The sequence below is a fragment of the Dendrobates tinctorius genome, unplaced genomic scaffold, assembly GCF_039654945.1.
Source record: "Dendrobates tinctorius isolate UK_male_01 unplaced genomic scaffold, ASM3965494v1 ptg000084l, whole genome shotgun sequence".
In the NCBI taxonomy this organism is placed as follows: domain Eukaryota; kingdom Metazoa; phylum Chordata; class Amphibia; order Anura; family Dendrobatidae; genus Dendrobates; species Dendrobates tinctorius.
In genome coordinates, this window is record NW_027361752.1 from 21,053,483 (window position 1) to 21,175,378 (window position 121,896).

At 44.5% G+C, this 121,896-nt stretch overlaps 1 protein-coding gene across 1 annotated transcript; it reads right to left on the bottom strand.

Annotated features, from left to right (window-relative positions):
• Positions 1 to 7,795: 7,795 nt before the first annotated feature.
• LIPI (lipase I) lies at positions 7,796 to 113,851 on the bottom strand. The gene is made up of 10 exons (XM_073584465.1): positions 113,670 to 113,851; positions 81,073 to 81,449; positions 56,862 to 56,970; positions 56,447 to 56,548; positions 34,434 to 34,523; positions 33,112 to 33,279; positions 29,618 to 29,713; positions 16,549 to 16,660; positions 11,859 to 12,032; positions 7,796 to 10,217 (listed from the first exon to the last, which is right to left on the bottom strand). Exons 1-10 carry the CDS (start codon positions 113,734 to 113,736, stop codon positions 10,088 to 10,090), a joined length of 1,425 nt encoding a protein of 474 aa, XP_073440566.1. The 5' UTR covers positions 113,737 to 113,851; the 3' UTR covers positions 7,796 to 10,087.
• Between the last annotated feature and the right edge of the window lie 8,045 nt (positions 113,852 to 121,896).

A 121,896-nucleotide genomic window follows, 5' to 3' on the forward strand; every position in this document is an offset into this window, starting at 1 on the left:
TGGAGCATATGCTCTTTCTGGCCATTATCTACAATACGTACTGCTGTGCAGCTGCCAAAGAAAGGGAGTGGAGTAGCCCATCCAGTAACAGATGTTTTCAATGGTCTTTGGATAGGATGGGACGGTGTTTTTTCAGTTAAGCTTTCATTAACATTAAAACCTTAAAACCTAACAGTTAACCTTTCATTAACATTAAAACCTAACCCACATGCACGTCAAACACCAAAGCCTACTCTACATTCCACAGTGACCTCGTGTTTTATCCACTCTCCACTCATGCTGGTGGTTTCACTGTAAGGTACAGCTTTCTCATCCGCTTGAGAAAGCTATACCATTACAGCAAAACATGCGACGGAGCTTTTCTCTTCAGGGGTTACCGCTTCCTCCACTTGGCACTTTAGCGGTAAGCTTGATCACTATTATTTTTGATTGATTTGATGTGTTTACCGATGGTGACCTGTTGTGATCAGGCAGGGCTGCCACTAGGAATTTCAGGGCCCCATACTGGCAACATTTTCGGGGCCCCCTTTAGACTCCGCCCAGGCTCCATCCAGCCCCGCCTCCACCCCTCGAACTGTCCACAGTCCCATCGCTCTCTCTTGGAAAAACTCCACTTCTCACCTATCACACATTAACAGTTCCCATCACCAGGTCACACATATAGCCAGCAGCTTTTGCTTTGGCCAAAAGATTGTTTTAAGCCGCCACCATAACAGGGTAGACACTTTTGGCCAGGCCCTACTCTACTGTAACCTATTAAATATTTGTTAAAATATGCAATACAATTTAGGTATATTTTTATTTATTTTTCAATTTTTTAAAATGACTAATAATATCACATACAAGGAACAAATACCACCGCACCATGTCCAGACCACAACTTACCACCACATACAAGGAACAAATACCGCTACACCATGTCCAGACCACATATTACCACCACATAGTGACCTATAATAAGACATACAAGGAACAAATACCGCCATACCATGACCAGACCACATATTACTACCATAGTGACCGAATAATATCACATACAAGGAACAAATACCGCCGCACCATGAACAGATCGCAAATTACCACCACAAAGTGACCAAATAATAGAATATACAAGGGACAAATACCACTGCACCACGCCCAGACCACATATTACCACCACATGGAGACTGAATACTACAATACTGACATTAATAAAAAAAACATAATACTATGACCATAAGAGACATTATACACACAAGATCTGTACTTAGTATGCAGTGTCTGTGTACAGGTAATATAGTGATCAATGACATTATACACAGGAGCTCTGTATATAATGTACAGGTAACACAGTGATCACCGGTGACATTATACACAGGACCTCTGTACATAGTGTCCGTGTACAGGTAACACACTAACTCACCAGTGATGTCTCTAGGTGAAGTCCTTCATCTTTGGTTTTCATCTTTCATCCAGCACAGATCGCCATCACGTCTTCCAGCCAGGACTTGTCTCTGCAGGAAATAACACAGTTATCTAGAGCTCCGCTTGCAGAACACATTACTTATTTTTTCCCAACTTCTACATTACACCACATGAAGAAAAAAAGGCGACATAGTATCAATCTACACAGTAACAGGACCGCCCCCCCCCATTTACAACAGTATCCTCAAGAAAATAAAATAAATGCATCACTGCAGTAATAATATCCCTTAATATGCCCCTATGGTAATAATATCCCCCATCCTGACCCCTGTGTGTCTCATTCCTGGCTTCAGCCATATGTTCTCCCATCCCACCCTCATCAGTATCCATTCTGCCCCATATGATCTCCCCTCCTGACCAATCTGTCTAAATCGTATCCATCCTGCCCCATCTGTCTCCAATCATGCCCGGTGTCTGACATTCTGCCCCCTCCTGTGTCTCACTGTCACATTCTGCCCCCTCCTGTGTCTCACTGTCACATTCTGCCCCCTCCTGTGTCTCACTGTCACATTCTGCCCCCTCCTGTGTCTCACTGTCACATTCTGCCCCCTCCTGTGTCTCACTGTCACATTCTGCCCCCTCCTGTGTCTCACTGTCACATTCTGCCCCCTCCTGTGTCTCACTGTCACATTCTGCCCCTCCTGTGTCTCACTGTCACATTCTGGCCCCTCCTGTGTCTTACTGTCACATTCTGCCCCCATGTCCAGCATTCTGCCCCAGTGTCTTGCATTCTACCCCCAGCATCCAGCATTCTGCCCGTAGCGTCCAGCATTCTGCCCCAGCTCCCAGCCTGCCCCCATGTCCAGTATTCTGCCCCCCGCGTCCAGCATTCTGCCTCAGTCTCCAGCATTCTGCCCCAGCTTCGAGCATTCTGCCCCATGTCCAGAATTCTGCCCCAGCATCCAGCATTCTTCTGCCCCATGTCCAACATTCTGCCCCGTCTCAAAGTCTGCCCTCATATCCAGCATTCTGCCCCCAGCATCCAGCATTCTGCCCCATGTCCATTCTGCCCCCAGTGTCCAGCATTCTGCCCCATGTCCAGCATTCTGCCCCCAGCGTCCAGCATTCTGCCCCATGTCCATTCTGCCCCCAGTGTCCAGCATTATGCCCCATGTCCAGCATTCTGCCCCAGCGTCCAGCATTCTGCCCCATGTCCATTCTGCCCCCAACATTCTGCCCCATGTCCAGCATTCTGCCCCCAGCATTCTGCCCCCAGCGTCCAGCATTCTGCCCCCAGTGTCTAGCATTCTGCCTCCAGCATCCAGCATTCTGCCCCCAGCATTCTGCCCCCAGCGTCCAGCATTCTGCACCCAGCATTCTGCCCCCAGCGTCCAGCATTCTGCCCCCAGCATTCTGCCCCCAGCGTCCAGCATTCAGCCCCATGTCCATTCTGCCCCCAGCATTCTGCCTCATGTCCAGCATTCTGCCCCCATCATTCTGCCCCCAGCGTCCAGCATTCTGCCCCCAGCATTCTGCCCCCAGCATCCAGCATTCTGCCCCCAGCATTCTGCCCCCATGTCCAGCATTCTGCCCCCAGAATTCTGCCCCCAGCGTCCATTCTGCCCCCAGCATTCTGCCCCCAGCGTCCAGCATTCTGCCCCCAGCGTCCAGCATTCTGCCCCCAGTATCCAGCATTCTGCCCCCAGCGTCCAGCATTCTGCCCCCAGCGTCCAGCATTCTGCCCCCCAGCATTCTGCCCCCAGCGTCCAGCATTCTGCCCCCAGCATTCTACCTCGGGCCCCCTGGATAGCCGCTCTCAAAAAAAAAAAAAAAAAAAAATTCTTCTTTCCTTGTTATCTGGCTGTGCTCCAGCAGCGAGGCTCCCTCCCTCTCCCAGTCCCACGTGGCACACTGACTGAATGAGGAAGTGGAGGAGCAGAGCAGTGTGTGACGTCAGGTGAGGGCGGAGCTGTGGCTGGACCATTATGCAGGGGGGGATTTCGGCGCTGGCTGGACCATGGTGCGGGGGGGGGGCGGGGGGGGCTGCCCGAGGGGCCCGGGGGGCCCGGCAGGCGCTGAGTCTGAATTTAAAATAAAGCTGCAGAAGCCTGAATAAAATGTAGGGGGCCCCAGCGCGGATCGGGCTGCCAGCGTGGTCGGGCCCCCCTAATCACCGGGCCCCATACACATGTAAGGCGTGTCATGCCCTGATGGCGGCCCTGTGATCAGGCATTGCCTGTCTATTAAAAATAGCTTACTATGCTTTTCTACTATGGAAAGGTAGCCTCTTTTTCCCACTGTACTATCTTGTACCTCTACCATGCCTTGCTTGTGACTGTCTTGTTACTTATTTAAAATAAAATTTTGCTATTTTACTATAAAGCACTTGTAGATTATTTTTCTCCTTTTGTTGCTATATCTATTTTTAAGTGAGTGCAGTTACGGGGGCCTTTTTTTGTTGCCACATGGCACATTAGTCCTAAGTGGTGTGATGATGAGTCTGGATTTATTTCCACCCCTTTAATGATGCCTGGCACTTCCATGTACTGGCAGCAGCCCCCATGCCATGTCTATGAAGGTACCACCAAGAAGAAAATGTTAATCTTAGAGTATACACTCTCAGGGCACTCGACTACTGTATATGTGAACAAAAACAAAAGGGTGAAATATTTGAAATATAGTAAAACCTACATTCTAAATGTTATTTTATTGAGGTTAAACTAGAATAATCCATGCAACAAGTATCAAGATTCACACTAGCTTGAGAAGACAGGGAGCATAAAGCATGATCTAGTAGAACAATTGTGAGTTGCGACATTAATTCTCCATTTAGCTCACACATTTCCTGTCTAGAAGTGAACACAATTCTTATACATGGCATCTGGTGCAAGTTAAATCTTCATTTCCACTTAGCTGGGTAAAGTGAGGGCATGGTAACCTTGCAGCTTCAATGTAGACTTGGCAGATAGGAAGGTTTTTGAGCATGGGAATTTATTTCCAACCCATTAATTTACAAATTAAGCATCATTTTTCTTTAAACATGTAAAGTCTCTGATAACCAAGTCATAAGGTACCAATGGCAAATTGAAAATTTACAACTACGCACATCATTATAAGGCTAGAGTAAAATGATGACGTGTCGTGCGACAGCAATTGTAAGAAAAGTCCCGCAACCAAAAAGATACAGTGTACAACTTATCTGCGACTTGCTGTCGTGTGATTATTTTGAAGCTGCGATTTTTCTGTACAAAAAGCCAAATCACAGACAAGTAACATGAAAGTTGCAGCTGCAGACAACTTGTTGCAATGAACCATTTAATCTCAATGTTGGACCACACGTTTGCACACATGGGAGAGGGATGTCAATCACCTGGAGAGGGGTGGGGATAAGCTGGCCAGGGGTCGCACTGGAATAGTGAGTTCTCTCCCTTTAATCCCTGTTCAATCAGACTCTAATTCATGATGCCCATGTTTTAGGCAGCATGAATCAAATAACCGGTTTCCTTTAGGAAGAATAGACTTCCTGTAGTGCAACATTAATCATTTTGCCAAATTTAGTAGGGAGCAGAACAATTAGTAAACCTAAATGCCACCAACTAAGGACAAATGGTGCTGTAAATCTCATAAAACTTAATATTTATTAGAAAAATGTAAAATACAAATTGAAAAAACGCATGAAAAATAAAACAGGAGTAGCCCAATAGAGGACCACATGTATAGACACAATATAATTACTATTATTCAGTATGTAGAGTAAGATTACTAATAAATGAGTAGAAATTGTTAGTCAATGCCTCAAATAATGACCCAGTGGAGGGGACATGCCCCCTGACGAAGTGAGGGTGAAATACATGTTGGCGTGCCAGGACCATATGCAATATTAGCTTCTGTTTCTCTTACAATGTTTGTGTTTCAGACTACACCTCTTCTGAACACTTGTTCATCCACTGGGTCATTAATTGAGATATTGACTAGAAATTTCTACTCATTATATTTATTGGTAAGCTTTTTATTTATACTGGATAATAGTAATTATTAGAGTTGAGAAAATTTGTTCGGGTCCCCGCTTATTCGTCAAGCTATAGCACTTACCGAATAAGCCGCAGCGTGAACCTGGATACATGGAGTGCGCGGCTGATCAGCTGATCGGCGCCCGCAGCTGCTTGTTTCGCGTCTGTGTCACAGTCACAGCACATACATGGAGAGCCTGTTTGTTGGGCTCTCCATGAATATGCTGAAACTGTGACACAGCCACGACACATGCATCTGTGACGCCGAGCAGCTGGTCAGCAGTAGCGATCCAGGTGTCAGTGTTCCCTCCGCAGCTTGTTCGGTAAGTGCTATAGGTTGCCGAATAAGAGGGAACCTGAACAAATTCGCTCAACTCTAGTAATTATATCATATATACAGTGAAGAGCAAAAGGAAGCAATGTTTTGAACTTTTGACTTTCAGGCTCCATATCTCATTATCCACTTCTGCTTTGATTGTGATACCCATATTATTTTATAGACAATCATCTTGGCTATCTCATATATAAATTTATTTTGAAACTATTAAGCATATGATTAGTTATGCAGATTCTTCTCATGTCACTGCATTGTTACTGTTTTGCTCCTGATGGTTGAAAAATATTTTTCTTCCTGAATATTACAAAATACAATCTGTTCTCACATTCATTAATAGCGCAGTGTGTTATTAGGTTCATTCCCAAATGAAAGGTCATTGGTTTGAATCGAGGAGCAGCCATGAAGACGATTTCTCCAAGAAAAAAGAAACCGCATCATGCAGCTCATCGATAGCCATCTCTTGGTCAAGAAAATTGACAAACTGTCTCATGTGAGTGCCGTGACAATTGGAAGAATACAAACTGAAGTCCGTCCATCCATTCAGAAACCAAAAGGAGTGAGAGCCCTGCTCCCATGCTAGGAATCTTGGGGAATAAGAAACTTTCTACTGTAATATATTGTACCAGAGAAATCTTGGATCTTTCAATTTAAAATCACTCTTAAACCCTCTCTTCAGATTGGCAATGATTATAAAGTTCTAGACCTTCTGCTGCAAGTTCTCCTGAAACAACTAAAACCCTGTAAAAGGCTATTGTCGTTTCGGAAGAACTTGCTGCAGAATGTCTCTGTCTGCAACTGACTCATCCTCCTCTATAGAACTTTAGGATAAGCAATTGTCTCATCGCTGAAGACAATTTTTACAGATTTTAGCCATGACTGGAGAGTGAAAGATCCAGGAGGGAAAAAAAGAAGACATTTTACAAAGTTGCTTAATTTCAAGTATGCTATTGATTTTCGAACTAAAAACTAAAATGAAGGTTATGTTTTAAGTTTATAAACAGATTTCCTATTGGGCCGCACTTTTAGTTACATACATTTATGAGCATTTTTATGAATGATAAAGCCGAAATATAAGAATGCATTAATTACCGTTAATTTGGATTTTTTTGTCTGTGCAACTCCATGTGCCAGATGTAAACCGAATCTAGCCCAGGTAACATGTGGGCCAGAGAACAAGCCATAGTTATTCATAGTGTCAAGTAGAGCCTGCAGCAATAACCCTGGATCAGCTCTGTAACGGAGTACTTCTGGCCACCATCACCAAGATATGTTGATCGGCGGGTGTGCCAGGTGTCGCACCTTCCACCAAACAGACATTGATGACCTGTTGTAAGGATAGGCCATCAATGTTAAAGTAGTGGACAACCTCTTTAAGTAAAATAATTCAAATCGATTTGAAAAAAATGGAAGTACTCAAGTGGTTTATGACCTTCGACATAAAAAAACACTCAACCGAATTGAAGGCCTTTTCATTAGTGATGAGCGAGCATACTCGTTTCTCGGGTTTTCCCGAGAATGCTCGGGTCTCTTCCGAGTATTTTGGCGTGCTTGGAAATTTAGATTTTGTTTTTTCAGCTGCATGATTTGCGACTTGTAGACAGGTTGAATACATGTGTGGAATGCCTGTTTGTTAGGGAATTCCCGCATGTATTCAGCCTGTCTACAAATCGAAAATCATGCAGCTGAGACGACTAAATCTAACTCTCCGAGCACGCCAAAATACTCGGAGGACACCCGAGCATGCTCGGGAAAACCCAAGCAACGAGTATACTTTCTCATCACTACTTTTCATTAGACAATTCTGCTATGACCCTACTGCCTGAATTATTATGTTGTACCTGTAGATTTGTGAATAAACCTCTTAAATTAATACCAATTGTTTTTCGCAACGTGAGGTTGGTCCGGTCAGTAACCACAATCGAGAGGATCAACACTTACATTTAAGAGATTTAAAATGAAGTCAAGTGTCATATGCTGATTTTATGCATCTGATCCTACTGTATATTCTCAGATATTTCCAAACTGGACACAAACACCTTACACATTTTATCCTCAAAAGATCATTTAATAGAAAAGTATTATCATTTGAAAAAAAAAAATACATTTTGTACAGCTTTACAGTTTTCATATATTGTTTTGCCTCCGGTAGAGTATGTAGATTTTCGTTGCATCAAATGCTAAACAGGAATTACAAAAGGGAGTCAAACCGTACATTTGTACCTCAAAATTGGTATTAAATCATCAGCTTGTCATGCAAAAAAAAAGCCCTCAATCTGCTCCATAGACGCAACAAAAAAAATATACCTGGAAAATGGAGATACAAAATAGGGTTTTTTTTGCTTTTTAATTTTTTATCTGACAAGCAACAATAAATAAATCTATTCAAAATTACTATTTTGATAACCATAGTGACCTGGAGGATTCTGCTGCCAGGTCATCTTTCCCATTCAATGAACACAGTAAAAATACAACTATTTATTTCACCTTTTCGTTAAATGTCTTTCTTGTTTTTCAGTACATTAAATGGTAAAAAAAAATAATGGTGTCATTCAAATCGACACTCTTTTCCTGCTTAAAAAAATAACCCTCATACGACCGTGTTGACAGAAAAATAAAAAGTTATGGCTCTTGGAAGAAAGGGAGGGAAAAAAAAAACTAAAGTGCAAAAATGAAAATTGGCTGCGGAAACAAGATGTAAAAAAAAAAAGAAATGAGAAAATTAAACAAAAAAAAAACCTATAAAAATATACAATTATTTAACCCATATAGTAAACACTGTAAAGCAAAAAAAGGCATCAACTCAAAACAACAGAATTGCTGGGGGATTTTTCAGATGTAAAATGCTCTCCAAACAATGCAATAAAAAGCGATCAAAATGTTGTTTGTGTTGCAAATGGTACCAACAAAAAAGTCAGTTCTCCCAGGCAAAAAAACAAAAAAACAAGTCCTCACACAGTTTCATTAACAACAAATTTAAAAAAAGTTACCGATCTCAGAAGATGGCTACACAAAAATAAAGCCATAAACAGTTTTTTTTTTCTTTTTTGCAAATTTCAAAGTACTTGTATTTTTACACTTTTTCACTGTAATAATACTGACCGTAATTTTTTACCGGACAATGAACACTATAAAAACAAAACCCAATAAACTATACTTAACTGTGCTTTATTCACCAAACTTGGAATTTTTTTTCCCATTTTCGGTACTTTGTATGGTAAAATGAATAGGATTGCCATAATTAGTTTTGACAAAAATCTGATCAAGGCCTTATTCAGACGTCAGTTTTTTTGACATACGAGAAAAACTAACCAAGTGTCGTCTGAGTTTCTTTGGCATTTCATCTTTTTCAAAAAGTTTCTACAGCTTCTTCTATTAGTCAATAAAAACCAGGCAGCACTTGGATGACATCCGAAAGCTGTCTGATTTTTTTCCCGGACCCATAGACTTGCCTTGCCAAATCTGATTCGATACTCAGATCAATATCAGACGTGTCCTTGTGACTTTGCATGTACTAAGAGGATCATTAAAAAATTCACGGTAATGTGAACAGTCGGATAAACTCTCATAGGGATAAGTGTTATCTTTATAAAAAAAAAAAAAACTGACAGCACTTGTAGGTGAAAAACTGCAGTGTGAATGAGCCCTAATAAAGAGAGCTGTCACGAGGACAAGTCATGTGAGCAAGATGGAAAATTATTGTTTTTGTTTGTTTTATGTAGCAACTTTACTGGTATTATTACACTTTTCTAAATACAGTGACAATATTCAACAAATTATATATTAAAGAAATCTGTACATTGAAATACGGGGTTAATATTTTTGCAATAAATACTTACATTATATACACAAACATTTTATATATTACAGACACATAAATGTACAATATACATTCACTAATTCATTATGTGAAATGCAGAGGTTGACACCATACAAGTCCCAATATGCTATATGTGACGGCTTAAGTTGCAGAAAAAAATGTTGTTTGTACAAAAAATATACAAATATAATTCAAATTCTCTTACTTTGTGTGATCAAAAATAGAGAATTTGCTAAAATAGTACTTTTCATATAACATATATATATATATCTATATATGTATAATTTTTACTTACAACAGGTAATCTTCACATTAATATAAGTAGAAAAATACAGGGAATGGCTAAATGCAATCCATTCTCATACTCTTAAAGACAGAAGTGTCCTTCAACATATCCTAGACTTCATGAGGGATTGTCCATAACTAGACTGATGAGTCCATCTTCCTCCTCCTCCAAGACAATGTCGATTATCAACAAGTGCATTCACCATCTTCTATTAGAAGAGGATCAATGTTTCCTTATGCCGGGCATTCATCTCCATCCTCTCCACAACAGGAAGAAAAAAAATTGGAGTCTTCACATGGAACAGGCAGGAAATCTATTTCAACATTTTCAACAAGGACAAAGTCGTAACGGCAGAGAATTTCCCTGCAAATGCAAATTTTAAGGGGTTATTCCTGATATACTTGCTCGTGATTCACCTCCATCTCCATAAAAATGCATTATAATTGAAGTAACTGTTCCTTAATACATTCTTCTTCCATATCTTCCATAATACATCTTTCTCAAACCTTGTAGCCCAGTGACCACAGTGACAATATGTGGTTGAAGAGACTTTCTTCACTATCTAATGCAAGCTTTGGTTAGAAATTAAACTGCAGTTTGACTAACCTTTCGGTAAAGGGCTACAGTCTAATTTATATGGGGGCCTCCTGACTATACTCAGCCAGTTGATGTTGGGGTAGATAAGAGTTGGACAGTTTTAATTTTCATGCTCAACCCTTCAATTTTCCTGTGATATAGTCAGCCGCCAGTGCTGTCTGGCGGCTAATTATTCTTGAAAACACAGAAACGCCCACCGAGCTAAAATTTCATTTGTATGTATAAGGGAGTCAGAAGACCTAGCGATTGGCTGAATGAATGCTCGGCCATCAGCTATCACTTGTGTGTGGGCATTAAAAAGGTATTCTCAAGTTTAGAAGTTATTCCCTATCCATTGGATGAGCTACAACTTCCTGATCATTGGTGCACCTTCTGATCCCGAGAACCAGTTCTTTGAAGAGTTCCATGTGAATGGAGCAGAAGTCGATCATGTGCACTACTGCTCCATTCTGTCATGGCGGCAACAGTCTCTGCAGGAATTTAACCCTGCCATGTCCTACAGAGATTTGGTTCCCTTTCCTATTCTGTGTGCGCAGGGTATATTTGAGGGAGCTCCTTCAACCACTCCATGCCTGAACGTTGGTTCCTGGTTCCTAGTTGGTTAGTCTGCTAGTGTCCTGCGCTTGTTTGTATTGTTATTCCCATTATTGAGCCGGCTTATTTACTCATTGTGTCTGAACTCTCCGTTCCTGACCTTGACTACGTGTATCAAACCTGTGTTGCCTACCCTAATCTCAGATTGCCTGACCACGTCTTTTCGTTCGCCTTCCTGTACCTCGTACCTGTGTATCTGACCCTCTGGTCAGCTGCTGCAGACCTGGGGACTGCCCTGGAGTGGTACCTCATGACTACTAGCAGCCAAGCCTACCTTCACCATCAGAGGCGCTAGTGAATACCCGATAGTCACTTAGTCATGCCCCTCCAGGGTAAGCACAGCCTGTGGTGTAGTGGATCTACACCCACCAGCATTACACTTTCATTCTTATGGTAGTGCAAAAGACAAGTCAAGCTCAGCGCTCAGCTACCTATGATGGTCCCATTAAGAATGAAAGAAGCAAAGGTGCAGCTGATTGACCATCATTTCATTCATACAGAGCTCTTCAAAGTCCCAATTATCGGGATCAGTGGGGTCATAGCAAGCAAGTTATCCCCTAGATAGGGAATTTGTGAATACCCATTTAACACACGCAACTTCCAGCATGAGTAAAAAAACAAAATTACATCTTAAGTCACTAAACATATTTCAAGATTTGTGCTCGGTGTTGTGTTGCATGAAGCTGGACCATCTCTTCGGATATTTTTGGCCATTATCTAACTAAACAAATAGGTTAGGATGTTGTGTTCATGTTAGCCAGTGGTGTCTTCAGCCTTTTGGTATGAACTTAGGTTACTGATAAGATAAATTACCTGTCAGGATTAAAAGTAGATCTGAGCCTCATCCTTAGGACTCGCAGTTTGTGCTTTGGTCCAATGACAGTACCAGTGGTAAACATCAAAGACATTTTTGAAATCTCTTCAGGCTCCTGATGAAACTTGGCCAGCAAGGTAACCTCTTTATTTTGCTCAAATGTAGTAGGATCTCTATAAAAAAAAAACATAAGTCATAAAATATAATTAGGTACATTTTAAAATATAATATAGTCAAAGTAATAAAATAGCAAATTTACTTTAAGATGAATGTAAAAGTATACCCCGAAATGGAAATAGTTTCAAGGTTGGAAATGTTCCAGCTTGTTGTTAGGAGTCTTATGTGCAATATGTTCAAGATATTTTCTCTTATACATCAGCCTCTGAAATCAACCTGTACATTTTCAAGTTTTACCCTGGTTATGTGCAATACAAGGTGTTCAGCCTCCTAGATAGTACATTGATTCTCCTTGTGACAACCGACTGACGAGGAGCAAGACGAGATTATACCAATCTCTCCATATGGCACAGCAGTTACCTAGAGATGGCACTAGAAAATATAACTTTCTTCCTTTTGGAGAAGAGATATTTTGCATACTTTTTCCCAAAGAACATTGCTCCTTTCTAGCAGCTTGATCTTCGGAAGGAGATTCAGTTCCTTCTCATAAGTAAGTAGAACACTGAAATTAAGCATGTTATTCAAGCGCCTTGTGTTAGTCTGGGAGTGCAAAGGATCCACCAGTAATATTGATTCTGTTCAGCTAATATAATTGGACTCTTGTTCGAAAATTTGCCTGCGCTTCTACATAATAGTAAGCTTGGTGGTTTGTTAAATTAATAATAATGTGATGCCGCCCCTGTCTGTGCATACTGCATTGAGATTACTGTGCCAACTATAGCTCATGTACGGAATTGGGGGTCCAGTCATGCACAGGGGCCCACCAGGTAATCCACCAGCTTCCCCGCCGGGTGAAGTTAACGATGACGGGTGGCGAGTATAATACTGAGTGCAACTGTAAGGGGTGTACCGGGATCATGTGATGCTCCACTCCCTTTCCTCGTGTTGATATTGTACTGCTTATATAATTATATATATAATATTTCAGATGCTGCTATGTATACATATATGTTGTGAGTTCATTTTCTGGTCTACCAGTTGTGAGTTCTCCTTCCAGGCTCCCTCTGGTGGTAACAGGAGGTAGTGAGGCTGATTTAATCAGTGGAGATCTGCCACCTGATAAGGAGGATGACAATTGGACCTCAGGAATCTCAGACTGGATTTAAGACGGCCGACGCCCTATTCTGGTGCTAGTAATTCCTTCTGGCTTGTCAGGTCTTGGTTCTCAGCTCTGTTCCAGTCAGCTCAAGCAAAGTTTTTCTGCTAATGTTCACACTTGATTTTGTTGGTCTATTCAGCTTTTTGTGTGGTCAGCCAGCCCCTGCTGGGGCTGTGCTGAATTTCCACTCTTATTTATCTGTATTTGCCAGTTTGCTTTTTGTCCCTTATTAGATTGGCCTCTCTTTTTGCTCTGTCTCAGAATATTTCAGAGTGCTGATATAGTGGGAGAAGTCTAGTGACTTCAGGGTTAATTTTGTTATCAGAAGTGTTGGACATTATTTTTGTAGGGTTTTTGGCAGATTGCAGACAGTGTCTTTCCTTTCCTATCCTTTCTAGTTAGTTTGGGCCCCATCGTTTGCTCAGCCTATTTTCCTGCCTGTGTTTGTGTTTTCATCTTGTTTCACCATCAATATATGTGTGGGGGCTGTCTTTCCTTTGGGATCTGCTCTGGGGCAGTTAGTTTTCCCCTTTTCTTGCTTTAGGCTTATTTAGTCCTCCGGCTGTGACGAAGCATCTAGGTTCATCGTAGGAACGCTCCACGGCTGCTGCTAGTTGTGTGGTTAGGATCAGGGATCTGCAATCTGCATAGTTACCAACCTCTCTGGTTTTCTGTGACTTAGTCAATGCAAGAAAGCGGACGGCACCGCTGTTACCGTGCTAAGGTCCGTGGCTGGCAGCAGGCGGAGAGCTCACATCCAGGACTCCCGGGTGCTTGACCTCGTAGCAAGACGAATGTAGTTTCCAAGAGAAAAAGGTCGCACTCTGCGGGATAATGATGAATGTTTATTGACACTGAATTACATGTCACGTTGGAGATGTGAAGGAGAGTGTGTCAAATGGCTGACTACGGCCGTTTCACGCTACTCGAGCACTTCCACGGGTGGAAGCGCTCGAGTAGCGTGAAACGGCCGTAGTCAGCCATTTGACACACTCTCCTTCACATCTCCGACGTGACATGTAATTCAGTGTCAATAAACATTCATCATTATCCCGCAGAGTGCGACCTTTTTCTCTTTTCTGTGACTTAGCTTGTTTTGTTTTTTCCTCCTCGGTGACCCATTCATAGCACATATATGTATATATGTATAAGTGCAGTATCTCAAGGTGGACACTAGATGGGGTACAATAGTGTACATAGATTACATAGGAGGAGCCAACCACGGATAAGTTGGAGGATATTCCTTTTTCTAGTAAGTAGGGCTACAGAGCCCGGACAGGGCGGTAAACTCTGTAACACTGGGAAGTGGGAAGCCCAGCTGTCTACAGCCATTGGGCCAGAGGTGCAGCAGTACTGACACGCAGGTCGCTCTAAGATGTGGCAGCTTACTACATGGGCAGATGCCCTAATGTCTGGTGCGAAACGGACAAGGGAACTCCTGAAAGTAGTGAAGCTGAACAGGGAGGACGCTGCGGTAGCAGTCAAGATGGGACGACCCGGTACAGACTGAAGGACATAGGGAAGAGCACAGGGAAAGTGAAGGATGTGGACTGTTCAGAACTCTGTGTTGATGCTGTAATTGATGTGGATGTGCTGCGATTGAAAACAAGTAAAGTTCTACATTTAAAGTTGGAATTGGACTCTGTCTCATTATGTGCCAGATCAAAGGAAGAAGTGTCTCTGCGCTTAAGGCCAGGTTCATACTGCGCTAGGGCATCCCATTCAACGCATAGCGTTGACGGGCTGCCTTAACGCCATAGCATAATGCGATCGCGTTATGCTATACCGCTAGCGCAGATGATTCATGTGCGCTAGCGGTGACGAAGCCTCAGACGCTGCAGCCTGTGTCTGAGGCTCCTTCACAGAATGACGGCACATTGCTAGCGCATGCCGATTATGACATGCGTTAGCGATGCGCCCGATAATAGGGGTTAATGGCAGCGTTAACGGACTGCATTACACCGAGTAATGCCACGGTGTAACGCAGTCCGTCTAATGGACTGCCATAACGCAGTATGAACACAGTCTAAGGGAGGCCTCTGAGAACCAGGCAAGTGAGAAAGTGAGACTGTATGTATGTGGTGCGGGTGGCCAGAGTGCCCTAAAGCAGACACCTTTGCAGGCCCTGACTACGGCCCTGGCTGCCACTCACACAACGTTAGTAGCACAACTCCAGTGCTGCAAGATAAAAAAAATGCCTGGAGTGGTGCATTAATGCAAGTTAACATAAACTGCAGCCAGGCCTGGTACATCCTTAGATCCTGTGGTCAATAGCTATCATGACATCTAGGAGTATAGACGGAGAGAAAGGTCAATTGTAAGGTGCCGATGGGTAGCTACAATAGTCAGAGGTCTAACAGTGTCCTCCATGACTGCCAATCCTGCAAGATTTTCTACAGGTATACCGATTAGGGATCACTATGGCCGCTAAAAGATACCCAAGTCATATTTGACCTTTCAAAAACTTAGAAGGTGTCATGCTTGTTATAGGATATATAAATGAACTAAACATAAGGAGGTAAAGTGCATCAAAAAGTAATATATAGAAAAGTATAAATAATATAGCAGCCTGAGATTGTGAATGACAAAGCTTATCTCTTCTAAAGTAGGCTGCATCCTCTACCTAATGCTGTATAAATCCATATACGAGTTACTGGGGTCAGACTGGTAGCTAGGGATACACTGCTTATCAATGACAGTCTCGTTAATGAGGTTGTCAGACTTATTCCTATCAACAAACCAGTCTGTCAGTTTACGGTCATATAAGCATTACAGTATTGTTTACAGTGAATATAGGTGGAAAAGCTCAATAACAAATCATTAATATGCAATAATTATTATACAACTTTACAAACAAACTAACCGGTATGAAATCTGTAACCTTTACACTTCAGCTAAACAAATGTACTGTATATTAAAGAACCACTCATAAAAAATGTTATGCCCCAAACCTTTCTAAATATGTGTGTAGTGTAGGTGCATTAAAATATTTACAGATCGCAGCCTTTCTCAGTTGCCAGCACCACTCTGGTCCTTTTCTGACTCACATGGCTTCAATTTGGACTCGCCGAATCACACTGTGCCATCTGTGACCCAGAAGCTGCTTTACAGTGTACAACTATGGAGGGTCAGAACAAGGCTCCATAGACTTCCAGTTCACACACAAACGCCAGGGTGACAGAATAGAAGTCATGCAAGTAGAATATGGACCACATTGGTGCTGGAAACCGGGGAAGACTATGATAAGTATTTTAATGCACATACACTACACATCATCAAGACCACCAGGTGAAGCTTTAGGGTTGGGGTAGATTTCACTCCAGGCGATAGCTGTATTTTTACTTTTACCTAAGAAAACAATTGTCCTCCATGAGGTGCAATATTGTTATTATACCATTGATTGTAATACTCACTGGTCAAGCTTTGATTCCGTAACATTTCCGGATGTAGACACAAGTTTAACAGTGATATATCCACTACGTGGTTTAGCATTTAATGTAATAAAGTCCAAAAAATAGTGGAATACTAAAAGAGAAAAAGACACAAACTCTTGGTTATTGACCAATCTAACATGTACTGTACAGTTGTATCATCGAGACTTTATACTTGAGAAGATAAGCCACACATACTCAAAAGCATCTTGACAATTCTTGGCCCCAAAGCATCAACATAACTTTACTACCCAGTGGTGTAACTAGTGGATGCAGTAGGTGCAATGGCACCCGGCCAAAAATATCCCTTTGACTCATGAGCAGACGATACATATTAAAGGTCCATGATTATTTTGGGACTTGCTGGAAATTTTTTATTGGAGCCCACAAGCTTCAAGTAATTCCTCTGTCGCTATCTAACCCATGACCTTTTTCACTTTATGTTTATAGACACTGGACTCTCAAAATTTAAGAACAAAAACTGCTGAAAAAAATTATTTTTCCCCAAATACATGCATTTAAAGTGGTTGTTCCTTTTCAGAAAACATTCTGCTATAAGATGTGGTAGTTATAAAAAAAACAAACTGAATAATGCTTACCCTCCTCAGATCCAGTTGTGAGCCTTCACCATTACCCTTGGCCTCTGTTGTCTGACTGCAGTGATGGCATCACATCAACAGCACTGCAGCCAATCTCTGAGCTCAGTATTGTCCATGTAGCTGGCACAAACTGCTAAGTTGATTGGCTGCAGCGCTGTCTTCATTAGTTTATTTTGTAATGCCTGAGGGGAAAAAAGGGGTTTAGAATATCACTCTCCAGAGGCCACATAACCAGGAAAGATCTTTTGAACAAATTATTAAATGGAATGTGTGGAAGTACTTGGATAAGAGTACAGTAATTAACCAGAGCCAGCACGGGTTTGTAGCAAACAAGCCATGCCAGACTACTCTATTTTCCTTCTTGATAGAATCTCTGACTGGGTGGATCGGGGAAATGCGGTAGATATAGTATATCTCGACTTCAGCAAAGCATTTGATAAAGTATCTCATACTATCTTTATTGAAAAACTGACCATGTATGGGATTGACAAGGCTACGGTTAGATGGATTCATAACTGGCTCAGTAATCATACTCAGAGAGTGGTAATAAATGACTGAACATCCAATTGGAAGAGTGTTTCAGGCTCTGTCCTGGCCCCTGTGTCATTCAACATTTTTATAAATAATCTAGATAAGGAAACTGAAGGTAAACTAATCAAATTTGCAGACGATCCAAAGCTAGTAGGGATAGCTAACACTAGAGAAGTCAAAGAAAAGATTCAGTAGGATCTAGATAAGCTTGAACAATGGGCAGCGAATAATAGAATGGTATTTAACAGAGAGAAATGCAAGATTCTACATCTGGTCAAGAAAAGTGAAAATTCCATCTATACTGTAGAATGGGAGAAATAGAACTAAGGAACAGCATGTATGAAAAATACTTGGGTATGCCAATAGACTACACACTGCTCATGAGTCAACAGTGTGATACAGCAGGAAAAAAGGCAAACACAGTTCTAGGATGTATCAAGCAAGAGAAGCATAGAGTCTAGATCACAGGAAGTACCGTAATTATCCCCCTCTACTCCTCCTTGGTCAGACCGCATCTGGAATACTGTGTACAGTTCTTGGCACCAAATTTTAAAAAAAGACATTGAAAAACTGGTGCAAAGTATGTCTTATGAGGAATGGCTAAAGGATCTGGGAAAGTATAGCTTAAAAAAATGAAGGCTAAAAGGAGATTTAATAGCTGCCTACAAATATCTGAAGGGCTGTCACAGTGTAGAGTGATCATCCTTATTCTCATTTGCAAACATTTGGAAACACGAGAAGCAACAGAATGAAACTGAAAGGGAGAAGATACAGATTAAATATTAGAAAAAACTTTTTGACTGTGAGGACAATCAATGAGTGGAACAGGCTGCCACGAGAGGTGGTGAGTTCTCCTTCAATGGAAGTCTTCAAACAGAGGCTGGACAGACATCTGTCTGAGATGGTTTATTGAATCCTGCATTGAGCAGGGGATTGGACACAATTACCCTAAAGGTCCCTTCCAACGCTAACATTCTATGACTCTATGATAAAAACTTCATGGCCTTCCACTATGGTACGTATTCCCTTGGATAATGGTTTTTCAACTAAACTTTATTGCTGGGAATATTGGTAGATAGATCTCCTGACATATGAACAGTAAGTCCCCCTAGCATTTCTAGGGGGTTGAATCACACACCATCTATTTCACATACAGGAAACATAACTGATGCATTTCTGGGCTTTCTTGGCTTGAAGGTATTTTACATTTGGGGAAAACGATTATATTTTGCATGATTCAAAGCTTCCCACAGTGGAGGTTGGAGGACAATTTAGTGCAGCAGTTATTTAAAGCAGCAAATGTGTGAATTAGAAATTTCAGTTCAGTCTCATCTACACTTAGAAAAAAGGGAGAATTAATAGATTTTTAATCTCATTAAAAGCACTATTTTCAGAAATACCAGGACAGTCCGTAAAAAAAAATTGAAAGGCATCCATGATATTTTTTTAAGCTAAATAACCTTATACAAATTATTTTGAATGCAGTTGTCATCATTTTACAGTTCACAGTGAATGCAGCTGATGTCTTCATATCATAATTATTGGCTGTAGACATGTATCACATAATTATAATGATTTAGTATGGTTTTACAGTGTGTTAGGCATCCGCCTTGGCTCAGGAGGGCTCCATCACTTTCCCCTATGGCCACTTCCAATTGCTGTGTTCCACGCCAGGTTTTACAAGTGGTCCGTCTTGCTCCTATGTGATTATCGCGCTAGGCCTGTAGAAGTCCCACCAAGACACACACCTGTGTATTGGTATTGCTCTGTTTGTTTGTTTCACTGTGCACCACTACTTTCTCCTGCCCTGCCTATGCCTGCATTGTATTGGGCTTTCCTGGGTCCTGTCTGCCTGCAGCCTCCAGTGCTTTAAGTTGCTATGTGCTCAAATGCTGTTCTGTCATCCCTGCATGGTCATTCTCCCTCCTCCCAGCAGGGATGCTGACATTCTCACTGCCCTGGAGACAGCGGCGCCCTCGTTCCCTTTAACCCGTACTGCGGTTAGTCTTAACCTTTTCCTTTATCCCATCTTGTGTAGCCCTGAATCCTAAAGCTGCTTCGGCAGTACCCATGCATTAAAGCCGCATCCATGGCACCTGAACCCTGACAACGCTCCCTGCAATACCGGTGCCTGAAGCCTTGCCCGCTGAAAGTGAACTCTTACAACGGTCAATGCGGGACCATTGCTTAAATAAGTATATGCAGTATGTGAACCCTGACAACGCTCCCTGCAGTACCGGTGCCTGAAGCCATGGCCGCGGTACGTGAACCCTGAAAACACTCCCTGCGGTATCGGTGCTTGAGTACGTGTTCGTGAGACGTGAACCCTGACACCGCGCCCTTCAGTAAATATGCCTGAAGCCGCACACGTGGTAAGTGTACCCTAATGCCACTCCCTGCAGTACCTGAGCATTACACCACTCTGTTGTGAGTTCATTTTCCCCTTCACTGTCGATGTCTGATGAACTCCCTCTTCTGGTGAAGGAAGGTAGTGAGGCTGATTACCAAACACCTGATCTGGTAGATGATGACTGGGTAACAGGAAATTCTGACTGGATATAAGGCAGCCGATGCCCTTCTGAGTCACTGGTGATTTCTCTGCTGGATTCTTGGAGACCAGTCTGATTCCTGCTTCCCAAAGATACGTTTTTGCTCTGCTCTTGAACTTATTAGTTTTGTTTTGTTTACCTTGTTTTTTGGAGTTCAGCCATCCCCGGTCAGGGGTGTTCTGAGTTCCATTTTTGTCTCTGATCAGTTTGTCTCTTTGCTCTGTCTTCAGAATTTACCTGAGTGCTGATATAGTCTTTTTGAAGTCCTAGCGACTTCAGGGCCTGTTTTTCCTATCAGATGGTTGGGACATTTTTTGGTAGGGTTTTTTATGGATTGCAGACAGCAGCTTTTCTATCCTGTCCTTTTTAGTTAGCTTGGGCCCCATCGTTTGCTCAACCTATCTTTCTATCTGTGTTAGTGTTTTCATCTTGCTTCACCATCATTATATGTTGGAGGCTGCCTATTGCTTTGGGGTCTGCTCTGGGTCAGTTTAGATTTCCCCTTTCTTTCTTTAGGCCTATTTAGTTCTCCGGCTGTGATCGAGGGGTCTAGGGCATCGTAGGAACCCCCCACGGCTACTGTTAGTTGTTGTGGATAGGATCAGGGGTCTGCAATCCGATAGCTACCAACCTCTCCGGTTTTCTGGACTTGGCTTGCATTTTTGTTTTTTCTCCTTCGGTGACTCATTCATACCAGAATCACCAGCCATATCGCAGATCCTAGGGTACTCAATAGCAGGAAAGAATTGTAAAAAAAAAAAAAAAAAAAAAGTTTTTCAGAATTTATTTTTTTTTCTTTGTGTATATTTTTTCTTCTATGTCTCTGAGGCCGTAGGGGGGAATTTTTTTTTTTTCTTGCTCAAATGGAGATGAAGCAATTGTCTGATCGTGTGGAGCAGCTCACTGCTGAAGTGCGGGGAATTTCCACCTATCTTGCTCATTCACATGCTGCTGAACCAAAGATCCCTACTCCTGATGTGTTTTTTGGGGATCGGTCTAAATTTTAGAATTTTAAGAATAATTGTAAATTATTTTTTGCCTTGAAGCCTAACTCGTTGGGGAGCTCCGCGCAGCAGGTTAAAATTGTCATCTCTTTGCTGCGCGGCGATCCCCAGGACTGGGCATTTTCTTTGAAACCTGATGATCCTATTCTTACTAATGTGAATGCATTTTTTCAAGCCTTGGGGCTGTATGATGAACCTAATGCTATTGATCAGGCTGAAAAGGCCCTGTTGGCATTGAGCCAGGGTCGGGATTCTGCAGAGTTGTACTGTCAAAAATTCCGAAAGTGGGCGGTCCTTACTACCTGGAATGATGGTGCCTTGGCAGCTCTCTTTCGGAAGGGTTTGTCAGAAACCGTAAAAGATACTATGGTGGGATTTCCTGTTCCCTCTGGTCTTGACGATTCTATGTCATTAGCCATTCAGGTTGATCGGCGTTTGCGTAAACGCAAGACCGCACGAGAGGTGTTGCCACCTGTTGAACAAATGTCTGGACCTATGCAATGTGATAGAGTTTTGTCTAGGGCGCAACGTCAGGAGTTCAGAAGGCGTAATAAGCTGTGTTTCTTCTGTGGTGATGCCTCGCATATTATTTCTGTCTGCCCTAAATGAGAGAAACGTTTTGCACACACATTTGCTGTGGGTGGTGTTCAACCTAAGTTTCTTCTGGCAATTACTCTGATCTGCTCCCTGTCCACATTTTCCACTAAGGCTTTTGTGGATTCGGGAGCAGCTCTGAACCTGATGGACTTGGATTTTGCTAAACGTTGTGGATTTCCTATGACACCTCTGCTGACGCCTATCCCTTTGAGGGGTATTGATGCTACTCCTTTGGCGAAGAATAAACCTCAGTTTTGGACCCAGGTGGTAATGCAGGTCGCCCCAGACCATCAAGAGAATAGCAGATTTTTGGTGTTGCATAATTTGCATGATACCATTGTTCGGGGGTTTCTGTTATGAATGAGTCACCGAAGGAGGAAAAAACAAAAATACAAGCTAAGTCCAGAAAACCGGAGAGGTTGGTAGCTATCGGATTGCAGACCCCTGATCCTATTCACACAACTAACAGTAGCCGTGGGGGGTTCCTACGGTGCCCTAGACCCCTCATTCACAGCCGGAGAACTAAATAAGCCGAAAGAAAGAAAGGGGAAATCTAAACTGCCCCAGAGCAGACCCCAAAGCAATAGACAGCCCCCAACATGTATTGTCGGTGCAAAGCAGATGAAAACACAAACACAGACAGAAAGACAGGTTGAGCAAACGATGGGGCCCAACTAACTAAATAGGAAAGGACAGAAAAGATGCTGGCTGCAATCCGCAAAATTTTGCCAAAATAATGTCCAACACGCCTGATAGAAAAAAGGCCCTGAAGTCACTAGACTTCAAAAACACTATATCAGCACTCAGGTATATTCTGAAGACTGAGCAAAAGATCAACTTGACCAGAGACAAAAATGGAGCTCAGCCTGTACCAACAAGGGCAGGCAGAACACAAACACTAAGTAAACAGACAATATCTCATGGAAAAATAAGAGAGCAAATACTTAGCTTTCAGAAGACAGGTACTGAACTGGTTTGCAAGAGCTCAGAGCAGAAAGGATCACCAGCACCCCTGTAGGGCGTCAGCTGCCTTATATCCACTCAGTGATTCCGGGTGTCCAATCAGGCTCCACCTGTTCAGATGACAGGTTCTTCCCAACTCAATCAATTTCACTACCTTTCTTCACCAGCAGAGGGAGTTCATCAGACATCAACGGTGAAAAGGAAAATGAACTCACAACAGGTTTCCCTGGTTGCAAATCCATAATCCAGTTTTGGATTGGAAATCTGTGTCTGTGGTGAGTTGGGGTTGTCGGTGTGCCCTTAGTGATGCTCCTGTTTTCTCCACCTCTCCCCAGTCGCATGATGTTCCTGACTATTTGGCTGATTTTTATGATGTATTTAGTGAGAATGAGTCTGCGTCTTTGCCTCCTCATAGGAGTTATGACTGTGCAATTGAGCTGAGCCCTGGGTGTAAATTTCCCAAGGGTCGACTTTTCAATTTATCTGTACCCGAGCACAAGGCTATGCAATCCTATATTAAGAAGTCGTTGGAGAAGGGTCATATTAGACCATCCTCTTCACCCTTAGGTGCTGGGGTTTTTTTCGTGGCTATGAAACATGGGTCATTAAGGCCTTGTATTGACTATCGTGCCCTCCACAAAATTACTGTTAAATATCAGTATCCGTTACCCCTGATTTCTGATCTATTCTCCAGAGTTAAAGGTGCTTGCTGGTTTACAAAGCTTAACCTCAGGGGGCGTATAATCTTATTCGCATTAAGCATGGGGATGAATAGAAGACGGCGTTTAATACTCCGGAGGGACATTTTGAGTACCTGGTGATGCCTTTTGGGCTCACTAATGCCCCTTCTCTCTTCCAGTGCTTCATGAATGATATTTTCCGAGACTTGGTGGATAAATTTTTGATCATCTATCTGGATGATATTTTGATCTTTTCCAAGGATTGGGACTCTCATGTGGAACATGTTCGGACTGTGTTCCGGATTTTGAGGGAGAATTCCCTGTATGTCAAGGGATCGAAATGCCTTTTTGGTGTACAGAGGATTTCATTTTTGGGATTTATTTTGTCTCCGTCAACTATTGAAATGGACCCGGCCAAGGTACAGGCCATTTATGATTGGGTTCAGCCCACTTCTTTGAAGGCCCTCCAGAAGTTTTTGGGTTTTGCTAATTTTTATCGTAAATTTATAGCTAATTTTTCTGATATTGCCAAACCATTGACTGATTTGACTAAGAAGGGTGCTGATGTGCTGAATTGGTCTCCAGAGGCTGTTTCTTCCTTTCAGGAGCTGAAGCGAAGGTTCACTTCTGCTCCGGTTTTGCGGCAACCTGATGTCTCTCTCCCGTTTCAGGTAGAGATGGACGCTTCTGAGATTGGTGCAGGAGCTGTTTTGTCCCAAAAAGTTCCTGTAACATCTAAAATGAATCCCTGTGCATTCTTTTCCCGAAAGTTCTCCCCATCAGAACGTAACTATGATGTGGGGAATCGGGAACTGTTAGCCATGAAATGGGCATTTGAGGAGTGGAGACATTGGTTGGAGGGAGCTAAACATCAAGTCGTGGTCCTTACTGACCACAAGAATTTGATTTACCTGGAGTCGGCCAAACGCTTGAATCCTAGACAGGCAAGGTGGGCCTTGTTTTTCACACGTTTTGATTTTGTGGTCTCTTTTCTTCCGGGCACTAAGAATGTCAAGGCAGACGCCCTCTCTAGGAGTTTCTTTGCTGATTCTCCTGTTGTGACCAAGCCTGCTACCATCTTAGGTGAGGGGGTAGTTCTTTCTGCCATCTCGCCCGATTTGAGATGTGCTCTGGAAGAGTTTCAGGAGGACAAACCTGAGCGTTGTCCCATTGGAAAATTGTATGTTCCTGACCAGTGGAGGAAGAGAGTGATGCCTGAAGTTCATTGCTCTGCATTGGCTGGTCATCCAGGTATTTTTGGTACTAGAGATTTGATGAGTCGGTCTTTTTGGTGGCCCGCCTTGTCTCGTGATGTCAGGAATTTTGTGCAGTCCTGTGGGACTTGCTCTCGGTCTAAACCTTGTTCTCGCTCTAGTGGGTTGTTGATGCCTTTGCCGGTGCCCAGGAGGCCATGGACCCATATATCAATGGATTTTATCTCTGATATGCCTGTCTCTCAGAGAATGACTGTTATTTGGGTGATTTGTGATAGATTCTCTAAGATGGTCCATCTTGTACCACTCCCTAAGTTGCCATCTTCCTCTGAGTTGGTGCCCCTGTTTTTGCAACACGTGGTTCGCTTGCACGGGATTCCTGAGAACATTGTATCTGACAGAGGAGTTCAGTTTGTGTCTAGATTTTGGAGGACTTTCTGTTCCAAGCTGGGAATTCAGTTGTCCTTCTCCTCTGCGTTTCACCCTCAGACCAATGGGCAGACGGAGAGAACAAACCAGACTTTGGAGTCGTATTTGAGATGTTTTATTTCTGCTGCTCAGGATGATTGGGTTTCATTTTTGCCCTTGGCCGAATTTGCTTTAAATAAAAGAGCTAGTTCTTTGATGTCACCTTTTTTTTGTAACTTTGGGTTTCATGCTTGATTCTCTTCAGGGCAGGAGGAGCCTTCTGCCTGCCCAGGTGTTGACACTGTGGTGGAGAGAATGCACCAGATCTGGGACCAAGTAGTGGATAAGTTGTCTCTCTCCCAGGAAAAGGCCCAGCGGTTTTCCAACCGGCATAGGACCATTGGTCCCTGGTTTAAGGTGGGTGATATGGTTTGGTTGTCATCAAAGAATATCGCTATGAAGGTGGCTTCTCCAAAGTTTAAACCTAGATTTATTGGACCTTACAAGATTTTGGAGATTCCAAATCCAGACTCTTTTCGATTGGCTCTTCCTGTTACATTTAAGATCCATAACGTGTTTCATAAGTCTCTGTTAAAGAGGTTTGTTGAGCCAGTAGTTCCTGTGGTGGCACCTCCTGACCCGGTATTGGTTGAAGGTAATGTGGAATATGAGGTTGAGAAGATACTGGATTCTCGCCTGGCTAGACGGAGACTCCAGTATTTGGTTAAATGGAAGGGTTATGGCCAGGAGGATAATTCTTGGGTCCCTGCATCCGATATTCATGCCAAAAGATTGGTTCATGCCTTTCATCGGGCCCATCCTGATCGTCCTGGTGGTGTGGATGAGGGTTCGGTGACCCCTCCTCAAGGGGGAGGTACTGTTGTGAGTTCGTTTTCCCCTTCACCGTCGATGTCTGGTGAACTCCCTCTTCTGGTGAAGGAAGGTAGTGAGGCTGATTACCAAACACCTGATCAGGTAAATGATGACTGGGTAACAGGAAATTCTGACTGGATATAAAGCAGCCGACGCCCTTCTGAGTCGCTGGTGATTTCTCTGCTGGATTCTTGGAGACCAGTCTGATTCCTGCTTCCCAAAGATAAGTTTTATCTCTGCTCTTGAACTTATTAGTTTTGTTTTGTTTACCTTGTTTTTTGGAGTTCAGCCATCACCGGTCGGGGGTGTTCTGAGTTCCATTTTTGTCTCTGATCAGTTTGTCTCTTTGCTCTGTCTTCAGAATTTACCTGAGTGCTGATATAGTCTTTTTGAAGTCCTAGCGACTTCAGGGCCTGTTTTTCCCATCAGACGGTTGGGACATTTTTTGGTAGGGTTTTTTACGGATTGCAGACAGCAGCTTTTCTATCCTGTCCTTTTTAGTTAGCTTGGGCCCCATCGTTTGCTCAACCTATCTTTCTATCTGTGTTAGTGTTTTCATCTTGCTTCACCGTCATTATATGTTGGAGGCTGCCTATTGCTTTGGGGTCTGCTCTGGGTCAGTTTAGATTTCCCCTTTCTTTCTTTAGGCCTATTTAGTTCTCTGGCTGTGATCGAGGGGTCTAGGGCATCGTAGGAACCCCCCACGGCTACTGTTAGTTGTTGTGGATAGGATCAGGGGTCTGCAATCCGATAGCTACCAACCTCTCCGGTTTTCTGGACTTAGCTTGCATTTTTGTTTTTTCCTCCTTCGGTGACTCATTCATAACACCACTCCCTGCGTTAGCGGTGCCTGAACCTGCACCCGTGGTATGTGAACCGTGACACCACTTCCTGCAGTACCTGTATACGGCACAGCAAGAGCGTTTCAGAGAAGATATACTTTGAAAATCTGGGGACCATAGCCAGAGACATGGGTAGTTCAGTGCTGTCGCCGGCAGGCTCGCCCCCATGGTTAGGGCAAAATAAATAATCTGTTAGGTTTCCTTTAATGACTTTTTTGGGGGAGTACTAATCTACCTTCACTTTTCCAAGCAATTTACTTGCCCCAGTTGGCCTGAAATTTTAAATGAGGCCACTTTGGAATTAGTCTAAGTAAAAAAAAAATACTACTATTTTATGTATATGGCCCCTCTGCAAATGTCTAATCTATATAGATGCCACTGCAAACAAATCTAGTATTACTCCCTTGCCTCAGTCTCTTTTGCATCTGTCTGTACTTGAAGGTTCAGACTATACAAGATCTGCTTATAGACTGTAGCTATGAGGACAAGTAGATCTGCACGGGAGCTGTGGACACTAAATGATGCATGTTTTTTAAAATCCCGGCAATTTACAAAGTTGTGCTTTTATTTTCCAGCGATTGCAGAAGATTGCAAACATTTACACACCTTTTAAGCAGAGCTCAATGTAGAAAGTACAAGAATTTTACAAAATCGTGCAGCCAGAGATAGTAAAACATTGCTCTGCTTTCCGAAAGCAGCATCATACCTATCCTCATGCTGTGTGAATTATTGCAGCTCAGCTCTATCCACTTTAATGGAACTGACTTGGAAGAATACCAAACACAACCCATGGACAGCTGTGGAGCAATCATGTTAATTCAAAGGGTAATTCCAAAAATGTTAAGCTACCCCGCTTGAGTTCTGATCTCTGGGACTTCCTGAGATCAGCACTCTGGAACACAGAAGCTGGTCTCTCCAGAACCCCATATTTAAAGGTGTTGTCCAGGATTGGGGCTCAAGTCTGCAGTCACTCTATGTGCCTTCAGAGTTGTGACTCCTCCAACATGCAGTGTGTGTGCTGCAAGGATTCTCTGGTGCCGGCGCAGAGAGTGGGTGGGCACTTGACCGCAAATATGCGATTTGCATACATGTGGTCACATTGCTGGCTAGATGTGCACAGCCTCGTTCAATACAATTGTGGGAATGTGGCTGGAAGAATGTGAATCTCATACTTGTGCCACCGGCACCGGAGAATAGTGACAGTTCACACCCTGTACAAATCTGTAAATCTGCAGTCACACAAAGTGATTGCAGACTTGAGTCCCAAGCCTGGACAACCCCTTTAATGAAGCAGATGGGAGCATGCAAAACCTTTTCTCTCTCCATTGTCTATAGCGGAGAATGATAAGCACAGCACTACACTATTTCCAGTAGTCCCATAGACAATGAATAAGGGCTCTTTCACATGTCAGTGTTTCAGCTATGTGTGGTGACAGTTTTCACACATACCGGAGACACTTACACAGGTAAACACATTCAAGTGAAGGGGTCTGTGTAATTCCGAGGACCGTGTTTCTGTGGGCAAAACACGCTGACATGTCCAATTTTTAACAGCAGCATGGGCCGCAAAACGTCCCGCACACGTGCACATCCATATGTCATCAGTGTGACATGTACTGGCACCTGGGAGTCAGCGGTACTGTTTGCACTGTTCCCTGGCGCTGGGTGCTGAAGACAGCTCACATCATGTTGAGAGTTGTATTCAAATGATAACAGTGAGAGCAGGCGACAGTTGATGGGAGTATGATTCCCAGGAGCAGGTACATGTAATACTGATGCAGAACACAGGCGGCAAACCATTTCTCACATGTATTCCACACGTATTAAACACACGTACCCACAGACAAGGATATCTTTGGTACTGTTTTTTCCAGCACTAGAAATATCAGGATTTATGAAAGTGCAGTAAAGTTTAGGGAGAGTATTCGCACCACTGATCTATTCAAGATGGGGAACTGGATAATCTGGTTCCCAAGTTTCAGAGTCCCTCGGGACCAAACATCAAGTGATCAGCAAGTTATCTCCTTTATTATGAATGGGGAATAACTTTACATTTTTGGGAATAACCCTTTTTCTATTCCCTAATATAAATAAATAAAATTTTACTCCTGGATGCCACCCTACAGCACACTGTCCATTTCACATGGAATACAAATGCCTTGTATGTGTTCACCATCTTGTACATTTCTGCTGTAGAAATCGTTCCTGTAGAACATAATACTGCTTCTTGCGCTGACTTATTATCCATTCATTGAATGATTAGTGCCCATGTATTGGCGTCTTAGAGACGGCTTACTTTTGCAAGCCTCTTTTCTTGCTTTCTGTAATTATATTTGTATGTTTACTACGTTTTCACAAAATCAAGGTCAAGTTGTTCACTTGTTCGCTTTGTTGTAACAGACATGCGGGCTCAGTCAGTCCCTCGAGTGGCGGGCATAATTCGGTTTTGTACACCCCTGCAGCATGGAAAAGATGAAAGATCAGTGCACAACCAAGAGAACAAAAGCAGCTCTGGGCTTTGACCACACAACAATATTTAAATAGGTCCCACGGTGAAAAGAAATCCATGTCTGAAGAGCGCGGATCAGCCCCAACTCTGCTACAACAGTGAATTAGGCCAAAACAAGAGACAAAACCAGTACCCTGAGCAGCCCTTCTTCTCATCATTATTCACGGCTCACATTGTTCAGTCTAAAGCAATTAGCTTTCCAAGCAAATGTCGCCGACTTCCCCAAGCCACTATTATCTCAGTCTGACAGCTTTTATTTTATGCAAATTCAATTTCACTCACTGCAAAATGGTTTCATCGAAGCCGTATCAAAAAAAGCTTTCGTCACTGGAGGATTCTTCGCCACGAGATAATCTCTCCACTTATCAGCATAAAAACCTGTAACAAACACAAGAGCAAAGCCATTAGTTGCACAGTGGATCGCAATGTACATCAAGTGCATCATATAATCACCAACCACACAACAAAAATAAAGCAGACCCAGAAAAGAAAATATTAGTTTTAGAGGGGGTCGTCCAATTTCTTTACAAGTCATTTTCATTACAAATGGTTCACAAAGCGTGATCATAGGTTGGGTCAGTGATCATCTCTGTGGTAACCTTTAGAAAGTGTTACATTTACCTGCAGTACCACCACGGGAGAAATGAAGCATTACACAAATCTTGTATAAATGTATCTAATGCACAGATCTTTCCTTATCCCCGGGGGAAGAGATGAACTTTACAGCTACTCCATACTCTTTGTACAAGATGAGGACTGCCCCTATTGACCAACAAGGTTGCTTTTTTGGGGTTTCTGTACCATCTCTGAGGCCTGCATGGTGGTCATAGTGGTCATGGTAAAAAGACTTGTCTCTATTTGAATATCTGACTGCAAAAAAAAAAATCACTGAATTTATTTACTAGTACTAGAGATGATCCGAACAATCCGCAGAAGAACAGGTGTCACTGAGTGACTGACCCAGTGTGACATGACCCAATGGTTGGTCGGTCACCAAATGGAACAACAAATCAACGCCGGTGGAATTGGGGAGAAGAGAGCCCTGACAATAGGGAATCATGGACGGCCACCTCCTGAGCTCCAACCTGAGCCTGTCCCTGTTCTAACCTAACACCCTATGCAGGTCCTTCCCCCTGCCAATGTCAGGATACCTCATCTCTAAAATGTCACCTAAAACTGCCCTAGCTAGTACACTGGCGGTTTTCGGGCACTAGCCGCACCACTGCAGGTAAGGCTGGTTTCACATTTGCGGTTTTTTTCGCGGTAATTTAGCGCTAAATAGCGCATGCGGTTTTTTTTCCTATACTTTGCATGGGATGCGCTTATGTGCGCTTACACATGCGTTTGTACGCGTTTTACCGCGCCTGCGTTTTTTTGCGGTATGCGCTCGGGCGCACAAAATGCAACTTGTTGCATTTTTTGTGCGTCTGATTTGCCTCAAAAAAACGCATGCGCGCGCAATGCGTTTTTTTACAGCAAGACACCCATTATAAGTCTATGGTGAGCATATGTGCGCATTGGCATGCTTATGTATGCGTTTTTTTGCACATGCGTTTTTTTTTTTACCATTAGTTTAGACAATGGAATTTAGGGGTTTGGGTAAAGTTAGGGTTAGTTAAGGGGGTTTAGGGTTAGGGTTAGGGTCAGGGTTAGGGTTAGGGTTAGGGTCAGGGTTAGGGTTAAGTATGGTTTGGTTAAGGGTTAGGGTCAGGGTTAGGGTTAGGGTTAGGGTTAGGGTCAGGGTTAGGGTTAAGTATGGTTTGGTTAAGGGTTAGGGTCAGGGTTAGGGTTAGGGTTAGGGTCAGGGTTAGGGTCAGGGTTAGGGTTAAGTATGGTTTGGTTAAGGGTTAGGGTCAGGGTTAGGGTTAGGGTTAGGGTCAGGGTTAGGGTTAAGTATGTTTTGGTTAAGGGTTAGGGTCAGGGTCAGGGTTAGGGTCAGGGTTAGGGTTAAGTATGGTTTGGTTAAGGGTTAGGGTCAGGGTTAGGGTTAGGGTCAGGGTTAGGGTTAAGTATGGTTTGGTTAAGGGTTAGGGTTAGGGTTAGGGTTAGGGTTAGGGTTAGGGTCAGGGTTAGGGTCAGGGTTAGGGTTAAGTATGGTTTGGTTAAGGGTTAGGGTCAGGGTTAGGGTTAGGGTTAGGGTTAGGGTCAGGGTTAGGGTTAGGGTTAGGGTTAGGGTCAGGGTTAGGGTTAAGTATGGTTTGGTTAAGGGTTAGGGTCAGGGTTAGGGTTAGGGTTAGGGTTAGGGTCAGGGTTAGGGTTAGGGTTAGGGTCAGGGTTAGGGTTAGTAAAGTCATGGTTTAGGTTAGTGTGAGGGGCCACCTAATGTTGGAAAAAAACGCAAACGCGGTAAAAACGCACTAAAAACGCATACAAACGCATAAAAACGCTGCGTTTTTTTCATGCATGCTCATAAAAATGCTTGAAAAAAACGCAGCAGTTGTATGCTTTTGTATGCGTTTTTCAATGCGTTTTTTTGCGGGAAAAACGCGCTGCAAAAAAAAGCAAGTGTGAAACAGGCCTTAGAAACACAGGGAAGTGACAGACACCGAAGGGACGAGGTAACAAAAATATAACACTTAGCTTTCTGTTGTAAAGCACCGCACAGCAGGATCAAGACACCAGATCAACGAATTCAGCTGAAGCACCACTGCACCCAGAGAGCACCTTACTCCAGCTTGGTCACTGCAGATTGCTCTAATACCGACAGTCAGCTGATGCATCAGGTGATTTCTTGAAGGATGAGCACAAGATTTCTCCCGTGGATCACCCCTACTCTGGAACTCTCTACCACAACATATCTGTCAGGAGCCCCGCACTGCACTTGCTCACTGAGCCAGTGTGGGTGTCCTGAGTACAAAGACAGTGCTCAAAGATACCTGTGGAGCAGGGCAGCAGCGGTGACGATGCGTGCTTCAGAGTATCAGGACCTGAAGCACATGACTGCTGGGGGCGTGGCCTAAGCTCCACAGATCTAGGAGCTGCAGGGAAACTCCTAGAAAGGTAACTACAGGACAATGTTACCAAGGGGTATAGACAGAGACAGAAACCAGATGAAGCCAGGGTCAAAGCACAAGATAGCAATACAGTACCAAAGGGTTAGACAGAATGGATAGTCAGGACGTAGCAATAGGTCAGAAAACCAGAACGGGCAATAGACGGTACAATAGGGCCAACTGTAACGGAGTAACGATAGCCAAGCCAGGAGGTCAGAACCGGAGAAAACAATAGTACCAAAGCGAGAGACGGAGTACAGAGTGAGGAAACAGGCCGGGTCATACACGGGAAGCAAACAAGCAATGCAGAATACATGCACACCAGGGGTCAGACACACCAGATCAACAGTATAGCTGACAGAGAACCCTGGTAAAGAGTGAGTATAAATACCCCTCCCAGATCCAGAAAGAGGCCACGAACACTTAACCCTGTGAGTGCAGGTCAAGAACCCTGTTCAAACCATAACAATATCAGACTCTCAACTACTGTGGAAACCTTCAAAAAGAACCTGAAGACCTACCTCTTCTGACAAGCCTACAACCTGCAGTAACCACCGATCCACCATACCACTGCACGACCAGCTCTACCCTCACCTATAGTATATTCACACAGCCTTTGTAGATTGTTAGCCCTCACGGGCAGAATCCTCTCTCCTCCTGTACCAGTTGTGACCTGTGCTGTTTAAGATAACTGTACTTGTTTTTATTATATATACCCTTCCTCACTTGTAAAGCACCATAGAATAAATAATGTTATAATAATAAATAAAAATAATACTTTACCTAAGACTGGGCAGCCGAGTGCTGCAAACTCCTGGCAATCCACACATTTTCCAATTCTATAATTTTTGTAATTTTCACAGGGAAACGTCACAACACTACAAGACTCGACCAAGGATGATATATACAGAAACACAGACCGTTGGTGGTCACACTTGAAATATTCAGAACCTGTGAAAAGAGACATCAGAGACTGAGTATAACACTAAATTGCTGTATATTATGCATAGTTATATAAATTACAAATTAGTACATAAAAAGTACAATTTTTAATGGAAGAACCACACAGATGAGAGTAGGGCCCAGCCCCAGAAGTAGAGGTCAAACCTGGCATTATGATGCATGTCTTGCCAATCAAGATAGAAGACAGAAGGAAATTTAGGTGGAGAAATTCTGGTTTCCATTAAACCCCATTCCAATATGTCTCAGGATCAGGAGGCGTCCCAGAGATGAATCACCGTTGATCACAAAGCGATGGCATATATTAGCAATATTGTAATCATATATAATAATTGACATCTAATTGCGCCAGAAGAGTGCTCATAGATATGATGATTGCCGTCAGAATATATAGACAGTCATTTATTGAAATAGGCATAAACTAGAAAAGCAGTAACACAAGTCTTTTTTGGCACAAACATTAATCAATTAAAAATGTTGTCAAAGGCACTGAAAACCTTAAAAGTGAGTTTCCACCCTTAAACATCATTTCTATTTTTTAAAGATGCCCAAATTAATAAATTCTAATTTTATACAATAATTCTTCTGTCCTCTTTTATTAAAACTGCTTAAAAAAATATTTGTGCTCCAAAGCAAAAAGAGCTTCCATTGCTTAAACTGATCTGCCAAAAATAAAGCTGCTGTGGAATTCATCTGCCCCATGTCTATGCAGAAAATCAGATCTGATCAATATAAACATATAAAGAATGTTGTACCTAAATACAATGTAATGTGGTCATTTTAACATGGACAACCCCTGCTCAATCCCTTATAATATAAGTCCTATACATGCCTCTGATTCTGGTGGCATTCCAGCAGTGTCGGCGCTAGCTTTCCCGAGGATCATGTATTGTTAGGTCACTTGATTCCTGCATCCAATCAGCGCTGGCTTTACTCTCCTCTCATACGGACAAATCATATACATCAGAAGGAAGTGAGATCTGCTGCCGATACTGTTGGAACGCCGCCGCCGCCACCAGAGGCGAGTATACTGTAGGTGTTATTGTTTTAAAAAGGGAAAACAGACTGAAAAGGAGTTGTCCAAGTAGAGGACAACCCCTTTCATTCTTGTCTTTTGGGGGATTATAGTCAGCAAATAGATTTACCAGATAATATGGTTTTAGGACAACCGGGCTGATCCGTTCCTCCATTTGGGTAGAAATCAATATGTCCTAAACTCTCCCGATAACCTAGAGCTGTAAAAGAGAAAAAGGAAAAAAATGTGACAGATTATTATTACATGCATAATACAGGATTATGGAGCACGGGGCCAAACAGTTGGCCCAATTCCGTTGCTTCAGCTATATAAATCAAGTCCATGTAAAGTATTAATGTAGTGTGAACACTGAATCAGATTAACATCAATATGAAGTGACAAATCACTCCTGAAATAACCTCTAAAATGTACACTACATGGACAAAACTATTGAGACACTTCTCTCAATCATCAATTTCTGTTTTTTCACTCACTCCTTCATGACATTCTAAACCACTCTCTGATTATCAGGACGGTCCTGTAATAATAGGAGTAACAAGTCATGACATTACTTTCCTCCTAAATATTTTCCCATCACCTGTGAGTGATATTATCGCAAAGTGGCACCGTGGCTCAGTGGTTAGCACTGCAACCTTGCAGCGCTGGAGTTGTGGGTTCAAATCCCACCAAGGACAACATCTGTAAGGAGTTTGTATGATCTCCCTGTGTTTGTGTGGGTTTCCTCCGGGTTCTCTGCTTTCCTCCCATGTTCCAATGACATACTGATAGGGATTCCCAATAATGTCTTGTAAATGGCGCTATATAAATTAGTAATATAAATAAATAAAGTGGAAGTAACCGCAGCAACTCAGCCACGGAGTGGAGACCCCGAAACATTACAGAGAGGCATCACTGGGTACGGAAATATTAATGCTTCAACATTATTATTATTTATTTATATAGCACCATTGATTCCATGGTGCTGTACATGAGAAGGGGTTACATAAAAATTACAGATATCACTTACAGTAAACAAACTAACAATAACCGACTGATACAGAGGGTAGAGGACCCTGTCCTTTTGGGCTTTGTTTCTATAGGATGGTGGGGAAGGAGACAGTAGGTTGGGGGGTTGCAGTAGTTCCGGTGTTGGTTGAGGCGATATCTCCTTTAGTGGTGAGGAAGTAGCGGAGTCATTGCAGGCTGTAAGCTTTCCTGAAGAGGTGGGTTTTCAGGTCCCGTCTGAAGGATCCGAATGTGGTTGATAGTCGGACGTGTTAGGGCAAAGAATTCCAGAGGATGGGGGATATTCAGGAGAAGTCTTGGAGGCGGCTGGGTGAGGAGCGAATAAGTGTGGAGGAGAGAAGGAGGTCTTGGGAGGACCGGAGATTACGTGAGGGAAGGTATCGGGAGATTAGTTCAGAGATATATAGATGGCCTTGTAGGTCAGTATTAGTAATTTTAATTGGATACGCTGACGGAATAGGAGTGAAGAGATTTGCAGAGGGGAAAAGTGGAGGAGTAGCGAAGAGAGAGATGAATTATTCAGGCAGCAGAGTTAAGGATGGACTGGAGAGGTGCGAGGGTGTTAGCAGGGAGGCCACAGAAAAGGATGTTGCAGTAGTCGAGGCGGGAGATCATGAGGGCATGCACAAGCATTTTAGCAGATTGAGGGTTGAGGAAAGAATGGATTCTGGAGATATTTTTGAGCTGGAGGTGACAGGAGGTAGTGAGAGCTTGGATGTGCGGTTTGAAGGACAGGGCAGAGTCAAGGATTATTCTGAGGCAGCAGACTTCTGGTACGGGGGAAAGCGTGATGTCGTTAATTGTGATAGATAGGTCAGGTAAAAAAGATCTGTGAGATGAGGGAAAGATGAGTTCAGATTTGTCCACATTGAGTTTGAGGAAGCGAGAGGAGAAGAAAGAGGATATGGCTGATAGACACTCCGGGATTCTGGACAGCAGAGAGGTGACGTCTGGGCCAGAGAGGTAGATCTGAGTGTCATCAGCATAAAGGTGGTACTGGATCCATGGGACTTTATGAGTTGCCCCAGGCCAAGTGTATAGATTGAGAAGAGTAGGGGTCCTAGAACAGAGTCTTAGGGGACTCCAACAGAGAGAGGGTGGGATAAGGAGGTAGTGTGGAAGTGGGAGAAGCTGAATGTGCAGTTGGAAAGGTATGAGGAGATCCAGGATAGGGAGAGGTCTTTGATGCCAAAGTAGGAGAGGATCTGTAGTAGGATGCAATAGTCAAATGTGTCGAAAACAGAGCACAGGTCTAAAAGCAGGAGTATAGAGTATAGTCCGTTCGATTTGTCTGTAAGTAGGTCATTAGCAATTTTGGTCAGAGCTGTCTCAGTGGAGTGATGGGGGTGGAAACCAGATTGTAGATTGTCAAAGAGCAAGTTAGATGAGAAGTGGGAGGAAAGTTCAGCGTGGACATGCAGCTCCAGGAGTTTGTAAGCAAATGGGAGCAGCGATATTGGGCGATAGCTGGACATAGTGGTTGGGGCGAGGGTTGGCTTTTTAAGGATAGGCATGATTTTGGCATGTTTGAAAGCAGAAGGGAAGGTACCGGAAGTTAGTGATAGGTTGAAGAGGTGGGTTAGGAATGAATAATAGTGGTGGTGATGTTGAGGAGGAGGTGGGATGGGATATGGTCGAGTGGACAGGTTATGAGGTGCGATTTGGAGAGGAGACAATTAAGCGCCCCTTCAGTGATGTTGGAGAGGGAGGTTAGGGCATTGGTCTGGTATACAAAGGGGTTGTGGTGGTTGAACAATGAAGACTTGCCTTGTTTGGTCGATCTTATTTTTGAAGTGTGTGGCAAAGTCCTCAGCAGAGATGAGGGAGGTTGGAGGGGGCAGTGGTGGACGGAGGAGGGAGTTAAAAGTTTTGAATAACTGTTTGGGGTTGTAGGATATGGAAAATACAAGGGTTGTGAAGTAGGCTTGTTTAGCAGAGGTGAGGGAAGATTTGAAAGCGAGTGTTGCCTGTTTGAATGCAGTGAAGTCGTCTTGCAAATTTGTTTTCTTCCAACGCCACTCTGCAACCCTGGACAATTGCTGGAGCTTTTTAGTGGTGTTATTGTGCCAGGGTTGTCTGTTGGTATGTCGCACTCTGCCATGAACGAGAGGGGCAATCGTGTCAATAGCTGAAGCGAGAGTGGCATTGTAGGAAGCAGTAGCACTGTCTGTGTCGTGGAGTGAGGATATGGATGCCATTGGTAGAATAGAGTCAGAGAGCGTGTGGGTGTCTAGGTGTCATGTCGGACACTGTTCGCACCAGGGTGTCCGGCAGACAGCGGTAATACCCCATCCTACCACATGGTTCTCAGCGGCGCTGGTTGGTCTTCTCATCCGGCTTGGATTGGGTTAACCAGGTTGTCATTCTGGCTGAGGGCTTAGCCACGCCCTCTGTCTTTAAATTGCCCTGTGTGACTATGGGCGTCGCCGACTATAGCTCTTGCCTTGTGCTAAGCGATACCGGTCTGGAGTGGTGGTCTAAGGAGCATACGGTTGCTGGTGTAGTATATTCCATTGTTGCCATTTTGCCTCCCTGTGTTGTATTATTTGGTTGCCCTTGCACATTACTGTATTCCCCTGTGTGTACGCGGTGTGGTGCGTTTCCTTTATCCCTGTCCATACGTATCTGTGGGGTCTGGTGTTTGGTTTCCTCACTGGGTGGAGGGTGGTGGGTTCAGCTTAGGGCTGGACAGGAGACAAGGACAGGGTGGAGGCACAGGCAGGCACACCTTCAGTGTAAACAATGGGTTGAGGGACAGACAGGGTTTCCCCTAGTCTGAGGGACTCCGCAGGGGCCCCGGGGTTTCAGCCTAAAGTTACCTAGGTGTTGTGAGTTCATTTTTCCCTTCACCGTTGAGGTCTGATGAACTCCCTCCTCTGGTGAAGGAAGGTAGTGAGGCTGATTACCAAACACCTGGGCAGCAAGATGATGACTGGGTGGCTGGAATTGAGGACTGGATATAAGGCAGCCGACGCCCTTCTGCCTTGCTAGTGATCCTGCTGGATTCTTGGAGACCAGTCTGATTCCTGCGTCTCAAAGCTAAGTTTTTCTGCTCTGCTTTGTACACTTCAGTTTTGTTTTGCCTTGTTTTTTGGGAGTTCTGCCATCCCCGGCCGGGGGTGAGCTGAATTCCATTTTTGTCTCTGATCTGTTGATTTTTTGCTCTGTCTTCAGAATATACCTGAGTGCTGATATAGTCTTTTGAAGCCTAGCGACTTCAGGGCCTGTTTTTCCTATCAGTCGGTTGGCACATTTTGGATAGGGTTTTTGCGGATGGCAGACAGCGGCTTTCCTATCCTGTCCTATTTAGTTAACTTGAGCCCCATCGTTTGCTCAACCTATCTTTCTATGTGTTAGTGTTTTCATCTTGCTTCACCGTCATTATATGTTGGGGACTGCCTATTGCTTTTGGGTCTGCTCTGGGGCAGTTTAGTTTTTCCCCTTTCTGTCTTTAGGCTATGTAGTTCTCCGGCTGTGATCGAGGGGTCTAGGGCACCGTAGGAACCCCCCACGGCTACTGCTTGTTGTTGTGGATAGGTTCAGGGGTCTGCAATCCGATAGCTGCCAACCTCTCTGGTTTTTCTGGACTTAGCTAGTATTTTGTTTTTTCCTCCTTCGGTGACTCATCATAACAGAATCACCAGCCATACCGCAGATCCTAGGGTACTCAATAGCAGGAGAGAATTGTAAAAAAAAAAAAAAAAGTGTGTCAGAATTTTTTTTTCTTTTTTTGTGCATATTTTTTCCTCTATATCTCTGAGGCCGTAGGGGGAATTTTTCTCTCAATTGAGATGAAGCAATTGTCTGATCATGTGGAGCAGCTCGCTGCTGAAGTGCGGGGAATTTCCGCCTATCTTGCTCATTCACATGCTGCTGAACCAAAGATCCCTACTCCTGATGTGTTTTTTGGGGATCGGTCTAAATTCTTGAATTTCAAGAATAATTGCAAATTATTTTTTGCCTTGAAGCCTAACTCGTCGGGGAGCTCGGCGCAGCAGGTTAAAATTGTCATCTCTTTGCTGCGCGGCGATCCCCAGGATTGGGCGTTTTCTTTGAAACCTGATGATCCTATTCTGAATAATGTGAATGAATTTTTTCAAGCCTTGGGGTTGTTGTATGATGAACCTAATGCTATTGATCAGGCTGAAAAGACCCTGTTGGCATTAAGCCAGGGTCGGGATTCGGCAGAGTTGTACTGTCAAAAATTCCGAAAGTGGGCGGTCCTTACTACCTGGAATGATTGTGCCTTGGCAGCCCTCTTTCGGAAGGGTTTGTCAGAAACTGTAAAAGATACTATGGTGGGATTTCCTGTTCCCTCTGGTCTGGACGATTCTATGTCATTAGCCATTCAGGTGGATCGGCGTTGACGTGAACGCAAAACTACACAAGAGATCTTGCCACCTGTTGAACAAATGTCTGAACCTATGCAATGTAATAGAGTTTTGTCTAGGGCGCAACGTAAGGAGTTCAGAAGGCGTAATAAGCTGTGTTTTTTTGTGGAGATGCCTCGCATATTATTTCTGTCTGCCCTAAACGAGAGAAACGTTGTGCACACATGTTTTCTGTGGGTGGTGTTCAACCTAAGTTTCTTCTGGCAATTACTCTGATCTGCTCCCTGTCCACATTTTCCGCCAAGGCTTTTGTGGATTCGGGAGCAGCTCTGAACCTGATGGACTTGGATTTTGCTAAACGTTGTGGATTTCCTATGACACCTCTGCGGACGCCTATCCCTTTGAGGGGTATTGATGCTACTCCTTTGGCAAAGAATAAACCTCAGTTTTGGACCCAGGTGGTAATGCGGGTCGCCCAAGACCATCAAGAAAATTGCAGATTTTTGGTGTTGCATAATTTGCATGATACCATTGTTCTGGGGTTTCCCTGGTTGCAAATCCATAATCCAGTTCTGGATTGGAAATCTTTGTCTGTGGTGAGTTGGGGTTGTTGGTGTGCCCTTAGTGATGCTCCTGTTTTCTCCACCTCTCCCCAGTCACATGATGTTCCTGACTATTTGGCTGACTTTTATGATGTATTTAGTGAGAATGAGTCTACGTCTTTGCCTCCTCATAGGAGTTATGACTGTGCAATTGAGCTGAACCCGGGGTGTAAATTCCCCAAGGGTCGGCTTTTCAATTTATCTGTACCCGAGCATGAGGCTATGCGATCCTATATTAAGGAGTCGTTGGAGAAGGGTCATATTAGACCATCCTCTTCACCCTTAGGTGCTGGGTTTTTTTTCGTGGCTAAAAAGGATGGTTCATTAAGGCCTTGTATTGATTATCGTTCCCTCAACAAAATTACTGTTAACCCCTTCACTACCAAGGGTGGTTTGCACGTTAACTACCGGGCCAATTTTTACAATTCTGACCACTGTCCCTTTATGAGGTCATAACTCTGGAACGCTTCAACGGATCTAGGCGGTTCTGACATTGTTTTCTCGTGACATATTGTACTTCACTTTAGTGATAAAATTTCTTCGCTATAACTTGCGTTTATTTATGAAAAAAACAGAAATATGGCGAAAATTTAGAATATTTTGCGATTTTCAAAGTTTTAATTTTTATTACCTTAAACCAGAGAGTTACATGACAGAAAATAGTTAATAAATAACATTTCCCACATGTCTACTTTACATCAGCACAAATTTGGAAACAACATTTTTTTTTGTTAGGAAGTTATAAGGGTTAAAAGTTGACCAGCGATTTCTCATTTTTACAACAAAATTTACAAAACCATTTTTTTTAGGGACCACCTCACATTTGAAGTCACTTTGAGGGGTCTATATGGCAGAAAATACCCAAAAGTGACACCATTCTAAAAACTGAACCCCTCAAGCTACTCAAAACTACATTCTAGAAGATTATTTACCATTCAAGTGCTTCACAGGAGCAGAAGCAACATGGAAGGAAAAAAATAACATTTAACTTTTTAGTCACAAAAATGATCTGTTAGCAACAATTTTTTAATTTTCCCAAGGGTAACAGGAGAAATTGGACCCCAAAAGTTGTTGTCCAATTTGTCCTGAGTACGCTGATACCCTATATGTGGGGGGGGACCACTGTTTGGGCGCACGGCAGGGCTCGGAAGAGAAGCAGCGCCGTTTGACTTTTTCAACCTAAAATTGGTTGGAATTGAGATTGGACGCCATGTTGCATTTGACGAGCCCCCAATGTGCCCAAACAGTGGAAACCCCCAACAACTGACCCCATTTTGGAAACTAGACCCCCTAAGGAACTTATCTAGATGTGTGGCGAGCACCTTGAACCCCCTGGGGCTTCACAGGAGTTTATAACGCCCGGGCGTGAAAATAAAAAATCATATTTTTTCCACAAACATGATCGTTTAGTCCCCAATTTTTTATTTTCCCAAAGGTAGCAGGAGAAATTGGACCCCAAAAGTTGTTGTCCAATTTGTCCTGAGTACGCTGATACTCTATATGTGGGGGGGACCACTGTTTGGGCGCACGGCAGGGCTCGGAAGGGAAGCAGCGCCGCTTGACTTTTTCAACCTAAAATTGGCTGGAATTGAGATTGGACACCATGTTGCGTTTGACGAGCCCCCAATGTGCCCAAACAGTGGAAACCCCCCACAAGTGACCCCATTTTGGAAACTAGACCCCCTAAGGAACTTATCTAGATGTGTGGTGAGCACCTTGAACCCCCTGGGGCTTCACAGGAGTTTATAATGCCCGGGCGTGAAAATAAAAAATCATATTTTTTCCACAAACATGATCGTTTAGTCCCCAATTTTTTATTTTCCCAAAGGTAGCAGGAGAAATTGGACCCCAAAAGTTGTTGTCCAATTTGTCCTGAGTACGCTGATACTCTATATGTGGGGGGGACCACTGTTTGGGCGCACGGCAGGGCTCGGAAGGGAAGCAGCGCCGCTTGACTTTTTCAACCTAAAATTGGCTGGAATTGAGATTGGACGCCATGTTGCGTTTGACGAGCCCCTAATGTGCCCAAACAGTGGAAACCCCCCACAAGTGACCCCATTTTGGAAACTAGACCCCCTAAGGAACTTATCTAGATGTGTGGTGAGCACCTTGAACCCCCTGGGGCTTCACAGGAGTTTATAACGCCCGGGCGTGAAAATAGAAAATCATATTTTTTCCACAAACATGATCGTTTAGTCCCCAATTTTTTATTTTCCCAAAGGTAGCAGGAGAAATTGGACCCCAAAAGTTGTTGTCCAATTTGTCCTGAGTACGCTGATACTCTATATGTGGGGGGGACCACTGTTTGGGCGCACGGCAGGGCTCGGAAGGGAAGCAGCGCCGCTTGACTTTTTCAACCTAAAATTGGCTGGAATTGAGATTGGATGCCATGTTGCGTTTGACGAGCCCCTAATGTGCCCAAACAGTGGAAACCCCCCACAAGTGACCCCATTTTGGAAACTAGACCCCCTAAGGAACTTATCTAGATGTGTGGTGAGCACCTTGAACCCCCTGGGGCTTCACAGGAGTTTATAACGCCCGGGCGTGAAAATAAAAAATCATATTTTTTCCACAAACATGATCGTTTAGTCCCCAATTTTTTATTTTCCCAAAGGTAGCAGGAGAAATTGGACCCCAAAAGTTGTTGTCCAATTTGTCCTGAGTATGCTGATACTCTATATGTGGGGGGGACCACTGTTTGGGCGCACGGCAGGGCTCGGAAGGGAAGCAGCGCCGCTTGACTTTTTCAACCTAAAATTGGCTGGAATTGAGATTGGACGCCATGTTGCGTTTGACGAGCCCCTAATGTGCCCAAACAGTGGAAACCCCCCACAAGTGACCCCATTTTGGAAACTAGACCCCCTAAGGAACTTATCTAGATGTGTGGTGAGCACCTTGAACCCCCAGGGGCTTCACAGGAGTTTATAACGCCCGGGCGTGAAAATAAAAAATCATATTTTTTCCACAAACATGATCGTTTAGTCCCCAATTTTTTATTTTCCCAAAGGTAGCAGGAGAAATTGGACCCCAAAAGTTGTTGTCCAATTTGTTCTGAGTACGCTGATACTCTATATGTGGGGGGGACCACTGTTTGGGCGCACGGCAGGGCTCGGAAGGGAAGCAGCGCCGCTTGACTTTTTCAACCTAAAATTGGCTGGAATTGAGATTGGACGCCATGTTGCGTTTGACGAGCCCCTAATGTGCCCAAACAGTGGAATCCCCCACAAGTGACCCCATTTTGGAAACTAGACCCCCTAAGGAACTTATCTAGATGTGTGGTGAGCACCTTGAACCCCCTGGGGCTTCACAGGAGTTTATAACGCCCGGGCGTGAAAATAAAAAATCATATTTTTTCCACAAACATGATCGTTTAGTCCCCAATTTTTTATTTTCCCAAAGGTAGCAGGAGAAATTGGACCCCAAAAGTTGTTGTCCAATTTGTCCTGAGTACGCTGATACTCTATATGTGGGGGGGACCACTGTTTGGGCGCACGGCAGGGCTCGGAAGGGAAGCAGCGCCGCTTGACTTTTTCAACCTAAAATTGGCTGGAATTGAGATTGGACGCCATGTTGCGTTTGACGAGCCCCTAATGTGCCCAAACAGTGGAATCCCCCACAAGTGACCCCATTTTGGAAACTAGACCCCCTAAGGAACTTATCTAGATGTGTGGTGAGCACCTTGAACCCCCTGGGGCTTCACAGGAGTTTATAACGCCCGGGCGTGAAAATAAAAAATCATATTTTTTCCACAAACATGATCGTTTAGTCCCCAATTTTTTATTTTCCCAAAGGTAGCAGGAGAAATTGGACCCCAAAAGTTGTTGTCCAATTTGTCCTGAGTACGCTGATACTCTATATGTGGGGGGGACCACTGTTTGGGCGCACGGCAGGGCTCGGAAGGGAAGCAGCGCCGCTTGACTTTTTCAACCTAAAATTGGCTGGAATTGAGATTGGACGCCATGTTGCGTTTGACGAGCCCCCAATGTGCCAAACAGTGTAAACCCCCCACAAGTGACCCCATTTTGGAAACTAGACCCCCTAAGGAACTTATCTAGATGTGTGGTGAGCACCTTGAACCCCCTAGGGCTTTACAGGAGTTTATAACGCCCGGGCGTGAAAATAAAAAATCATATTTTTTCCACAAACATGATCGTTTAGTCCCCAATTTTTTATTTTCCCAAAGGTAGAAGGAGAAATTGGACGTCAAAAGTTGTTGTCCAATTTGTCCTGAGTACGCTGATACTCTGTATGTGGGGGGGACCACTGATTGGGCGCACGGCAGGGCTCGGAAGGGAAGCAGCGCCGCTTGACTTTTTCAACCTAAAATTGGCTGGAATTGAGATTGGACGCCATGTTGCGTTTGACGAGCCCCCAATGTGCTCAAACAGTGGAAACCCCCCACAAGTGACCCCATTTTGGAAACTAGACCCCCTAAGGAACTTAACTAGATATGTGGTGAGAACTTTGAACCCCCAAGTGTTTCACTAAAGTTTATACTGCCCAGGCGTGAAAATAATAAATCCTATTTTGTGCCCACAAAAATGATCGTTTAGTCCCCAATTTTTAATTTTCCCAAGCGTAACAGGAGAAATTGGACCCCAAAAGTTGTTGTCCAATTTGTCCTGAGTACGCTGGTGCCCCATATGTGGGGGAAAACTACTGTTTGGGCACACGTCGGTGCTCAGAAGGGAAGAAGTGACGCTTTGGAATGCAGACTTTGATGGAATGGTCTGCGGGCGTCATGTTCCGTTTGCAGAGCCCCTGATGTGGTTAAACAGTAGAAACCCCCCACAAGTGACCCCATTTTGGAAACTAGACCCCCTAAGGAACTTATCTAGATATGTGGTGAGAACTTTGAACCCCCAAGTGTTTCACTAAAGTTTATACTGCCCAGGCGTGAAAATAAAAAATCCTATTTTGTGCCCACAAAAATGATCGTTTAGTCCCCAATTTTCAATTTTCCCAAGCGTAAGAGGAGAAATTGGACCCCAAAAGTTGTTTTCCAATTTGTCCTGAGTACGCTGGTGCCCCATATGTGGGGGAAAACTACTGTTTGGGCACACGTCGGGGCTCAGAAGGGAAGAAGTGACGCTTTGGAATGCAGACTTTGATGGAATGGTCTGCGGGCGTCATGTTCCGTTTGCAGAGCCCCTGATGTGGTTAAACAGTAGAAACCCCCCACAAGTGACCCCATTTTGGAAACTAGACCCCCTAAGGAACTTATCTAGATATGTGGTGAGAACTTTGAACCCCCAAGTGTTTCACTAAAGTTTATACTGCCCAGGCGTGAAAATAAAAAATCCTATTTTGTGCCCACAAAAATGATCGTTTAGTCCCCAATTTTCAATTTTCCCAAGCGTAAGAGGAGAAATTGGACCCCAAAAGTTGTTTTCCAATTTGTCCTGAGTACGCTGGTGCCCCATATGTGGGGGAAAACTACTGTTTGGGCACACGTCGGGGCTCAGAAGGGAAGAAGTGACGCTTTGGAATGCAGACTTTGATGGAATGGTCTGCGGGCGTCATGTTCCGTTTGCAGAGCCCCTGATGTGGTTAAACAGTAGAAACCCCCCACAAGTGACCCCATTTTGGAAACTAGACCCCCTAAGGAACTTATCTAGATATGTGGTGAGAACTTTGAACCCCCAAGTGTTTCACTAAAGTTTATACTGCCCAGGCGTGAAAATAAAAAATCCTATTTTGTGCCCACAAAAATGATCGTTTAGTCCCCAATTTTCAATTTTCCCAAGCGTAAGAGGAGAAATTGGACCCCAAAAGTTGTTGTCCAATTTGTCCTGAGTACGCTGGTACCCCATATGTGGGAAAAAACTGTTTAGGCACACGGCAGGGTCGGAAGGGAGTGACGTTTTGAAATGCAGACTTAGATGGAATGGTCTGTGGGCGTCATTTTCCATTTGCAGAGCCCCTGATGTGCCTAAACAGTAAAAAAAACCCACAAGTGACATTGATTTGGAAACTAGACCCCCAAGGAACTTATCTAGATGTGCCCCAACTAATCTAATGTTTCCGGTAACGAAATTTAGTAGTGCATTGAGGTGTGGTACAATTTGAAGCAATCCTTCATACACAGGCCAGGTTTTTCGGGGCAGGTGTCGCATTGATAAATGGTGTCCTTGCGTATTCCGTTTTTGTAACACACTCGGCACCTTTTTTGCGATTTACCTCTTTTTCCAGTTTGCGGGACCTCCCCCGGGAAATGCTGACCTGGTACAATACGAGCACCTTCAGTTCCGGAAGTTCTGGGGCCCGCTCCTTCCAGAGTGCCAAACATCAGGGCCTTAACCACTACCTCCTGAAACTGAAGGTACGACGTATCGCTGGGGCATGCACATTGTGACAATAGGAATGCGTTGAGCATTGCCAATTGGACGATGTGCACGACCAGCTTTTTGTACCACGCCTTGGCCTTTCTCAAAGCATTGTACGGTTGGAGGTATTGATCGGAGCGATCAACGCCCCCCATGTTTTTATTGTACCCCAGCACACATTCAGGTTTGCTGACCTGTGCCGAGGTACCCCGTACAGTGCTGAGGGCGCTGCCATCACCGTGTATGGTGGTCAAGAGAAAGACATCCCTCTTGTCCTTGTACTTGACCACCAGCAGGTGGTCGCTACATTGGGCCCTGCTCTCACCTTTTCGGAGCATCTGCCCAAGTAGCGTCTTCGGGAGGCCTCTCTGATTTTTGCGGACAGTACCGCAAGCTGCGGTACCTCGCGCAAAGAGGGCTTTGTAGAGTGGGACACTGGTATAAAAGTTATCAGTGTAGAGGTGATAACCTTTATCCAGCAGTGGGTGCACCAAATCCCACACAATTTTCCCACTCACTCCCAGGTCAGGAGGACACTCAGGGGGTTCAATCCTGGTGTCCTTTCCTTCGTACACTCTAAACCTGTGGGTGTACCCTGAGGTACTCTCACACAGCTTATAGAGTTTGATTCCGTACCTGGCCCTCTTACTGGGCAGGTATTGACGGAATCCGAGCCTGCCCTTAAAATGGACCAAGGACTCGTCCACGCAGATGTTCCTTTGGAGCACGTACACTTCAGCAAACTTTTTGTTGAAGTGTTCGATGACCGGCCGAACTTTGAACAGACGGTCAAAGTTGGGGTCATCTCGTGCGAGACACTGTGCATTATCGTTATAATGCAGAAACTTGAGGATGGCCTGAAAACGCGCCCGGGCCATGACCATTCGGAATACTGGAGTGTTGTATAAAATATCAACACTCCAATATTGCGAAATTTCAGGCTTCTTCAGGATACCCATGTGGAGGACCAGGCCCCAAAACTTCGTCATTTCAACTGCGTCCACAGGAGACCAGTTAGTATAGGATGAAAGCGGGTTTTGCTCCAAAAATTGCCGAGCGTACAAATTAGTTTGCTCCACCATGTGGTTAACAAAATCCTCAGAGAAAAAGACTTTGAAAAAGTCAATTTCTGTGAGGCCGGTGGTGTCAAACTTGATTCCTGATTCTGCCACAAAATCAGGAATCAGTGGCTCGTAATTTTCGGGGGGCGAGGTCCACACAGGGTCTGCTGAATCAGCTGCGGGCATGGTGGGCGCTGCCTCATCTTCTGTCCTGGAGCGTCTGCGTGGCGGTTCCGCAGGACCCGAGGAGGAAGATGAGGAGGGGGAAGAGGAAGAAGAAGAGGATGAAGAATCCGAAAAATAAAGAAAAGTCGGATCGTCATCCTCGCTATCAGTGTCGGAGGCAAGGTAAGAATATGCCTCCTCCATTGAATAGCGCTGTTGGGAGGAACGTGATGGGCGGGACATTTTTTTGTGTAAATATGGTGCTTGGGTGTACTTTATTTATAACTGTGTATGTGGTGGGGGGCTAGTGATTGGTGCACACTATCCTGTAAGAAAAAGCTAAAAGGAAATGTGGAAAAAAAAGTCTAAAACAGCAGGACCTAGATATGGTAAGTGAACGGCGTCACTTACCAAAATTCAGTGGCTGCTGGATGTGTGCACAGGGGTGGCTCAAAGGGGGGGGGAGGTGAAAAAGAAAAATGGAAAACAGTCGGCACGAACTTTTATAAGTGAATTGCGTCACTTATCAAAATTCAGCGGCTGCTAAATGTGCACACGGAAACGGCACAAAGGGGGGTAAAAAGAGGGGGCTGGGAGGATTGGGGTGGATGAATAGAGATCGGACAGGGATCAACAGTTAGGGTTGTAGTTACGTGGCACAAAAAGGGGAGAAAAAAATTTAAAACGGCAGGCAGGTGGCGCAAAAGTGGGGTGGAGGGGGGTGGGGGATGGGGGGATTGGGGTGGATGAAGAGAGATTGGGCAGGGGTCAGTTAGGGTTGTTGTTAGGTGGCACAAGGGGGGGAGAAAAAAATGAAAAACGGGATGTGTGTGCGAAGGAAAAAAGGCGAGCACGAGTGTTGATCGGTGAACTGCGTCACCGATCAACGCTCGGTGGCTGCGCACGGAGGTGGCGCAAAAGTGGGGTGGAGGGGGGTAAAAATAGGGGGAAGGGGGATGGGGGATTGGGGTGGATGAAGAAAGATTGGGCAGGGGTCAGTTAGGGTTGTAGTTAGGTGGCACAAGGGGGGGAGAAAAAAATGAAAAACGGGATGTGTGTGCGGAGTAAAAAAAAGCGAGCACAAGTGTTGATCGGTGAACTGCGTCACCGATCAACGCTTGGCGGCTGCACACGGAGGCGGGCCAAAAGGGGGGGTGGAGGGGGTAAAAGGGGGGTGAGGGGGGGTAAAAGGGGGGTGAGGGGGGTAAAAGGGGGGACGGGGGAATGAAGATAGGTGGGGGGGTGAAGATAGATTGGGCAGGGGATCAGGGATCAATTAGCACTTACAGTTGTAGTTTTCTTTCTTCTTCTTCTTTCTTCTGCAGGGATTGTGATGCTACAAGCTGTGGCACCACAATACCCAGCACAGGAGCTCTTGCTGCGTCCGACCTCTCTGCAGGAATCCTCAGCTAGAGTGAGGACCCCTGCAGACAGGTTAGACAGGTCAGAGGCAGGTCAGGGGGCAGGTCACAGAGCGGTCACTTCGCTGCTGTGACCTGTCATTGGTGGGATCGAATGATTACATCGATCCCACCAATCCCTGATCTGCCTGGTGACCATGGTAACTGCCTAGGATCGGAGCTCACAGCTCCGATTCCTAGGCAGGTCATGGCCAGGTCATCAGCAGGGCACAGAGCGGTCACATGGTGACCGCAGCTGTGCCCTGTGGCTGGCGCGATCGCCGATCTAATCGATCGCGCCAACCACTTCCTGCAGGCCCTACTGGGCCTGTCCTAGGCTCTGGCCTAGGATCGGTGCTATTACAGCACCGATCCGGGCCGGTACCGGCAGGGCACAGCGGCGATATTGCGCCGCTGTGCGCTGCGATTGGCGCGATCGATTAGATCGGCGATCGCGCCAATCTGGGGGCTTTTCTCCGGTGCCTGGCGTTGCCAGGCACCGGTCCTAGGATCGAGTACATCGGTACTCGATCCTAGCCTAGATTCCTGTTGTTTCAGCCAATCTGATTGGCTGAAACAAAGAGAGTTGCTGTGATTGGTTGTTCTGAATTGAACAGCCAATCACAGCTCAGAGAGGGGCGGGCCAGGGCGGAGACTGCCCGGGATGCCGAGGCCATCTATCCTGAGGTAAGATGGCATCGGCATTTTAATGCGATCACCGCGACTTAAGTCGCGATGTCGCATTAAAGGGCATGACGTAATATTCCGTCCATGGTAATTAGGTCCATGGTCACATGGACGGAATATTACGTCAATTGTAGGTAAGGGGTTAAATATCAGTATCCGTTACCCCTGATTTCTGATCTATTCTCCAGAGTTAAAGGTGCTTGCTGGTTTACCAAGCTTGACCTCAGGGGGCGTATAATCTTATTCGCATTAAGCATGGGGATGAATAGAAGACGGCGTTTAATACTCCGGAGGGACATTTTGAGTACCTGGTGATGCCTTTTGGGCTCATTAATGCCCCTTCTGTCTTCCAGTGCTTCATGAACGATATATTCCGAGACTTTGTGGATAAATTTTTGATTATCTATCTGGATGATATTTTGATCTTCTCCAAGAATTGGGACTCTCATGTGGAACATGTTCGGACTGTGTTCCGGATTTTGAGGGAGAATTCCCTGTATGTCAAGGGATCGAAATGCCTTTTTGGGGTACAGAGGATTTCATTTTTGGGATTTATTTTGTCTCCGTCAACTATTGAAATGGACCCGGCCAAGGTACAGGCCATTTATGATTGGGTTCAGCCCACCTCTTTGAAGGCCCTCCAGAAGTTTTTGGGTTTTGCTAATTTTTATCGGAAATTTATAGCTAATTTTTCTGGTATTGCCAAGCCATTGACTGATTTGACTAGGAAGGGTGCTGATGTGCTGAATTGGTCTCCGGAGGCTGTTTCTTCCTTTCAGGAGCTGAAGCGAAGATTCACTTCTGCTCCGGTTTTGCGGCAACCTGATGTCTCACTCCCGTTTCAGGTGGAGGTGGACGCTTCTGAGATTGGTGCAGGAGCGGTGTTGTCCCAAAAAGATCCTGTGACATCTAAAATGAATCCTTGTGCTTTCTTTTCCCGAAATTTCTCCCCATCCGAACGTAACTATGATGTGGGGAATCGGGAACTGTTGGCCATGAAATGGGCATTTGAGGAGTGGAGACATTGGTTGGAGGGAGCCAAACACCAAGTCGTGGTCCTTACTGACCACAAGAATTTAATTTACCTGGAGTCGGCCAAGCGCTTGAATCCTAGACAGGCTAGGTGGGCCTTGTTTTTCACACGTTTTGATTTTGTGGTCTCTTTTCTTCCGGGCACTAAGAATGTCAAGGCAGACACCCTCTCTAGGAGTTTCCTTGCTGATTCTCCTGTTGTGACTAAGCCTGCTACCATCTTAGGCGAGGGGGTAGTTCTTTCTGCCATCTCGCCCGATTTGAGATGTGCTCTGGAAGAGTTTCAGGAGGACAAACCTGAGCGTTGTCCCAGTGGAAAGTTGTATGTTCCTGACCAGTGGAGGAAGAGAGTGATGTCTGAAGTTCATTGCTCTGCATTGGCTGGTCATCCAGGTATTTTTGGCACTAGAGATCTGGTGAGTCGGTCTTTTTGGTGGCCCGCCTTGTCTCATGATGTCAGGAATTTTGTGAAGTCCTGTGGGACTTGCTCCCGGTCTAAACCTTGTTCTCGCTCTAGTGGCTTGTTGATGCCTTTGCCGGTGCCCAGGAGGCCATGGACCCATATTTCAATGGATTTTATCTCTGATATGCCTGTCTCTCAGAGAATGACTGTTATTTGGGTGATTTGTGATAGATTCTCTAAGATGGTCCATCTTGTACCACTCCCTAAGTTGCCATCTTCCTCTGAGTTGGTGCCCTTGTTTTTGCAACAGGTGGTTTGCTTGCACGGGATTCCTGAGAACATTGTATCTGACAGAGGAGTTCAGTTTGTGTCTAGATTTTGGAGGACTTTCTGTTCCAAGCTGGGAATTCAGTTGTCCTTCTCCTCTGCGTTTCACCTTCAGACCAATGGGCAGACGGAGAGAACAAACCAGACTTTGGAGTCGTATTTGAGATGTTTTATTTCTGCCGATCAGGATGATTGGGTTTCATTTTTGCCCTTGGCCGAATTTGCTTTAAATAATAGAGCTAGTTCTGCCACTTTGATGTCACCTTTTCTTTGTAACTTTGGGTTTCACCCTCGATTTTCTTCAGGGCAGGTGGAGCCTTCTGCTTGCCAAGGTGTTGACACTGTGGTGGAGAGAATGCACCAGATCTGGGACCAAGTAGTGGATAAGTTGTCTCTCTCCCAGGAAAATGCCCAGCGGTTTTCCAACCGGCGTAGGACCGTTGGTCCTCAGTTTAAGGTGGGTGATATGGTTTGGTTGTCATCAAAAAATATCGCTATGAAGGTGGCTTCTCCTAAGTTTAAGCCTAGATTTATTGGACCTTACAAGATTTTGGAGATTATTAATCCGGTCTCTTTTCGGTTGGCTCTTCCTGTCACATTTAAAATTCATAATGTGTTTCATAAGTCCTTGTTGAAGAGGTTTGTTGAACCAGTAGTTCCTGTGGTGGCACCTCCTGACCCTGTATTGGTTGAAGGTAACATGGAATATGAGGTAGAGAAGATACTGGATTCCCGTCTGGCTAGACGGAGACTCCAGTATTTGGTTAAGTGGAAGGGTTATGGTCAGGAGGATAATTCCTGGGTCTCTGCCTCTGATATTCATGCCGAAAGATTGGTGCGTGCCTTTCATCGGGCTCACCCGGATCGCCCTGGTGGCATGGATGAGGGTTCGGTGACCCCTCCTCAAGGGGGAGGTACTGTTGTGAGTTCATTTTTCCCTTCACCATTGAGGTCTGATGAACTCCCTCCTCTGGTGAAGGAAGGTAGTGAGGCTGATTACCAAACACCTGGGCAGCTAGATGATGACTGGGTGGCTGGAATTGAGGACTGGATATAAGGCAGCCGACACCCTTCTGCCTTGCTGGTGATCCTGCTGGATTCTTGGAGACCAGTTTGATTCCTGCGTCTCAAAGCTAAGTTTTTCTGCTCTGCTTTGTACACTTCAGTTTTGTTTTGCCTTGTTTTTTGGGAGTTCTGCCATCCCCGGCCGGGGGTGAGCTGAATTCCATTTTTGTCTCTGATCTGTTGATCTTTTGCTCTGTCTTCAGAATATACCTGAGTGCTGATATAGTCTTTTGAAGCCTAGCGACTTCAGGGCCTGTTTTTCCTGTCAGTCGGTTGGCACATTTTGGATAGGGTTTTTGCGGATGGCAGACAGCAGCTTTCCTATCCTGTCCTATTTAGTTAGCTTGGGCCCCATCATTTGCTCAACCTATCTTTCTATCTGTGTTAGTGTTTTCATCTTGCTTCACCGTCATTATATGTTGGGGACTGCCTATTGCTTTGGGGTCTGCTCTGGGGCAGTTTAGTTTTTCCCCTTTCTGTCTTTAGGCTATGTAGTTCTCCGGCTGTGATCGAGGGGTCTAGGGCACCGTAGAAACCCCCCACGGCTACTGCTAGTTGTTGTGGATAGGTTCAGGGGTCTGCAATCCAATAGCTGCCAACCTCTCTGGTTTTTCTGGACTTAGCTAGTATTTTGTTTTTTCCTCCTTCGGTGACTCATCATAACACCTAGGCTTCCCATGACATTAGGTGCGCAAGGTTTCTGCGAGGATGCACATGGTGCTGGACATGGGTGACAGGAGAGGAGGACATGGATGAGAAAGTGAATAGATGGTGGTCGGATAGAGAGAGAGGGGAGGTGGTGAAGTAGATAGAGAGCAGAGGCAGGTGAAGACCAGATCTAATGTATGTCCGTCTGTGTGGGTGGCTGAGGAAGACCACTGAGTAAGTCCAAAAGATGAAGTAAGGCACAGGAGTTTGGAGGCTGCTGACTGAAGGGTATCAGTGGGGATGTTGAAGTCACCCATGATGATAGTGGGGATGTCAGTGGAAAGAAAGTGAAGAAGCCAGATAGAGAATTGGTCAATGAAGGCAGTGGTCGGGCCTGGAGGTCGGTATATCACAGCCACTTGGAGGTTGGAGGGATAGTAGATACGGACAAAGTGGACTTCAAAAGAGGGGAGGATAAGGGAGGGAAGAGGTGGGATTGGGTTAAAGGTGCAGTTAGAGGAAAGGAGTAGACCCACTCCTCCACCGTGTCTGCTGCCAGGGCAAGGAGTGTGGGTGAAGTGGAGGCCACCATAACACAGCGCAGCATGGGAGGCGGTGTCAGCCATGTTTCTGTAAGGCCGAGGAAGGCAAGATTGTGAGAGAGACATGAGACATTTTGGGCAAATTTAGCTTCCACATTTACAGAAAAAGTTTGAGGAAGTCTCTTTCTTTTTCACAGGATTGTCCCCAGTGCCCAAGGTCCTTAAAGAGATGGTTGGGTGAGTTTAGTGTGTGTCAACCCAATCCAACACCTTTAGGAAGAATTAGGATGGAGATTGTGAGAGGAGCCTCTCCTCCAACATCAATATCTGACCTCACAAATGCTCTTCTGGATGAATGGGCAAAAATTCTCAAAGACGCCTCTAAAATATTCTAGAAATCCTTCACATAAAAGCAGAAGTAGTTATAGCTGGAAAGGGGCCAATCCCATATTAATGTCTATGGATGTAGAATGAGAGGTGAAAAAAGCTCCTGTAGGAGATATATGTAGGCATCCAATACTTGTGTCCATATAGAGCATATGTTATATTCTAAAATTATGCAAAAACTTATATTGTAGGCATGTTGAATTGTGTATTAGAACAGTGCTCTCCAGTAATTACAATACTACACCTGTTAGCATGCCATGGTAACCCCAGGTTTCAAGGGCATGCTGTGATTTGTAGTTTTGCAATAACTCTAGAGTCAAAGGTGGAAGGCTAACGTATTGTGGCGATATCACATTTAATCATCCACATATTTTATTCTTATATTTAAGCCCATTCAAGTGTATATGGACGTCAGAAGAATAAGTAGTCAGAGAATTAAGGCAAGTGTAAGTAAATTACCGACTAACATAAATCGCTTTCTGTGAGTGCAGTCAATAAATTACATTTTTGCCGTCTCATTGACTTCTATTCTCTTGAAATTCTTAAGAAACTGTCTCTGTCTTATCTAAAGCATTTAGTTCTGGAAATCACAGGTTGTATATTTTCTCTTCCAGCTAATGGTGTGACAGAACAGAAAATAAAAAATGATATATTGCTTGCAAAGCCGCAACAAATTTTTCAATTACTGACTTAAGAAGTAGCTAAAAAGAACTTAAGATGGTCGGCGTAAACAGTCTTGATTGGCATCTTCATGTTTTTTGCATACTTTATGAAAGCAGTTCTGATATAGAAGATATTTGTGTTATTGAAATACTTCCAAATTTTTGCTAAAATAACTTACTGCACGGAGAGAATTTATTGCATGTAAAGCAACATAATTACAGCACAACTCAAAGAAGTGAAAATAAGTTCAAGGCACCGCCGATATAATGAATTACTGCTTTATAGTGGAGCACCTACTGTATACAGCTTGAGGAAACACTGAATATTGTTGTTTTTGCTTCTGCACATAACAATAAAGCAGTGACTCATCATATTGGTGGTGCCTTCGAGTCTAGGTGTTTTAATTCCTTGGGTGAACTAAGGAACCCCATACACAATAGATTGCTGTCAGCCAAGCGATGGGTTTGCTGATAGCCATGTCTGTGGACTGTCATGCTGGCGACTCGCACAGTTTGTAAGTGCTGTCCTACTCACTGCATGCACCGCTCTGCTCCTCTCAGTGTCAGACCATCTCATTGACCTGCCTCATGCAAGAATTTCAGCACTGCTACATCCTCCTGTTGCTGGGGACTCTCTATCCAGCTATAGTGAGGTACGGCTAGACTCTGCAGGAATTTAAAACAACTGTGTTCTGCAGAGTTTTGCCTATCCGCTGCCAGAAATAGATATGTTAGGCAGCTCCTCCCTCCACACCTTGCCTGAGCTTAGGTCCTAGATGCAGTTCATAACTAGTTCCCTGTCATGATGCATTATTGTTTTGACGCTCCTTTTACCGACCCGGCTTGTTCTCACGTTTGATCTGATCTCTCTGCTCCTGAACCCAGCTTTTTTTTTTGAGCCGGTACTGCCCATCCCAAGACTGTCTGACCACGTCTCTGTCTTCGCCTCCTATGCTTCGTATTTGTACCTTTGACCTGCCAGTCAGCTGGTGCAGTTCCGGGGACAGCCCTAGAGTGGTACCTGGTGACTATCCTAACAGCCCAAGCCTTTCCTCACCATGAGAGGCTCTGGTGAAGACCAGGTAGTCACTTAGTTATACCACTCCAGGGTAAGCTTGGCCAGTGGCGCAGTGGAACCACATCCATCGGCGTCAAACCAACTCTTCCATACACAGGTGCACTCGTTTTGCCAAGCACTCCTTTGATCTGTACGATGGAGCCACTTCCAGACCTGTTAAAAACACAAACTCTTGGCCAAGCCAAATGCTCATTTGAAAGGGTGAATCGGAAGAGAAAGCTGTTGCCATAGGACCAACAGTTATCTCATTTATATGGCCAGCTTCCTTCATAAATTACAGCTGATCGCTGAGAGTTCAAGTAGGGGAACACTTAGTGAACATCTTATTGTCAAGGGGCCAAAGAATTGTACAAAGTGGAGTAGATAGACAATTCAAATGTTTTTTAAACTTATACATTTACCATCAATATCAGAATGGACAACATCTACAAACTTTGCATCACTATAATGCAATCTGTCTTCGGGTGGTTTCCCATTGAATAAAGGTCCAGCAGGATCCAGTCCTAAACCCAAAAGAAAAGGATCAGTAAAATAATCCTGAGTTATTCATACAGAATAATAAGACAAATATATTAGCAAGTGACAAAAGGGATCCTAGCAGGGGGCGACTGAATATGAATGGGCGGTTGACCAATTAAAACATTTTTCAAGGTCTTCCTTCTGTACAGAAAAAACAATTCTAAAGTAATGACAATGGTCCTAGCTATTGAGATCTGGCTGCAAGTGTAAAGAGGATATAGCACATTGCATAATACTGTTGTTATATCTGGAAGGTGATAGGACAAAATAAACAAACATAAGAAACATAATAATCACCTGTTATTCGACCAATGGAACCATTGTACATTTTCCCAACAAAACCAGAAATATGAGCCCCTAGGCTGACGCCAATCATGTAAATGGAGTCTAGTGATCCCCCTTTGTTCTGAAATAATATATAAAGTTAAGCATTAAATGAAGATTATATATGCATTAATATATTTTACAGATTATAATATATCTGATGCCGACAAGAAGTACACAAATGGATTGTGACAAAGTCACTGGCAAAGTACTGGAGGGGAGGTATGTTTGAGGGTGTGAGCTTCAATGATAGCAACCTAGGAAAACGCTCCAGCCAACTATGTGCTGAAAGGGGCTAATCAGCCATGTTTAGGGCTAGGTTAATTGAACAGCTGTAGAGTAGGAAGAGTCCAGAGGATAAATGCACAGCCTTCTAGAGCATTCAGTGGTGGGTGGGCCTGAAGGTGTAAGCTCTAGAGCTGTGTTTTTATGCTAAGGAAATCTGAACTTGGTTGTTTGTTCATGAAGAGATTCCTGTAGCAACACGGACTGTGCCATACGTTATGTTTTTGTTTTCCTTTTTAGGCCAGGAAGGCCAGGTTTATTTTGCTAACGCTGCACTGGTTTATGCAGTACTTTTAATAAACCAGTAAAATATTTAAAGAAACAGTGTTCTTGTGTCTACCTCTATGTGCACTCAAGTGAGCCGATCTACCACAGGATATATTGGATATATTGGCAATATGGTTGGAAGTTGAACGAACAGAGGAAGGAGTCGAGGAAGTGGTGCATGGAAATTTCCTACTACATACACTTGATGACAGTTCTACTTCCCTACACCAATCTCATGGTTGCGGGAGCTAGTGCAATTGACGCAGAAGAGAATGGCTCAATCTGAGCAACGCGCTGCCCGTGGCTAGGATGGTGCTGACATGAAATTTTAAATAAAGAGGAAGAATACACACCCAGACACAGTGGAGGGGACGGAACAAAGCTGAAAACACTGCCCACAGTCCCACCCACAGACCGTCCTATAGGCCCGCCTCGAAGCACGAAGATAGGAATACAAGGAAAACTTCAAATAAAGATTAAACTAAATCTACAAAATGGATTTCTTCACCTGAGGTATCATTTTAATCAGTATTACAGTGTTCTCTTTAAACATTACACACGGTGACGCAGCTCCTTATGTCCTTTCCACCTACAGACTGATTCATCTAGTTCTTATAATAGTGACTAGAAATTATACACATAACCAAGAGAACCTGCTGGTTGCTCATCGTAAATTCCTTCATTGTTAGTAATAGGAAAGTAACTTTTCCATTTTTAATAATTTGTATCTTTAAAAAAACTTTGTAAATTGAAAGCTACATCGCATATATATATATATATATATATATGAACAAAAACTACTTAGAACTTACGTACACTTAAGAAAAAACACTCCGGGCTACATCACAGGGAGCTGCCATCCCTGTGATACATACCGCCTATTAACTACATGGCCATTAGTATCGCTACTAATATATATATATATATATATATATATATATATATATATACACACACACACTGTATATATATTACTTTCCCAATTTTGCTTTCATCAATATGTCAGCTGAAAAGAAGTTTTAATAGCCCATAAATGTGTGATCATTCCGAGCTTGAAACAGCAAAATCCTATTGATGCAAACAGCAAACTCCTATTAAAATGCACCCAGGCAGTAAAGCAAATCAGTGTAATTGAAAAAAAGGTTTATTCAGATGACCACTCTTCCCATAGGAGTTCTATCCATGTTTTTCACAATAATACACATGCCCATTATAGTCTATAGGGCTGTTCACTAGTTCGCAAAAAAAAGGAAGAAACCTGTCCTTTTTTTTATCCAACCCAGGAAATGTTGTATCAACTCAAATTCACTCATTGTAGTACATGGGTCTGTGAACATCTCAGACAACATTAAAAGGCATTACTAGTTTTTTTAAAAAGGAAAAAAATCAAAATACCTTAAAAAAATTGATTTGTGTTGCCATATTTGAGATCCATAAATGTATTTTTCAGTTGAGTTAGGTGGTTGCTTGTTTTTGTTTCTTTTTTTGATGAACACAATATTTTAATTGCCACCATTTTTGGGTGCACATGACTTTTTGATTGCTTGTTCTTAATTTGCTCTTTGCATTTTGGGGGGTGACCAATAACTATAGTTTTAGCATTTTAAAAAATGTTTTAATGGTATAAAATGCATGGGATAAAGAACATGGTATACTAGTTTCTTCCATTGTGGGCACTGCAAATCAAAATGTGATTTTTTTTGCATGATGAATAGATTTACATTTTTTTTTACATTTATTAGTCCCACCGTCTTTTTAAGTCCCTGTAGTCTCCCCCTAACCTATGTACAGAAAGAAAATGTCAAATATGTACTTCAAAAACGTAAGAATGAAAGGTTTGCAGCATTCTCAAGGCTTAAAAATAGCTGATGCAAAGCAGGATGACAGCAAGAAGTAGACAGCGGAAAACTCCTTGGACAAGGAAACTCTGTTGAGAACAAGTCACTACTCCCGATCTCTTGCGTAATACCAGAATTGCGTAATCACCGAAGACACAATGAGTAAGGTGTTGTCAGCCAGAAACAAGATGATGCAATTATGGTGGAAACCCAAACTATAAAGATCACACAGAAGACTGAACACAAAATTATAATAGAACCGATCTGAAGAAACGTTTGTCTGACATTCTCCTAGGTCTTGAGTCTAGTGGGAATAGGAGAAAAGTGTCACAACGGGTGGGGATGGTGGCAATAATGTTGGCCTTTTTCTCATGTGAAACCATGCTCTGAAATAACTCGAGTACAGGTCCTGAGCATAGGAAGATAAATTGTCTGCAGTGAATGCAATCCATGATACATCAAGTCAAATCAACATTCATTTAATAATATGACTATCGTGAGGGTTCTTAAGGGTTTGCACCATCCGTCATATGATGCCCCTGTCAGCTGTACTTACCATCTACAGAAAGTGTTGTGCCAATGGCAAATTATCATTTTCATGCATTTACAAAAGGTGCAATTAATATCAAATGAGCATTTTAGAATTTGTTTGCTGGATAAACCAGGCAGTGATTGGAAACGATCCTTCAGTTGATCTTCGTCCCAGACATTTCATGGCTTTGTTAGAATATATAGTCTGAAATGCGTTAGCTATTTTTTAGTTTGTGTAGCTTGATCTGTGAATTTACTGAACAGAGGCTGAAGCTTTCGGATTGGAAAGATGGAGTCCTGGCTTTTTCCTTCAACGTGGATATTGCTGTTCTGTGGATAGGAGATACATTGATAGCCCTCACTCATACGTCCGTGTTTAAAGACGTACATGAAAAATGTCATCAGTGTTTGGACCATGTGTCCATTTTTACCTACAATGTTTTTCATGGATGGGTAAATAAATCGATAAGTTACAAAGCTTCTCAAATAATTTGCAATGTTACATATGGACAGAACATGGATGTCATCCATGTGTTGTACGTGTTATTCACGGACCCATAGACTTATATGGGTTTGTCATCCGCGAAACCGTAGAAAAATGGACATGTTTTCATGACATGTGAATATCCCCATAGATTATAATGGGTATTTATTCTGTCAATGAAAAAAAAACGGATACAAGACGTACGTGGAATATGGATCTGTGAATGGGGCTTTATGGTGGGCAAACGCCTTTCAATTCCATGTGTTAATTAAATGCTCCCAAGTTCCCCGTCGTGGTGTCTATGGGTAGCCAGAACGCTAAGCTTATGTCTATGGCTGTACTGGGAATCTAGAGGTTTATATCAGGAAGATTGAACTCCAAATACTAGAATGATATATGAGGAATTGAATTGAATTAGAAAATCATTTCAAACTTAATGAGGACTTGTCACCAGGTCAAAATTTTCCAGTTTTTACTTTTATCTTATTCCTGCAGCTCTCCTGAGTAATGTGTATTTTTTAATTTGCCATTTGGTTCCAGAGATATGGGCCTGTTTATTTAGTGCTAATCAGGGCCGCCATCAGGGTATTACTACCCTGACTAGCGTATGGGGCCCGGTGGGCAGAGGGGGCCCGCATTGGGCCACGTCTCCTTTGCTCAACGGGCCCCTACCGACTCGCTAAACCGGGACCTCAGCGGCGCTGCGGCAGCTGAACGCTATTGACATGCAGGCCCGTCGGCCCACACGTCAATAGTTAACCCCTTCACTCCCAAGGGTGGTTTGCACGTTCATGACCGGGCCAATTTTTACAATTCTGACCACTGTACCTTTATGAGGTCATAACTCTGGAACGCTTCCATGGATCCCGGTGATTCTGACATTGTTTTCTCGTGACATATTGTACTTCATGTTAGTGGTAAAATTTCATTCAAATAACTTGCGTTTATTTGTGAAAAAAATGGAAATTTGGCAAAAATTTAGAAAATTTCGCAATTTTCCAACTTTGAATTTTTATGCCATTAAATCACAGAGATACGGCACACAAAAAACTTGATAACTAACATTTCCCACATGTTTACTTTACATCAGCACAATTTTGGAACCAAAATTTTTTTGTTAGGAAGTTATAAGGGTTAAAAGTTGACCAGCGATTTCTCATTTTTACAACACCATTTTATTTTTAGGACCACATCACATTTGAAGCCACTTTGAGGGGTCTATATGATAGAAAATACCCAAAAGTGACACCATTCTAAAAACTGCACCCCTTAAGGTGCTCAAAACTACATTCAAGAAGTTTATTAACCCATTAGGTGCGTCACAGGAACTTTTTTGAATATTTAAAAAGAAATGAACATCTAACTTTTTTTCCCAAAAAAAATATTTCAGGTTCAATTTTTTTTATTTTACCAAGGTTAACAGGAGAAATTGGACTGCAAAAGTTATTGTGCAATTTGTCCTGAGTACGCTGATACCTGATTTGTGGGGGGGGGAACGACTGTTTTGGCGCACGGCAGAGCTCAGAATGGAAGGAGCGCCGTTTGACTTTTTCAATGCAAAATTGGCTGGAATTCAGATCGGACGCCATGTCACGTTTGGACAGTCCCTGATGTACCTAAACAGTGGAAACCCCCTACAAGTGGCCCCATTTTGGAAACTAGACCCCCCAAGGAACTTATCTAGATATGTGGTGAGAACTTTGAACCCACAAGGGCTTTACAGAAGTTTATAACGTACAGCGGTACAATTAAAAAATCATATTTTTTCCACAAAAATGATCTTTTCACCCTCAATTCTTATTTTTCCAAGGGTAACAGCACCCTAAAAGTTATTGTGCAATTTTTCCTGAGTACGCTGATACCACACATGTGGGGGTAAACCACTATTTGGGCGCATGGCAGAGCTCGGAAGGGAAGCAGCGCCATTTGACGTTTTTGGCTGGAATTGAGATCGGACACCATGTCGCGATTGGAAAACCCCTGATGTACCTAAACAGTGGAAACCCCCCACAAATGACACCATTTTGTAAACTAGACCCCCCAAGGAACTTATCTAGATGTGTGGTGAGCACTTTGAACCCCCCAGTGCTTCACAGAAGTTTATAACGCCCGGGCGTGAAAATAAAAAATTCGTATTTTTTCCACAAACATGATCTTCTAGTCACCATTTTTTTTTATTTTCCCAAGGGTAACAGGAGAAATTGGACCCCAAAAGTTGTTGTCCAATTTGTCCTGAGTATGCTGATACCCCATATGTGGGAGAAAACTACTGTATGGGCACACGTCGGGGCTCGGAAGGGAAGTAGTGACGTTTTGGAATGCAGACATTGATGGAATGGTCTGCGGGTGTCATGTTGCCTTTGGAGAGCCCCTAATGTACCTAAACAGTGGAAACCCCCCACAAATGACCCCATTTTGAAAACTAGACCCCCTAAGGAACTTATCTAGATGTGAGGTGAGCACTTTGAACCCCCAAGGGCTTCACAGAAGTTTATAATGCCAGGGCATGAAAATAAAAAAATCGTATTTTTTCCACAAACATGATCAATTAGTCCCCAATTTTTTTATTTTCCCAAGGGTAACAGGAGAAATTGAACCCCAAAAGTTGTTGTCCAATTTGTCCTGAGTACGCCGACACCCCATATGTGGGAGAAAACTACTGTATGGACACAGGTCAGGGCTCGGAAGGGAAGTAGTGACGTTTTGGAATGCAGACTTTGATGGAATGGTCTGCGGGTGTCATGTTGCCTTTGGAGAGCCCCTAATGTACCTAAACAGTGGAAACCCCCCACAATGACCCCATTTTGGAAACGAGAACCCCTAAGGAACTTATCTAGATGTGTGGTGAGCACTTTGAACCCCCAAGGGCTTCACAGAAGTTTATAATGCCCGGGCATGAAAATAAAAAAATCGTATTTTTTCCACAAACATGATCAATTAGTCCCCAATTTTTTCATTTTCCCAAGGGTAACAGGAGAAATTGGACCCCAAAAGTTGTTGTCCGATTTGTCATGAGTACGCTGACACCCCAAATGTGGGAGAAAACTACTGTATGGACACACGTCGGGGCTCGGAAGGGAAGCAGTGACGTTTTGGAATGCAGACTTTGATGGAATGGTCTGCTGGTGTCATGTGCATTTGGAGAGCCCCTGATGTACCTAAACTATTGAAACTCCCCACAAGTGACCCCATTTTGGACACTAGACCCCCCCACGGAACTTATCTAGATGTGTGGTGAGCACTTTGAACCACCAAGTGCTTCACAGAAGTTTATAACGCTCGGACGTGAAAATAAAAAAATCATTTTTTTCCACAAAAATGATATTTTTGCCCCCAATTTTTTATTTTGATAAGGGTAACAGGAGAAATTGGACCCCAAAAATTGTTTTGCAATTTGTCCTGAGTAGGCTGATACTCTACATGTGGGGGTAAAACACTGTTTGGGCGCATGGCAGAGCTTGGAAGGGAAGGAGCACCATATGACTTTTTCAACTCAGAATTGGCTGGAATTGAGATCAGACGCAATGTTGCATTTGGAGAGCCCCTGATGTGCCCAAACAGTGGAAACCCCCAACTCTAACTCCAACCCAAACCCCAACACACCTCTAACCCTAATCTCAGCCCTAACCCTAACCCTAGCCCTAACCCAAGCCCTAACCCTAACCCTAACGGAAAAATGGAAATAAATACATTTTTTTTATTTTATTATTTTTCTCTAACTAAGGGGGTGATAACGGGGGGTTTGATTTACTCTTTATGGCGGTTTTTATGTTTGGCAGCTGTCGCATGCTAAAAGACGCTTTTTATTGTAAAAATAGTTTTTGCATCACCACATATTGAGAGCTATAATTTTTCCGTATTTTGACCCACCGAGTCATGTGAGGTCTTATTTTTTGCGGGACGAGTTGACGTTTTTATCGGTACCATTTTCGGGCACGTGACATTTTTTGATCGCTTTTTATTCCGATTTTTGGGACGCAGAATGAACAAAAACCAGCGTTTCATGAATTTCTTTTGGGGGAGTGCATTTACACCGTTCCGCGTGCAGTAAAATTGATAAAGCGGTTTTATTCTTCGGGTCAGTACGGTTACAGCGATACCTCATTTAGGTCGTTTTTTATGTTTTCTCGGTTTTATGCAATGAAAACTATTTTATATAAAAAATAATTATTTTTGCATCGCTTTATTCTGCGAGCTATAACTTTTTTATTTTTTTGCTGATGATGCTGTGTGGCAGCTCGTTTTTTGCGGGACAAGATGACGTTTTCAGCGGTACCATGGATATTTATATGCGTCTTTTTGATCGCGCGTTATTACACTTTTTGTTTGGCGGTATGATAATAAATCATTATTTTTTGCTTCGTTTTTTATTTGTATTTTTTAAGGGCTTCACTAAAGGGGTTAACTAATGGGACAGTGTTATAGCGCGGGTCGTTACTGACGCGGCGATACCTAATATGTGTACTTTTATTGTTTTTTTTGTTTGTTTTTTTCAAAAAATGAATTTATTGGGGAATATTTTTTTTTTTTACTAATTTATTTGGCGATTTTTTTTTAAAATTATTTTTAAACATTTTTTTATTTTTTTTTTACTTTATTACATAGTCCCAGGTGGGACATCACTGTCCTGTGACAGATCACTCATCTGTCACATCACAGATCACTGTGACAGATCAGCAATCTGTCACAGGCAGTGCCGAAGGCTTCCTCATGCCTGCGCTTTGCAGGCACTGAGGAAGCCAGCTTCCTGCAGGCCCCCGAAGGCCCCCGTCGCCATCTTGGATTCGGGGGCCTGCAGGAAAGGAGCCCCCCGCAGCAGCGCTGCACATTGCGCTGCCGTGGGGGGCTCAGGGAAGCACGGAGGGAGCCCCCTCCCTGCCGATGCTTCCCTTTAACTCCTGGTACACCGCGATCATGTTTGATCGCGGTGTGCAAGGGGTTAACGTGTCACGGACCGCCCCTGACACATTGTGCCGGGTGTCAGCTGTGATAATCAGCTGACACCCGGTTGCGATCAGTGGCGCTCACCACGTGGGCGCCGCTGATCGCTGAGACGTACTATCCCGTCCATGGGCATAGGGGCCCAGGTCCCATGGACGGGATAGTACGTCGGATGGCAGGAAGGGGTTAACAGCCGCCAGCCAATCGGAGGCTGGCAGCTGATGTCAGCGGCAGCACGCACGCCGCCGGCGTCTGACGTCACTGTCAGTCACCGGCGAGTGCGTGCTTCAGCAGCATGGAGGAAGCGCGAGCGTCGCCGCTGGAGCGCGGCCAGGTAAGAAGAACTTGTTTTTTGTTTTTTTTGTTTTTAAAGCGGCGATCCGGACATGATGGGGGCAGAATGCAGGACATGATGGGGGCAGAATGCAGGACATGATGGGGGCAGAATGCAGGACATGATGGGGGCAGAATGCAAGACATGATGGGGGCAGAATGCAAGACATGATGGGGGCAGAAAGCAAGACATGATGGGGCAGAATGCAGGACATGATGGGGGCAGAATGCAAGACATGATGGGGGCAGAATGCAAGACATTATGGGGGCAGAATGCAAGACATGATGGGGGCAGAAAGCAAGACATGATGGGGGCAGAATGCAAGACATGATGGGGGCAAAATGCAAGACATGATGGGGGCAGAATGCAAGACATGATGGGGGCAGAATGCAAGACATGTTGGGGGCAGAATGCAAAACATGATGGGGGCAGAATGCAAGACATGATGGGGGCAGAATGCAAGACATGATGGGGGCAGAATGCAAGACATGATGGGGGCAGAATGCAAGACATGGGGGCAGAATGCAAGACATGGGGGCAGCATGTGACAGTGAGACACAGGAGGGGGCAGAATGTGACAGTGAGACACATGAGGTGGCAGAATGTGAGGCACGGGGGCAGAATGTGACAGTAAGACACATGAAGTGGCAGAATGTGAGACACAGAGGGCAGGATGGGAGACACATGGTGCAGAATCATGGGGCAGGATGGATACGATGGAGACAGATGAGGAGATCATATGGGGCACAATGGATGCTCATGAGGGCGGGATGGGACAACATGTGGCTGAAGCCAGGAATGAGACACACGGGGGCCAGGATAGGGAATATTATTACCATAGTGGCTAATTAAGGGATATTATTACTGCAGTGATGTATTTATTTTATTTTTTGAGTATACTGTTTTAAATGGGGGGGTCATGTTACTGTGTAGAGTGATACTATGACGCCTTTTTTTCTTCATGTGATGTAATGTAGAAGTTGGGAAAAAAATAAGTAATGTGTTCTGCAAGCGGAGCTCTAGATAACTGTGTTATTTCCTGCAGAGACGAGCCCAGGCTGGAAGACGTATTGGCGATCTGTGCTGGATGAAAGATGAAAAGCAAGGATGAAGGACTTCACCTAAAGACATCACTGGTGAGTTAGTGTGTTACCTATACACTGACACTATACACTGTATACTATATACAGAGCTCCTGTGTATAATGTCACCAGTGATCACTGTATTACCTGTACATTATATACAGAGCTCCTGTATATAATGTCATTGATCACTGTATTACCTGTACACAGACACTGCATACTAAGTACAGATCTCCTGTGTATAATGGCACTTATGGTGATAGTATTGTGTTTTTTTATTACTGATCAGTATTGCAGTATTCAGTCACTATGTGGTGGTAATATGTGGTCTGGGCATGGTGTTGCGGTATTTGTCCCTTGTATGTGCTATTATTTGGTCACTTTGTGGTGGTAATATGTGGTCTGGTCATGGTGCAGTGGTATTTGTTCCTTGTATGTGGTATTATAGGTCACTATGTGCTGGTAATATGTGGTCTGGACATGGTGAGTGGTATTTGTCCCTTGTATGTGATATTATTGGTAATTTTAAAAATTGAAAATTAATAAAAATATACCTGAATTGTATTGCATATTTTAACAAATATTTAATAGGTTAGCGTAGAGTAGAGCTTGGCCAAAAGTGTCTACAGTGTTGTGATGGCGGCTTAAAAAATCTTTTGGCCAAGACAAAAGCTGCCGGCTATATGTGTGATCTGGTGATGGGAACTGTTAATATGTGATTGGTGAGAAGTGGAGTTTTTCCAAGAGAGTGTGGTGAGACTGTGGACAGTTTGAGGAGTGGAGGCAGGGCTGGGGTGGAGCCTGGGCGGAGTCTAAAGGGGGCCCCGAAAATTTTGCCCTGCTGCTAATTGTTATGATGTTTACCAAGGGGGCGTGGCTCACAGAATAATTACGTAGAACAGCCTAATTACACACCCCCAAAGAATTCTGCAGGCCACAGCCTATCTGAAATCACCATTAAAATTGGCACCGAATTAAAAGGCTCATACCTCTGGAATCATAGGGTGGTTAAATAAGGAAAAGCTCAGGGGAGCTAAAGGAATGAAATAAGAGTAGAAATTGTCCACTTTTCATCTTGCGACCTTTTCTTTATAAATAAAGCGAGGTGCTAAATGGTGGAGATTTACTCCAGGCACATTATCAGAGGCATAGTACAAGATGTCAGCACTAGAGTTGAGCGAAACGGGTCGAAAAATTTCAAAAGTCGCCGACTTTTGGCAAAGTCGGGTTTCATGAAACGAAACCCGACCCTAGGATGAGGTCGGCCACGAGGTCGGCGACTTACGCGCCAAAGTCGCGTTTCAAAAGTTTGTTTTGCGCTCTTTTTCAGCCAATCAGGATCCACGGACACTGTGGGCAACGTGATGACATAGGCAGGGGTCACCACCATCTTTCAGAAGGGCATGCAAGTGATTGGCTTGCTTTGGTGGGCGTCACAGGGGGTATAAAAGGGCGTGCACGCCGACCGCCATCTTACTTCTGCCGATCTCAGTATAGGGAGAGGTTGCTGCAGATTCTGTAGGGAGAGCGTTAGGCAGGGAAGAAGACAAAAAAACTGCTTCTGCTGCTAGCGATTTGGCCTGCACAACACACCAGTCACTGTGTGTGCAGTGCAAGGGGAGGCTATATAGTGGTGTATCAGTGTTGTTGGTTGTTGGGCTGCCTTCTAAGGCTTCCTGACATTCCTGCATTGCTGTTTACCCACTGCTCCGCAAACTGCTTTTTTAAAAGCAATCCCAATTTTTTTTTTTGTCCTGCTGAGAAGAAAAAAAAACTGCTTCTGCTGCTAGCGATTTGGCCTGTACAACACCCCAGTCACTGTGTGTGCAGTGCAAGGGGAGGCTATATAGCGGTGTATCAGTGGTGTTGGTTGTTGGGCTGCCTTCTAAGGCTTCCTGACATTCCTGCATTGCTGTTTACCCACTGCTTCGCAAACTGCTTTTTTAAAAGCAATCCCAATTTTTTTTTTTTGTCCTGCTGAGAAGAAAAAAAAACTGCTTCTGCTGCTAGCGATTTGGCCTGCACAACACACCAGTCACTGTGTGTGCAGTGCAAGGGGAGGCTATATTGTGGTGTATCAGTGGTGTTGGTTGTTGGGCTGCCTTTTAAGGCTTCCTGACAGGCTGGCATTGCTGTTTACCCACTGCTCTGCAAACTGCTTTTTTAAAAGCAATCCAATCTCCCTTATCCTCTAGTCACTTTTGTCACAGCTGTGCCATCGAGCCTGTGACATAGCGCTCAGATATCAGTGGCCCTCACACAATCCAAAAGTGTCCAGTGTCCACAAGTGTGTGCAGAAATTCAAAATCTCCCTTATCCTCTAGTCACTTTGGTCACAGCTGTGCCATCGATCCTGTCACATAGCGCTCAGATATTCATTGGGCCTCACACAATCCAAAAGTGTCCAGTGTCCACAAGTGTGTGCAGAAATTCAAAATCTCCCTTATCCTCTAGTCCAGTGGTCCCCAACCTTTTTTGCACCAGGGACCGGTTTCAAGCAAGACCATTCTTCCATGGCCCGGCAGGGCGGGGATGGAGGTGTGGCAGGGGCGGGGCTTTGGTCATAAGGGGGCGAGGCTATGGACGCAGTTGTAGTGTAGCAGTGCATACTTATAATTAAATAACATTTATAATGTGACTCAACTCACCATAGGTTTTGAATGAGTGCTCCATCACCCCCTTCTCCCCATCATTGCCTTCATCCCATCACTCCCTTCTCCCCATCATTGCCTTCACCCCATCACTGCCATCTCTCCATCATTGCCTTCACCCCATCACTCCCTTCTCCCCATCATTGCCATCACCCCATCACTCCCCTCTCCCCATCATTGCCTTTACCCCATCATTGCCTTCACCCCATCACTGCCGTCTCTCCATCATTGCCTTCACCCCATCACTGCCGTCTCTCCATCATTGCCTTCACCCCATCACTGCTGTCTCCCCATCATTGCCTTCACCCCATCACTCCCCTCTCCCCATCATTGCCTTCACCCCATCACTCCCTTCTCCCCATCATTGCCTTCACCCCATCACTCCCTTCTCCCCATCATTGCCTTCACCCCATCACTCCCTTCTCCCCATCATTGCCTTCACCCCATCACTGCTGTCTCCCCATCATTGCCTTCACCCCATCACTGCTGTCTCCCCATCATTGCCTTCACCCCATCACTGCCGTCTCTCCATCATTGCCTTCACCCCATCACTGCTGTCTCCCCATCATTGCCTTCACCCCATCACTGCTGTCTCCCCATCATTGCCTTCACCCCATCACTCCCCTCTCCCCATCATTGCCTTCACCCCATCACTCCCCTCTCCCCATCATTGCCTTCACCCCATCACTGCTGTCTCCCCATCATTGCCTTCACCCCATCACTCCCCTCTCCCCATCATTGCCTTCACCCCATCACTCCCCTCTCCCCATCATTGCCTTCACCCCATCACTGCTGTCTCCCCATCATTGCCTTCACCCCATCACTCCCTTCTCCCCATCATTGCCTTCAACCCATCACTGCTGTCTCCCCATCATTGCCTTCACCCCATCACTCCCCTCTCCCCATCATTGCCTTCACCCCATCACTCCCGTCTCTCCATCACTCCCCTCATGGCCTTCTCCTCATGTCCCCATCTCCTCCAGGGCCAGGCTACACACACACACACACACACACACACGGCCAGGCTACACACACAGACACCACCTCTCTCCTCTCACCTGTCCGCAGCATCGCCCGTGCTTCCTCGCTCTGACACAGCAGCGGCCGCGCTCTCCTCTCTGTGTCAGTCAGAGACAGGAAGCGCGGGCGGCGGGCAGGAAGCTGGACGCAGTGGACGGGTCCTTGCAGCTCCGCTCCTGCTATTCCCTCTTGCAGGCAGCGGAGCTGCTTGGATCGCTCCCTGGCCGCCGCTAAGAACTGCAGCACGCCGCCCCAGCCCCCGCTACGCCACTGACCGCCCCTGGCTCCCCTTGTGTCCGCGGACCGGCAAGGACACTGCAGCGGCCCGGTGCTGGGCCGCGGACCGGCGGTTGGGGACCCCTGCTCTAGTCACTTTGGTCACAGCTGTGCCATCGAGCCTGTCACATAGCGCTCAGATATTCATTGGGCCTCACACAATCCAAAAGTGTCCAGTGTCCACAAGTGTGTGCAGAAATTCAAAATCTCCCTTATCCTCTAGTCACTTTGGTCACAGCTGTGCCATCGAGCCTGTCACATAGCGCTCAGATATTCATTGGGCCTCACACAATCCAAAAGTGTCCAGTGTCCATAAGTGTGTGCAGAAATTCAAAATCTCCCTTATCCTCTAGTCACTTTGGTCACAGCTGTGCCATCGAGCCTGTCACATAGCGCTCAGATATTCATTGGGCCTCACACAATCCAAAAGTGTCCAGTGTCCACAAGTGTGTGCAGAAATTCAAAATCTCCCTTATCCTCTAGTCACTTTGGTCACAGCTGTGCCATCGAGCCTGTCACATAGCGCTCAGATATTCATTGGGCCTCACACAATCCAAAAGTGTCCAGTGTCCACAAGTGTGTGCAGAAATTCAAAATCTCCCTTATCCTCTAGTCACTTTGGTCACAGCTGTGCCATCGAGCCTGTCACATAGCGCTCAGATATTCATTGGGCCTCACACAATCCAAAAGTGTCCAGTGTCCACAAGTGTGTGCAGAAATTCAAAATCTCCCTTATCCTCTAGTCACTTTTGTCACAGCTGTGCCATCGAGCCTGTCACATAGCGCTCAGATATTCATTGGGTCTCACACAATCCAAAAGTGTCTAGTGTCCACAAGTGTGTGCAGAAATTCAAAATCTCCCTTATCCTCTCATCACTTTTGTCACAGCTGTGCCATCGAGCCTGTGACATAGCGCTCAGATATCAGTGGGCCTCACACAATCCAAAAGTGTCCAGTGTCCACAAGTGTCTGCAGAAATTCAAAATCTCCCTTATCCTCTAGTCACTTTGGTCACAGCTGTGCCATCGAGCCTGTCACATAGCGCTCAGATATTCATTGGGCCTCACACAATCCAAAAGTGTCCAGTGTCCACAAGTGTGTGCAGAAATTCAAAATCTCCCTTATCCTCTAGTCACAGCTGTGCCATCGAGCCTGTCACATAGCGCTCAGATATTCATTGGGCCTCACACAATCCAAAAGTGTCCAGTGTCCACAAGTGTGTGCAGAAATTCAAAATCTCCCTTATCCTCTAGTCACTTTGGTCACAGCTGTGCCATCGAGCCTGTCACATAGCGCTCAGATATTCATTGGGTCTCACATAATCCAAAAGTGTCCAGTGTCCACAAGTGTGTGCAGAAATTCAAAATCTCCCTTATCCTCTAGTCACTTTGGTCACAGCTGTGCCATCGAGCCTGTCACATAGCACTCAGATATTCATTGGGCCTCACACAATCCAAAAGTGTCCAGTGTCCACAAGTGTGTGCAGAAATTCAAAATCTCCCTTATCCTCTAGTCACTTTGGTCACAGCTGTGCCATCGAGCCTGTCACATAGCGCTCAGATATTCATTGGGTCTCACACAATCCAAAAGTGTCCAGTGTCCACAAGTGTGTGCAGAAATTCAAAATCTCCCTTATCCTCTCGTCACTTTTGTCACAGCTGTGCCATCGAGCCTGTGACATAGCGCTCAGATATCAGTGGGCCTCACACAATCCAAAAGTGTCCAGTGTCCACAAGTGTGTGCAGAAATTCAAAATCTCCCTTATCCTCTAGTCACTTTGGTCACAGCTGTGCCATCGAGCCTGTCACATAGCGCTCAGATATTCATTGGGTCTCACACAATCCAAAAGTGTCCAGTGTCCACAAGTGTGTGCAGAAATTCAAAATCTCCCTTATCCTCTAGTCACTTTGGTCACAGCTGTGCCATCGAGCCTGTCACATAGCGCTCAGATATTGATTGGGCCTCACACAATCCAAAAGTGTCCAGTGTCCACAAGTGTGTGCAGAAATTCAAAATCTCCCTTATCCTCTAGTCACTTTGGTCACAGCTGTGCCATCGATCCTGTCACATAGCGCTCAGATATTCATTGGGCCTCACACAATCCAAAAGTGTCCAGTGTCCACAAGTGTGTGCAGAAATTCAAAATCTCCCTTATCCTCTAGTCACTTTGGTCACAGCTGTGCCATCGAGCCTGTCACATAGCGCTCAGATATTCATTGGGTCTCACACAATCCAAAAGTGTCCAGTGTCCACAAGTGTGTGCAGAAATTCAAAATCTCCCTTATCCTCTAGTCACTTTTGTCACAGCTGTGCCATCGAGCCTGTGACATAGCGCTCAGATATCAGTGGGCCTCACACAATCCAAAAGTGTCCAGTGTCCACAAGTGTCTGCAGAAATTCAAAATCTCCCCTGTCCTATAGACACCTTGTACCTTGTTTTACATTACTATATAGTTTGTTGGATTTTGTCTACATTTCTACCAAAAATGAGGAAGGCTGGTGGAAGAGGCCGTGGAATTGGGCGGGGGTTGGCAGCTGGTAATGATGGTGTTGGTGGTGGATCTGATGGTAGTGGCAAGAGCAAAATAGGACCGAATGCAGGAGGTGTTGAGCCTGCGTCATCGTCTGGCTACATAAGGCCTCGAACGCTTAGTTTTCTAGGAGTTGGCAAACTGCTTTTAAAGCCAGAGCATCAGGAAAAAGTTTTGTCTTACATTGCTGACTCAGCCTCCAGCTCTATCGCCTCCTCTTCTTCAGTTGTAAAAAGTAAAAGCACTGAGTCGTCATTGGAGGCTCATATTCATGAACCACACCTTTCCTTGTGTCCTTCACCCCAACCAAGATTGAAGGATGATGCAGGCCATACTAATGATTACTCCATGGAGATGTTTTCACATACCTTGCCTGGATTATCAAGTCAAATGGTGAATTACCCAGGCCAAGATGAATCTGACATGGAGTGCACTGATGCACAGCCACTGATGGATGATTCTGCTGGTACATTCACTCAGAGCACTACATTGTCCTCGCAGTGTACAGAGCCAGATTCTGACCCTGATGAGACTCAGGTGCCCCTTCCCGCACACTATACCACCTTACACGGTGACACAGAGGAAGGTGCACATGACATAGAAGAGGAGGTGATGGATGACCCAGTTGTTGACCCAGATTGGCATCCATTGGGGGAAGAGGGTGCTGCTTCCAATAGCTCAGATGAGGAGCATCCACAGCAGACATCGACATCGCAACAGCTGTTATCTGGCAGGCCCGGAGCACTCCAAAGACAGGTTCCAAACATCAAAAGAGTTGCTGGACAGCTTGTCCAGAGGGTCAAAAGATCACAGCGTGCTAGGCCGCAAAATGTCTGCCAAAGTAGGAAGAGTGCAGTGTGGCACTTTTTTGACCAAAATCCTCATGATCAGGCCAAGGTTATCTGTAAGAAGTGTGCAAAGACCTTTAGCCGAGGGAAAAATCTGAAAAATTTGAATATCAGTTGCATGCTTAGACATTTAACCAGCATGCACTTGCAAGCGTGGACACAACACCAAACCTCAAGTGCCACATGTGCAACTGATCACAACGAAGGTGGTCAGCAACGCTACATTGTTTCCCCCACTGTAAGCCCACCGGTTAGCACAGCAGCAAATGTTGGTGTGTCGTTGCAAGGCCACAGCAGTCAGGGAATCCCACTGTTATATCAACGAAAGACTGATTCTAGGCAATCAGAAAGAACACCAACTCCATCACCATCATCAACCCTCTCTCAGTCCGCCCTGTCCACCGCTACTTCCACCATATGCAGCTCTCAAGTCCAGCTCACCCTCCCAGACACTATGAGTAGGTCAAGAAAGTACTCAGTCTCTCATCCGCGTACACTGGGTTTGAACGCCCACATTGCCAAACTAATCTCGTTTGAGATGATGCCCTTTCGGTTGGTGGAAAGCACAGCTTTCCGCGAACTCATGGCCTATGCAGTACCACGCTATGACCTACCCAGTCGCCACTTCTTCTCTCGCAAAGCCATCCCAGCCCTCCACCATCATGTGAAAGACCGCATTGTCCATGCACTCAAGCAGTCAGTGAGCGGAAAGGTGCACCTCACAACTGATGCATGGTCCAGTCGGCATGGCCAGGGCCGTTACGTGTCCATCACTGTGCACTGGGTTAATGTGGTGGATGCAGGGTCCACATGGGACAGCGGTGGTGGGACAGTGCTGCCTAGCCCACGGTATAGGAAACAGTTGGCTGTAGGCGTTCGACCCTCCTCCTCCTCCTCCTCCAGAAGCGAAAGCTCGTCCACAGAGCGCAGTCGTACGAGCACTCCATCTGCAGCTGCCACTGTTGCACACGATGTGTCCCCCTATCGAGCAGCTAGTGGAAAGCATCAGCAGGCTGTGTTGCAGATGATGTGTTTGGGCAACAGACACACCGCCGAGGTGCTGGCCGAGTACTTGAAGCGACAAACTGAGTCATGGCTGGGCAGTGTACATCTTGAGGCAGGCAAGGTAGTTAGTGATAACGGCCGTAATTTTGTGGCAGCCATAGCCCTTTCAAAACTCAGCCATATACCTTGCTTGGCTCACACCTTGAACCTGGTGGTGCAGTGCTTCCTCAAAAATTATCCGGAGTTAATAGCCCTGCTCCAGAAGGTGCGAAGACTGTGCGCGTACATCCGCCGGTCGCCTGTACACTCCGTTCGTATGCAGAAGCTGCAGCGATTGCTCCACCTTCCCAACCACCGCCTCATTATCAACATTGCAACAAGGTGGAACTCCACCCTGCACATGGTGGAGCAGCTGTGCGAGCAGAGGCAGGCCATAATGCATTTGTGGGAGGATACACGGCCAGGCACTTTGAGAGCAGACATGGAGTTGACAGGTGTGCAGTGGTCGAAGCTGAAAGACCTCTGTAAAGTCCTTCAGTGTTTTGAGGAATGCACACGGCTGGTAAGCGCAGACGACGCCATCCTAAGCATGAGCATCCCACTTATGCGTCTGCTCATGCAAACTTTGACGCACCTTAAGGAGCAGGCGTCTGCAGCCAATGTTGATGAGGAGGAAGAGGAGGAGGGAATCCTTGATGACATTCAGCCATTGTCTGCTCAGGGACCTCTCCTGGACGAGGTGGAGGAAGAAGAGGAGGAGGAGGATGATGGGGATGATTACTTAGGGGAGGAGGATGCATCTCGTGGGGCAACTGAAAATGTTGGCGTGGCAAGGTCTGGTACAGGGTTTGTGCGTGATTGGAGGGATGTGGATTTGCCAGAAAGTGCTCCTCCAACCAGCACTCGCAGTGCATCATTGACACCGGGAACATTGGCCCACATGTCAGATTATGCCTTGCAGATCCTAAAAAGGGACCCACGCATTGCCAAAATGATGAACGATGACGACTACTGGTTGGCCAGCATCCTGGATCCACGCTATAAAGGCAAATTACAAAACATCATGCCACAGGAGAACCTTGACCTAATATTGGCTAATAAACAAGCAACTCTGGTAAATCGGTTGCTTGAGGCATTCCCAGCACACAGCAGCAGTGATGGTTCTCACACGAGCCGTACGGGCCGGGGGCAGCTTGGCAGAGGTGTTCGTGGTGCACACAGCAGAAGTGGCGTTGGAGACAGGGGTTTCATGACAATGTTGTGGACTGATTTTTCAAGTACCGCTCACACAACTGGTTATACTGCATCGATGGAAAGTGACAGGAGACAGCAGTTGTCAACTATGGTTACAAACTACTTTTCCTCCCATATCGATGTTCTCCCACACAGGTCATTCCCCTTTGACTATTGGGCCGCTAAACTGGACACCTGGCCTGAATTGGCACAATATGCCTTACAGGAGTTCGCTTGCCCAGCTGCAAGTGTGCTATCGGAAAGAGTCTTCAGTGCAGCTGGATCAATCCTGACAGAAAAAAGGACCCGTCTGTCAACCCAAAATGTGGATGATCTAACCTTCATTAAAATGAACCACGCATGGGTTTCCAAGGATTTTGTCCCACCTTCCCCTGATGACACATAGGGTGACAGAAAAATGGCTTGCTTTGGTCCACCTCTTCCTGGGACTTGACCTATTTCACCTTTTGCATCAGCTGAATGTCCAACATCAACATATGCCACTTTCTAAAACTCCCTAACTGTGCTGCCTGCCCCCCCCATGGCCGGGGTCACCACCTAGCGCACGACACCGTGCGAGTGCCGTTGCCCTGGACAGGTGGGTAGGCCGACTCTTAGGCGCGGGCACTGGCACAGGGTCCTTCATAGTGCAATCAAGTGTCTCTGACGGTGGTGGTGCACACCCGCCGTCAGACACACCGCCGTACTATGAGGGGCCCAGTGCCAGTACCGACGCCCACGAGTGGGCCCCCCTTGCTTGGGCAGGGCCCCAGCTTTTGCAATCTTTACCTCTCCCTGCTCCTCCGCTGTGTAGTCTGGGCCGTCAAATCCATACTGTGCTTGACACCGTCTGAGCCTGCCTCCTGATGTATAGACATACACTCACTGGCCACTTTATTAGGTACACCTGTCCAACTGTGTGTTAAGACTTAATTTCTAATCAGCCAATCACATGGCGGCAACTCAGTGCATTTAGGCATGTAGACATGGTCAAGACAATCTCCTGCAGTTCAAACCGAGCATCAGTATGGGGAAGAAAGGTGATTTGAGTGCCTTTGAACGTGGCATGATTGTTGGTGCCAGAAGGGCTGGTCTGAGTATTTCAGAAACTGCTGATCTACTGGGGTTTTCACGCACAACCATCTCTAGGGTTTACAGAGAATGGTCCGAAAAAGAAAAAAAATCCAGTGAGCGGCAGTTCTGTGGGCGGAAATGCCTTGTTGATGCCAGAGGTCAGAGGAGAATGGGCATACTGGTTCGAGCTGATAGAAAGGCAACAGTGACTCAAATTGCCACCCGTTACAACCAAGGTAGGCAGAAGAGCATCTCTGAACGCACAGTGCGTCGAACTTTGAGGCAGATGGGCTACAGCAGCAGAAGACCACACTGGGTACCACTCCTCTCAGCTAAGAACAGGAAACTGAGGCTACAATTTGCACAAGCTCATCGAAATTGGACAGTAGAAGATTGGAAAAACGTTGCCTGGTCTGATGAGTCTCGATTTCTGCTGCGACATTCGGATGGTAGGGTCAGAATTTGGCGTAAACAACATGAAAGCATGGATCCATCCAGCCTTGTATCAACGGTTCAGGCTGGTGGTGGTGGTGTCATGGTGTGGGGAATTTTTTCTTGGCACTCTTTGGGCCCCTTGGTACCAATTGAGCATCGTTGCAACGCCACAGCCTACCTGAGTATTGTTGCTGACCATGTCCATCCCTTTATGACCACAATGTACCCAACATCTGATGGCTACTTTCAGCAGGATAATGCGCCATGTCATAAAGCTCGAATCATCTCAGATTGGTTTCTTGAACATGACAATGAGTTCACTGTACTCAAATGGCCTCCTCAGTCACCAGATCTCAATCCAATAGAGCATCTTTGGGATGTGGTGGAACGGGAGATTCGCATCAGGGATGTGCAGCCGACAAATCTGCGCCAACTGTGTGATGCCATCATGTCAATATGGTCCAAAATCTCTGAGGAATGCTTCCAGCACCTTGTTGAATCTCTGCCACGAAGAATTGAGGCAGTTCTGAAGGCAAAAGGGGGTCCAACCCGTTACTAGCATGGTGTACCTAATAAAGTGGCCAGTGAGTGTATATTTTGAATGTGTACGCTATCCATACATGTTATCTGGGGATACGGTACCCTTTCTAACCTATGTGCAATCACGTGCAATCCATACTGGGCCTAACACCGTCTGAGCCTGCCTCCTGATGTATAGACACATATTTTGAATGTGTACGCTATCCATACATGTTATCTGGGGATACGGTATCCTTTCTAACCTTTGTGCAATCACGTGCAATCCATACTGGGCCTAACACCGTCTGAGCCTGCCTCCTGATGTATAGACATATATTTTGAATGTGTACGCTATCCATACATGTTATCTGGGGATACGGTACCCTTTCTAACCTTTGTGCAATCACGTGCAATCCATACTGGGCCTAACACCGTCTGAGCCTGCCTCCTGATGTATAGACATATATTTTGAATGTGTACGCTATCCATACATGTTATCCGGGGAAACGGTACCCTTTCTAACCTTTGTGCAATCACGTGCAATCCATACTGGGCCTAACACCGTCTGAGCCTGCCTCCTGATGTATAGACATATATTTTGAATGTGTACGCTATCCATACATGTTATCCGGGGATACGGAACCCTTTCTAACCTTTGTGCAATCACGTGCAATCCATACTGGGCCTAACACCGTCTGAGCCTGCCTCCTGATGTATAGACATATATTTTGAATGTGTACGCTATCCATACATGTTATCTGGGGATACGGTACCCTTTCTAACCTTTGTGCAATCACGTGCAATCCATACTGGGCCTAACACCGTCTGAGCCTGCCTCCTGATGTATAGACATATATTTTGAATGTGTACGCTATCCATACATGTTATCTGGGGATACGGTACCCTTTCTAACCTTTGTGCAATCACGTGCAATCCATACTGGGCCTAACACCGTCTGAGCCTGCCTCCTGATGTATAGACATATATTTTGAATGTGTACGCTATCCATACATGTTATCTGGGGATACGGTACCCTTTCTAACCTTTGTGCAATCTTGTGCAATCCATACTGGGCCTAACACCATCTGAGCCTGCCTCCTGATGTATAAACATATATTTTGAATGTGTACGCTATCCATACATGTTATCCGGGGAAACGGTACCCTTTCTAACCTTTGTGCAATCACGTGCAATCCATACTGGGCCTAACACCGTCTGAGCCTGCCTCCTGATGTATAGACATATATTTTGAATGTGTACGCTATCCATACATGTTATCCGGGGAAACGGTACCCTTTCTAACCTTTGTGCAATCACGTGCAATCCATACTGGGCCTAACACCGTCTGAGCCTGCCTCCTGATGTATAGACATATATTTTGAATGTGTACGCTATCCATACATGTTATCTGGGGATACGGTACCCTTTCTAACCTTTGTGCAATCACGTGCAATCCATACTGGGCCTAACACCGTCTGAGCCTGCCTCCTGATGTATAGACATATATTTTGAATGTGTACGCTATCCATACATGTTATCCGGGGAAACAGTACCCTTTCTAACCTTTGTGCAATCACGTGCAATCCATACTGGGCCTAACACCGTCTGAGCCTGCCTCCTGATGTATAGACATATATTTTGAATGTGTACGCTATCCATACATGTTATCTGGGGATACGGTACCCTTTCTCACCTTTGTGCAATCACGTGTAATCCATACTGGGCGTGAGAACGGCTGGCGAGCTGTTAAGCAAGCTACAGCACCTGTGGTTTGCACACGTAAGTTTTTCATTTTTTCAGGAATGACGGTTAGGCCTAATTCCGGAACTGCGGTTGACCTGCACTTACTGGGAAATCATTGTTCACGGGTAATAATTGTAATCAGTGATCCCCATCACTAACGTTGTTCAGCGGGTTATCTGCACCTGTAAGCGACAAACGCTGGCCTTTTCAGTGTAGCGCACATGCAGCCACGGACATGTAAGGGCATGACACACCAGTTATTGGCAATTCCCTAGCGAGGAGACTTATTTGATTGTTTTCAATGTTGGGACAGCAATTTTTGGGGAGCACTATACTCTGGAGAATGATAGATGGGGCCCACCATACACTGGAACATTCCAAAGGTGGACATCAGACACTGGAGCAGCATTTACAGGGCCCATTATACACTAGAGCATTAGAAATGGGGCCCATTATGTTTGGAGCATTATTTGGGCCCATAAGACAGTGGAGCTTCATCCATGGGGACCAACATATACTGTAGCATTATGTGGATCTCATCATATACTGTTTCAAACATTATATGGGACCAATGATTCTGTATGGAGAAATAGATGGGCCTCGTCATGAGATGTAAAAACTGAGGTATTTTTCATTGTACTATACCGCTATTTCTCTGCCGTATCGGAGCATGATGAGTTGTGGTATTATGTGTTAAAGGGGCGCTCTTTCGCCCAGGGCACATGAAAACCTGCAGCCAGCCCTCCCCCCCCACAACTTTAGCCAAATAACCCCCATTTTTCAGTGCGTAACTTGTATTATGAAGTTAATTAAGGTTGACAAGCTTAAGTAAGAAGAATTGATGCTTTTGGCATTCAAATGGGCACTGTAGGTGTGTTTCCTGTCCTCCTCTCACTGCCGACTTTTATTCCCCATTGACTTACATTGGGTTTCGTGTTTCGGGACGACCCCGACTTTTCCCTATAATCGGACGATCTTGCTCGACCCGACTTTTGGAAAAGTCGGGTTTCACGAAACGAAACTCGACCCTAAAAAACCAAAAGTCGCTCAACTCTAGTCAGCACTATAAAGCAGCACATTTTCTTACCAACATTTGATCAATGAGGTTTTTCATTATATCGGCAACTTTTCTGCATTTTCCAGCAGCATTGTGATAGATCAGTGTTGTGGCACCTCGGTTCCAGTCAACTAAGATTATATTGAAATCATCGATGGAGAGCAGCTTTTGTACAATGTCATCCAACCACACAGGAGGAGACCCAGTCGGCCTGTACCCATGGGTAATAAAAATGGTCTTTCTCGAAACATTCAAATAGTTGAATGCCGTGGTATTCTCCTTGTTGAGGTCTCCTGAACAGTTTGCATTGTCTCTGGTGTATAACAACAATTGCACATGTAGATCAGTCCCAATGACGGCGTCATGAATATCAAGGTCTGTGAATTCATGGCATGTTTCTTCAGTATCTGAAAAATCAAGATTGAAAAGGGATAAGAAGGCTGCATCAGATATTTATAAGACTCCCATGCACATCAGAGCAAAGCTGGCAGAACCCACCAATTTTGGCAGGACCAGTCATCCATGTAATATAAATACATATATATATATATATATATATATACACACAGTATATATATATATATATATATATATATATAGCGGCCCCCTTTTTCTCCCTTTACAGCTGTTCACAACATGCTTCTAAAGAGTACAATTTACATCAGATTCATAACCAATAATGGCATCAACATCTCCTAACAGAGTATTATAAAATTGTGTTTCCTTTTTTCAGAGACAGTCATCTTGCATCACTCATCTCTTAATATTTCAAGTCATAAAAGAATGGTGAAGGTCATGTGTAGCAGTAGCTGAGACAAGAATCACTCCCGTGGCAATTGGTGACAAAGCAAGAGAAGTTTACTTACAGTCTGTGTGAATAGATAGGGTGGAGAACTGCAAGAGGAACCGAAGAGGAATGGAGGAGTGTCAAAATAAATAAATATATTTGTTTTTTCTTTATGCATATGCAGGTGCTTCCCGCAAAATTAGAATATCATCAAAAAGTTAATTTATTTCAGTTCTTCAATACAAAAAGTTATGCTCATATTAAATAGAGTCAATACAGAGTGATCTATTTCAAATGTTTATTTCTGTTATTGTTGATGATTATGGCTTACAGCCAATGAAAACCCAAAAGTCATTATCTCAGTAAAATAGAATTATTAACAAAAAACACCTGCAAAGACTTCCTAAGCATTTATAAAGGTCCCTTAGTCTGTGTCAGTAGGCTCCACAATCATGGGGAAGACTGCTGACTTGACAGATGTCCAGTAGGCAGTCATTGACACACTCCACAAAGAGGGTAAGCCGCAAAAGGTTACTGCTAAAGAAGCTGGCTGTTCACAGAGTGCTGTATCTTAGCATATTAATGGAAAGTTGAGTGGAAGGAAAAAGTGTGTAAGAAAAAGGTGCACAAGCAACCGGGATAACCGCAGCCTTGAAAGGATTGTTAAGAAAAGGCCATTCAAAAATTTTGGGGTGATTCACAAGGAGTGGACTGCTGCTGGAGTCATTGCTTCAAGAGCCACCACACACAGACGTATCCAGGACATGGGCTACTGGTGTCGCATTCCTTGTGTCAAGGCACCCATGACCAAAAGACAACACCAGAACTGTCTTACCTGGGCCAAGGAGAAAAATAACTGGATTCTTGCTCAGTGGTCCAAGGTGTTGTTTTCAGATGAAAGTAAATGTATTTTGCATTTCATTTGTAGATCAAGGTCCCAGAGTCTGGAGGAAGAGTGGAGAGGTCACAATCCAAGCTGCTTGAGGTCTAGTGTAAAGTTGCCACAATCAGTGATGATTTGGGGTGTTAGGGCTGACGGAACACACCAAATTATAAATAATAGTAGGTGCGTTTGCAGCCCGGGGTCCACTGTGCAGAGGTGGTACACTGCTGCTAGGTAATGGCGGAAGAATAGAGCGGCGTGAAAACAGTCACACGTGGGTTACGTCACCCAGTGTGAACAGGAGTGAACTCTGTGGACTCAGAGCCGCACAGCCATTGAACGCAAATACCGGAGCCTGTTTAGCTCACAGAGCCCGGCCAAAAAGCGCACAGAAAGCGGCCACAGAACTCTACCCCAAGGACATGGGGTTAGAGTTCCTCTAGGCCCTCTGAGCGCATGGCGTCGCTGCCGCGAACGCCGCTAGACGCTGGCTACGGAGTGTGGAGCACGTGAACTGTGGTGTGCCGAGTCACTGATGGGGACTAATGCCTGACTCCGACTCTGCCCTACCTACACCTAAGCCTGGGCGCTAGCAGGCTAGGCTGCACAACACATGCGTACCAAGGGTACGGGTTTCATAATGAGTCAGTCACCAGAGACATTCATACGTGCATACATCACTCACTCCTCATGGTCTGAAAATACAGAGTATGCTAGCGCATGGCCGAGCGGCCATGCGAACCTTTTATAGCCGCGAACGTCCGGGACCACACCTGGCTTCTCGGATGGGCCAATCCGAACAGGAGCAGGACCTGAGCACGTGACCTTCGATCTCCAATGGGAGATCACACTACGGGCATGCTCAGTGGCCCGACATGAGGACTTAGTCCCTGGAGAATCTCGCTGCTGAGCAGCCTGCATTGCCATAGCTGTGCCAGAGGTGGCAGCAGCAAGCAAACCCACGGAGGTGGTCTGGGCAAAGTGCCGGGACCAACGAGTTTCCTGGGGAGGAATGGGAGACCGCCGGGAGCAGGGCTCGGGATTCCTGCTGTGCAGCAACAGGAACCCGACACCTAACATGGGGAGCCATGTCATCTGCTGGTGTATGTCAACTGTGTTTTATCAAGACCAAAGTCAGCACAGCCATCTAACAGGAGATTTTAGAGCACTTCATGCTTCCCTCTGCTGACAAGCTTTTTGGAAATAAAATGGCCTTGGCACCTGTCCACACTGCCGAAAGTGCCAATACCTGGTTTAAAAACAACAGTATCACTGTGCTTGATTGGCCAGCAAACTCGCCTGACCTTAACCCCGTAGAGAATCTATGGGGTATTGGCAAGAGTAAGATGAGAGATATCAGACTCAACAATGCAGACGAGCTGAAGGCTGCTATCAAAGCAACCTGGGCTTCCATAACACCTCAGCAGTGCCACAGACTGATCGCCTCCATATCACGCCGCATTGATGCAGTAATTGAAGCAAAAGGAGCCCCGACCGAGTATTGAGTGCATTAACTGAACATACATTTCAGTAGGACATTTCGGATTTTAAAATAATTTTTTCAAACTGGTGTAAAATAGTGTTCTAATTTACTGGATAATGACTTTTGGATTTTCATTGGCTGTAAGCCATAATCATCAGCATTAACAGAAATAAACATTTGATATAGGTCACTCAGTTTGTAATGAATCTATATAATGTAAGCGTTTCACTTTTTGTATTGAAGAACTGATAATATATTAACTTTTTGATGATATTCTAATTTTGTGAGAAGCACCTGTGTATGTATGTATATATATATATACACACACACATTTTTTTTCTTCAATTGTGCCCCCTGGGTCCTAGAGCAGGATCATGGTGCTACTAATCAGAAGCCTGAAGAGTTGTTTTAAGATTCTCAGACCATACATATGAAAAGTCAATAAAGCAAGGGTGTAGAGACCAATTTCAAATAGATATTAGAATGTAGCAAATATCTATAGGATATAGGCTAAGGAGAGGAAAGTGCTGTGCTGTGGATGATCCACAGTTAATATAGATGTCCATGAACCTGTCTATTAAGCCATTTTGATGGTGATTAGAAGCAATACATGGACAAACTGTGGATGATACACATTTAATATACAGGCCCAATAATTTGCCTATATGATGTCTACAAAGCCAATTTGAAGGTGAACAGAAGTGACACATGGGCATTTTATTATAACCATTTTTTTGTCCTATGAGGGTGACTTCTGTGGAGTCCGGGTCGTTATTATGGGCTTCTATAATGTGCTGAACCCGAGTTTCTCCACTCATCATGAGCGCAAAAAACTAAGTAAACGGTTATTATTAATAAAATTGTCATGAAGGCAAAAAGTTACAATGTTTGTTGGAGAAATACACTCTGTTACATTGTGCCTCAAGGGCAATGGGCAATCCATGATTAATTGAAAAAGCGCACATGAATAGTCCTATATTGTGATTTGGTGGTTAATATATGGTCCAGACTATATACTGTATAAAACATTTGATAAGAGACCGAGTGTTGTGGATGATCCACAGTTAATATACAGGCCCACAAATTTGCCTATATGGTATCCATTAAGCCACTTTGTTGGTAATTAGAAGTGATACATAGACAAGTTGTGGATGATCCACATTCAATTTGCAGGTCTAACAATTTGCCTATATGGTGTTCATAAAGCTAATTTGAAGGTGAATAGAAGTGACACATAGGCATTTCTTTATAGCCATTTTTGGTGCTATGTTTTGGGACACAAAGGCGATTTTGTACGTTCTGTTTTAATATGAGCACTTCACACCAGCACTTATCTCTCGGCTTATTCGCCCTGCATTACACTCACGGTTATTGTGCCCTGCATTATATTAATGCGGTTTTTAAAGAATTAATAAAAGTTAAATTTTATTTTATATTATTTCTACCAATTTTCTACATTCATACATATGAAAATGCAGCTGTGCCTCTTGCACCAACTTCCTAAGCATAGGTTAGTGGACTTGCCACACTTTGCGTGAATTATTCTCCTGAAATACCTTCATGCCATCCCTGATGAACGGCATAATCCATATGGTGAGACATCAAAAAGTTTCCGAGAATCTGGCCATTATGAAGGTGGGAATCATACTTGAAGTGAAGAAGTCCTCTATTTTTATTTCATAAGTGCTGTCACTAGGATCACTCACTATACAAGTTGTCACCATTTTGGAAAGCAGTCAATAGAACAAAATACTATGTGACATCAATAGCAATTGTATTTTCTTGCAATGGTGCCACCAGGAATATTAACTAAATGACACACAAAAAAACAATTCTAACTCCAACCCTAACTCTACCCTAATACAACCCTAACAGCAAAACCAATACGAACCCCAACTGTAAAGAATGGAAACAATTATTTTTTTTTAATTTTATAATTTGTATCCAACTAAGGGGATTACACTGGGATTTTATTTACTTTTTTTAGCACTGTGATAGCATCTATCACAGTGATCAAAAGGAAGAAATAGGAAAAATTCCCTATTGTTACTGGGTATCGCCGGCCAATCTCGGCCGGCGCACTGTGCATTCACCCACCATTGTTTTTCCAGGAGGATGACACAGATGGCAGGGGGATGGGGCAGAAGGGGTCGGGGGATGACTGAGATACCCAGGGGACCTCATTTCTCTTTTCTCTGATATGTTAGATCATATCAGAGATGAAAGAAATGAATTTGAAATCAGACTTTTTTGTGTGTGAGTTCCCCCTTATTCGGTGAATAATGGCGATCACGTGACGGGGACCATAAAAACAGGCCCTGATCACGTTCTCCAGGGTCTGAGCTACCCCCAGAGGAATAAGTACCCTTAATTGTTGAATGTTAAAAGGCATATCGGTGGTCGTTAAGGGGTTAATGAATATCACATTGTATACAAGGAGAGACCAGCAATCTATGACTACATAAATCAGAGACCTTATATTAATTCCCATAGATTAAAGATGATTTTCGGCTTAACAATATTGATGACCTATCCTTAGTATAGGTCATCGATAACAGATCAGAGGAGTTCGACATCGGCACCCCCTCCAATCAACTGTGTTTAATGGAGCTATGCTGTTCAGTTCTGTTCACTGGACCCCATTGATCTCATTTTAAGACAGACAAAGGTTTTACAAATAATGATCCAAGAAACTCAAAAATAGAAAAAAATACAAGAAATAATTCCTAAATAGTATAAATAGAACAGAAAGAAACCACTGGAGCCATAGGCGGAGGAGGACATGACTTGGGGATGGGTGGACCTTTACTCCTGCAGCTTTTTTGGTATAGTGGTATAGATTTTAACCCCTTTCCTACATTGGACGTAATATTCCGTCCATGTGACCTGGGCCATAAGTCTCATGGACGGAATATTACTAATGCGATCAGCGGCGCCCACGTGGTGAGCGCTGCTGATCGCGGCCGGGTGTCAGCTGATTATCACAGCTGACAACCAGCACAATGTGTCAGGGGCGGTCACGGACCACCCCCGACACGTTAACCCCTTGCACACCGCGATCAAACACGATCGCGGTGTACCGGGGGTTAAAGGGAAGCATCGGCAGGTAGGGGGCTCTCTCCGTGCTTCCCTGAGCCCCCCACAGCAGCGCAATGTGCAGCGCTGCTGCGGGGGTCTCTTTCCCTACAGGTCCCCGGATCCAAGATGGCGACGGGGACCTTCGGGGGCCTGTAGGGAGCTGACTGCCTCAGTGCCTGCAAAGCGCAGGCATGAGGAAGTCTACGTCTATGCCTGTGACAGATTGCTGATCTGTCACAATGATCTGTGATGTGACAGATCAGCAATCTGTCACAGGACAGTGATGTCCCTCCTGGGACAACCTAATAAAGTTAAAAAAATAAAAAAAGTGTAAAAATAATTTTAAAAAAGATCACTAAATAAATTAGAAAAAAAAAATATTCCCAAATAAATTCATTTTTTTTAAATAAAAAAAACAATAAAAGTGAACATATTTGGTATCGCCACGTCCGTAACAACCTGCCCTATAAAACTGTCCCATTAGTTAACCCCTTTAGCGAACCCCTTAAAAACTGAAAATAAAAAACGAAGCAAAAAATGATGATTTATTATCATACCGCCAATCAAAAAGTGCAATAACGCGCGATCAAAAAGACGCATATAAATATCCATAGTACCGCTGAAAACGTCATCTTGTCCCGCAAAAAACGAGCCACCATTCATGAAAATTCATGAAACGCTGGTTTTTGTTCATTCTGCGTCCCAAAAATCGGAATAAAAATCGATCAAAAAATGTCACATGCCCGAAAATGGTACCAATAAAAACGTCAACTCGTCCCGCAAAAAATAAGACCTCACATGACTCGGTGGGTCAAAATAAGGAAAAATTATAGCTCTCAATATGTGGTGATGCAAAAACTATTTTTACAATAAAAAGCATCTTTTAGCGTGTGACAGCCGCCAATATAAAAACCGCCATAAATAGTAAATCAAACCCCCCGTTATCACCCCCTTAGTTAGGGAAAAATAATAAAATTAAAAGAAAATGTATTTATTTCCATTTTCCCATTAGGGTTAGGGCTAGGGCTAGGGCTAGGGCTAGGGTTAGGGCTGAGATTAGGGTTAGGGGTGTGTTGGGGTTAGGGTTGGAGTTATAATTGGGGGGTTTCCACTGTTTGGGCACATCAGGTGCTCTCCAAATGCAACATGGCGTCGGATCTCAATTCCGGCCAATTCTGCGATGAAAAAGTCAAATGGTGCTCCTTCCCTTCCAAACTCTGCCATGCGCCCAAACAGTGTTTTACCCCCACATATAGGGTATCAGCCTACTCAGGACAAATTGCAAAACAACTTTTGGGGTCCAATTTCTCCTGTTACCCTTAGGAAAATAAAAAATTGGGGGCAAAAATATCATTTTTGTGGAAAAAAATGATTTTTTTATTTTCACGCCCGGGCGTTATAAACTTCTGTGAATCACTTGGGGGTTCAAAGTGCTCACCACACATCTAGATAAGTTCCATGGGGGGTCTAGTTTCCAAAATGGGGTCACTTGTGGGGAGTTTCAATAGTTTAGGTACATCAGGGGCTCTCCAAACGCACATGACACCCGCAGACCATTCCATCAAAGTCTGCATTCCAAAATGTCACTACTTCCCTTCCGAGCCCTGACGTGTGCCCATACAGTAGTTTTCTCCCACATATGGGGTGTCAGCGTACTCATGACAAATTGGACAACAACTTTTGGGGTCCAATTTCTCCTGGTACCATTGGGAAAATAAAAAAATTGGGGACTAATTGATCATGTTTGTGTAAAAAAAACTATTTTTTTATTTTCATGCCCGGGCATTATAAACTTCTGTGAAGCCCTTGGGGGTTCAAAGTGCTCATCACACATCTAGATAAGTTCCTTAGGGGATCTAGTTTCCAAAATGGGGTCATTTGTGGGGGATTTCCACTGTTTAGGTACATCAGGGGCTCTCCAAAAGCAACATGACACCCGCAGACCATTCCATCAAAGTCTGCATTCCAAAACGTCACTACTGTGAGGCAGCTTTTGTGTGACCTCCCTGCAGACATTTCTGATATACCACATTACTGCTGTATTATACAGAGTCTTCATGAGTTCTGGGTTTATGTATGATAGGACAGAGCAGGGACACATACAGTGTCTGCCATTACTATGGTGGAGCTGGGCAGTCACATGTATTAGAGACACTGGTGAGAGGAGCAGTCGGGGGATGGTATATATGTATGATGATGAGAGGCTGCACTTCGTGTCAAGGCACTGTATACTGACCCTGCTGTGTGCTGATTATCCCCCCTTCCCAGTTATGGAGTCTGATCTGTATGTGACACATCTGTTACATACTGTGAGGCTGGGTGTGCAGATCCAGTGTAACCAGGTTCCTCACTATATATGTGGTATATGTGTAAAGGCTCTATTCCTGTGCTGTATACTTAACCTGTACCGCAGGTCTGTATACATGATATCACTCCTCACTCTGCTATATACGGATCATGTTGGGTATCGACATCCTGTGTCAGGGCCGGACTGGGACTAAAATTCAGCCCTGGCATTTGTAGTTACATAGGCCCACTAGTCACATGGTGACTATATAATATTTTTGTACAGTTGTAGGTTACAAGCAGTGAGAGGAGATTAACACGACTATATAATATGTAGTCAGATCTGTCCCCAGTATTTCAGCTCAGTCCTATTTATTGCTTTTAGGTACAGTACTCCTCCCAAAGCTCTGTCCCCTTTTGTACGCACGGTGACAGAATTCCTGGCAGAACTGCTATCCATTGGGCAACCAGACCCCCTGGTCATAGCTACCCCTATCATACCTCCCAACTTTTGAGGAAGGGTAAGAGGGACAAAGACTGCGGCGCGTGCAGCGCGCCGCTGCAAATTTTAGGCCACGCCCGGCCACACCCATTCCGCAACTAGTCACACCCATGTCCACGCCTGATCGCACCCATTTAGCACTGCTGATCACACTGACTTGTACTGAGGGCACAGTGGCTGGCATTATGGGCATACTGACTGGCATTAAGGAAGAGAGAAAACAGAGAGAGAGAGAGAAAAGAGAGAAAGAAAGAAAGAGGGGAAAAAAGAAAGAAAGAGCAGAGAGAGGCAGTGAAAGAACAGAGAGAGAGAGAAAGAAAGAGGGGAAAGAAAGAACAGAGGGAGACAGAGAAAGAATAGAGAGAGAAAGAGGGGAAAGAAAGAACAGAGAGAGACAGAGAAAGAATAGAGAGAAAGAAGTAAAGAAAAGAAAGAAAGAACAGAAAGAAAGAAAGAGAGGAAAGAAAAAGAAAGAAAGAGGGGAAAGAAAGAACAGAGAGAGAGAAAGAAAAAAGAAAGATTAGAGAGAGAAAGAAAGAACAGAGAGAGAGAGAAAGAAAATGAGGGAAAGACAGAACATAGAATGAGAAAGAACAGAGAAAGAAAGAAAAAGAGAGAAAGAAATAAAGAAAGATTCTATAAAGATACTATAGCAGCCCGGCTCCCATTGTAGTGCCCACCTGAGCCTCCCGATGCAGGACATATCATGATCCTCTCACATGGCCGTCATCCCCGATTCCAAGGCGATCCTGCTGTCTGCGCTGTCGGAGGAGGACACGGTGATGGATCTGAAGCATTCCTGGTTCTGTTACAATCTCCTCAAGAAATTATCTCATTTCCGGTCAGCTTCAAGCACATCACTTCAGGTGGAACATCACGTGTGTGTTTTAAAATGCTCCTCGGGGCTCCGCCGTGTACTCCTGTGTCCGTGGGAAAAGCCCACTTTGTATGCTTCGTACACACTTGGCTCCGCTCCGTACATCCCGTACACATATGGCTCCGCTCCGTATACCCCAAACACACGCGGCTCCGCTCCGTACACCAAGTACACACGCGGCTCCGCTCCGTACACCTTGTACACGCGGCTCTGTTCCGTACACCTCATACACACACGGCTCCTCTCCATGCACTTCGTACACACGCGGCTCCGCTCCATACACCTCGTACACACGGCTCCGCTCCGTACACCTCATACACACGGCTCCGCTCTGTACACCTCGTACACACGCGGCTCTGTTCCGTACACCTCGTACACGCGGCTCTGTTCCGTACACCTCGTGCACGCGGCTCTGTTCCGTACACCTCGTGCACGCGGCTCTGTTCCGTACACCTCGTGCACGCGGCTCTGTTCCGTACACCTCATACGCACACGGCTCTGCTCCGTACACCTCGTACACACGGCTCCGCTCCATACACCTCGTACACACGGCTCCGCTCTGTACACCTCGTACACACGCGGCTCTGTTCCGTACACCTCGTACACGCGGCTCTGTTCCGTACACCTCGTACACGCGGCTCTGTTCCGTACACCTCGTACACGCGGCTCTGTTCCGTACACCTCGTACACGCGGCTCTGTTCCGTACACCTCATGCACGCGGCTCTGTTCCGTACACCTCATACGCACACGGCTCTGCTCTGTACACCTCGTACACACGCGGCTCCGCTCCATACACCTCGTACACACACGGCTCCGCTCCGTACACCTCGTACACACACGGCTCCGCTCCGTACACCTTGTACACACACGGCTCCGCTCCGTACACCTCGTACACACACGGCTCCGCTCCGTACACCTCGTACACACACGGCTCCGCTCCGTACACCTCATACACACACGACTCCGCTCAGTACACCCCATACACATACAGCCCTGCTACATCTACCCTGTAAACCCCTCCTGACCCCACACATACTTATCTCATCCAGCACCATGACAACAGCCAACAGCACAGCAGAGTCTTGCAGACACCAAGAGGCAAGGCTGTGCGCACAGGACCTGTGATGAGGTCACAGGAGGGGCGGAGTCAGGGGTCACATGATCAGGGGTCTGGACAAAGGCTCCTGATCATGTGACCCCTGACTCCTCCCCTCCTGTGACCTCATCACAGGTCCTGCGAACAGAGAAGGCAAGCGACACTGTGAGTGGCTGTGGGGGCGGGGGGTCTCATGCTACGGCGAGGATGGGGTGCGTGGCAGCTTATCTCCCTGCAGTGCGGGAGGAACTTGGAAACTATCACCGCTGTGCCCGCAGAGGGCCGGCAGCAGGAGCCACAGTGGCCGCAGCCGCTGGCAAGCGGCCAGATGATCGGGCGCTGCCACCCGCGGCCCACATGACAGCGGCCCAGCGGGAAAATGCCCGGTTGGTTATATTGCCAATCCGGGCCTGTCCTGTGTCTCCAGGTCGTTTTCCTGGCTGTACATGTAATCTGGACATGACTTCCAGCTTAGTGCTTGATTTCTGTAGCTATTGCTGCCTTTAGTCCTCTTATGTTACATGCTGTCCTGCCGGATATATCCATCCTCTTTCTGTATATTGTCTCCCTCGTATGTTTGCAGGATCAGAGTATACCTACCAAGAGCTTATTTTATATTACCTAAGATGGTGGATTGCACAGGCATGAATGGTTTATGTTTTATCATGTGTAAAATAAATAATCGGGGAGTAACTCGGCACATTTGAGTGGGCACTAATAACTCAGCACATGGCGGCAGTGAGTGGGCACTAATAATTCAGCACATGGCGGGCAGTGAGTGGGCACTAATAACTCAGCACATGGCGGGCAGTGAGTGGGCACTAATAACTCAGCACATGGCGGGCTGTGAGTGTGCACTAATAACTCAGCACATGGCGGGCAGTGAGGGGGCACTCCTAGTGTGATGCTGCACATTGCTCTGGAGGACACATCATAGGCCCAGTTTTCAGCCCTGTCTCTTGTCTATTGTATGTAGTAGAGTGACTGGGATACAGAACTTGCAGTTTTCTGCACACACACCTATGGCTGCAGGCAGCTTATATTAGACCTACATATTTCTTACCATTTATGCGCAGCTGGGGATTAGAGTCTGTCTGTAACTGCTGTAGAGGAGCAGGCAGCTTCTCATTTATTGTTACAGCATATAACACAGCATTGCCCATCTCTGTCTATCTCTGGACCTTTTGGATATTTTCCATTATTAACCTGTTGTATACCTTGGTTGTAAATCTGCATGGTTTCACCCTCACTTATCCCACATCTTGTGCGGTTGGAGGGGTCCTTGATGTTGGTTAAATATGGTCTGGGGGATCCATTGGGATATGGTTTCCTCCTTTTGGAATTTAATATGGTTCTGGATCTGGTGAAAGGTGGAGGGGAGTTTCGGCAAGGGTTTGTCGGATCCCCAGGAAATTCAAGTGAACATTGGAACCCTTGTGGTTATGGTGCTCCCAAGCTAGTGGGGTAACGGCTGGGAGTAATTGTTGGTACATTTTATATTCACTTTATGTTTGGTAATCACCAGATTTTGGGAGCTTCAAGGACTCCTACCAGCGTGTTAATATTATTTATGCTTTGATGTTTTATTGTATGTTTGTTTTAATAAAGGCGTGAATAATTAAAAAAAAAAGGGGGGGATCGGTGTATACCCACCAAGTGCTTATTTTATGTTACTTAAGATGGCGGATAGCACAGGCCTGAGTGGATTACCTGGAGCCTGGTGGTTGGGGGGGGTCCTTGAAGTTGGTTAGAAATTGGTCTGGGGGATACATTGGGATATGTATTCCTCTTTTTGGAAGTTAATATGGTTCTGGACCTGGTGAAAGGTGGAGAGGAGTTTCGGCAAGGGTTTGTTGGATCCCCAGGAAATTCAAGTGAACATTGGAACCCTTGTGGCTATGGTGCTCCTGAGCTAGTGGGGTAACGGCTGGGAGTAATTGTTGGTACATTTTATGTTTGGTAATCACCAGAGTTGGGAGCTTCAAGGACTCCCCCCAGCGTGTTAATGTTATTTATGGTTTGATGTTTATTTTATGTTTATTTTAATAAGAACATGAATTAAAAATTAAAAAAAAAAAGTTATTTGTTTTCCTTTTAGTGGGTCCTTGAAGTTATTTATAAATTGGTCAGTAGGGGTAACCATATTAAGTATCGACCTCTGGTTTGGGGGGGTGTTCATCACAGTATGACCCCCCCTGGGTTTGGAAGGGTAACCATTTCAGGTATGGCACCCTGGTTTTGAGGGGTAATCATCTCAGGTATGGCCCCCTGGTGTGGAGGGTAACCATCTCGTGTATGGCCCCCTGGTGTGGAGGGTAACCATCTCGTGTATGGCCCCCTGGTGTGGAGGGGGTAACCATCTCGGGTATGGCCCCCTGGTATGGAGGGGTGACTATCACAGTATGGCCCCCTGGTCTCCAGAAGCATTTATATTTTATTAGACCCTGTTAGGGTAAAGTCCCTGGGGTCATGGCAATCATATTTTGCATGCCTACAGAATAAATTGGCTCCTCTGAGCCAGGAACAGCGGCTGGAGGGGAGAAGAGAACAAGGTAGGCATGCTTTCAATACAATCTATAGCTTCAAGGACCCTCTCTCTTTTTTCATGTCACTTGAGAATGCCGAGGCATGGTTTTTGACTGTTTATATTGACCAAACCATGTTTCTTTCCATGTTTCTTTCAAGGTTGTCGTCTGGACAATGCAGTTATCTAGTGCATGAAACTGAAGAGCAATGTACCTAATCTGTGTGCCCTTGAGTCAGTGGGAGTGACTAAGGGTAAAGTAATCAAGTGCATTAACATGAAGGGCAATATGCCTATTCCCGATGCCCTTGAGCTGGTGGGAGCGGCTAAGGGTATAATCTAGTGCATTAACACAAAGGGCAGTATGCCTATTCCTGGTGCCCTTGAGCCAGTGGGAGCGGCTAAGGGTAAAGTAATCAAGTGCATTAACACGAAGGGCAATATGCCTATTCCCAATGTCTTTGACCCAGTAGGAGAGGTTATCAAGTGCATGAAAAACAATTAGCAATGGCGTGGCAGGGTTATTAATAATGCCTTTGTAGACTTTTTCTGCTTTAGATTTATTTAAATTACTACTTCCAGATATTCTGAATTTTATTTTATGGTCTGTTATAATGTTGATGTTATATTGTGTATAGTTTTTAATTACTCCCTATTTATAATATCTTTCTATTGATATGCTCATCACTTTTCGGGTAGTGATAGTAAGTGGTTTTAAGAAATTTTACTGCACAGCTACTGTAAATAATGGTGGTTTCTAGAACTAAAATCTGTGAATTGGTGAATTATTAGAGCTGGCTACAATGCATGCAGTATAATAGTTTTTGAGGCATGACAGATGTCATTATACAGGTATTCAGATTGTGGCTACGACCTTAATTATGGTTTACTTTCCACATTCCCCATTATGGGATCCCCATTGCAGGATGTTTAGCAACTGTTATTTTGCTGTAGTTACCGTATTATCGATCATAACTTGGTAGCATGGCATTGATAAAATTAATCTGTCGGAGCTCTGTAATTTTATTTTTTATTACTTGTGTGCACAGACTTTCCATAGCATGTAGAAATGGTTGATGGCTTTATTAGGCATGGTTGATGGGGGTCGAGTCCATTTAAGGTGTCAAATGGCCTCTCTGGTGCCGGTTTAGGAGTCAGGTGGAAGTTGCAGACAAGTTAAGGTGGACTCATTTTAACTAATAGAGGATGTAAAACCTCATGGTGGTGAACAGGCTCGGCTTTGGCAGCCAGCCTCAAGGACGTTGTAATGGTAACGTCAATCAGGGGCGGGCACAGTGGTTAAGCACAGGAGTGAGGATAATAGGGTCATTGGTGCCCTGAAAGTTTACTGGCTCTGCTTGAATGGCCCCCAGTGCGTGCCGCCCCTTTATGGCTGCCTGTCCTGGTTCTGTATGTCAGACAGCTGGGGATATCACAGTACTTGTGAATCCCAATGTACTAGCACTTCACATGACTCCTACTGTGATTGTTTTAATCCTGTGATTTAAATAAAGCTGTGGCCATTTTGACAACCAAAATAATGTGTTGTGAATTTATTCTAGTGCCTAGGTTTACTGTAGTTACGGTGGTTTTAAGATGGAGTAGGGGTCCGTCCCATATCCATAAGTCATGTAAAGCAATTATTTGAGGAGAATTGGATTGTAGCATATAATCACTCAGTAAACCTTTAGTTTAGCTTGCTCTGCACCTATATTTGTCCCTGAAGTTCTGCGGTCACCACTGATAACATAATTCTGGTATGTTACTATACAATACATTCCGGAACAAACATGGTTCACGATCACACCCTATCTAAATGTGGAAAGTACAAAGAAAAAAAAAGAATGTCAACAGATATTGAAGAGACTGCCAAGAACCCCCTTCTGTTATACACGCCCTATATGCTTAAATACACTATTCAATACGGAAACTGCAACAAAGGAGAAAAAAGTTGGGGAATTCTGGAAATCACTTGATTGCGGGACACGGGTAAGGAAATTATAAAAAAAAAAAAAAAGGAAACATTTTTCAAAACATTTCAATTTATTCACTATCAAGTATGAGCACCAAGTGCAGAAATCCCTGCAATGAGGTTATTAATGGTTGTCTGAGGACTGTTTTGACACACTGAGTGCACTTTTTCACGCAGACCATCTCCTATAGTACAGCAGTGCGCCAAGGTGCCAATACACTACCTTTTAGAGTTCTAGTCTTCATCACTGAACAGGAAATTTGCATATTTACATTCTTGGAGGAGCATGGCATGACCTACAAATCTCCTTACATTGACTTGGCATTCTCCACATGAAGAAATGTTCCCCCTTAGGCTACCTTTATGGATGCACCTAAAACAGATGTTGCACCGACTGTAAAGTCAGATACAATGCACTTATATTTGACCCCCCTCTAATATTTCCTCCAACTGCTGAAAGGCATCCAGGATTACAGTTACTGGTATCATTAACTAACAAATAGTGATGAGCCAACGTGCTGGGGTAAGGTGTTATCCGAGAATGCTCGGGTGCTAACCGAATGTCTTTGGTGTGCTCGAATACTATGTTCTAGTCCCCACGCCTTCACGTCTCGTGGCTGTTCATGCGACAGAGAAGATGGCCGGACTGAAACACGTGTTCTCCTATGGGGAACTAAAGATGCAGTAGCACACCAAGGAGTGTGTAGCACTATGGACTTTCAGAATAGTAGTGAGGAGTTGTAGCAACGCACCTCAGCCAGTGAGGTCCTCACACAAAGGGAAGATGATGATCCCATAATGGTTTGCTGGTCTAATGTACCAGTAGTAATGTACCGCAACATGTAACTGTGAAGTTCCTGCCTCTGGAGTGTGCAGAAGAAGTATGCTTAACCCCTTTCTGACATCAGACGTACTATTTCGTCCATGTGCCCTGGACCTGTCTGACCATGGACGGAATAGTACATCTCAGCGATCGGCCGCGCACACGGGTGGTGTGCGGACGATCGTGGCTGGGTGTCAGCTGATTCTCATGATTCTCATTCCTGGCACTTTAACCCCCGGAATACTGTGATCAAACATGATAGCAGCATTTCGGGAGCAGGCAGAGGGCTGACAGCCCCTCTGCCTTTGGATCGGAGACCCTGCGGTATGACGTGGGGTCCTGATCGCTGCCTGTGAAGACACCACAGTATATCTTAATTACCCAGATGACTATGTTTTTGCAAACCGAGAAGAATTGACTTTTAATCTGTACATTGGCTTGTGGATTTATGGGTTTATCGCTGGTGGGTCAAGAAGACAGACTTGCATACCATTTAACATACTGTGTTTGTATGTAATAGTGACTTGTATATATGTGTTTTTATCTTTGTTTATTGTGTGCTGATATGCTACTTGTGTATTGTATTCTATAATCAGTTTGTTGACTTCGAAGGTAGAAAGGCTGTGAGGGTGGAGTGAAGGACACTGGGTAAATCTAAAAATAGATCACATGCTTCTGGTATAAAAGGCTCAAGAGACAGAGAGAGGGGTTTCATCTCATCACACAGAGCTACCAGTTGGACATTCTGCAAAACACTCAATGGACGAAAGGACTGCAGCCAGTTAAAAATGACGCCGTCACAAGGGACACAGATCTATGATTTTATAGGAAACAAGCTTTTTGGCTACGGTTGGAAGGCCACAGATCTGATCCAGTGACCATCTCTGAACCATGGATAAGTTTGGAGAAGCCAGGTTTGGGACCTGCTGGTCACCTGGTTACATGGAGATGGTTGGATCAGCCAGGTGGTGACTCTCATGTCAATTGGCTTTGGACCTTGTACAGACTTTATGGATTGTTCTCGGTCATCTCGCTTCGCTTGTCGATATCTCTTCTCTATGTGTGTATCACAGGTGGAGTAGCGACCCTGGGAGCTCAGACATAACATCTACCATTATCATGGCAAGTCAGTGGATGGGAAGGGTGAGACCCTGAAATGTGCACCATCTTGGGGTAATTGCTGGGAATGTTCTGTTTGCTATAGGGTGTTATGGTTCAATAAATTATTGCCACACAGTTTTACCCTAACCCTGTGTTGTCTGTGTAGTGTATTGCTCACCGGGAGATAGAGCGGGCATTCAATGGTATGAGCCCTGGTCCATGCAGTCTTGCTAATGGCAGTCGGGCCAGTGGACGAGAGCACCCACTGACCTCATTTCTCCACACTGCTATGGTAACCCTATGTCGCCATGAGTAGCACATGGATGGGTGCCAGGGAAGAAGCGTTACAGTAAGAGCTGTTCCCCGGCGCCGGGTGCTGAACACTGCTCTCATCAATCTCCCCTGCTCTGTCGGCGATCGGCACAAGCAGGGGAGAATGATGAGAGCCGTGATCAGCACCAGGCGACCCGGAACAGTGCTTACTGTAACGCTTCTTACCTAGCGCCAATGCATGTCACATGGATGACATCCATGTGTGTTATGCGCATGCACGTGTGATGGATTTTTTTTGGCCCATGCTGACATTAAAAAATGGACATGTCAGAGTGTTTTACCCATGGACACACGGTCTGTGGAAACACACTGACATGTGCACAGACCCATTCAATTGAATAGGCAAATAGCACTCTGTTCCTCCCGAGTCTGTCCGCATGGCTGCCCAATGGTATAACATTCTGTGACACACCCATGGTGTCAATATGATCACTGCATCCCTAGATGAATTCATTGTGAGGTGTAGTTTGTAAAATTGGGTCACTTCTGGGGTTTTCTACTGTTTTGGCACCTCGTGGGCTCTCACAGTGGGTCATGACACTTGCAAACCATAACAGTAAAATCTGGCGCTCCATCCCTTCTGAGCTCTGCCATGTGCCCTAACAGTGGTTTACCCCCACATATGGGGTATCAGCATACTCAGGACAAGTTGCACAACAACTTTTTGGGTCCAATTTATCCTGTTACCCTTGGGAAAATGAAAAATTGGGGGCGAAAAGATGATTTTTGTGGAAAAAAATATGATTTTTTTATTTTTACGGCTCTACGTTATAAACTTCTGTGAAGCACTTGGGGGTACAAATTGCTCACCATTCATCTAGGCAAGTTCATTGGGGGGGTCTAGTTTCCAAAATGGTGTCACTTGTGGGGGGTTTCCAGCACATCAGGGGCTCTCCAAACACAAAATGGCGTCCGATCTCAATTCCAGCCAATTTTCCATTGAAAAGTCAAACGGAGCTCTCTTATGAATGGGTCTCCAAAGAGGATGGCAGGAACAGTCTAAGCCACCAGAAAACCAGAGAGGTTGGTAACTAAGCGGATTGCAGACCCCTGATCCTATCAACACAACTAGCAGTAGCCGTGGAGCGTTCCTACAATGCCCTAGACGCCTTGGTACAGCCAGAGAACTAACTAAGCCTAAAGCCAGAAAGGTGAAATCTAAACTGCCCCGGAGCAGATCCCCAAAGGAATAGACAGCCCCAAAACATATATTGTCAGTGAGACAAGATGAGACACAAACACAGGCAGAGAACAGACTGAGCAAATGGTGGGGCCCAAGCTGTCTAGACAGGACAGGACAGAAAAGATACTGTCTGCAATCACGCAAAACCCCTAAAAATCCAACACATCTGATATACAAAAAACCTGAGGCCACACAACCTCACCCCCGCTAGATCAGCACTCTGGTATGAACTGGAAGCAAAGCAAAAGATACTATAATAATAATACATTTTATTTCTATAGCGCCGACATATTCCGCAGCACTTTATATTTCAGAGGGGATTTGTACAGACAATAGACATTACAGCATAACAATAATCACATAGATTATAACAAATACCAAGAGGAATGAGGGCCCTGCTCGCAAGCTTACAGTCTATGGGGAAAGAGGTAGACACGAAAGGTGGGTGGTAACAGTTGCCCTGATTGTATGGACCAGCCATAATGTTAAGTATACTAACATAACAGGGGACTGAACAAACTGACACAAGCTGTAACATATGAGTGGGGCCGAGCGCTGCCCCCAGCAGGGAATACGCTGAACTCTAGCAACAAAGCAGAAAGCAAAAAAAAGGCACAACCAAATCAGATTAAAAGTATTTGCAAAAGAAGCACTTAACTGAACCATGCAGATCAGGCAAGAGACAAAAGAACTCCAAATGCACAAGGAGGAAATCACCAGGAACCACCAGGGGAAGCCTGCTCAATTATATGCTCCCAGCCAGTAATCCCAGATTCCAATTATCGTCATCAGGTGGCAAACTTCCATCAACCTGACCAGCTCCACTACACCCAGTAACCACCAGAGGGAGCTCCAGCTCAGAAGTCCGAGCAAGGGAATTCACAACAGCGCTCCTTCCCTTCCGAGCTCTGCCATGTCCCAAACAGTGGTTTACCTGCATATATAGGGTATCAGCGTACTCAAGAGAAATTGAACAATAACTTTTGGGGTCCAATTTATCCTGTTACACTTGGTAAAATAAAAAAATTGGATCTGAAGTAAATGTTTTGTGAAAAAAGTTAAATGTTCATTTTTTTTAAGAATTCCAATAATTCCTGTGAAGCACCTGAACGGTTAATAGACTTCTTGAATGTGGTTTTGAGCACCTTGAGGGGTGAAGTTTTTAGAATGGTGTCACTTTTGGGTATTTTCTAACATATAGACCCCTCAAAGTGTCTTCGAATGTGATGTGGTCCCTAAAAAAAAAAAGATGAGAAATCGCTTTTTAAATTTTAACCCTTATAACTTCCTAACAAAAAAAATTTGATTCCAAAATTGTGCTGAGGTAAAGTAAATATGTGGGAAATGTTACTTATTAATTATTTTATTTGACATATCTCTGTGATTTAAGGGCATGAAAATTCAAAGTTGGAAAATTGCAAAATTTTCAAAATTTTTGTCAAATTTTCATTTTTTTCACAAATAAACGCGTTATATCAAAGAAATTTTACCACTATCATGAAGTACAATATATCACGAGAAAACAATGTCAGAATTACCAGGATCCATGGAAGCGTTCCAGAGTTATTACCTCATATAGGGACAGAGGTCAGAATTGTAAAAAGTGGCCTGGTCATTAACATGCAAACCATCCTTGGGGGTTAAAGTGTGGTTCTTACTATCTATTGTACATACCGTATTTTGCGGACTGTGACATGTACCCCAAATTTTGGGGAGGAAAATAGGAAAAATATGTTTTTAATAAAATGGTGGTGAGTCTTATAGTCCAATTTTATGGTAGATTACTTGTGGGGGTTGTGCTGGAGCGGGGTCACAGGAGGTAGGATTGCTGCTGCAGGAAGCAGCGGCAGGATTGGAGCGGGAAGCTGGACTTTCATAAAATGTCAGTGGAGTTTCCGCACTTCCCTTTGTTTTCATTGCAGTGGACTTCGGCATAATGGACACCAGAGGCGGCACATGCACAGATTGAGATCTCGGGGAAAGATCGGAGCCCACTGCAGCCTCGCACTTCTGCTGCCACAGCCAGCTTCCGGCAGCAGCGACCCTGCCTTCTGTAACCCTGCACCATCGCAGCCACCCCTCGGTAAGCTACATTTGGATTCTGAAACACACCCTCATTTTCATTCCAAATTTGGGGCAGAGAGGTGCATCTTATCTGAAAAATACGGTACTCATCAGTTTGTTCAATAAAGAAAAGTTTATTTTTGGATTCTGCTCTCATTCATCTATTAGTGATGGGTGTTATGAATGAGTCACCGAGGAGGAAAAAACAAAATGCAAGCTAAGCCCAGAAAACCGAAGAGGTTGGTAACTAGCGGATTGCAGACCCCTGATCCTATCCACACAACTAGCAGTAGCCGTGGAGCGTGCCTATGGTGGTCCTAGACGCCTCGTCACGGCCAGAGAACTAAATAAGCCTAAAGAAAGAAAGGGAAAATCTAACTGCCCCAGAGCAGACCCCAAAGCAATAGACAGCCCCCAACATGTATTGTCGGTGAAACAAGATGAAAACACAAACACAGATAGAAAGATAGGCTGAGCAAACGATGGGGCCCTCACTAACTAGAAAGCACAGGAAAGAAATGCTGCTGTCTGCAATCACGCAAAAAACCCTGCCAAAAAAAAAAAATGTCCAACACGTCTGATAGAAAAAGGCCCTGAAGTCGCTACACTTCAATACCCTATATCAGCACTCAGGTATATTTTGAAGACAGAGCAAAAGAGATCAACTGATCAGAGACAAAATGGGGATTCAGCCCAGTCTCAGCCAGGGCTGGCTGAACACAAAACTAAGTAAACCAGACGAAAACTCATATGAACAATAGCAGAGAAAACTTAGCTTTAACAAGGCAGGAACCAAACTGGAAACCTGAAGCCACAGTCAGGAGAAATCACCAGCAAGAAACTAGGGAGTTGGCTGCCTTAAATCCAATCAGAAATTCCTGATGTCCAATCACAGTCCTCTTCCTGAGGTGGCCGGTCTCTGCCATTTAGATCAGCTTCATTACCTCCCTTCACCAACAGAGGGAGTCCAGCTAGAGAACTCACTACTCCTCTGTCAGCACAGCCAGCTCCATAACCCTCACCAGAAGCCAGAGGCAAACCCGAAAATGAGCTCACAACAGTACCCCCCCTTGAGGAGGGGTCACCAAACCCTCATCCACGCCACCGGGCCGATCAGGATGGGCCCAATGAAAAGCACGAACCAATCTATCGGCATGAATATCAGAGGCAGAGACCCAAGAATTGTCCTCCTGGCCATAAACCTTCCACTTGACCAAATACTGGAGTCTCCGTCTAGCCAGACGAGAATCCAGTATTTTCTCTACCTCATATTCCACATTACCTTTAACCAATACAGGGTCAGGAGGTGCCGCCATAGGAACTACTGGCTCAACATATCTCTTCAACAGCGACTTATGAAACACGTTATGGATCTTAAACGTAACAGGAAGAGCCAATCGAAAAGAAACCGGATTAAGAATCTCCAAAATCTTGTAAGGTCCAATAAATCTTGGCTTGAACTTTGGAGAAGCCACCTTCATAGAGATATTCTTTGATGACAACCAAACCATATCACCCAATTTAAACCGGGGACCAATGGTCCTATGCCGGTTAGAAAACCGCTGGGCCTTTTCCTGGGAGAGAGACAACTTATCCACTACTTGGTCCCAAATCTGCTGCATTCTCTCTACCACAGTGTCAACACCTGGGCAGGCTGAAGATTCCACTTGCCCTGAAGAAAATCGAGGATGAAACCTAAAGTTACAGAAAAAGGGGGACATTAAGGTGGCAGAACTAGCTCTATTATTTAAAGCAAATTCGGCCAAGGGCAAAATGAAACCCAATCATTCTGATCAGCAGATATAAAACATCTCAAATAGGACTCCAAAGTCTGGTTTGTTCTCTCCGTCTGCCCATTGGTCTGAGGGTGAAACGCAGAGGAGGACAACTAAATTCCCAGCTTGGAACAAAAGGCTTTCCAGAATCTGGAAACAAACTGAACTCCTCTGTCCGATACAATGTTCTCAGGAATCCCAAGCAACCGAAACACCTGTTGTAAAAATAAGGGTACCAACTCTGAGGAAGATGGCAACTTTGGGAGTGGTACAAGATGGACCATCTTAGAGAATCTATCACAAATCACCCAGATAACAGTCATTCTCTGAGAGACAGGAAGATCAGAAATAAAATCCATTGAAATATGGGTCCATGGCCTCTTAGGCACCGGCAAGGGCATCAACAACCCACTAGAGCGAGAACAGGGTTTAGACCGGGAACAAGTCCCACAGGACTGCACAAAATTCCTGACATCACGAGATAAGGCAGGCCACCAAAAAGACCGACTCTCTACCTGGATGACCAGCCAATGCGGAGCAATGAACTTCAGACATCACTCTCTTCCTCCACTGGTCAGGAACATACAATTTTCCCATAGGACAACGCTCAGGTTTGTCTTTCTGAAATTCTTCCAGAGCATGTCTCAAATCGGGCGAGATGGCAGAAAGAACTACCCCCTCACCTAGGATGGTAGTAGGCTTGGTCACAATAGGAGAATCAGCAAAGAAACTCCTAGAAAGGGCGTCAGCCTTAACATTCTTAGTGCCTGGAAGAAAGGAGACCACAAAATCAAAACGTGTAAAAAACAAGGCCCACCTAGCCTGTCTAGGATTCAAGCGTTTGGCCGACTCAAGGTAAATCAAATTCTTGTGGTCAGTGAGGACCACAACTTTATGTCTAGCTCCCTCCAACCAATGTCTCCACTCCTCAAATGCCCATTTCATGGCTAACAATTCCCGTTTCCCCACATCATAGTTGCGTTCAGATGGGGAGAACTTTCAGGAAAAGAAGGCACAGGGATTCATTTTAGACGTCACCGGATCTTTTTGGGACAAAACAGCTCCTGCACCAATCTCTGAAGCGTCTACCTCCACCTGAAAAGGAAGTGAGACATCAGGTTGCCGCAAAACCGGAGCAGAAGTGAACCTCTGTTTCAGCTCCTGAAAGGCCGAAACAGCCTCTGAAGACCAATTCAGCACATCAGCACCCTTCTTAGTTAAATCAGTCAGTGGTTTAGCAATACCTGAAAAATTAGCTATAAATGTACGATAAAAATTAGCAAAACCCAAAAACGTCTGGAGAGCCTTCAAAGAAGTGGGTTGAACCCAATCATAAATGGCCTGTACCTTGGCCAGGTCCATTTCAATAGTTGACGGAGACAAAATAAATCCCAAAAAAGAAATCCTCTGTACACCAAAAAGGCACTTCGATCCCTTAACATACAAGGAATTCACTCTCAGAAATCGGAACACAGTCCGAACATGTTCCACATGAGAATCCCAATCCCTGGAAAAGATCAAAATATCATCCAGATAGATGATCAAAAACTTATCCACAAAGTCCCGGAAAATATAATTCATGAAGGATTGGAAGACAGAAGGAGCATTAGTGAGCCCAAAAGGCATCACCAGGTACTCAAAATGTCCCTCCGGAGTATTAAACGCCGTCTTCCATTCATCCCCATGCTTGATGCGAATAAGATTATATGCCCCCCTCAGGTCAAGCTTAGTAAACCAGCAAGCACCTTTATCTCTGGCGAATAAATCAGAAATCAGGGGTAAGGGATACTGATATTTAACAGTAATTTTGTTGAGGGGATAGTCAATACAAGGCCTTAATGAACCATCTTTCTTGGCCATGAAAAAAAACCCAGCACCTAAGGGCGAAGAGAATGGTCTAGTATGACCCTTCACCAACGAGTCCTTAATATAAGATCGCATAGCCTCGTGTTCGGGTACAGATAAATTGAAAAGTCGACCCTTGGGAAATTTACACCCAGGTCTCAACTCAATTGCACAGTCATAACTCCTATGAGGAGGCAAAGATGCAGACTTGCTCTCACTAAATACATCATAAAAATCAGACAAATAGTCAAGAACATCACGCGACTGGGGAGAGGTGGAGAAAACAGGAGTGTCGCCAAGAGCACACCGACAACCCCAACTCACCACAGACACAGATTTCCAATCCAAAACCGGATTATGGGTTTGCAACCAGGGAAAACCCAGAACAATGGTATCATGTAAATTATGCAACACCAAAAATCTGCAAATTTCTTGGTGGTCTGGGGTGACCCACATTATCACCTGGGTCCAAAACTGAGGTTTATTCTTCGCCAAAGGAATAGCATCAATACCCCTTAAAGGAATAGGCGTCCGCAGAGGTGTCATAGGAAAACCACGACGTTTAGCAAAATCAAAGTCCATCAGATTCAAGGCCGCTCCTGAATCCACAAAAGCCTTGGCGGAAAATGTGGATAAGGAGCAGATCAGAGTAATTGCCAAAAGAAACTTAGGTTGTACACCACCCACAGCAAATGTGTGTGCAAAACGATTCTCTCGTTTAGGGCAGACAGAAATAACATGAGAGGCATCTCCACAGAAAAAACACAGCTTATTACGCCTTCTAAACTCCTGACGTTGCGCCCTAGACAAAACTCTATCACATTGCATAGGTTCAGACATTTGTTCAAAATGTGGCAGCGCCTCCCGTGTAGTCTTGCGTTCACGTAAACGCCGATCAACTTGAATGGCTAATGACATAGAGTCGTCAAGACCAGAGGGAACAGGAAATCCCATCATAGTATCTTTTAAAGTTTCAGACAAACCCTTCTGAAAGAGAGCTGCCAATGCACTATCATTCCATGTAGTAAGGACCGCCCACTTTTGGAATTTCTGACAGTATAACTCTGCAGGATCCTGATCCTGGTTCAATGCCAATAGGGCTCTCTCAGCTTGATCAATAGCATTAGGTTCATCATATAACAACCCCAAGGCTTGAAAAAATGCATCCACATTAGTCAAAACAGGATCTTCAGGTGTCAAAGAAAACGCCCAATCCTGGGGATCGCCGCGCAGCAAGGAGATGACAATTTTAACCTGCTGCGCAGAGCTCCCCGATGAGTTAGGCTTCAAGGCAAGAAATAATTTACAATTATTCTTAAAATTCAAAAATTTAGACCGATCCCCAAAAAACACATCAGGCGTTGGGATCTTTGGTTCAACCGCATGTGAATGAGTGAGATAGGCGGAAATTCCCGCACTTCAGCAGCAAGCTGCTCCACACGATCAGACAATTGCTTAATCTCCATCAAGGAGAAAGAAAAAAAAGAATCCTCCTACGGCCCCAGAGATAAAGAGGAGAAAATATACATATATATATATATATATATATATATATATATATATAAAAAATCCGACACTTTTTTTTTTTTTTTTTACAATTCTCTCCTGCTTTTGAGTACCCTAGAATCTGCGGTATGGCTGGTGATTCTGTTATGAATGAGTCAACGATGAGGAAAAAACAAAAGCAAGCTAAGCCCAGAAAACCAGAGAGGTTGGTAACTAGCGGATTGCAGACCCCTGATCCTATCCACACAACTAGCAATAGCCATGGAGCATGCCTACGGTGGTTCTAGATGCCTCGTCACGGCCGGAGAACTAAATAAGCCTAAACAAAGAAAGGGAAAATCTAAACTGCCCCAGAGCAGACCCCAAAGCAATAGACAGCCCCCAACATGTATTGTCAGTGAAACAAGATGAAAACACAAACACAGATAGAAAGATAGGCTGAGCAAACGATGAGGCCCTCACTAACTAGAAAGGACAGGAAAGAAAAGCTGCTGTCTGCAATCACGCAAAAAACCCTGCCAAAAAATGTCCAACACGTCTGATAGAAAAAGGCCCTGAAGTCGCTAGACTTCAATACCCTATATCAGCACTCAGGTATATTCTGAAGACAGAGCAAAAGAGATCAACTGATCAGAGACAAAATGGGGATTCAGCCCAGTCCCAGCCAGGGCTGGCTGAACACAAAAACTAAGTAAACCAGACGAAAACTCATATGAACAATAGCAGAGAAAACTTAGCTTTAAGAAGGCAGGAACCAAACTGGAAACCTGAAGCCACAGTCAGGAGAAATCACCAGCAAGAAACTAGGGAGTCGGCTGCCTTAAATCTAATCAGAAATTCCTGATGTCCAATCACAGTCCTCTTCCTGAGGTGGCCGGTCTCTGCCATTTAGATCAGCTTCATTACCTCCCTTCACCAACAGAGGGAGTCCAGATAGAGAACTCACTACTCCTCTGTCAGCACAGCCAGCTCCACAACCCTCACCAGAAGCCAGAGGCAAACCCAAAAATGAGCTCACAACAGATGGGTCAGTTTGCTCGATCAAGTATTGGGGTGCTTGGGAATGCTCGGCACTCGATCGTGTACCTTGGATGCTCGAGTGCTGTGCTCGAGTCCACACCCCACATGATTGGCGCCTGTTAGACAACCAATGAACATGCAGGTACTTGCCTAACCTACTTTGTGAAGGTATGACATATATGCTCCCATTTCCAAAAGTCAGCCACAGCTGCTGGTTTGGCAGTGATGCAGCAGCGCTTTCAAGTGTCACTTGTGATGGTCAGTTTTTTGAGATTTCTATTCATTAGCTTTCAGACTGAGCACTCCGCCTCTTAGCCTCAGGCATTTTTAATCACAGCAGGACCCTTCCCCTCCATAGAGATATCGATTTTAGTCCAAGAGAGGATTCACATGTTCCCATACAGATGAAGACTTTAGTCTAAAAGAGGTTTGGCAGTGTTAGGTCCTGAAAAACGAGAATCGCCTTAATGTTGCTTTCAGGTACACATGAATTGACCAATTTATGCGCTAAGCATTCTCAATTTTTCATATGTCTAGTGCAGTAATGCAGTTCAATTTTCAGATTTCATGTTTTTAAGCTATGGCGCTACAGAGTGATGCCTTATTTATTTGAGTTTCTTTAGCAAGGACCTTTTGTGGCTTACCCTCCTTGTGGAGTGTGTCAATAACTGCCTTCTGGACATCTGTCAAGTCAGCAGTCTTCCCCATGATTGTGGAGCTTACTGAAACAGACTAAGGGACCTTTTTAAATGCTTAGGAAGCTTTTTACAGTAGTTTTTTTTAATTATTCTATTTTACTGAGATAATGACTTTTGGGTTTTCGTTGGCGATAAGCCATAATCATCAACATTAACAGAAATAAATACTTGAAATATATCACTCTGTAATGACTCTATATAATATATGAGATTCATTTTTTGTGTTGAAGAACTGAAATAAATTAACTTTTTGATGATATTCTAATTTTGTGAGAAGCCCCTGTATACCAGTGGCGAGCCAAGTAGTTATGTCCTGGGTGATAAGAGAGGCCAGGAATTAGTAACCAATGGGGTATAAGGGAAGAGTTGGAATGGAACCAGTGGAGGGTGGTCAATAAGATCAATATATTTTTTGTTTCTTTTAAAGCTTCCAGATTGAAAATAAATCTTAATTTGTACCAAAAAAAAAATGTCTGACATTGCAGTTGGAAAACCACATTTGTTCACAAGGAGCTGATACACTTTCTGGCTTTCTGGGTGGAAAAAAAACCCACAATGTCCAGTTGGTGTTTTTTTATATGAAAGAAGGCAAAATTGGTGTGGCAGGCATAGGTTTTTAATTGGGGATAAATAGTAAGGGCAGTAGGTGGTAATGACAGACAATGTTTGACAGTAATGGGAGGAGATCACCTCTCGTCTCAGCCAAGTAAATAACACCAACCCGCTAGCCAATATTCTCATGATGCTGGACATAGCCGACAATTCAGGAACAACGCAAGGACATGCTAAATGTAAATACATGGTCTGTCTGTAAGAAGCAACATTTTTAAGAGTCAGAGTGAGGGCTCGTTCTGTCTGAGATGGCTTAGTGAATCCGGCATCGAGCAAGGGAATGGACACGATGACCCTGGAGGTCCCTTCAAAATCTAACATTCTATGATTGTAAAAAAATGGACAACACTCTTGACCAATGTTATTCAATGGGGCAGTGCAAACAAGCCATTTATTTCATTGATCAAAACTGTGTGTGAAAAAATTGTACGAACTTGCACTAGTTTCTCTCTTAAATTAGATGAGACTCGGCCATTCAAGTCTATCAGTGCATGAAAAAATATCGGATGCTGTACGGTGCCACAGTATTTAGCATTCCTTTTTTATGGATATATTGCAGTTCTGTAACATAGGAAACTGTAAATGGTCCTGTAAATGATTAATAACAGCTGCTGTAAAAATTGCACCCGGACGACAAGTGAGAAAAAAAATTGTCCAACTTTTCAGCATGAAATGCTGAGTCTACTCAGATATATTAAGAATTATGATGGTTGCATTCTACCCTTTTAAAAGGGCAATAATAATAGTAGTTGAGGTTTGTAAGGGATCGGTCACCAAAAATATAATGATTGTGATATTAAGATTAGCAATTTATATTATAAGAGACCCCATTACCACCATCTTGGTACTCCTATAAAGCTCAGCATGCAGATGGGCTTCGAAGATTGTAATTTTCACCATACACTACAATGCTAAAGTATTGCTGTATATAGTGATCGCTCAAACGATCATAGATTCAAGTTCCCACAATGAATATTTGGTGTGTTTTATTCTGCTGTATATTTTCATAATTTTTTTTATTAGTGGAATTCCACTTAGACTTGAATGAGATGTGAAAAATTTGCATATTCGTTTTCAGTGCATTTTTTTTGCAGAAAAGCAATAACAACACATGTAATTCCCTCTTGATTTTATTTAAGAAAAAAGTTTTATGAAGGCTAAGGAACTTTTCAAAACAAAGCAGATATAAAAGGTCATACCAAAAAAATAAATAAAATGCAGCTGAAAAAAAACACACTGAAAGGAGCAATAGAAAAACAAGTAACCTAACTTAGGCTGGTTTCACATTTGCATCTGTGCACGCAGCGCTTCATCCGCATAGATAGGTACACATAACGCATGCCTATCTTTAACATGGTGTACGCAGGGGCATGCGTTTGCATCAGTTCGCATGCGTCTGCGTACGCATGCGTCGTTTTTCGGCGTGCTGCGGGGTCCGGCGAATGCAACATGTTGCATTTTTGGAAGCAGCAAAAATCCATCAAATATGCACAGTCATGCTCATGCTGATGAGTGTGTCAAAAAAACGCATTACTGTCTATGGGAACGCATGCGTACACAAGGACATGTGTGCACATGCGTTTGATACGCATGCGTTCTTCAAAATGTAAATAGAAATATCATGAGACACGCCCATTTTTGTCTGATGTCATATCGAACGCATGCGCATAAGCAATGCAAACGCGTGCAAAAACGCAGCTTTTTTTGGCGTCATGCGTAAGATGAGGTGGATTAAAAAACACTGCGTAAATATGCATTTGCATGCGTTTTTCATGCGTTTGCGGATGCAGATGATATGCTGCAGACTCAAATGCTAATGTGAACCCAGCCTTAGCTGACTGGTGCAGAAAATCTGCATTATCAAAACTGCAGCAAATACTTATTGTGGGAGTACAGCTGAAGTGCGTGCGTTATTTTATTGCTTCCTTCATTTGGGCCATTTACTAGAAATATACTGCCATAATGGAGTCACTGTAAAACAGACTAAGGCCATGTTCACACGTTCTGGATTTTGCATCAGTATTTGAAAGCTAAAATCAGGAGTGGAGCGATGAGACGAAAAGTATAATAGAAACACGTCAGCACTTCTGGATTTTTCACTCAATCCTGGTTTGGTTTACAAATACTGATATAATATACTGAGCAAAGACTGAACTTAAGTCATGACCTGAACGTGGCCTGACAGCGAGACACTGACAACAAAGATGAATAATCTCAGGAATCTGCCTTTGACGTTGCAAATCCACCCATAATGGATCACACAAAGATAAGCCCACAGGCTAACAAGCAATGTGAATGCAATGTTCAGGAAATTCAAGTTCAGAAGAACAGAAGCCTGAACATGGATGTATGGCGGGTTTACACTGACTGATCCCCTGCAATCATAGCATATCACAATTCAATCACTGCTCTGCCTTCTGTGTAACATGCAGATACAAAACATGCACAGAATCATTGGGATGCACCCCTTAATCATTGATTTCAAATTATTCATTCAGCCTCATTTGAAAGCCTGCCCCTCACCATGCTGTCTGCCTTTACTAACGTGACACAACGGATGGTGGTAAAGAGTAAGGATGAGTGGACCCGTGGATGTTTGGGTTCAACTGAACTTTAGTCCAAAGTTTGGCTTGGGTACCAGAACTTTACCCGAACCCCATAGAAGCCAATGGGGACCCAAACTTGCATGATGTAAAATGGTCGTAGTAATTACTGCAACAATGTGGCGTGACATGGAGGCGATCAGCCTGTGGCACTGCTGAGGTGTTGAGACCTTAAGCACCTTGGATTGTCTGTCTCTCCACTCTTCCTCCAGACTCTGGGACCTTGATTTCCAAGGTCTAGTGTGAAGTTTCCACAATCAGTGATGGTTTGGGGAGCCATGTCATCTGCTGGTGTAGGTCCACTGTGTTTTATCAAGACCAAAGTCAGCGGAGCCGTCTACCAGGAAATTTTAGAGCACTTCATGCTTCCCTCTGCTGACAAGCTTTTAGAGATGGAAATTTAATTCTCCAGCAGGACTTGTCCCCTGTCCACACTGCCAAAAGTACCAATTCCTGGTTTACAAACAACAGTATCACTGTGCTTGATTGGCATCAAACTCACCTGACCTTAACCCCATAGAGAATCTATGGAGTATTATCAAGAGGAAGACGAGAGACACCAGACCCGACAATGCAGACGAGCTGAAGGCTGCTATCAAAGCAACCTGGGCTTCCATAACACCTCAACAGTGCCACAGGCTGGTCGCCTCCATGCCACGCCACATTGATGCAGTAATTGATGCCAAAGGAGCCCCGACCAAGTATTTAGTGCACTTACCGAACATACATTTCAGAAGGCCAATATTTTGGATTTTAAAATCATTTTTCAAGCTGGTATTATAAAGTATTTTAATTTACTGAGATAATCACTTTTGGGTTTTCACAATAAACACTTGAAATAGATCACTCTTTGTAATGAGTCTATATAATATATGAGTTTCACTTTTTGCATTGAAGAACTGAAATAAATTAGGCATGGGTAGGAGAAGTTCTGTAGTTAGTCTTTTTTTTTGCATATGAGAAAATCACTGATGGTAGAAACTGAAACATTGAACAAACACTGCTGAAAATCTGATCCAAAACAAAGCTGAAAATTGGTCAGTTTTAAAAAAAACAAAACAAAAAATAACCTGTGTCTGTATAAAACCCTAGAGTACAACACTCTTCAGATCCATGTTTTGCAACCTGTGACTCTTTTGCAGAAGTGAACCTGCAAACTTCCAGTATGCTCTGGGAGTTTTCTAAGTGCTAGTGATCTACAGATTGTGGGAGCCACCGATTATAAAATCTTTGGTGCAGAACCTTATTCCAGGGTTTACGATGAAAAACTATTGAATATCATACAACATCTGGCTGCAGTTCCCCAAAGGATAGAATGTATAGTTCCTTGAATATGTGAATGGAGGCAACAGTCTAGTCTGTGAATGGATGATAATGAGATGAACAGTGACAGCCCCTGAGAATACCAGTCATAAAATACAGGCCACCATAACCAGCGCCACTATGGCAGCACCGGTAGAATGGGTCTGCATCCTATCATCTGTGCAATCCTGATAACACATTATACAGTTCTAGAGGATTTCTTAGAATTCTAATTCCAGAATAAAGTTTAAAGTACAAAGTAGCAATCCTTACCAGGTTTCACACAGTAGATCTGACAGAGGAGGATGAAGCAGAGACCCAGGCACAACTTTAACTGCATAAGTGAAGCTAATGCTCTCAGAGTTCATGAAAGAAGAGGTGTTGGCAGCAGAAACAGCGCAGGACGGTCTGGATCTGTGCACACAGGGTGACAGGCAGGAAGTGTGGAGCCTTTAAGTGACAGCTTCAAGGTGCTGCCTACCTGGACTCCTCCTTACTAGGGATGGGCAACTTCAAGACAGCTGATTTCATCGCACCTTCAATTAACCATGAACTGTCTGGAATCAGGCAGCTGCAGTGGAACCTGTATTTCCACTTTACAGTATAATTTTTTCTGGGTGTTCATGATAAATTATCACCAATGAAGACAGATTCCAGAGGGTGATGTAGCATGGATCAGCGGAGCAATTAGGTCAGTTAATTTCTTACCATCCCAAAGGTCCATATTTGAATGTCCCTTAGTGATGAGCGAACGTGCTCTGACCAGGTGTAATCGGAACATGCTTGGGAGCTAACCGAGTGACTTCGGCGTGCTAGGATAATATGTTCTAGTCCCTGGGGCTGCATGTCTCGCTGCTGTTCAACAGCTACAGCACATGCAGGGATTACCTAACAAACAGGCAATCCCTGCATATGTTGCGGCTGTGTTCATGATGAAAACCACTACTGAGCAAGAAGAACATAAAGGCTCGTCACAGTTTTGACAGAAAACTTTATGATAATCCCCAAGAATTTTCGTAGAATACTCTGTGGACTGACAAGACAAAGGTTGAACTTTTTGGAAGGTGTATGTCCCCTTACATCTGGCTTAGAAGAAGTAACAGTATTTCAGAAAAGGAACATCATACCAACAGTAAAATATGGAAGTGGTAGTATGATGGTCTGAGGCTGTTTTGATGCTTCAGGACCTGGAAGACTTGCTGTGGTAAATGAAACAAAGAATTCTGCTGTCTACAAAAAAAAAGGAAGAAGAATGTTCGGCCATCTGTTAGTGACTTCAAGCTGAAGCCCACTTGGGTTATGCAGCAGGACAATGATCCAAAACACACCAGCAAGTCCACCTCTGGCTTAAGAAAAACAAAATTAAGACTTTGGAGTGGTTTAGTCAAAGTTCGGATCTTAATCTGATTGAGATTCTGTGGCATGACCTTCATAAGATGGTTCATGCTCGAAAACCATCCAATGTGGCTGAATTACAACAATTCTGCAAAGTGGACCAAAATTCCTCCAGAGCGTGGCAAAAGACTCATTGCAGGTTATCACAAACACTTGATTGCAGTTGTTGCTGCTAAGGGTCGTCCAAACAGTTTTTAGGATTTTGGAGGGCAATCACTTTTTCACACAAGGCCCTGTAGGTTTGGATTTAATTTTCAGTTAATAGCAGGTGTAACATCCGCAGCACTCTACAGTACGAGCCAAGTGGTTGTTTTATCAAATCAAATCTACACATTGCAGAAACAAAAATGTGTGGAAATTGACTTGTGTTGCTGATTTTAAAGCAATGTATAGGGTGAAATAAAGGGTAAAGCTGAATTAAAATCCAGTAGAACATGCAGTTTTAGCTTCAAACGCCATAGCAACCTGCAACGGTCTTTTTATGCTACAGATTTTTTAACATCATTAATTCTTATCCCAGTGTTTCTATACTAAAAAAAACACAGCTTCAAATCAGCACCAAAACTGCAACAATCAAAGCAGATTGCTAAATGCGTATTTTGCTGTGGAAACTTGCAGAGAATAATGCATTTTTATACATGCGAACATGGAAAATATTGATCGCCATGCCCACTGCAATTATGCAAATGCAAACTGTAGTTCTGAGGACAAATTGTGACTACTGTATACCCATGTCTCTTTAAATTGTATATGTACTCTCAATATTATGTAGCTGCAATGTCATAATTGTAGAAAATCAAAAAATGTGTACTTTCAAATGTCTTTTAATTATTTTTCCATATGGCTCTAAAAGGAAGTTCTGCGTTATAAACTCAGTTGGTTGAGCAGAAAATATGAATCTATAATAGCTGGGGTATAACTTTGAAATGGAGAGGCACAGAAGGAAAACACAAACTGTTCCAGAATCAGTGGAAAAGCAGCAATTGTAGGACATACTCAGATTAACTTAAAAAAAAAAATCAATTTAAAAGTGCTTTTTAAATAATCTACATTTTCAAAATATATAAAGGCTCCATCTAGGAATTTTTTTTTACTGTGGTCTTAAAAACGAACAGGCAGGTAGTTTCTAAATATCTGCTTGTTTTACCCGGCGCCAACACAGAGCGGCCATTGACCAATCCTGCTGGTGATTTAACAGCTCAATGTCAATAGAGCAGCCCTTCCTTCTCCAGACTGCTCTGTTGACAGGGCGTGACTGCCGAAATCATGCTGATTGACAGCTGAATAGGCAGAGGGTAGCTGGTTGTCAATCAGCATGACGTCAGCACTCACACCCCGTCAACTGAGCAGAGCAGAAAAAAGCCACTGGTCTGTCAACATGACATCAGCAGAAGCTGCTGATTCGCCGACAGGAGTGGTCAGTCACAGCGCAGTGCTGGCATAGATTGGCGCCGGGAATAAAGGGCACAACAATTTTACTTTTTAGGCCCATAGTAAAATAATTAAGAAAAAAATGTTTTGGATAAAACCTTTAATCACTAGGTTGCACACTGCTTTGGTTTTCATGCTAGCTTTATTTCCTAAGTAGTTCTACATGAAAAGCAAATTTACAAGTAATTTCTGAAATTATGTTGTTGGTCTTTTCAATGCAAAAATGTATCCATTTAATAAAGACTTGTTTCAGTTTCCCACAAAAATTATCCAGTTTAAATTAAAAAAAATCTGATCTGTTTATATATATATATATATTGATGTATATTGTGAGGCAGTGACTGGTGTTACACGTGAGGATGTATGTTTCCCCCAGGATGAGGTGTATTGAGGCCATGAGAGTGCATTGCAGTCACAGGCGTAGGTCTTGGACATGCTGGTTGTCCAAGGCAGATTTAGGGAAACCCTGCTCTGGGCTTTTTGTGTATTGAAACACACTACAGATGGTAGTGTTGCAGTCCGTTTCATTCCGGGCCAGGTATTCCATGTGGCTGAAGGCCACAGATTCTAGTTAAAAACCCTGCAGTAAAGGGTTTGGGTGTGCCAGTCTGGTGTTTGTAGGAGTACAGAGCAGAGGGCTCTACAGAGCTCCACCTGTGTGAGGCAACACAGGCAAGCAGAGCCAAACAGCCAAGGCAGCTGGAAGGCCTGGCACCCACATTGTACACAGCGGTGCAGTCACCCACGGCAAAAGTCAGAGGTGAACTGGCATGTTTAGTGACTGTAAACTGGAGGATATGGTTCCCGGGTGTGATCCGGAGGATATCGTGTACTGTGTAGTGCTGTGAGTTGGACATTAACAAGGCGGTGCAGTCGCCCATGGCAACAGGTCAGAGGTGGACTGGCGTGTTTAGTGACTGTAATCCAGAGAATGTGCCCAGCTGCGAACCGGAGGTGGACTGTCTTGTTCCCGGCTGCGATCCGGAGGTGGACTGTTCTGTTTCCCGGCTGTGATCCGGAGGATATCGTGTACTGTGTTTTGTGAGTTGAACATTAAAGAGACGTTTTTGCTTTGAACTTTGCTGGGTCACTGCCTCATCACTGCATAGGGTGCTACCGCAGCACTACTATATATATATATATATATATATATATATATACACTCACTGGCCACTTTATTAGGTACACCTGTCCAACTGTGTGTTAAGACTTAATTTCTAATCAGCCAATCACATGGCGGCAACTCAGTGCATTTAGGCATGTAGACATGGTCAAGACAATCTCCTGCAGTTCAAACCGAGCATCAGTATGGGGAAGAAAGGTGATTTGAGTGCCTTTGAACGTGGCATGATTGTTGGTGCCAGAAGGGCTGGTCTGAGAATTTCAGAAACTGCTGATCTACTGGGATTTTCACGCACAACCATCTCTAGGGTTTACAGAGAATGGTCCGAAAAAGAAAAAAAATCCAGTGAGCGGCAGTTCTGTGGCCGGAAATGCCATGTTGATGCCAGAGGTCAGAGGAGAATGGGCAGACTGGTTCGAGCTGATAGAAAGGCAACAGTGACTCAAATTGCCACCCGTTACAACCAAGGTAGGCAGAAGAGCATCTCTGAACGCACAGTGCATCGAACTTTGAGGCAGATGGGCTACAGCAGCAGAAGACCACACTGGGTACCACTCCTCTCAGCTAAGAACAGGAAACTGAGGCTACAATTTGCACAAGCTCATCGAAATTGGACAGTAGAAGATTGGAAAAACGTTGCCTGGTCTGATGAGTCTCGATTTCTGCTGCGACATTCGGATGGTAGGGTCAGAATTTGGCGTAAACAACATGAAAGCATGGATCCATCCTGCCTTGTATCAACGGTTCAGGCTGGTGGTGGTGGTGTCATGGTGTGGGGAATTTTTTCTGGGCACTCTTTGGGCCCCTTGGTACCAATTGAGCATCGTTGCAACGCCACAGCCTACCTGAGTATTGTTGCTGACCATGTCCATCCCTTTATGACCACAATGTACCCAACATCTGATGGCTACTTTCAGCAGGATAATGCGCCATGTCATAAAGCTCGAATCATCTCAGATTGGTTTCTTGAACATGACAATGAGTTTACTGTACTCAAATGGCCTCCTCAGTCACCAGATCTCAATCCAATAGAGCATCTTTGGGATGTGGTGGAACGGGAGATTCGCATCAGGGATGTGCAGCCGACAAATCTGCGCCAACTGTGTGATGCCATCATGTCAATATGTTCCAAAATCTCTGAGGAATGCTTCCAGCACCTTGTTGAATCTCTGCCACGAAGAATTGAGGCAGTTCTGAAGGCAAAAGGGGGTCCAACCCCTTACTAGCATGGTGTACCTAATAAAGTGGCCAGTGAGTGTATATATATATATATATATATATATATATAGTCCTTCAAAAAAGAAAGCAGCACACCATATGGATTTCAATAAGGTGGTATTTCAATAGCCCATGAGGCTATATGCCCATGCAGCAACGTTTCGGTTCAGTAGGTGTGAACCTTTTTCAAGCTTGAAAAAGGTTCACACCTACTGAACCGAAACGTTGCTGCATGGGCACTGAGCCTCATGGGCTATTTAAATAGCACCTTATTGAAATCCATATGGTGTGCTGCTTTCTTTTTTGAAGGACTATTTGGAGGTTTGGTATGTACCTGGAAGGCTTGCACCCGAATTTTTTTGGCTTCTTTGTGCTGTTTTTCAACCTTTTTCTATATACTGTATGTATATATATATATATATAGAGAGAGAGAGAGAGAAAGTTATTGCATTTGGAAATCGAGAATGAAGTGGAGAGGTTGAAACTGATGTGACTAAGCATGAGTCAGACTGGCAGGAATGCAGTAGAAAGGGTTCCCAAGGCATTACTTCACTGTTAGGAAACCATGTGATATACAAGAACAATCTCAATGTAAATGATCGCACCAACAACAGTTCACATTGTGCCCTCAATGACAATCCTAGTTCAGTTATTAAATCTACCTGTAAACAATTCCAGGGAAAATGGTTCTCCACTTCGGGCAATCTTTAGGCTCATAGAATCTCATGGCTTTCAGTATCATCTCTATGCTGATGACACACAGATCTATATCTCTGGACCAGATATCACCTATCACCTCCCTACTAACCAGAATCCCTCAATGTCTTTCCACTATTTCATCCTTCTTCTCCGCTAGATTTCTGATACTTAACATGGACAAAACAGAATTCATCATCTTTCCCCCATCTCACGTGACCCCCCAATGAACCTATCCATTACAGTAAATGGCTGCCCACTCTCCCCAGTCCCACAAGCTAGCTGCCTGGGGTAATCCTTGACGCTGATCTCTCCTTCAAACCACATATCCAAGCCCTTTCCACTTCCTGCCGACTTCAACTCAAAAATATTTCACGAATCCGTTCATTCCTCAACCAAAAATCTGCAAAAACCCTAGTCCATGCCCTCATCATCTCTCGCCTTGACTACTGCAACCTCCTGCTCTGTGGTCTCCCCTCGAACACTCTCGCACCCCTCCAATCTATTCTAAACTCTGCTGCCCGACTAATCCACCTGTCCCCCTGCTATTCCCCAGCTTCTCCCCTCTGTCAATCCCTTCACTGGCTCCCCATTGCCCAGAGACTCCAGTACAAAACCCTAACCATGACATGCAAAGCCATCCACAACCTGTCTCCTCCATACATCTGTGACCTCGTCTCCCGGTACTTTCCTGCACGGAACCTCCGATCCTCACAAGATCTCCTTCTCTACTCCCCTCTTATCTGCTCTTCCCACAATCGCATACAAGATTTCTCTCGCGCATCACCCCTACTCTGGAACTCTCTACCACAACATATCAGACTCTCACCTGCCATCGAAACCTTCAAAAAGAGCCTGAAGACCCAACTCTTCCGACAAGCCTATAACCTGCAGTAACCACCGATCAACCAAACCGCTGCATGACCAGCTCTACCCTCGCCTACTGTATTCTCACCCATCCCTTGTAGATTGTGAGCCTTCGCGGGCAGGGTCCTCTCCCCTCCTGAACCAGTTATGACTTGTATTGTTTAACATTATTGTACTTGTTTTTATTATGTATACCCCTCCTTACATGTAAAGCGCCATGGAATAAATGGCGCTATAACAATAAATAATAATATTTATAGGTTAGAAAGGTCATTTGACAAACTGTGAGGAATAATAAATCTGTTGAAAAACCTGGCAGTATTTCCCTGCAATGCCTTCACGGGGAAAGTGAAGTATGACACAGGACTAGTGATGAGGGAGTATACTCGTTGCTCGGGTTTTTCCGTGCATGCTCGGGGTGTCCTCCAAGTATTTTGGCTTGCTCGGAGATTTCGTTTTCGTCGTCTCATCTGCATGATTTGCGACTTGTAGACAGGCTGAATACATGTGGGAATTCCCTAACAAACAGGCATTGCACACATGTATTCAAGCTGTCTAGCAGTCGCAAATCATGCAGATAAGGCGAGGAAAACTAAATCTCCGAACACGCCAAAATACTAGGAGGACACCCGAGCATGCTCAGAAAAACCCGAGCAACGAGTATACTCGCTCATCACTACACAGTGCCCATTCGAATTATTGGGATGTCTGTGTAATGCAGGTCAGGTCAAGTCCTCCAGAGTAAAAGATGCTGTTTCTAACCGGTTTCCACACTGCCAAGAGCAGGATCCTGAGCAGAGGTCCCCCACTACATATACAGAATTTTCTAAAAGGGTACCCAAAATGGGTTTTCTAAACTAGTCAGCCCTTCTAAGGTCCCAGTGCCCACATGATTATTGTCAGCTATATGTACCAACCAGAGAGGAGGTGGCTAGATATGAACGGAGTTAAGAGGAGGCCCCATGACAGAGACTGGCTGTTAGGATTCAAATTTGAAGGATAACATGGTGGTAATTGGTGGAATTTAGCTATGGGTGGATAAGAGAGGACGGATTGGGGCTTTGCGGGTGGGTCGCCCTGCCAGGGCCGTGGGGCACTCGGTACCGGGCCGGTGTCGGCGGGATGTGTCACAGCAGCAGTGACCCAGTCCGTGGCCCTGGGCACCCAAGTATTAGGGGAGATTGAATGGTGGAAGGTAGTTAATGGAATAGTTCATGACGCCACCTGTGGTGTTCGGCAAGTGAGATGTTGAGCTGACGCTGCGTGCAGATCCTCTGGGGCTGGTGGTGTGTTGCAGCCAAGATGGTGAAGCTCCCCACAGGTGGAGCAGTAGCCCCAGGGCAGTGTAGATGTAGGGGGAGAGGAGAGGCACAAGCGGTGTAGAAGCTGGTACCCAGATGTAGCGGTGCTGGGTGCGTTGGCGCAAGAATGAATGGAGGACACCAGAGCTTGTAGTTCCAAAGCTTTACTCACAGTCTGTAGTACACATACAGGTGCCTGCCTCTGTGCTGTGTCCTCCGGGTCAGGGACTCAATCAACCTCCAAGCCAGATGGAATGCTCCCTTCCAACACTCCGCCAACATGTGCCTTTCTGAACGTCTCCTCTTATAGCGCCTTTAAGTGTGAAGTACTCCTAGTAGTGAGTTACACTGGAGTGCCTCCTGACAGATGTTCCCAAGAACTCTACTTGTACGGCAGACAGCTGTAGCCTGCTTCGGGGACTTCTTACTCCTGAGTCCTGGCTCACTATCAATGTTGCTGTTGTGCCCC

Bases quoted from the DNA above. Each gene is read 5' to 3' on its own strand.
- LIPI (XM_073584465.1), bottom strand. From the start codon at position 113,736: ATGCAGTTAAAGTTGTGCCTGGGTCTCTGCTTCATCCTCCTCTGTCAG. The intron at 34,524-56,446 runs GTAAATGTATAA...TCTCTTTTACAG, and splicing joins TGTCCATTCTGATATTGATG to CTCTAGGTTATCGGGAGAGT. The intron at 10,218-11,858 runs GTAATTTATCTT...TTGCATTTGCAG, and splicing joins TCTACTTTTAATCCTGACAG to GGAAATTCTCTGCCGTTACG.